This window comes from Malaclemys terrapin, chromosome 12 (genome assembly GCF_027887155.1).
Source record: "Malaclemys terrapin pileata isolate rMalTer1 chromosome 12, rMalTer1.hap1, whole genome shotgun sequence".
Lineage (NCBI taxonomy): Eukaryota > Metazoa > Chordata > Testudines > Emydidae > Malaclemys > Malaclemys terrapin.
Window position 1 is genome coordinate 31,080,378 of NC_071516.1, and position 101,232 is coordinate 31,181,609.

General features: G+C 44.3%; 1 protein-coding gene across 4 annotated transcripts; it reads right to left on the reverse strand.

The window, feature by feature from the left end:
- Positions 1-17,653: 17,653 nt before the first annotated feature.
- RBL1 (RB transcriptional corepressor like 1) lies at positions 17,654-100,960 on the reverse strand. 4 transcript variants are annotated; one of them, XM_054045451.1, is made up of 23 exons: positions 100,738-100,960; positions 96,849-97,160; positions 92,792-92,925; positions 90,138-90,338; positions 82,762-82,820; positions 82,543-82,671; positions 82,290-82,450; positions 80,575-80,624; positions 79,777-79,963; positions 72,794-72,960; positions 69,389-69,501; positions 67,473-67,576; positions 63,998-64,135; positions 50,454-50,618; positions 50,099-50,234; positions 48,483-48,749; positions 38,624-38,841; positions 34,907-35,083; positions 32,391-32,462; positions 32,130-32,220; positions 21,352-21,518; positions 20,567-20,731; positions 17,654-20,272 (listed from the first exon to the last, which is right to left on the reverse strand). In XM_054045451.1, exons 1-23 carry the CDS (start codon positions 100,879-100,881, stop codon positions 20,102-20,104), a joined length of 3,528 nt encoding a protein of 1,175 aa, XP_053901426.1. In that variant the 5' UTR covers positions 100,882-100,960; the 3' UTR covers positions 17,654-20,101. The 4 variants fall into 4 exon arrangements, with proteins under 4 accessions (XP_053901426.1, XP_053901425.1, XP_053901427.1 ...); XM_054045450.1 differs by having other exon boundaries at positions 82,762-82,823; XM_054045452.1 differs by lacking the exon at positions 96,849-97,160 and having other exon boundaries at positions 82,762-82,823.
- Between the last annotated feature and the right edge of the window lie 272 nt (positions 100,961-101,232).

The following is a 101,232-nucleotide window of genomic DNA, read 5'->3' on the forward strand; positions in this document are numbered from 1 at the left end:
AATCTTAGGTGTAGACCAGAATTAAAACAGTCCCTTCCCCAAGGAGCTTGCAATCTAAATAAAAAAAGACAAAGTGTGAATATTCAGTTCTCTGCAGCAAAAATAAATATAGGCATACAATAACATAGTCATTGCTAAAGTTTCTCACAGGGCCAGTTTAACATGATCTGTGCTATCGCTGGTTTTTCAATCCCTGAAGGTCCCTACAGCACAAACGTTCCTGAGGCCTGCCCCTTTCCATGAGGTTCTAAAAAGCTTTGATGTGAGGCAATAAATACCCAGGACTATCCCTTTGAATGGTGAGCGTCAAATGTCTCCTTCCAGTAGCTAATCTGTGATCTCTCTATCCTTCCAAAGTTGATGTCTCAGCAATAAAGAGGGATATGTATTGTGCATCTAGATGGGTCCTTTCACTAAACAAACTAATATTTGAAGAAAGAATTAAGACTTGTCTACCAATGCTGCTCTAGTTACATTGATATAACTCCCAGTGTGGACATTTTTATTCCCAAATAAGAGTATCCACACAGGAATTATACTCGTATAACTAGAGCAGTATAGTTATTCCAGCAAATTTCCCCATGTAGCCCAGTCCTTAGAAATCTTCCCTAAAGTCTCTACATAATTCTTTTTGTAATATATTTTCATACCACAAAGCACTGGAAATGTGACCATTAACTGTTATCCTGATAATCATCTTAGATTTCAGACTTGATTCTACTAGTTAGAACAATGGCTTGGAAGTAAAGACTGCTGCATTCTTTGCCACTAACTTGATGCACGTGTAATCTTTGGGTTGGCTAGAGTTCACTTCATTGCCCTTCTCTAGTGCCTAAAAAGACCCCAACAACCATAGAAAAATAGCTGGAGACTCAGAGTTCAGTCTCTCAAGATTTTCAGCAAGGATTGCACAGGCTCAACCTCCCCACATTCAAGTCCTAAAAGGAACTAAAGAAATGAATTTAATTAAATAACTTCATAAAATCTTATGATAAAGAAATAAACACTCTATTGTTTACAACATGACATGGCTATTTTGTAATCCACAGACATTATCTTCAGTTATACATAAATAAAGAAAAATTAAAATCTGAACACTTCAGTCCCCACAGAACACAGCAAGAAGTAACTCAGAGTTCCCAAATGCTTAGGCTGAGTTCACCTGAATCTCAGTTAGTCTTTGATCACCAAATCTAAACGGTCTGCTGAGTCTAAAACAGCATCCTCCCTCCACGTGCTTGTATCTTCAGTTGGAATCCATGCAGACTCTTCCTCTTCCTCTGCTGAAAACACTGCTGGCCAGTCAGTTAACTGATCAACCACTCAGTTAAGTATACAGATTTAAAAAAACCTATGACAAGAAAATACAAAATGGAGAATAGCAAAATATAAATGACTCTTTACCCATTATCACATTTAAAGAAACATTGGTGAATCATAGTAGTTGAGACAATAACTAAGACAGTTTAACTAAAATCAAATAATATTCAAAGCTAGGATTACTATATTTTAATTTAAAAAAAGGACACTCCGGCCCCGCCCCAACTCCGCCCTTTCCCCAAAGTCCCCACCCCAACTCTGCCCCCGCCCCTGAACGCTCCGTGCCCCTGCTCCTCCCCCTTCCCTGCTTCCAGCGAATCAAATGTTCGCAGGAAGCCTGAAACAGGGAGGCAGCAGGTAAGCTGGGCCTGGGGCGGGGGCGGGGCGCGGCGTGGCCCAGTCCGGTCCCCCAAGCAGAGCGGCTCCCTCCGGCGGCCAGCTGGCCCAGGCCAAGAGGCTCTGGCCCTGGCGTCTCCCGCCCCGTCCGGCTCGGCTCGGGCCCTGGGGTGCCGGCTCTGGTTCCAGCTGAGCGGCTCTGGCCCGCCCTGGCCCCGCTGGCCCCAGCAGCCCTGGCCCCCGGCCGAGCACCGCCGGCCCCAGCGGCCCCGGCCGAGCACCGCCGGCCCCAGCACCACTGGCCCACGGCCGAGCACCGCCGGCCCCAGCACCACTGGCCCACGGCCGAGCACCGCCGGCCCCAGTGGCTCCAGCCCCCAACCGAGCACCCCCGGCCGAGCACCGCCGGCCCCAGCGGCCCCAGCCCCCAGCCGAGCACCGCTGGCCCCAGTGGCCCCGGGCCTTGGCCAAGCACCGCCGGTCCCAGCGGACCCGGCCCCCGGCCGAGCACCGCCGGCCTCAGGCTCCGGCCCGGACCCAATCCCCACGACCCCTCCCTCCCTATTTTCCCGGACATGTCCAGCTTTTTGGGATTTCCTCCCGGATGGGGATTTGAGGCCCAAAAAGCCGGACATGTCCGGGAAAATCCGGACGTATGGTAACCCTATTCAAAGCATACAATTAAAATAGAATAAATTATTTTCCCCTCCCAATTTCCCCTGGCTATACTTAGCATTGCCCAGGCTTCCCTGGTAGAGGGGTAACAATATCACTAACCTGCTGCAAAATGCTTCAGTGCTAGAGACAACAGTCTGCTTTCTGCTCCTGGGCTCAGCTTCTCCCAACTCACACAGGACACGTGGCCCTTTGTAAAGCAGCTGTCTTGTCTGCTCGCCCTCATGGAGTCTGACCACAGCAACAGGGAACCTATTGGAGCATACCCAAAATTACCACACCCAATTCCAGAAACTTCTGGATGTGGAGTGCTAAATCTGCCTAGCAACAATGACCCAGACACAACGCACTCCTCCCTCCCGCCAATGGGTCTCTTAAAGAGATATCTCCCTTGTAGGCATATGGGTTACACATGACCTTGGGTCAAGCCACTTATCTTCTCTGTCCCTCCATCTATTAAACTGGGGCTAATATCTCCCTCCAGAGAGATTAGGTAATGAATATTTATACAGCACTTGTCAGGAATTAGGATTTGCAGCTGGGACCAGCTAACTCCATGTCCCTAGTGCAGGGGTTCTCAAACTAGGGGATGGGACCCCTCAGGGGGTCGCAAGGTTATTACATCGGGGGTTGCGAGCTGTCAACCTCCACCCCAAACCCCGCTTTGCCTCCAGCATTTATAATGGTGTTAAATATATTAAAAAGTGTTTTTAATTTATAAGGGGGGTCACACTCAGAGACTTGCTATGTGAAATGGGTCACCAGTACAAAAGTTTGAGCGCCACTGCCCTAGTGAGAAACAGACTCACAGCTGAATCACAGTTGGCTTGCAGCAGAATCACCTGATTGGTCAGACTGCACGATTGGTGGGTATATTTAGCCACCTGCTTTTTAAGCCTAGCAGCAGCTCAAAGCATTTGCATACAGCTGTGTTAGCTGCTTGAGAGCCATGGATGAACCACACAGTGTATGTGTTGTTATAGCCTGGTCTTCATGGGCCAGGCTGGATGTCCCTTCCTCAGGTGCACTGGGGAGTAGGGGAGGGTTCAAGAAGATTCCCATCTTGTGCATTCCATGCAAGGAGCAACCACTCAGAATTGTAGAATCATAGAAAGGTAGGGCTGGAAGGGACCTTGAGAGGTCATATAATCCTGCCCCCTGCACTGTGGCAGGACAAAGTCAACTAGACTATCCCTGACAGGTATTTGTCTAAGCTGTTTTTAAAAATTTCCAATGGCGGGGATTCCACAACCTCCCTTGGTTCCTATTCCAGTGCTTAACTACCCTTACAGTTATGAAGTTTTTCCTGAGGTCTAATGTAAATCTCCCTTGCTGCAATTTAAGCCCATTACTTCTGGTCCTGTGACCAGTGGACAAATCTCCCTTGCTGCAGATTAAGCCTAGTAATTGTTGTCCTACCTGTCACAGCTCAGGGCAACTGCACCTGTCTCTCCCCTCTGTGGTCCAGAAAGGGCACCCATTCTAGGCTCCTCAGCTTTTGCTTCTCTTGGGAAGAGACCCATGTCTCTCTTCATCCTAACTGGGGTATTTCCAGGCTGAACAGTTCCCTGACTACACTGTGATATCCCCAGCAAAAGACAGGCTACCTAAGCAGGCTTGCTTGGCCTTCTCTTCCGAGATGGTTAATAGTTACCATGCAGCAATTTTATTCTTAAGGTAAAACCAATGCAGAGAAAACTTCTTGAAAACTATAAAAGAACCTACACAGAAGGGTAATAAGCTTACCAGAGATCACCCCAGATCCAACATGGCTTCTGGCAGGTGAGCAGTCCTTCACACCCCACAGAGGTTCAAGTTCATAATGCTCTTTGCTCAGCTCAAGTACCCCTACGAATCTGTGAGTGAGTTTAAGTTCTTTGAAGAGATCATTCATAGGTAATCAGTCAGACAATAGGTCCCTTTCCAAAGGCAAAGCTTCAAACAGCTGAAGAGTTATATTAGCATATTCCCTCCTCCTAGAGATATCCTGGGAAACCCACTTAATTTTAAAAGTTCAAATTGTTTCAAAAAGTCCTTTGAAGTTCGTAGCATTTCCCAAGGTTTAAATTAGTCACATCTCCTAGAGGCATAGGCGCCGGACTTCCCAATTTCCCGGGGGGGTGCTCGACCCCCTGCTCCGTCCTAGGCCCCACCCCCTCCCAACCTTTCCCCAATGCCCCACCCCTGCCCCACCTCGTCTCACCCTGCTCCAGCCCCTCCCCCTAGGGTGCCCCATATTCAACTGGTGCCTCTCCGTAGTGGGGGGGCATGAGCAAAAGGGCAGGTCACGTGTGTGTCCCCCAGCACCCAGCCCCGGGGCCACCGCACCTTCCCTGCCCCATGTTACCTGCAGGGGGAGGGTGCTTTGTCCTCCCACTGCACCTGCCCTCCCAGCACGTTCTGCTGCTCTCCCTGTTCCCCAGGAGCCCAGGCGGGGAGCGGGAGGGAGCTGCTTTTAACACCGGCCCCTCCAGGTTGCTGCTCTGCAGCCCTGCTCGGCAGCTACCTGAGAGAGCCTGGCTGGGGAGGAGGTGGCTTCCGCTTCCCACCTGGCTCGGCTGCTGGGGACCACAGCACCTGAGCCCAGGCAGGCAGCAGGAGTCACCTCCCCAGCCAGGGTCTCTCAGGCAATCGCCGCGCAGGGCTGCAGAGCAGCGTCTCAGTGGCTGGAAGGGCTGGGTCCTGTCCTGCCCTTTCCACTCCCCGCATCTGGGCCGTGCGTTGCCCAGGCTTCCCCATGTTCCTCCAGCAGCAGACCACCAAGCAACTGATGGTGGCCGGTGGGAGGCATACGGGGGATGGGGTGAACTGATCGGCAGGGTCCGGTGGTGGTGGGGCCTGCCGGTGGGTGCTCAGCACGGACCATTTTTTTTCTGTGGGTGCTCCAGCCCCAGAGCACCCACAGAGTCAGCGCCTATGCCTAGAGGTGTTGCAGACAGTCCCACAATAACACATAAACAATTGCCTTTTTGACCCCAAAGCTATTAAACTTAATTCAGTAAGGTTTATCCAGGTGATTGGTCTATTTGTCTCACTACTTTCAATGGACACGGAGAACAATTGATCAGTGTCCTCTTTGTAACAGCCCTTAACATATTAGAAGACCGTTGTCAGGTCCCCCCCTCAGTCTTCTTCTTTTCTTATGCTAAACGGGACCGTTTTCTTAAACCTTTCCTCACAGGTCAGGTTTTCTAAACTTTTTGTCATTTTTGTTGCTCTCCTCTGGAACTTCTCCAGTTTGTTCACATCTTTCTTAAAGTGTGGCACCCAGAAGTGTACACAGTACTCCAGCCAAGGCCTCATCAGTGCTGAGTACAGTGGTAAAATTACCTCCCATGTCTTATATACAATACTCCTGTTAATACACCCCAAAATGACATTATCCTTTTTTGTAACTGCATCACATTGCTGACTCATTCAGTTTTTGATCAACTATAACACCCAGGTACTTTTCAGCACTACTGCTGCCTAGCCAGTTAGTTCCCATTTTGTAGTTGCACATTTTATTTTTGATTCCTAAGTGTAGTACTTTGCACTTATCTTTATTGAATTTCATCTTGTTGATGAAACTCTCCAATTGGTCAATGTTGTTTTGAATTCTAATCCTATCCTCCAAAGTGCTTGCAGCCCCTCCCATCTGGTGTCATCTGCAAATTTTATCAGCCTACTCTCCACTTCATTATCCAAGTCATTAATAAAAATATTGACTAGTACGGGACCCAAGACAAACCCCTGCAGGATCCCATTAGAAACATTCTAGCAATTTGACAGCAAACCATTGATTACTACTATCTGAGTAAGGTCTTTCATTCAGCTGTGCACCAATCTTATCGCAATTTTATCTGGACCACATTTCCCTAGTTTGCTTATGAGACTGTCATGTGGTACCATGTCAACATTCTTACTAAAATCAAGATATATCACATCTACTGCTTCCCCAAATCCACTAGGCCAGTAACCCTGTCAAAGAAGGATACGGTTTGGCATAATTTGTTCTTGACAACTCCATGTTGGCTATTTTTTACAACCCTATTATCCTCTAGGTCCTTACAAATTGATTGTTTAATAATTTGTTCCAGTATCTTCCAGGTACCTTTTTAAAGGTAGGTACCATTTCTTTAACACCGCACCTGCCATCTATGAGTTCTCAAAGATAATTGCTAATGCTTCTGAAATTGCTTCAACCAGTTCATTAAGTAACCTAGGTGAATTTTGTCAGGCCTTGCCAACTTGTAAACACCTAATTTATCTAAATAGTCTTCACCAGGTTGTTCTCTTCATGGGTGGCCCCTTTGGAAGAGGGTTCCTTTCTCAACTTGTGCAAGGTAGGACCTTAATTGCTTGACTGCCCACACTATGGCATAACATGCTTTTTCTATGGCAGAATAATAATGTTCAGTTGGTGTCAATTTTTTGCTTAGGAAAGCAACTGGGTGATTCTTGTTATTCTCCCCCATTTGCATCAGCACCGTGCCTTAGACCAATGTCTGATGAGCTGTACACAGTTCAAATATTTTGTCAAAATCTGGACTGGTGAGAACAGGCTTTTCAGACAAGATTTTATTTACGTTATCGAAGCCCTCTTGACATGCCCTTATCCATATGACTTTGCTAGGCTTAGTCACTTTACATAGATCTGTGATTGCAGATACAATGTGTGACGTTGTCTGATTAAAATACAATTATGCAAACCTTTGTTACCACTACTATATAATTGCAGCAAATCTTATACAAAATATAACTCATGGCCAGCAAGGGTTAAGCAGCTTGCAGGCTGAATGACCCAGAGCCCACCTTTAAAGTCATATTAGAAAGATATGCGAATGGTAATTAGGGCTATTCATGGTAGATAGGCTAGAACTTTGAAATGCAAACTTATATTGTTAGAAGTTAGAAGTGATACTAATTGTGTGTATCTTTGATGCTAGCCATGTAAACAGACAGTTCCTGTCTGTCACTATAGCTATGGATTCAGAGATAAAAAAGGAATATTAATTAAGGAATTAATTTATGTAACTAATTACTGCTGGTGTTTAGGAAACAAAAGGTTAGATCAAAAGCCTACTGTTTACCCCGGGACTGTATGGTCAAGCAAAACTGAATAAAAGACCATTGGATCCTGATTCTGTCATCTCAGATCTGCTTGAAGTTTCATGCAGGGGAAGCCTAAGCCACAAGGACTGAGATCCCAGTTCTGACTGGACTAACCTGAAATATAAACATTGGACTATAACCTATGGACTATTTCTGAAAGAACTCTTTGCAGCTACAAAGCTCATCATCTCTGCTATGTATCTGAATCTCAAGAATTGAATTCATGTCTGTATGTATCCTGATCTTTTAACCATACTCTCTCTTTTTTCTTTTTTAATAAATTTTAGTTTAGTTAATAAGAATTGGCTGTAAGCATGTATTTGGGTGAGATCTGGAGTATTCAATAACCTGGGAGGTAATGTGTCCGATCCTTTGGGATTGGTAGAACCTTTTCTTTTACATGATGAAATAAGATTTTCAGAAATCTGACTTGGGTACCTGGATGGAGGCCCGAGGCTGGGTTACTTCAAGGAAACTGTGTTGTTGGCTTCTGAGCAACCAGTGAGGTAATAAAGAAGCCATTTTATGTTGGCTTGGTAAATCTAAGTATTGAAAATATCCACCAGCTTTGGGGATTACCTGCCCCATTCTTTGCAGTTCACCCTGAGTGACCTCAGCTGGCCCCCACTAGGACCCCAGTCACGCAATGTCATCACCCATCACATTCCTTCTGTATGGTTTACCAGACCTATTAAAGATCAGGCCTGTTTGATTTGGGTACAGGCCAATTTATAATGGCTTCAAGTTTTAAGGGATGAGGAGTTATTTGACTTCCCCTTCCCAGTGTTCCAAATAAGGAACTCTGGCTGCTCCAATTTTATACCCAGAGGCTTTTATGGTTAGGCCTGACTCTTTGAGCTTTGACTGCACAATTTCCAAGTTTTTTGTGCTCAGACCAAGTGTTGCTAAACGTTGCGATGCTGTCCACATATGTCCATACAAAGCTCTGTAAACTATTTACCATTTGGTTGACCAGCCTCTGAAAAGTGTCTCCTGCATTCATTAACCCAAATATAATCTTGTGAACTCACAGCATCCCATATCAGTGATGAAAGCACTTATCAAAAGGAATTTGCCAATAACTTCTAGTTAAATCTAAAGAGCTGAGATATTTAGCTTTCCTTAAAAATGACCAGCATGTCATCAGTTCTACACATGGGATACATATCTGGCACTGAGCCAGCACTGAGTTTTCTATAATCAACACAAAACCTTACAGAGTTGTCTTTCTTGGGGACCAAGACCACAGGTGATGCCCAAGAGCTGTCAGACCCTTTAATTACTCCTAATTCTAACATGCTTTGTATTATTAATTTGTTCCTGCACCTTGCCAGCAGTCCTGTAGGGTCTGCTGGGAGGTGGCTGTGGTCCTTCTGTAATGATTTTAGGAGTCAGCAAGTGTGTTTTCCCTGGCTTGTTAGAAGACACTTTTTTGTGTTCTTGCCGCACAGACAACATCTCTGCCCTTTGAACTGGGATTAACTCACTGCAGATACAAATGCTTTCCAGAGCTGAGTCAGTTTGGCAATTAAATCAATGAGGTGGTGTTCCTCAGTTTCCCCTTCTCCACAGCAGATCATGTTTACCATGGCTTCCCAGGTGTGATAGACCTTAAGTCTGTTTACATCTACTAGCTGTGAGACAGCATTACCATGAGGTTTTTTAACACAATATGTATCTTCATTTTAACACAATATCTATCACCTTGTGATGGGGTGTACCAGGCCCTTTGAGGCCTCCTGATCCTACTACATCCCACTCCAGGAAATGAGCAGTGAAGGTGGGTCCTCCAGGCCTTCCTAGCAAGGCAGCCAATCAGAGTGCAGCAGGCTCAGTTAAAAGGAGCTGCGGGGGTTGAGCTAGTCAGTTCCTGGCTGGGACCAGAAGCGTAAGGAAGGTGTTCCTTGCTGGAGCTCAAAGGAGAATCAGAAGATGGGTTCTGGTGGCACTGGCATTCAGTGAGGAAGAAGAGGAGTTGTGAACTTCAGCCCTGTGATATGGGTGAAGAGGAAGGGGACATGTGGGAAAAGGCCCCGGGAATGCAGCAGCAGTAGCTATTAAAGGAAGCAGCACGCGGCTGCTATTTGTAGGATCCCTGGGTTGGGACCCAGAGTAGTGGGCAGGCCTGGGTCCCCCATACTGTCCACTAGCAAAGTGGCCAAAACCCCAAGAAGGAGACAAGTTTTGTTTAAAGAACAGGAGTACTTGTGGCACCTTAGAGACTAACAAATTTATTAGAGCATAAGGTTTTGTGGACTACAGCCCACTTCTTCGGATGCATATAGAGTGGAACATATATTGAGGAGATATATATATATATATATACACACACACACACACACACAACTCCAACAGGTGGGAGTTGTCTTACCAACTCTGAGAGGCCAATTAAGTAAGAGAAAAAAACTTTTGAAGTGATAATCAAGATAGCCCAGTACAGACAGTTTGATAAAAAGTGTGAGAATACTTACAAGGGGAGATAGAGTCAATGTTTGTAATGGCTCAGCCATTCCCAGTCCTTGTTCAATCCTGAGTTGATTGTATCTAGTTTGCATATCAATTCCAGCTCAGCAGTCTCTCGTTGGAGTCTGTTTTTGAAGTTTTTCTGTTGTAAGATAGCCACCCACAGGTCTGTCATTGAATGGCCAGACAGGTTAAAGTGTTCTCCCACTGGTTTTTGAGTATTATGATTCCTGATGTCAGATTTGTGTCCATTAATTCTTTTGCATAGAGACTGTCCGGTTTGGCCAATGTACATGGCAGTGGGGCATTGCTGGCACGTGATGGCAAGTTTTGTTTAGAAGCCCAAGCACAGGGCTGGAATTTAAAGCACTCAGAGAAGGGCTGAAGACCCTGCAGAGCACCAGCCATTTGTTGGACTTTGTAATCCCACAGGGGGACTGAACTTGAAGGAGGGACCTGGCTGGAGAGCTGGGGCAATAATAACCAAGAAAGGTAAAGAGTCTCCAGGAAGAAAGCCCTGGTTGTACTGCTCTATACCAGGGCAGGCAGGGACTTAAAGCTAACTCAAAAGTGGCTGAGAACTGAGCCCAGACATGGGGCTAAAGACATTAACAGTGGCACAGGGAAAGGCCTTCTTGGACCTTTTACCCCAGAAGGGGTTCATCCATCCACCTATTGACTGAGTGACTTAGGTGATGGGCTGAGCCACTTAAGACCCACCTGATGAGAGCAATAGCCCACAGTGGGAGCTGCAAGCAGAGAAAGGAAAGAGTGCAGGACTGCACCCAGACAACAGGAGGTACTCACAAGAGGTGTAGTGCCCCATCACACCTTAAAAGGTCCTTCTCAAGAATTTTCCATTTTGTACTTTTTCACAGGGCACAATATCAACACCAAGTCCCCTGTTTCAGAAGAGCATGAAAGATATTTTGCTTATGGCTAAGTCTATTAACATGGTAACCTGTAGCAAAAGGGAATATCATGCTGGGATCCCACAGGGAGCGGGAGGGGAGGGGAGGGGAGGGGAGGAAAGGCTGGATAGCTCAGTGGTTTGAGCATCCGCCTGCTAATCCCAGGGATGTGAGTTCAATCCTTGAGGGGGCCATTTAGGAATCTGGGGCAAAAATCTGTCAGGGACAGTACTTTGTCCTGCTAGTGAAGGCCAGGGACTGGACTTGATGACCCCAGGAAGTTGCTCTACTCTCCTTGCCTGTGATACAAGAGGTGTTTCAGAGGGTAGCAATGGACATTGTGGGCCCTATGCCATGCCCTACCTGAAAGGGAAGAAATATTTTGGTGATGGTGGATTTTGCCACTAGAGATCCTGAAGCCATAGCTCTGACTAACATTGAGTCAGAATCTGTGGCAAGAGACCTTCTCACTAGCTTCAGCAGAGTGGGTTTCCCTAGAGCAGGGGTGGGCAAACTACAGCCTGGGGGCCACATGTGGCCCTTCAGACATTTTAATCTGGCCCTTGAGCTCCAGCTGGGGAGCAGGGCGCAGGGCTTTCCCCACTCCAGCGCTCCAGCTGGGGAGCAGGGTCAGGGGCTTGCCCCGCTCCGCACAGCTCCTAGAAGCAGTGGCGTGTCCCTCCTCTGGCTCCTACACATGGGGCAGCCAGGGGGCTCTGAACGCTGCCTCCACCCCAAGCACTGTCTCCGCAGCTCACATTAGCCGGGAACCGCGGCCAATGGGAACTGCAGGGGGTGCCTGCAAACACGGCAGCGTGCAGAGCTGCCTGGCTGCTCCTCCGTGTAGGAACTGGTGGGAGGACATGCCACTGCTTCTGGGACATGCTGCTGCTTGAGGTAAGCGCCACCCAGAGCCTGCACCCCTGCCCCACTCTTGTGTCCCAACTCCCTGCCCCAGTCCTGATCCCTCTCCTACCCTCCAAACCCCCCAGTCCCAGCCCCACTCAGAGTCTGTACACCCAGCTGGAGCCCTCACACCCCTGCCCCAGTCTGGAGCCTCCTCCTGCACCCTGAACTCCTCAGTTCTGGCCCCACCCCAGATCCTGCACCCCCAGCTGGAGCCCTTATCCCCTCCCACACCCCAACCCCCAATTTCATGAGCATTCATGGCCACCCATACAATTTCCATACCCAGATGTGGCCCTCAGGTCAAAAAGTTTGCCCACCCCTGCCCTAGAGAGATTTTTATGACATTGGGTCAAATTTCATGTCTCAATTTCCATAGCTCACTGAATAGCTATGTGGGGGTGCAACTAAAAGCTACCTCATATCCCCCAGAAATAAATAGTTTGGTGGAAAGATTCAATGTGACCCTAAAAATCTAGGCCGGGAATGTCTGCAAATAAACGGTTCAAGATTGGGCTAATTATTAATATATTTGCTGTTTACTTATAGGGCGGTTTCAAGAATCAACTGGGTTCCCCCCCATTTGTCCTCCTATACAGCCAGAAAGTCAGGGACCCCTAGATCTCAGAGACTCTTGGGAAGGGGAAATTGAAGCAGAAGAAGAGTCAGAAACTAAATATGTTCAAAGGTTCAGAAACTAGTTAAAACGTTGTTCAATAACCAACGAGTTAAAAGACATGTTGTTTATTGTACAATCTAACCTCCAAGACAGTCAGTCCAGACAAAAGGCATAGTATGATAAACATGCTTATAAACACCCTTTTGAAATAAGAGACTTGGTGTTGGTATTATGCCCTGTGGAAAAGTGCAAAATGCAAAATTCTTGGACTACATTGAATGTCTGACGTGTATCCTGTATGCAGTGGGGTTGTAGCTATCTTGGTCTCAGGATATTAGAGAGACAAGGTGGCTGTGTGGCTTGAAAGCTTGTCTCTCTTACCACCAGCAATAAATAAAAGAGATTACCTCCCCCACCTTATCTTTTTGGTATGTACCCTGGGCTTTTAATTTTATTTCAATACTTTAACCACCATAAGAAAATTGCAACATGGATAAAAAATGGATACTTGTATAAAACCACAAAAAAAACTGTTCTGGGTGACTTCCTTTCCCCTCTCAGTTAATTTATTTTTGTCCAACTCTTATCTCTGAAGTCCTGACACTTTACTACATATTCACAAGACACTTTGAGAATTCTCATTGATTAGAATAACTATAATTGTTATAATCCAGCAGTTCTCAAAATGTGGATCATGACCCCAAAGTGGGTCATGAGTTCATTTTAATGGGGTCGCCAGGACCGGCCTTAGACTCGCTGAGACCCAAGGCAGAAAGCTGAAGCCCGAGCCCCGCTGCCCCAGGCTGAAGCCAAAGCCCAAGAAACGTAATTTCATAGGGCCCCAGGCAACTGCCATGCTTGCTACCCCCAACACAGGGGCACTGGGGTCATGTCGTAATTCTTGTTGTCAGAAGGGAGGCACAGTGCAATGAAGTCTGAGAACTGTTGTATAATCTACTGTTTTGTATGTGTCATTCTAAAGTGTAGAACAAACCGTTAGTAAACTTTCTGTAACTGTTCTTTGAAATGTGCTGCATGTGTCCATTTCACTGTAGATGCATGTGTGCGCCGAGCACAGTCGCTGGAAATTTTCCCTTCAGTGTACTCATTGGGTTGACTCTGGTGCTGCATGCTGACAGCATCAGTATAAGGGCCCAGTTCACCCCGCACCTATCAGTTCCTTCTTTCTTTCTGAAGAGGGTCCCATAATCCTCTTATTGAGGGGTAGGGCCACTTTTGACGAGCCCACAGTGGACAGGAGCTAGGTAAGGCTATGGGAGGATTCTTTTACTACCTCTGCTTGCAAGCCTAAGTTCGTGGTCACCCTCTTCAACAGTTCTTGGTAGGCCTTGAAGTCATCTTGAGGGGGTGATATGCCCACTCTTGACCACCTCATCTGGGAAGGCGCCCGCACTGGCTGGGAGCCTCTCTTTCCTTCTGCACCAGTGGGAACCGGATCCTGAAGGTCAGCACCAGGCTTGATACCAGAGTGCTGGTCGGGCACTGCCCGATGGGACAGAGGAGACCTTCTCTAAAAGGCCCCAAAGTAAAAGCGTCTTATGTGGGACTCTGGCATCGAGGGGAATCCCCACAGATTCCAAAAGGGTCACTGCATTGTCATAGGCATAGACCTATGACCACTGGGCCCGGCCATCAGTGGCACTCCTGTACCCAGGTCCATGGCAGGGTAGGGTTGACAGGAAGGTTAACAAGAGTGACTCCTCAGACAGGAGTATGACCCAATGATGTGTCTTCCCCTGGGGACTACGGAGGTGTGGTTCCTGTTGGTGCCGGTGCAGGAAAGCTTGTGTTGTGGCCAGCAAGGACGGTTTTCCTCTGGATGTTACCATGGGTCCTGGAGCCAGATAAGAGCTGGTAGCTATGTGCTTCCTCTTGCCCACTGGCAGCACCGCCGCTGACTCTATATTGCTGGTAACAGCGGTACTGAGAGCGCCAGCACATCTCTGGCCACAGCAAATGCCTCCAGCATGGACAGCCTCAGGTGCGGACGGCTCATCCAGGACCAGATTCAACAGTACCTGCAGATGGGCCACAGTCAACTGTTCTGCCTGCGATGTCGAGGCAGAGGAGTGGCCTGACTTAGATCGCACTTTGCTCTGTTCTCCATTCCTGGCTTCTTCAGAATAGGGGAATGCCCCCTCTGAGCCAGCTGCTTCTTCTGCTTCTTTCCCTGCACAAGGGATGATGAATGGTGCTGGGACTCCTGTATGGCAGGATGAGTGCTCCGCACCAACACTGAGGTACTCAGGGCCAAGTTCAAATGGCTTGGCTTGGAGGAAGAGCGAAGCACTGCATTCGTCAAAAGGACCTTTAACCTGGCCTCTCGATCCTTCTTTGTATGAGGGAGGAGAGATAGGCATTTTATGGCAAATCTGACCACGATCCCCGATGTGAGCCTCACCTTTAAGAAACTAGAGTGTGTGTTGCTCAAAGGCATACCTTGTTGCAGGAGGCACGAGGCTTGAAGCCCAGTGACCCAGGCATACGTCCGCACCAGGAGTGGATGAAACTCTGCTGATGGAGAAGCGCCAACTAAACTATCAACTATTTACACTCTAACTATACAAAATATTAAGAAAACGAAAATAAACAAAGACCATGGAGAACAGTTTGCTGTAGCAAGGACAGCAGTTCCAGCAACCGTCATGGGCAGTAAGAAGTAGCTGAGGGTCACAGGGTTGACCAGACCCTTATACCAACACTATGTGTGTGCAGCACCAGAGTTGACCCAACTGGTACCACAGAGGTAAAAGCTTCCAGCAACTGTGCTTGTGGCATGCACACTCCTACAATGGAAGTGTGCTATCACTTGAAGAATTACAAGCTCTTTAGGGCAAGGACCGTATCTTATGTATTTTCACAGTGCCTAGTGCATCTGCCTCTCTGGTAAAGCAAACACGTAGAACATTTATGATGTTCTTCAGAAATTAAAATGCATATTTAATGGAGGAACAATGTTTTTTCCATGTAAACCACGTGTTTCACATACTTATGTTAAACAAAATGGAAAGTGGCTAAAACTTAGTCTCCCGAAGTCTCTCTTATTGAAGCTGTTCCTCTGGCAGGGAGAGGTGACTTGAACCTGGCTATCTCAGAACGCACGAGTGCTATACCCCAGGGGCTGAAAGTTACAAGGTGGGCAGCACTACTTCTTCCCCCCAGCCCCTTCATCTGGGGGGAGGTAGACATCTGCCTTGATTATTCTTACAATAAATGTAAAGCCACCTGACTCCAGGAGAAGGGTTCTCACTAATGGGTTGCTAGCAGATATGCATCTCTCTGCAGTCTGGACCTATGTCAGAGAGAAGTGGCGCTTAGGACACTCCCCTTTGGTCAGCCTCTCCCAGGGGCAAGGTCCTTCCATTTTAGGTTTTTACCAAAACATTCCCAGGTTTTACAATAGCTATTACTTAGTTTTTACCAATTTTCACTCACACTTTGGACCATTAAACTACATGAAAATACTGATTGTTAAGCAAATCCAATAAATCACATTAGATAGGTGTTTGTTAATAATAAGTTAGTCTGACTGTAAATGCAAGGCTAGCTGTTTAAAGTAAGGCAATGTAGTGGAACACACACACACCAGTATTTGAGTCCTAGAAAAAAGTAGAACTCCCCAGACCCACCCCCCACTCCAGGAGAGAAGACAGTTAAGTAACTTGGACAGACCGTCTGGAAGGAGATGGCAGCTTGGTAACCTGGGCTGCCAAGCCACCATTTCATCTTCCAGAATGGAGAGCCAGATCAGAAGTACTCTCCCCCCGCACCCCGATATCCTCCCATCCCACAGTATTTACCCTGAAAACTGTGAAGTTAACTTTTTGCACCAATTTATAGCACCCTTTTAAAAAATGTTGTAATGAACACTGATAAATTCCCAAGAAATTTTAAACAAAATAAACTAAAACAAAGGGCCTTGACCATTGGCTACCTTGGTTTCTCCGCACCTAGCCTGCTGGCTTTTGTGAATCAATCTAAGATGCCTATCTCTCCCCATTCATGGTATAAGGAGCCTAGGCGTCTAACTCAGGCTTTGTGGAATTGCAATGTTGTTCCTGTGATTTTCTAAGTACCTAAAAGTTAGGAATTGTGATGCCTACCATGGCAATGCCTAAGTCCCTTTGTGAATTTGGGCCTAAATACTCAAGGTATGACAGCCAAAGTATTGTCATGGATCAGAAACTGGCTACAAGACAGAAAACAAGTAGGAAGAAAGAGTCAATTTTCATCATAGCAGAAGGTTAACAGCAGCTGCTTCAAAGGTCTGTACTAGGCTATTCAATATATTTACTAACAATATGGAAGAGGATGGCCACATTTGCAGACAACAAAATTATTTGGGCTAGTCAAGACTGGAGAGGGCTGCGAAGAGCTTCACCAAGATCTAACTAAACCAAGTGAATGGGCAGCACAATGGGAGATTAAATTCAATTCTGATGCCAAGTAATGCACATTGTAGGGAATAAATGGAACCTCTTATACACCTTATAGGATGTTCTAAATTAACTATCAGCTCAGTAAGAGACATGGTCTGCTTAATGAAAACCTCTCTAAGCCACAGCAATCAACAGCAAACAAAATGTGAGGATGTATAAGGAATTAGGGACTACTGGCATGGCATACCTCACCTGGAATGTGTTCAATTCAGTATTAAATGCCATATCCGTATAGAAACTGAATCCTGATAGTTTTGTCATATCTCTCATATTGTTGAGAATGACTCTTGAGAAAGCTTGTGTGTAGTACATGTGACAATTCCACTGAGCAATATTTTAAGGATCAAGATAAATTCTTTTCACTCTAGTAACTTGATAGTTGTTGGAAAGGAAATTAAGCAAAATCATATGCTTGGCTTTTGTGTGTTGGGGGGAAAAAATCTGTCAGTAAAAGGAAATTGATCTGTGGTTGACAGATGTCAATCACAGCACCCAAGGTTTTAGTTGCTGAAGTAGAAAGCCAATTTAAGCATAACACTACTTACAGAAAGCATGATTCAAAAGGTAAATTTCCTAGTATATGTAGGCCACTGAAAACTATAGGAATTTTTAAAAAATTCTAACGTTTCACCTTTTTACTATTGTCTTAAACGTAGTTCCTCTCTGCCACTCAGGCAGGAGCATTATACTTGCTCTTTGAAATGGTACATTTATTGACTGAAGTACAAGCAATCTGGAAAAATATGGAAGGAAAATCTGGGGAGATAACTGCATACAGAGGAATATGAACATTTACCTATTTGTCACAGAGATATAATTAGACTCTGGAAAGCAGGCATAAATTACTACAAACAATGTCAGTCATCACACAGTTTTAAAGAACTTTTTATTGTAAAATATACATATTTACAAATGAAGGCACTTTTAATCCATAACAAAACTTTAAAACCTAACAGCTTGGCAAACTGTTCAAGTCCAAAATTTACTCTGCTCTATCAACATTAGCATCTATTCTGGGTCAAATTTATTATGAAAAGGAATTAAAAATCCAACTGTAATACTTTGTTTTAATAAAATACACTAAACCTAATCATAACTAACAAATTTCAGCACCATTATTTTAATTCAAGATTAGAGAAACTGAAACAGTCTGCAGGGCATACCTCAGAGCATACCTCTTAAGAAATAAAGTAGGTTTACACATGATGAGAAATTAAAACCAAGTTACTAAATTGTTCCATCATCCAATACTGCTGAGTGATCTTTACTATCCGACAGACCATCCTAGCCTAGTTTTCTTGAGGAATATAACCCCTCATGCAGTGATTCAAGCACAATTGGCTCCATTTATGTGAAGTCTAATTCAAGATCTTTCCACAACAAGGTAGATTTTCCAGGGCTGTGCTCAGGACCATGATTACCCATGCACAAATGCATTTTGTCAGTAACTAAAAACTGGAAGTTGGTATTTTTTTTCCCCCAACCATTCACATCACATACTTAAAAGGAGTTAACTGTAATCTGCGCTAAGATTATAACTTTTGTTACGCCACTTCATAACATTGCAGTCTTCATTCTCAAAACTTTCAAAAGGCAAAACACGTTTTTCAGAGCAGTCAAAACAATGGCAGCCTTCAAAAAGTTAATTTGTTATCAAAACCTTAGGGGACTTGTGAACTTTCCCTTCATTGCTGATTACCAAGGTGAATATGTAAACCGAAGCGCTCTCCTTTATAATCAATTTCATCCACCAGATTTCCAGTTCCTTCCACTGAAAATTCTGATGTATCAAATCCTGGAGCACTCAATAATCAAGCTAATAAAAGCTAAGTAAAATAGTCAGAGCTCTAGAAAAGAGCTGTCCATTAAAAAGACAGTTCAAGTTTGTAAGTATAAGATGCTTATAGCAACTTTGAACAGAAAAGTATAACACAGAATTACCTTATGGCTCTAAGCTTTAAAAAAATCACAACTGTTAAAATTAGACTACTGCTTATAAACAGTATTATATAAACATTAAGTTTTCCTCATCTTGATAAAACAATCCTATCAAAATTCTTTCTAACATTTAAGATGTAGGAATTTTGCTGGAATTTTACACATTGCCATTGGAACAAAGCTAAAGCTACATGTCTGTAATAGCTACCCAAAAAAAAAAAAAAAAGTACAAACATGCCTCATCTGTTTGGGCTTACATTCTGTGTAGATACTACACAACATAGGAGAGTACACTTGTCAGAAAAAAAAAAAATCCTAAAGAAAAGAAATTTTAAGTTCATTAAATGAATCATCACACATTAGCTACAGCAGTAACTGATGGCCAAAGCCCAGAACTGTTTAACCATTATTGATACACGCTAGGCTTTTTCAGTTAAGATACAGTATCTATGAATATTTAGTGCTGCAGAGGCGATGTGCAGAAGGAAGGAGTGCTTCAGAGCTGTCTCCAGTGGCAGCATTCACTGCTCTGGAGGAAGCTGAATTCAGAAGAGGCTCCCAGAAACATCTCCCTAACACTCTAGAATAAGTGCGCTTTCAATTTAGGCCTTTGCAGTTGTACTTGCTGATTTCTCTCCCAAACTATAAGAAACATACTTAATCCATGTCACAACATTCACTTTAGTTCACATCCTGAAAGTAGGTGGAGAATAGCATTTTACCAGTTATACTCAGCTATAAAAGCCAAAAATTAACCCTGTTCAAATCACATTATCAAGTCTTTGATAAAAGGTGACTTTTTTCACGTAATATAGAATGCAGAACCAAGAGCAGATGGGTTTATCTAACCCTTAATGTAGTAAAACAAACAAGTTGTCTCCTGATCTGTTCACATTAAAGTAATGCATAAGATTCTATACTCTTCATATAAAAACAAAAAGGCGCTTGAGGTGTTTCCCTGCAAACAGATCCCCAAATGCTGAGTATAGTGATTGCCCCTGCTGCTTTCCTACATCCAGTCAATTCAATTTCAGAAACAGAACCACTGAAACTAGGAGCTGGCCCTCATGCTCAAAGCAGAACCGCTAAACTAGAAGATTAGAGGTGAATATCTGACATGGCTCAAAGAACCATTTCAACATGCTAATCAGCAGATAGATTCATAGCACGTCTGACAGCAATAAAGTTAATGTGATCATAGCCTCTAATTCCCCACAGTTCAGTCCTTAACACTTCCTTTTTGCATTCCAACTGAAGTCAGGTGACAGTACAATTTTACACATTAATTAGTAAACTGCCTGCACACACCACAGCTGGATATCTGGAAAAATTGTTTCCCAAGTGTGATGAATTCTGGAGGCTTCAGTCCCTTGTAGATGTTAGTGATTTGCTCTTTCACTGACAACATCCTGAAGACGTTTTAGTAAGACATCATCATTTTCCTGGCACAGTCGTTTTGCTGGAGACTCACTGTCACTGTCAATTGTAATTGCTCGCTTCTTACTCCTGTGTTCACCTTGTTTTATCATATTGTTGATGTCCTTCAAACTCTGTCAATAAGAGGAGATTTAAAATTAAAAACAAATATTCAAGCCACTATAATTACTCAATATGACTCTGTTTTCAACATGGTCCGAAAAAAGTATTCCTACTCTGGACGGATGTAGCACCTTCCATCTGAGAAGCACTGAGTGTTTTATCCTTTACTTCAGGAACTGCAAGACCAGTTTGAAGAAAGTCTTCACAGACTCTCTTATCAAAAACCCCAAAGCCAGTCAGAAATTTGGAAGAGGGAGAAATCTTTAAGCTTTGCAATCACTAAAGGTTTTATGTGAATGTCTTACCTTAGAAGGGCTCCCATTAAACTTGTATAGTAGAGCAGTCTGAGGCGTCAGGCAGGCACCATTCTTGTGTGGTGAAACATAAACCGAGTGTTGCTGGGATATCCGCCGAGGAGACACTGGCTGCTGTTTAATGTAGGGGAACGGGGAAAGTGGAGGCGCTTCCATCTTAAAGAAAAAATGGCACACACAGTTTGTCTGTAGGAATTTACCAGAAGGACATTAAAGAATTAACTTCATAAATAAATGAAATGCACATCCATTTTTATCAATGTGTCCTTTTGGGCCTTCTGTTCCAGGTTACAATTACATTCTAATATTCCAATTCAGTATTCAGCCTGGCAATCACAAAAGAAACTTTATTATTTTTCAACTGTTTCACATAGATGAACCGAGGGGCACTTAAATGCCACTCAGTTTCCCATATTAATATGGCACTCACTCATCAGTTTCTGCTCCATTTCAATGGATAGCCTGTTAGCAGGACAGACATGCAATCTTGCTGCTGTAGTATGTTATAGCCCAGAACTATGATTATTTTATTTATGCAACCATGTAGAAACAAACACAATCAGATGATGAGGTGGATCCATTTCATGTTGAGTGTCAGAGGATGGATTTAGAGGTGAGACATATACAAGCCTACACAGTTTATGATCTACAGGGCAATGATAGCAACAGTCTGAGTTTTTAAAAGATGACATTTTATGTTTAAAGGGCAATAAAACTACCACTAAGCATCCATCCACACTATTAGACATATTCAAAATTAGAATTATTTTACTTACTACATGATCCTGGTTTGTGACATCATACTTGAGTGCAAATGATTTTACTCTTCCTACATAGACTGCATTGTAAAATTTTATCAGATCTCCTCTCTCCTCCTTTCCTGATTCACTTGAGTTCTCTGGTGTTGATCTTACAAGTGAAAGAGACACTTTCCCAGGAGAGTCTATCACAGTAGGGGGGAAAAAAAAAAGTCAGATTTAAAACCCTTAATGTCAGCAATCTAAATTAGATTTTTAAGATACAAGCTAATACACAACCAGTCACACTCTATATAAAGATTCACTTATAAAGAGTTAAAATGATTAAGAGAAGGTTACTCACCTGGTGCAGTAACGGAGGTTCTTAGAGATGGTTATCCTTGTGGATGCTCCACTTTAGGTAATTGGAGATTTGTGGTAGCAGTGTCTGGTTGGGTCACGCGCGTGCCGCTCCAGGCGGTTACATAGCGCTGCAAGATCAACCATCACTTGGTTCCTTCTCTACTGCAGAGAATCTATGTGAAACTCCAAAGTAGAGGGAAGGAGTAAGGGTAGTGGAGCACACAGGGACAACCATTTCAAAGAACCTCAGTTACTGCATTGAGTAATCTCTTCTTCACGGAATGTCCCTGGGCATGCTCCACTTTAGGTGACTGTTGAGCAGTGCCCCTCAGTGGAAGAGAGGGGCTTGCGAGTTGTGTTATTGAAGGTGGATAACACAAGTCCAAAGCGAGCGTCCGATGCTGACTGTTGCTCTATAGCAGGGGTCGGCAACCTTTCAGAAGTGGTGTGCCGAGTCTTCATTTATTCACTCTAATTTAAAGTTTCGCACGCCAGTAATACATTTTAACATTTTTAGAAGGTCTCTTTCTATAAGTCTATAATATATAACTAAACTATTGTTGTATGTAAAGTAAATAAGGTTTTTAAAATGTTTAAGAAGCTTCAATTAAATTAAAATGCAGAGACCCCCAGACCAGTGGCCAGGATCAGGGCAGCATGAGTGCCACTGAAAATCAGCTTGTGTGCTGCCTTCGGCACGCGTGCCATAGGTTGCCTACCCCTGCTCTATAGCGTAGTATTTTGTGCATATGTGGGTGTGACAGGTTCCTCCCCTCCAGGGTGCCACCTGGGACTGGGGTACCACTGAGCCTGCCTGACCCACCAGCCTGAGCTTCCTTTCACCCTGTAATGCTGTGACAAGCTGCAGACACACTCCTGGTCTCACACGTTCACCAGCACAGAAGTAGGGACACACACAGCTGCAGAAACACACAGACACTGAAATTAGCTCTGCCTGTGAAGGCTCAGTTAAGGAATTGCCCAGTACTCAAGTGCACATCCCCTCTCTAGGGGATAAACCTAAAATTATACTGTCTTGCGCTGCACAGACAACTGTACAGTGTAAGCTCATGAAATTCGCCCCCTCCCTCAACGTGGAGAGGGATATACCCAACTTTCTGCCCCAAGTAAGGATTTTTACACACACTGGTTTTAAATAAAACAAAAGTAAGTTTATTGACTACACAAGATAAATTAAGTGATTATAAGGGCTAGCGAACAGATCAAAGCAGATTACCTGGCAAATAAAACCAACACTCAATCTAAGCTTATAAGCAGCAAATTCTCACCCTAAATATTGTTCTAGACAGATTGTAGAGATTCTTGAAGGCAAGCTGCCCTTGCTTGCTGCTTAAAATGCCAGATATTCCTTTTACAGGCCAGACATCCTCTAGCCAGGGCTCAGCTCTTCCCCCCAGCTTAGTCTCTTTGCTTCTGGGGTGTTTCCAGCAGCCTTCTTTCTTAGGTGGGCGTTAATGAAGAACGACCCACGATGATGTCACTCTCGTATCTTAAATAGTTTTTGCATATGGTGGGGATCCTTTGTTTCCCAGCGATCCCCACCTCCAGTCAGTGGGAAAATACTAGTATTATCATGAATCCAACACCAGGTGACTTGGTCCCATGACCCTACAGCCATAACTCAGAGGCTGTTTGTAACGTCCCCAGGAAGGCTTCTCTGTGGGTGATTAGCATCTTCTAAGACCTATTGTTCTCCCTAAAAAGAAGAACAGGAGTACTTGTGGCACCTTAGAGACTAACAAATTTATTAGAGCATAAGCTTTCGTGGACTACAGCCCACTTCTAGTGGCCCTTCCCAGCGAGACACCTAGAAAGACTGCATTCTGCCTGGTGGGCATTTCCCAGGTGTAAACATATTTGTAATAGATGCATAGACAATATTCTTTACTTCAGATACAAAAATGATACATGCATACAAATAGGATAATCATATTTAGTAAATCATAACCTTTCCAATGATATCTCACATGATCCATCTTGCATAAAACACATCTTAGTTATGCCATAATCATATCATAACCATATCTCTATGAAGAAAATGGAGTATAATGCCACAATGGTTTGATGCCCAAGTTACTCCTCTGCAAATGTTGATAATGGGGACATTGTTGAGAAAAGCTACGGATGCTGAAAATGCTCTGGTATAGTGTATGTGGATGCCCATTGGGGCTTGTAAAGGAAGTTTTTGATAACAAAGGTGGATGCATCCTGATATCCACTTGGATAGTCTATGCTTTGAGATGGTTTTTCCCATTGATTGTATTATAGAGACAAATTTTGGCTGCAAATAATTTTGGAACTTTCAAGGGTAGGTCCTCGACTGTTGACTGGACCTCTCTGGAGAACCCAGAGAGATGAAGCCATAATGCACTGCGCATGACCACAGATGACTCAAGAGAGGCCTGCAGGGCTGTGCTGACAATGAGATAGCCTTCAGTGATATTAGCTTTAAATTGTTTTTTTTTTTTATCTTCAGGTAAACCATCAATAAATTCTGACATTTTCGAAAAGATGGTGTGTGTGTATTTAGACAGTAGAGCCTCATAATTAGCTATGCAGAACTAAAGTGTTGCAGATGAATAAGCCTTGTGGCCAAAGAGGTCTAACCTTTTCCAATCTCTGTCACACGGGGTTGTTGTAGAGTGGTGTTGCTTTCCCCTCTCGTTTACAGCCTTCACCACTAGTAAGTTTGATGTGGGGTGTCTAAATAAGAACTCAGCTCCTTTAGGAAGCACATAGTATTTCGTGTCTGATCTTTTGCATGATGGGGTTCTGTTGCTGATCTTTCTCAGTTGGTTTTGGCAGGTTCCATAATGGCATCGTTGATTGGTAATGCTATCTTCGCTGAGGGATATGACTGAAGTATGTCTAGTACTTTATGCTGTGATTCAGGTACCTGTTCTAGAGAAATGTCCAAGGACTCTGCCACCCTTTTGAAGAGTTCCTGAAATGCCTTGAAGTCATCCCCTGTGGTGGGGGTTTATAGTTTAATCCGGTGACAAAGATGAGAGGTTCGCAGGTGGCAAGGTTTCCCGGTCAGATATGTCCTCGGTTTCCTCAGTCACATCTTGTGTTTGATGGAGATTGTGGAGTTCTCAATCTTGGTGGGCTAGAGGGCCTGCAATGTTCAGCCCTGTACATTGCCCATGGATCCCAGTAGGGCCAGTTTGGTGGGATTGGCATAGAGGATGGCGCCCATACCAGACAAAAAGAACAGGAGTACTTGTGGCACCTTAGAGACTAACAAATTTATTAGAGCATAAGCTTTCGTGGACTACAGCCCACTTCTTTGGGCTGTAGTCCACGAAAGCTTATGCTCTAATAAATTTGTTAGTCTCTAAGGTGCCACAAGTACTCCTGTTCTTTTTGTCGATACAGACTAACACGACTACTACTCTGAAACATACCAGACACATGCTTCTGCAGATGAGTGGTACTCTGGTAGATGGGATGGTCCGGGTTTGGGTGAGGAGTGCTGAGGTGTATATCTCACTCCTTCATCCTCGTCTTCATTGTCACTAGAAGGAGGAGGAGCTGACTTAGTTGGAGTAGTCAAGTGGCTTGGTACTGATCAAGATGGAGTGCCATCAGTACTAAGGAGCAGATATTCCGGTGTTGAGGAGACCAATAGGTCTTCATGTCTCAGGAATTGATGCGGAACCGTGAGCATTGTGAGCGTTGCTGGTGGTACGGGAGTGTGTGCTGCGCTGTGTAGGTACCACAAGTGGCGCCACTGTGCCACTCGCCTTTTCAGCTCCATGGGTACCGAGATGGAGGGTTTCACTTTGCTCTGTGAGCCTCTGTTCGAGCTTGCGTGCATAGGGTATTTCGCTCTCTGGGAACTCTCGGTACCAGAAGGTGCTGACGTCTTGCAATCTGACGTGCTTGGTATCGAGATTGACTTTGCAGTCGGGGATCACTTTTTCTTGGCCAATTTCTGGTGCAGTGAAGTGTGGGACTACTTTTTGGTAGCCTTTTTGGATAAAGGCTCTTTCGTAGGTGCTGCAGAGGCAGGACCTCTGTCAGAGGCTGCGAATGGTGAACGTTGGTCCTGAGATGTCCTGGACTCATGGTCCGAGGCCAGTCTGAGGGATTTCTCCATCATAAGGAGTTTAAGTTGGAGATTCCTAGCTTTTCTTGCTCTGGCCATGAGGTTACGGCAATGTGGACCAATGTTTCCTCCATTTTTTTCCATCCATTTGCGGAAGAAATTTTGTTATATGCACCAAATTATCGAGGTAATGTGCGGATGTGTGCCACCAGTAGAAACAAAAAACCTAAATGTAATATATATTTTTAAAAAGTTACCATAGGGATAATTACTTCAGCCAGGACAAGTTAGGCATTTTAGAACTCACTACTCAAAGAATTAAATTTAAGTGTAACAGAGAAATAAAAATTATGAAATGCATAGACAAGTCAAAAAACTCAAATAACACTTTGAAAGAATAAAATTACAGAAAATATATGTGCATTGCAGGAAGTATCAAGTAACAACAACAAATACGTGTTGGGAGGTGAATGGGAAAGACAAGAGACATGCATTGCCCCTTTAAGTACATTCACAGCCTGGCAGGACTCCCCAGTGGACGGCAACTGCCCTGGGGCATCATTCAGGTAATCAATATTGCTAACTCTAATGCTATATGGTGCTTTTTCTTAAAGCCCCAGTGTGTATACAAGGGAACAGGAAGATGATATTGAAGAAGAAGTGTCCCCTTGAATTCTGAGAGAAGTGGAGCAGCTTCCTCCCATTCTGAGTTATAGTCAGGGGACTAAAACTTACAGTATCTGTACGCCCAAAGTGTGGAGTCCTGGCTTACAGCTCTGATATGGAGCTGCACGCGCCAGGGTGGATAATCAGGAAGACTCGATATAATCATGGATTTCAACATAAAAGTGCGTTGGTTGGTTGTTATAACCTTAATACATATTCTTCACAACTCAGAGATAGATGTAGGTTTCATTTTTAGAAGGTACACACTATACATTTTTAAAGTGATTTATTTTGAAAACTTTTCAGATTAGTTTTACAGCTATATCAGCAAATGAATGATTATTTGATTATATTTCATTTACCAAAGGTAATTGAAGCAGATATTTATGAAGTCATTGGGAGGTGATCTATCTCCAATTCAACAGGTTAATCATTAATATTTGGAGGATTTTCTTGCCATGCTGTATTAGGAGAACATCACCAGACAGACATTTAAATTGTTCTATTTAACTAAAACAACAATGTTATGTATTCTGGATTTTTTTCCTTCAACAGCAAACATATAATATTTTAACAAAACAAGTATATTAATTTTTGAATTTAGTTAAACATTCAATTTTTTTAAAATCAGGTTTGTTTTTGTTAAAATTGTTTTGAACTAAAATAGTGAAATGAAATATTAAAAAAACAACTTTAAAAAAAAATAGCAGCCACCATTTTTGCTGTTAATAAGCATGTTATCTCTGGAGACACAAATCCACAGTTTGAGAACTGCAAAACTAAGCATCTCTGATGGTATCTTCTAGATTGAGCACTGAGTCCCATTGGGTAGATAGAAAGATTAACCCAAATAATCTATATAGAAGCCCCTGGAACCCTTTAAGATTGGATCCCTAATCCATGAACTATTGGAACTCATTTACGAAACTTTTCTTAAACATTACATGACTATATTGTCTCATACTATAGAATTAGAATTTACAATCCCTATTCCATGATGAGATATCTTTGAGCTATAATGTAGCTATCTTCACATAAAATGCTTTTTGAGGAAAGAACCTATCAAAAAATCCAATTTTTATTTTATTTTTTTTAAAATATCATTGATTTTTATCTACCCTGCTGCACGCTGATAGAGAAGTCAGGCCATTGCTCCCAGACTGCATTCCTCACTGAAAGGGGCCTTTTTTTCTTTTTCTTATTCTACAGAAGACCTATATATTCACAATGGAAAAAGATAGAAACTCAGGGATTGTTTTAATTAAAGTGCAGAATGTTGTTGATGGCAAAATGCAGCCCAAATGGTGGAGCCTCACTAAACCCCTGAGCGCTACTGTTTCTTTTTAGTCCTATGATTTGCTGCTGTATGTTGCCCTTTTAAGTAGATTGGCACTCAAAGCAGACATAACAGCAGCAGCCACCAGCAAGCTCCCACTGTCCCACTCCTGAGCCCTATCATGTCCCCCCCCCTCCCCCTGCCCCGCCGAGATAAGGTACAGGGGTGGGGGGAGGGGAACATCCTGACATCAGCGCCCCTCTTCCCACTGCTCTGCGTAGCAAGCAGCAGGCTCCTGGGAATAGCTCCAAGGCAGATGGCAGGAGCAGCACAGCAGTGGGAAACCTGAAGTGTGCAGCACTTGTTAGCTTGCTGGGCAGCTGCCTGGTCGTGCAGCTTTGAGGGAACTTAGATGTGGACACTTTTGAGGAATGTGTGTCTTGCTGAGACAGCGGACACACTGTGCATGTCCATCGGAGACAGGGATTAACAGTCTGCAAGTCAGGCAGCGTTTGAAGCCCGGTGGTAACAAGAAGGGAGCAGTAACTCTATGGGAGCCAAAACTTATTTGCCTATGGAGGGGAATAAGGGTAGAAAACCAAATATATATATATATATATATATATAATATATATATATAAATAAAATAAAGTAAGTATAAAGGGCAAACTATCTAACTACTGAATATACAGTGAAGTCGCATCATAGGCGCATTTAACTTACGCGATTTTAACTATACGCGCTCAGCAAAACAAAACAAAAGAGAGAAAAATAATTTAAATACTGTACCTGTAGTGTGGGCGATTCTGCCCGCCATTCCACTCAATGAGCGTTTGACTATATGCAATTTTCGCCTTACGCGCTGACTTCAGAACCTAACCCCCGCGTAAGATGCGACTCCCCTGTACTACCAACTATAAACTATCTTACCTAAAGGCTAATCTTATTTAAAGGTAAGTGAGGGTGCTGCTGATTGCTCCGATTCAAGCCAAAGGCATTAGAGAAGGAATTGAGGGACAGTGCAAGACAGCGACAGAGCATGCATGACCCAACCAGGCACTGCTACCACAAATCTCTGATTACAAGCGCAGGGTGCATAGACACCTAAAGTGGGGCACCCACAGTGACACTCCTTGAAGAAGAACAGATGTTACAAGGTTGTTATAGATATGAGTAGTGTAAATTACAAATGGTTATAAGCACATTAGCAGAAGGTGTTGAACAATCTATTGACCTGTTGTACTCTGTAACAGGCTACAACAATTTTTTTTTTAAACCACCATTCACTATTTATCAAATCCTTATCAACTATTTATAAATGGAACCTTAAAATAGAAGGTGTGACCACACTGCCTTTCCCACAAACATGTTATTTCTTCTTTTAATAAAGAGTTACAATTCTTCTGAACGACAGGGGAAAGACTGCTTAGACACTCATTTATATTGCTGAGGCTTCAGTCCAGAGACAGCAATAATAAAGCTACCATTGACCAAGACCACTCTTTTTACGGTGGTCAGAATCGCAAGGTTGTGATAAAGATCTGCTTTAACTACTGTAGCACACACCATGTTTTATGAAAACCCATGACAGACTATACAATTTGTGAAGCCTGATTTAACTGCCAACCTTTAGTTAAAAGGCACATTTATACTGGATTAATTGGCAGAGTAAGGCTCAATACGTGACTCATGCCTCCACTGTAAAAAAAAAAAAAAAAAAAAAAAAAAAAAATTCTGGAATATTGTACATTATGTATACAATGTGACAGTCAGTGGAAACTGTGGTAGTTACACAGCAAGCCTGGTTACTGCAACTGTTCTACCACTTTCTAACTCCAAAATTAACTTGGATTACAGCTGAATACAGTCTTCTAATGGAAATAATTTTAATCTCTAAATTGTTCGCTAACAAAAATTCTTTTCATGGAAGTAATTGGATGCAAGCCAAGCCCCTTAATAAAGCACAAACCTAGGGTCGGATACTAAAACACCTTATGTCGGAACAACTCTCCTAGCTTAGCACCTCTTGGTTGGCTGATGTCAGAAAAAGGGCATTTGAACTTACTGTTAACAATTCAAGTTTGCTGGTCTGATATTGGAGGAAGATTGGGTGGATAAAAATCAGTATTTAAAAAAACAAACATTAAAAAAGACAAATCAATTGTATAAAAATTTTAAATACATTTTTCTTTTTAAAAATAAATCTATTTGAAATCAAATTTGAAACTATGATAACCTATATTAAAGCCCAAACGTCCTATAATCTATTCAAATAATAATATTCAAGCAGTAAGTTTGCTGCCAAGGATTTAAAGAAAGCCAAACGCCCTTATCTGATGAAAGTCACTGGCTAAGCTCCTGGAACCAGAGCATGCTGAAGTGTTAAACCAGCTTTGCACATCAGTAGCCTCCTTCTGTAGGTGCAGAGAAATTATTTTCTTAATTTCTGTTTATTCAAACTAATCCAGTTCAATGATTAGTTCATTCAGAGTTCAGAAACTGATTGGGAGTTGAAAAAAAGAAGGAAAGCTTGTTTTCCTCTTCCAATCTATAAATACAAATGAGGTGTAAGAGAATGAGATCTACTAATTCTAAGGCTTGGTCTACACTACCCCCCCCAATTCGAACTAAGGCACGCAACTTCAGCTACGTGAATAACGTAGCTGAAGTCGAAGTACCTTAGTTCGAACTTACCTTGGTCCACACGCGGCAGGCAGGCTCCCCCGTCGACTCCGCGGTACTCCTCTCGCCGAGCTGGAGTACCGCAGTCGACGGCGAGCACTTCCGGGTTCGACTTATCGCGTCCAGACTAGACGCGATAAGTCGAACCCAGAACTTCGATTTCCAGCCGTCGAACTACCTGGTAAGTGTAGCCAAGGCCTAAGATCTTGAAGGACATAGTAACTAGAAGCAATCAGATCAATGCTAACTATAGATAATACTTCCTCTGTTTAATAAACCAGTTAGCTTTAAACACAAAACATGTTTTGATAAATATTTTTCTTCTTGTGTGTCCAACACTTTAAGGTAGGTTACATTTATTAAGAAAACATTTTTAAAATGGTGTTTTTGTGCACTTTAATTGAATTCCAGTTTCCATCCAAATGCAAATTGACACACACATGACAGCGAAAAAATCTAATCTAATAAAGAAATGCATCATTCACCATTTTCTAACAATAAAAAAGTAAAACTTAAGAATCTGAATAAATGTATATTAAGCTAAATAACTGCTTAAATAAGTGTGTATAAATATAGCATATCCTCCTGGTGAGTAAAAAGTACCATCAAATATAGAGTAAAGGCTATATTTAGTTGCAAATCAACATGTTTTAATGGAAATCAACCTTTCTTTAGGAAAGCAATTATAAAGTACAAATACAAAACAATACTCAAATCTATTATTTAAATCAAGATTTCCTGCTTACTGATTTAAATCATTTTGATTTAAATTAATCCACCATAGGGGCAAGAGAACCAAGGTCACTGACTCAGCATCTCTAACTTGCTGGGCTAATGTCAAGACACTGATCTCTTTGAAATTACTGGTCAACAGCTGTAGTATGCTGCTCTCATGTAAAGACACAGACTTCTATGAGGTCACTCTAGCTTGCTGAGCTGATGTCGAGAGTGACAATCCTCAGAGGTCAGTGGTTCAACATCTCTCACTGATAAGATAACAGAGACCCCAAGATGATTATATGGGGTATAGACCAACTAAGCATAACTTTTCTGGATAAATTAGACTGCTGTTGATCACTTTATGATTTGTAATGGTTAATGCCTTATGTTGATCAACTGTGTAGCAGCAGAAACAAATTTACATACCACCGTTCTGAAAAATCTATCTTGGATCTTGGGGAAAGAAAAATGCTTTAGGAAAAAAAAGCAGACATTTACCCACACTTTTCACAAAAATCAAAACAACAGACATACTAAAGCCAAGACTCCTATCTACATAAGGGCAATAAGTGTTTCAATGCAAGAGCTCCTCATTGAATCAAACCAATCTACCTTCCGACATTTTAAAAAGATGTTTCGAATCAGTCTTGATTGAATATTCTTGAGAATATGCCATCACTCACTCTCTTTCCATTTATTAAGTGTTGTCTCAAGAGAGCTACAATTATACAGAATCATCATCAGCTGCTCATTTAAAAAAAATTACCGTTCAACCAACCTAATTTAAAAATAGGGATTCTTAAAGATGTGAAGTTCTATCCTATTTGTTCTGATTGTGAAATGCATTTCCCATGTCCTAGCCTACACTGCATCTATCAGTGTCTGCCTCCTTATTTCAATACTGTTGCTTTTTAATCAGTTTATGATAAAATTAAATGTTTCCTCTTTGCTATTCTAATGGCTTTTATACTACACATTCGTTCTTTTAAATCCATTTGAATATTATTTTAAAACAGCAGGCTAACTTTATGAACTTACCACCACCTGTCATCTCCACATCTTGGGTTAAATTTGTATTTTCTGATGTGACCTCTTTGGGACTATTTTTCAACAAAACACTCCTGTAAACCTGCAATACGTGGGGAAAAATGCAGTTGTCAAGAAACTCAAACTTAAATTAAATCTCAGTTCTCAAGTTAAATGCATGTAACATTCATTCTCCAATATTAGTATGAGCCTACTTAAGAGAGAGCTTGTATCAAACATTTATCTATAGGTAAGGTAATGTTATTTACTCACATTGCTGTTTGCTTGTGGCTGGTTTCTGTAGCTTTTCATTATGTCCTGAAAAGTTCTTTCCTCTTTGGTCACCTGGAAAAGAAAAAACCCAAGAGGAACTACTTGAGACAAAACATAACAACTATGATTGTTATTTATCAGAGGGGTAGCCGTGTTAGTCTGGATCTGTAAAAAGCGACAAAGAATCCTGTGGCACCTTATAGACTAACAGACGTATTGGAGCATAAGCTTTCATGGGTGAATATGAAGTGGGTTTTCACCCACAAAAGCTTATGCTCCAAAACATCTGTTAGTCTGTAAGGTGCCACAGGACTCTTTGTCGCTTTTTATGATTGTTATATTACAGCACATAAGTACTTATGCTTGTTTAAAAGGGAAATTTTCCAGAGTTTTCTTTATCTCATTTAGTCTGAAAAAAGTAACGAAGCTAAGAAAAGTAAATGATTCATAGATTCTAGGACTGGAAGGGACCTCGAGAGGTCATTGAGTCCAGTCCCCTGCCTGCATGGCAGGACCAAATACCGTCTAGACCATCCCTGATAGATATTTATATCAGAGTAGGAATAACTCACGTATTTTTTCTGGCCTACAAAAAGGTGATCTTCACTTTAATGATCAGCTCGCTCCACCTTTCCTTTCCATGACAGAGAAAGGGAAAACTGTGCCACATCCAAGAACTCTTAGTATGTTGAAAGACTTTGGGGTTATGTAGGGCTTCACAGTAGTGGAAATAGAAGGCAGCACACCCTGAGCCCTCACTTTCCAGCCAACACACAGTATGACTTCTAAATAGGGGAGGATGGGAAAGCAAATCCTACAAGAAATTAGCCTTACTTCAGCAGGGGAGAAAAAGATGAACATGTTTGATTCCAACATGCTTTATTCTTATATAGCTCAATTTGTGTAGTTTTGCTGTGATGTTGCGTATTTCAAGAATATGCTTTGTACATTTGATTTCAAATCCATACTGTACATTTTTCATGAGCATTACATATGGCTTGAACTTATACATTAAAAGATGTAGTTCTGATATCTGAATATGACAACATGAGGAGAATAGTTTTTAGTTAACAATTCCTGCTGCTCATCTGCACTTGTAAAATTACTGCTCACTTAAGCTGAAGCTTAAAAATTACTTCTTCCCCTTTCCCTCAGAAGCTACCCCTGAATTGGAAAAGAGAACAATTATTAAGTCTTAGTGGGTAGGTAAAAATTTTAGTGATATTTGAAAAATTGTATTTCTTATCCTTTGTTACTGGTATCTTCCTTATTTTCTGGAACGAGATGCAAGGTTACAGGTTACATGTTCAGCTTTGTTTCAAGGTAAACGTCATGTATCACCAATTTTAATAGCAAATGATCCACACTTTTGCAGTGGAACTACAAGAAAAATGTATCAAGGTCCACTTGTTACAGTTGGGCTGTCAGGTCTCATTGCACTGGAGGCAACACTTCAGAGAAAGGCAGGAATCATCCAGCTGGCACACTTACTCAGTAAGACAAGGGAACACAGAGATCATTCAATGGTGGTATTTTTCTGCAAACCTTGTAGCAGTGTCCAAACTAATCTAAGATTTAAGGATTGCTTACAATTAATAAAAGTAAAAGCAAGTAATTGTATTCCATGGCAGCTACATTCCACAGGTAATACCTCTTCTCATTTTGTCTTTCCTATTAAGGCTCACTGGGCAAGTCAATTTAATAGTCTCATCCCATTCAGCACAATGGAGTCCTGGTCCATGACTATGGCTCCCAGGTACAACAGTAATACAAATAATTACATTGGCACCTTGCCTAGTTTGAGTTCTGTTTTGTTTTATTTTTTTCACCTGACTTTGCATCAGTCAGAAGATTACAAAACTCCCATTTGTGTGATAAGTTGGGCTGTTTATAGCACCTCAAAACATAACGTGAAAAGCTTGCACATCTCTTTTTATTTCTTAGCAAAACATTGTATTGCTAAGATAGATTTTTAGCTAGGTTCCTCAACCTTAATATCCTGTGTATGCAACTGCTAGAAGAATTATTTTTCTGAAAAAAGTGAAGTGTGGATATATAAAGTAAATTATTCCATGGAGGTGCAAGCCCCAGCAGCCTGTTAGATAGTGCTCTGCATAACTACATAGATGCACTAGACTATTTCTAGTCATAGTCTCTCACTTCATAGACCAGCAGGGGTGCAGGCAGAGCACCAGAGATAAGCAACGTGAGGCAATCCCTTCTGGAGACAGAATATAACTATGTTCTTTCCAGCTGACAATGGAACAGTGTGAATGGGCTCAAAAAAAGGAGTGCCATCCAGTCCTGAGTCAAAAGGGTTATTGATACAGGACCTTGAGGGAGGCTACGTAAAGGAAAGGAAAAGAAGACTTCAGGGCTTCATCAGCATCCTGGAAGCACCTCTCCTCCCCAGTAAGATATCAAGAGTAAAGCAACTGTGTAGTAGATTTTCAGTTTATTTTATTAGTTGCTGGAAATAGCTTAAGATATAATACTTCCTAAAACCTATACGTTACCTTTGCCATAATGTAAAAGGCACAAAGGAGGAGCTGATCCAAATGTCTGTCTTTCATTAGATCAGTGCAATGAACTAATGTGAACTCAAAACATGTCCATATCTTCCTGCGCAACTCAATGGAAACATCCAGTTTTAAGCACAAATCACGCAAGCGCACACTTGCCAAATGATACACCTGGGAGGGAAAAGAGCACAACAGAGAGTGAAGTCAACTGAATCTTGAAATCTAGTTTTATCACAATTGTGAGTCTTAAAACAACAAAGAATGCCAGCAAATAAAGGGAAGAATTCCAGAAAGCAATTTTTTTTTAACCTGTACATGTTTCTGCATGTCAGAAACAACAATTTGAAATGGATGGACTGTATGTACTCCAACTCCATGATTGTAAAGCTAGATAAGTGCTGCTACCTGTCTGTTTAGCACCTTTTGGATCCCAATTCCAGCTCTTTGTTTTCTAGTTCCAGACAAATCCTCCACAGCATCAAACACAAACATTCAAAATGTTAAAGCAAGGAAAACAACAAAATCAGAATCCTACTTAACAAAATACCATTTGCTTAACCAGAAACAATTTGCCTTCATGACATAGAAGAGATGTCTAGCTCCCACTCCACTAGTTTTCTTGTCTCTTAGCAACCAGAAACTAGACTAGAAAACTTCCATTCCTGTATTTGAATCTCAAATATCTACAGGTAAAACCCTACTTTCTGCATGTTCAAATTCATAAGTCCAGAATTGACAGGATCTATACAGCAATCCCTTCATATAGAGCACCAAATTCGAGAGTGGCTAAAAATGAGAATCCATCAACTAAAAGCTACTCTAATAAAAAGTGCTAAATGTACCAAAGTTGCCATCCTACCAATCTCTGCAAGGGGTTCTGCATGGGAGAATGTACTCAAAAACTGAGTTGTTGTCTCTGCCTTACAGGCTTCAGAAATACAAAGTTTGATCCAGCTGGCCAGTATAATTTGACAAGCATTGTACCTGAACTACTCCACCTACCTGACCACATACCTTGGACCCCTCCAGATGAACAGGAAGTTTGAAGAGGTCATGTACTTTACTTACACCCAAGGAGAGTCTTGGATTAACCTACACAGTATTTATCAGGTTTCTTTTTAAAAACACCTAATTCAGATGAAAACCTGAGATGACCTTGACAAGTGCAGCATGATTAACATTCTTTCATTAACTTTAGAAGTTCTTTCCCCCACTATAAGAACTAAGAACACAAAGATATTTATGTCTGGAAGTAAAAGGAGTAGACTAAAAGTTCCACAAGACAGGCAGAAGAGAAGAATACCCTTTTGTGCACAAGAGTTTGAGTTTGTATAACCTATGACCAAAAGGTCAAAACTCCCTTAAAGATGGTTTCAGAGTAGCAGCTGTGTTAGTCTGTATCCGCAAAAAGAAGAACAGGAGTACTTGTGGCACCTTAGAGACTAACAAATTTATTAGAGCATAAGCTTTTGTGGACTACAGCCCACTTCTTCGGATGCATATAGAATGGAACATATATTGACGAGTTTTTTCATGAGGTTGATGGATTTCCATTCCATACGGCTAAATGCAGTGCCTTGCATAATGACAGGTTTCAGAGTAGCAGCTGTGTTAGTCTGTATCCGCAAAAAGAAGAACAGGAGTACATCCGAAGAAGTGGGCTGTAGTCCACGAAAGCTTATGCTCTAATAAATTTGTTAGTCTCTAAGGTGCCACAAGTACTCCTGTTCTTCTTTTTGCGGATACAGACTAACACGGCTGCTACTCTGAAACCTGTCATTATGCAAGGCACTGCATTTAGCCGTATGGAATGGAAATCCATCAACCTCATGAAAAAACTCGTCAATATATGTTCCATTCTATATGCATCCGAAGAAGTGGGCTGTAGTCCACGAAAGCTTATGCTCTAATAAATCTGTTAGTCTCTAAGGTGCCACAAGTACTCCTGTTCTTCCCTTAAAGATGGGGTTTCATCAGAAGCTTGGATTTTAGCTTTCCTAGCAACAGGGAAGAGTAGTTTTGCTTATTATATAATTTTCCAAGCACACAGTGAAAGCAGATAAAGATGCATAAAGCCACTGTATGATTGAAAATGAAGCTTGTATGTTGGTGGGACATTACTTTGGACCAACTTAATTCTCAGCCCTCTTCAGACATGAGGCGGGGATAGCAGCTGTTTGATTGAAAGCAGAGAACCAAACTCCATTCTGGCTGTGAGATCCTAAGAGAAATCAGAATCTCTAAGAATATGTTTTATTTTCTCTCTCTGTAACAAAGCACTCCAATTAATGAATCTCTCACTGCTAGTGTTGCTGGCTGAAACTATGGCCACCAGGAATACAATTAAATAAAGAAGCTAGAAAACTCCAACAGGGAAGCATACAAATAGTGCAGGTACTATGATTTAAGTTTTTGGAAGGCAGATTAAGACTGATCTAATCAGGTATACTCAGTGGGGTTGCTCATGTTTATGTATAAAGAAATCTCCCCTCACCTTGTCTCTCTCTAAAATGGAAATGCAAGAGAAAGGCAGCAAAACTCCTATAAGTTATGCATGCTTATTCATCCCTCAAATTCTTTCCTTCCTCTGGTAAGCAAGCATGTTATTCCTCTTTCTGAATACTGTCCCAGAGGGCTTAAGTATCCAACATAGCTTTGTGAAGCCCCACATAAGCAACCAATTCTGGACGGGTTGGTGGGTGCAGGAAACAGATGTTACTTCCAATAGAAGAGATGACAGAACGGGATTTTCAGAGACAGGAGAAGCTGAAACAAGAGTGTGTGTCCGAACACTGATCAGTTACAGGAGGACAGTCTTCCCTTCAGCATGTCCAATCCATGCATCTCAGAGAGGGATGATGAAAGTTTTCCAAGTCCTAGTTCAAAACCCATTAGAAGAGAAAAAGCTCAGAGAGATTTAGAAGAGAAAACACCCTCAAGGCTTATCTACATTACATGCGGGATCCACGGGCAGCGATCGATCCAGTGGGGGTCGATTTATCATGTCTAGTCTAGATGTGATAAAGCGAGCGCCAAGCACTCTCCCGTCGACTGGTACTCCAGCCATCAACTTACTGCAGTGAAGACACCACAGTAAGTAGATCTAAGTACATCGACTTGAACTACGTTATTCACGTAGCTGAAGTTGCGTAACTTAGATTGACACCCCTCCCAGTGTAGACCAGGCCTTATTTGAGGCCTTACTCCAGCCTACAGGGTCTATTTGAGGCCTTACTCCAGCCTACAGGGTCTATGTGCATTATCTCCTCTCTCTGAGAATTTCTGGCAAAGCACTAGAGTTGGAGCTAGTACAGCTATCTGCACCCTCAGCAGAGCTGGGAGGCAACAAGAGCAGGAATAAGGAACCAAAAAGCACCAACAATTTGTGGCTAGCTATTGGAGATGCTGCCTGTCAACCAAGGAGATCAGAGAACAACCCATCTGGCCCTAATTAGTGGATCTGAAAAGCAATTTTTTAGTAATAGGATTTAAAAGCATTTTCCGGCACAGGTGCCTTTATTAGTGCCAAAGGAAAAGTAACTGAACAACACAGGAGTATAATAGAACAGTTTGAGAGACAGACAAGTTTAAATATAACCAAGCATTAACAAAACAGAGCACTTGGTCAATAAAAGATTACCTCACCCACCTTGTCTCTCTAAAATAGAGAAAGACATTTAATACAAAGCAACTCTTAGCCAAGGTATTTACCTTTCTGTAAAACAGTGCCAGGGAGCCAGTTTTCTTTGGTTTGCTTCCTGTTGACTGATGTGATTCCTGTGCTTGATTCATACGGGAATGGTTTGGAGATGCATCAATTAAAGCTTGAGCAGTGAGAGGTACTTGTCCATGACTCTCCATTTTAGACTGCTGAGATAAATTCACTGAGATGGGAATCAAGGTGATCCCTCCAGTGTCATTTGCAATACCTGAAGACATACAGAAACACATTATTTTGCAGCCAAGCTGCATAGTTTAATTGCAAATATAATCATAATTCACAGAAACAGTTAATGTTAAAATTGTTCTGCAGTGTTTGATGTCGAAGGAACCCTTGTTTCCCGGGCAGTGCATTCATAAAGGAACTTTATCGTACTCTTGAAAATACTTAATGGGAGGGACACTGTAGATGTAAAAGATCACACTTCCGTCTAAAAGTATTGTTGGTACAAAATTTACTAGAAACATTAAATATTCCTATAACTGAAAGCTAGCAACATCTTTCTTATTTTTTTTCCAGTTTACTTTGTGCATAGTCAGTTTGACTGTTTCCCCCATTATCAGTTTCTCTCTCAAGCGTCAAAGGAGAGAGAAAGAACATAAATGTTTTTAAATCAATTTCAGAAAAAACCCCAAGACCTACTGTTTAATTAGAAAGTGTAATCGATCAGAAACAAATATTCTGAAATTGACACATTTACAATAACCTAGAGCGGACTGTCCCTTTACCAAAAGTTACTTACTGTAACTGTGGTTCTTCGAAATGTGATGCAGACATGTATTCTAGTTAGATGTGTGCATTCCCAGCGCACTGGAGCCTGCGATTTTTGCTAGCAGTACCTGTAGAGGGGCAGTGCTTGTCTCTTATGGCCCCTCCCCTGGCTATATGAGGTGGTGTCGCCTCCACCCCATTCAATTCCTTCATAACGAAATCCCATGAGAGGAGACTCCGATGCAGAGGGGACAGAGGGTGGGTCATGGAATACATGTTCGCATCATACCTTGAAGAACCACAGTTACAGTAACTGTTTCTTCTTCGAGTAGATGCAGATGTGTATTCCAGTTAGGTGACTCATAAGCACTCATAAGCGATCTGTAGGCAGGGCTCAGAGTTTACTGGAATAGGGATCACAGGACCGTCCTTCTGAGGCCTGCATCTGCTCAGGAAGATGCAGTAATAGCATAATGGTCCATAATCCTACATATAGACGACCAACTGGCCGCTCTCCAAAAGTCCAGTAAGGAAATGTCACTGAGGAATGCTATCAATGTCGCTTGCACCCTTCTGGAGTGAGCCTGTATCCGCTGAGGAGGCATAGCCAAAGTTATCTCACATAGTCTTGATATAGGATGTTATCCATCTAGAGATGGTCTGTGCAGAGACTGCTTGCCCCTTCATGCAGTCTGCATATGACACTAACAGGCAAGATGAAGCACAAAATGGCTTAGTCCTGTCCAGATAAAAGGCCTGACATCCACGGTATGGAGTCGCTGTTTCTCCAGGGAAGTGTGTGACTTAGGAAAAAACACGGGTAACTGCTTGGAAGTGGTAGGTCAGCAGGAACACCCTTTACCTCATGGAATCTAACGGGTCTAATGAACTCAATTTTTATTTAATTTTTTGAATGGGAACCATGATTATCTTTGTGGTGTTTAAAGTGAGTCTCAGACTGTCAAGCAAATGTAATGTGGCGTCGACGAGGTACGGGAGGATGTGGATTCCCTTCCTCCTGATATATACCTGACATCACCATGCATTTGGTGAAGAATCAGGAGGCAGAAGAGAGGCTAAATGGGACAATAGTATAATGAAAGTAGCATTCTCCTACCACACCAGGCAGAAATTTCCTCTGGCTCAGTAGAATCGCCACATGAATGTAAGTTCCAGAGCAGCAAATCAGCCATTCTGAGACCATGCGAGGAGGTTAGCCAAGAGTGATCATGCGAAATCTCATGTATCTGATTAATTTGTTGAGGCTGTGAAAGTTGAGAATGGGTCTCATCCATCCTTGGATTTCGGTATCAGGAAGTACTGGGAGTAAAAGCTGTGGCCCTGGTGCTCTAATGGAACTTCCTCCACCACTCCCAATGTCAACAGAAAGCTGACCTGCTTGATGAGCAGTGTCTTGTGAGAGGGGTCCCTGAAGATGGATTTGGGGGTGAGGTGTGTAGCCCCATCTGACAGGGTCTAGGACCCAGCTGTTGGAGACAACTGAGTCCCAAGCATTGCAAAAGCGGGCCAGCCTGTCCCTAAAGAGACAGAGATGGTGGAGTATTGACTGAATCAGTGCTCTGGACTAAGGAGTCAAAATGGGTGTTTAGTCAGCACTGAGAGAGGGCGTGTGGACTGTCCAAAGCCAGAGATTGACTGATTCCTCTTGTGGGACCTATCCCTCTTTCTATGGTAATCCTGCTGTTTCGGGGGAAAGGCTGTGTGAAGAAATGCTGTGGGCGATATTGTTACTGCTGTTGTGCTCCACAGTGGCATCTTTGCACGGCTGGCGTGCACACTCCCAAGGACCTCAAGGTAGCCCCAGAATCCTTAAAGGAGTGCAAAGGGTCATCAATCTTGTCCAAGAACCAGAGCTGGTGCTAAGAATAAGCAGTTTAAGCTATTGCTTAGGGCCCCAACCAGTTCAAGGGGCCCCCCTATTAATTATTGGTATGTGTTGTGTGCCATCAAGCAGCATTCTGCAACAAATGCCTGAAACTTCTCATGCAAGGCCTTGGGCAACTGGTTCTTGAATTTAGACATGGCTGACCAATTGAGGAAATCATACTTGGACAGCAAAGCTTGATTTGCTGTCACCGGCACGAGGTGCATATCATTGATCAGGAGGGCCACTCTTCCAGGGATGGCAGGCTGTAAAATGTCCACCAGTTTGTATATGGTCTCTTGGAGAAACTCTGCTTGGGCGCCCCAGGATGCAGCTACGTGGTATAAAAGGTCCTGATACATCTTAAAGACCTCCAGTATAGAAGAGGAAGATGAACCAGGCAGCATGGCATAGTCTGGCGCTGAGGACATGGGTCTTGGCTAAGACACAACTGGCTCTTGCTCCCGGGAAGACATACCCGAGAGGGAGGACTGCAGCGGCTCCACAGGGAGGAAAACCACTGATGCCTGGGCTTGCGGCTGATCTGCAGTCACCACCGTCAACCTGTCAGGTGATTCAGCTTTCAACGGGATGAGGAGCATCCCACTGAGTCCAAAGAAGCCACTGATAAGGGTAGGCACATTGGTGACCAGTAGGAAGCGCACCAGGGACCACCATCCCTATCATGGGACACATGCCAGCCCTGGAAACCATACTGGTCCACAGGTAGGCCTCAGAACTCGTCAGGTGATGTGGAGCAGGAAGATGACTATCCAGAATCGGATTCAGAAGAGCCCTGATATCTCAGGAATATGGGCAGAGCAGTACCCCAGGGAGCCAACAGGTGGTCTGAGTCATCTGTCACCCAGAACAAGGCAGGCATCAGTGCCCCTGATGAAGGCGATATCATTGATGCCAAACACAGGCAGTGTTGGTCCCGGTGCAAACAGTGGTACCGGAGTGCCCAAGTGCATCAACACTAAGGGTGATAAAAGTCTCCATTGGAACATCTGCAGTGTTGAAAGCAGATGGGCCATAGAGGGTCCTCATACCAAGGTCCCTTGTACTAACCCCAATACCAGCTCCATCCCCACCAAAGGAAGAGGTGCATCTGAATATAATGCCGATGGATACAAGAGCTCAGCGTCTCACTCCATCGGAGGGGTTATAGGTGGTGCATCTCTGGGAAAGTCCTGGATCAATGATAAGGGTTGGGACTGAAAGGTAGAGGAGATCTGTGGCTGCCTGATATGTCAATGACATGGACAAAGTATCAGCATTTCCCTCGTTGATATCGGACTCAATGGACACTTGGAGACCAGAACCAGAGTCGACAGTACATGGTTTCTGCACTTCCTACTCAGTACTGGGGAAGGGTTAGAGGTACCCATGCCATTGCGCACGGTGGAATCGGTGTTGGGACTGTCCGTGCTTATCCTGGGGGAGGCAGAGGAGTTGCCCTGTGACCTGGAATGGTCCCGATCGGTTTTAGAAGACCCCTTCCTTGGCACTGACAGAACGGCTACTACGCATCTTCAGAGAGGCGCCTGCCCTGGAATGAGAAGCAGCAGCACTCTCCAAGCCTGAGGCTGATCTTCGGCCCGAGGAGGGCCTTGGTACCAGATCAGGTTGCGTGGCCTGTTCAAGCAGAAGCTGCTTGAGACAAAGGTCCTGTGCTAACCGAGTCTGCTTCTTGAACGATCTACAGATCAAATAAGGTTCTTTAAGGTGGGCCTTGCCAACACAAAGCAAGCAATGTGTGTGGGCGTCACTGTTGGGAATGCCACTCCACAAGAAGGGCAATGTTTAAATCTCGGTTGACACTATCTACTGCCTACTAACCCTAATGATAAGACAACAATCACACAGCTCTGACTTCAGCCACAGAGGGTGAGAAGGAACTAATGGGGGGTCAGGGTAGCGCTGCCTCATATAGCCAGGGAAGGGGCCACAGCTATGTGTCACCCCTCTATAGATACTGCTAGGCAACAGTCTCCAGCTCTGGCGTGCTGGGCATACACGCACCCAACTGCAATACACATCTGTATCTACTCGAACAACAACCCTGGCACTTATATGTGCTTTTCAGTCATCAATTGAAGAGAACTGTATAAAGCAGGGTAATCATCACCCCCCCAACCCCCAATTTTACAGATAAAGAAATTAAGACAGGGTTACTCATCCAATATCACAGTGAGTCAGTGCCAGAGTCAAGAATTAAACTCGTTTCCTGATTTCCAGTCTTGTGCCTTATCCACTGGCCATGCTGCCTTTCATACCACCCCCCTAAACTCTGCATTTATCCAAGAATCACATTTTTTTTTCCTTTTTGATCACAGTTGCAAGACCAATGCTTAGAGAAATTTTCCCACTTTCTGCCAGAGTGTTTCTAGCCCTGGAAGAAGGGCCAAGTCTACCCCTAAATATTAGGTGGACATAGCTACATGGCTCCCCGGCATGAAAAATTCACACCCGAAACATGCAGTTAAGCCAGCCTAAACCCTGATATAGACACCACTAGATAAACGGAAGAATTCTTCCATCAACCTAGCTAACATCTCTCAAGGGGGTGGATTAAATACAGCAACAGAGAAATCCCTTCTGTGGCCTTAGCAAATGTCTATGCTATGGCACTACAGCAGCTTCACTGCAGAGCTGTAGCTCTGTCACTGTAGTGTAGACAAGATCTAAGTTTTAGGCCCCTAAAATCACATCCTTATCAACACATCTGGTCTCTCCATTTAATTCCTAAGTGGTTTTAGAAGCAGGTATCCCACAAACTACTAAAGTTAAAAAGGATGGCTTTATGCCAAAAGCTTGAATTCCTATAAGGCATTTGTTTCTAGCCCTATGGAACTCTAAAAGTGAACTGCAAAAGCAATTCAGACTAGGTGGTCACACTTGCGAATCCCAAAATAAAGTGCATTTGGGCATCTGATTGTGCACAGGTCACCCCATTTACTCACTAAAATTCCTATTCAAGGCTAACGGTTTGCCAGGCCTGATTGCAATTGCCAAGACTTACCGTCAATATCTTCAGCCTGTATGGTAATGATGCATCTTGTCTACAGGATTATAGTCCAGCTCAGGTCAACTCAACTCTGGTTTTATCATTTTATGAATGGGACTGAAAGCAGGGTTTGTTTAAAATACATCTTTGTCAGTCCTATCATTTCCTTCTCGGAGAGCTTTTCCAAGTTTCTGTCAGGTGGAGAAGTTTCTATGGTTCGCCCTTTATGGGCCCTTTGTATTTCCAAAACACAGATTTCCAGCTCAGCCATTGGACCACCTTGATAGTCTAGTGCAACTTGGCTGCATTACTGTCCATGACCATCTGACAGACAATGGCACCTAGATGCCTATTCTCCACGCATTGTCCTCGCATGTTACCACGGTATACAAAGCTAGAGAAACATGAAGCAGCAAGGGAGAAGCCTGGAGGACTAACAGAAGATTCACCCCCAAATCCAATTGCTTGTGTCAAGAATTAGGGCATTTTCATGCTGTGACTATGACTGAGGTGATGAAAGTTGTCTTAACGTCTGCAAAATCCAAACCAGAGGAAGCATTCTGAATTGTGGGTAGTATGATTAACCCAGATTGTCTCAGCAATGTAAAATCAAGTGTTTCTCACATGAATAATAGTCAACGTACAAATCAGATAATATAAACTGGAATTCAGGCAGAGCTGATCACTTCAACAGGAACAGTACAGGAGTGGGAGATAAAAAATGCCAACTGTACTGGGTGGCTCTCAGATGGTTTCTCTTGCTGAGGTTTTGGTTGTAACCCCAAGCACATCACATCATGTATGGAAATGGCCCTATGTCCTTCATGGCTGATGAAAGCAATGGAAAAGACAACAGGCCCATTATTGTCAAAGATTCCTAATGCCTCCTTAGTAGGGTTACCATTTGTCCGGATTCCCCCGGACATGTCCGGCTTTTTTCAGTTAAAAATAGCATCCGGGGGGAATTTGTCAATGTCCGGACTTCCCCCGCCCCCCATGCAGAGCATGCGGGGCTTACAGGGCAGCCGGCCGGATGGTGCCACTCGCACGGGCTCCGGCAGCCAGAGCCCTTCCTTCATTTCCCCCCTCCTCTCTCCTGCAACTTGAGACCACTCCCCTCCTCTCCCTCCCTCCCCACGCCCTGCATTCACAGATCGCCGGCCGTCGCCTCGGCTTCCGGCAGTCTGGAGCTCCGACCCTGCTCCCCTCCCCTGCTGCCGAGCACGCTGCTCTGCAGCACAGTAAGGGGGCCGGGGGTCAGAGAAGCGGCAGGGAGGTTCTGGGGGGGGTTCGTCAAGAGACAGGGAGCAGGGTTGGATGGGTCAGGAGTTCAGGGGGGGGCTGTCTGGGGGTTGGGGGTGTAAGGTTTTGGGCAGTCAGAGTACAGGTGGGGGGGGTCTCAGGAGGGGGCAGTTAGGGGACAAGGCACAGGGAGGCTTAGGTAGGGGGTGGGGTTCTGGAGGGCAGTTAGGAGCAGGGGTCCCAGGAGGGGGCAGTCAGGGGACAAGGAGCGAGGGGGTGTTTGGGAGTTCTGGGGGGGGGCTGTCAGGGGGCAGGAGTGGGGAGAGGGATCGGAGCAGTCAGGGGACAGGGAGCAGAGGGGTTTAGATGGGTCGGGAGTTTTGGGGGGCGCTGTCAGGGGGTGGGGAGTGGTTGGATGGGGCGTGGGAGTCCCAGGGGTCTGTCTGGGGGTGGGGATGTGGATAAGGGTTGGGGCAGTCAGGGGACAGGTAGGGGGTAGAGTCCTAGGGGGGCAGTTAGGATGTGGGGAAGGTCTCAGGAGAGGGCAGTCAGGGGACAAGGAGCAGGGAGGCTTAGGTAGGGGGTGGAGTCCTGGGGGGCAGTTAGGGGCAGGGGTCCCAGGAGGGGGCAGTCAGGGGACAAGGCGTGGGGGGGAGGGTTGGGGGTTCTGAGGGGGCAGGAAGTGGGAGGGAGTGGAAGGGGCAGGGGCGGGGCTAGGGCAGGACAGGGTCGGGGCTTGGGCGGGGCTCCTCCCGTCCTCTTTTTTGATTGTTGAAATATGGTAACCCTACTCCTTAGGGACAGCAACATACCAATGACATTTAAATAAACAGTGCTTAGGACCTTGCCCAAGAAACCATATTTGATTGTTAACACACAGTTTCTGTCTTGCCTTGAATCTCCCCTTTTAAGAGAAGGTAATTGAAAAGATAGTGATGAGCCATCTCCAGTACTGATTATACAGATTTTGATGCCTAACGTCTGGCTTCAGGCTTGTTTATGGAAACATCACTATTGATATGGATGAGCTTCTTCTAATGATGTAAAAGGTAAAGTTCACAAGCTGATTTTAATAGATTTACCAGCAGCTCTGGATAACATTGTGACTGTAAGGTCTGACTGACTTGCCTGCAAGATATTGCAGGAGTGGACTGAGGAATCTTTCAGTGGGTTTATTTCTTCTCAGAAGCATCCAGAAAGGGTAGTGCTGGGCAAACGCTTCTTCCCTTGGCCCCGCAAATGCAGGGTTCCATAGCATACCATTTGTAATCCCTTCTGTCGGACATTCCTATTAAGCCACTTGGAAAGATCAAGAGTTTGGACTACTGGGTCATCAGTATAACAATACTCAGCTCTTTGCCACCATCTATAGTCTCTTTACTCTGCCAGCATACAATACAGAGAGCTGGATGAAGATTCAAGCTGGGAAAACCTGCAGTTTTGTTTCCTGGTAAGGGGAAGGAGATGGGGATTAAGCCAACGGTGTGTCTGCATCAGCTAACAAGTGTGTAATATCTGACCTCAGGGTCTCACTGGATTTATCACTGCTCTTTGACTCAAACTGCATTGGTGACCCATAGTGCGGGTGAGTTTATCATTGATCACGGACCATTCTTCTTCGATCTGGATCTCACACAGTCATCCTCACCTTTGTTACCACCAATCGGGACAAATGTGTCCTAGGACTAATTCCTCCAGCTACTGCAGAACCCTTCTGCCTTCCTCCCAATTGCTGCAGGATGCCCCAAACACTGGACCTGAGATCAAGTCTCTACACTGGCTTCCAGTTTTCTTTTGGCTGTAATTTAAGATGTTGGTAATCATATTCAAAGCCTAAATGGTGTGGAGCCAAGGTGTTGAGAGAATACCTCTCACCCTATACACCTGTATAGCAATTAATATCTATTAAGATCAGCTGGGAGACTGCTAAAATTGAACATTCAGGGCATGATACTATGCAGTGCAGTTGTAGGGTGCTGCAAGTATAAGCACAGGTAATAAAGTAGTACAGAAAGTGCAGTGGAACGTACTCCTGTATTAGTGAGATAGACATTATGACTGCCAAGTCACTTCTGTCTAGGAGTCTTCAGAAAAGAAGACAAAGCTAAGTGTCTCAGTTGTATTCCACGGATTGCTGTGCACTGCACGATAACTTTCAAGAACATGGTTTCCCATGTTTGGCAGCCTGGCTCTCAGTCAAAGAATTTGCTTCTCTTGGCATCACAACCATATAATGGTTTCTGAATGAATTTAATTTAGAGAGCATTTGATTATTATCTTAGTTTCTGTGAATGGCATATCTAATTTTATTTTGCTCCTCTAAAGGTCGCCATGGCAATAGACCTTACAGAATATTAATCTTTAATATGCTTCTTTTTATATTAGAAATATCAGAAATTAGAGAGAGCTCCATTAAATCATCTAGTCCATTCCTCATGGGCCAGAGCAGGATTTGGGGAGTTGCCATACAGCCAACTTCAATCTGTCAGAGTCAAGTACTGTGAATCTTTCATGTATCAATTTGTTTCTAAAATCTATATCCCCTTATCCTTAAGTAAAATCACGATATACTGAGTAAACAGATAGGAAAACAGATAAGGATACAGCTATACCTGAGGACCTAAGCATATTAAATCCCAATACTTGTGTCATACATCTTCATAAGGCTTCATCTGTGATGAAGCAAAATTTGCAAAGCAACAACTTCACAAACCCTGCCCCAGCCTGCAGTGGATACATTACCAGGATAATCTGTAAGCAACAAGTCTTTGTCTAGACTCTAGTCCATGCAATAATAAGCACTAGGGATGGCAAAGCATATTTTCTCTTAATTTTTTTTTTCAAAACAATTTTCTTTAGATGTTACTTGTTCAAAATGCAAAGCCCTCCAAACTGAATCTACATTGTGTTTGATAGTACAACCAAACCCCAGAAAAAGGACATAGTAAAACATTCAGCATCATTATAAAATGCAATGAAGTAAAATGAATGGATATCTTACCATGCAGTGGGATTGTAAGTTTCTGTCCCATTGTCCCTGTTACGGTAGCTGTTGCCATGGTCAAAATTGTCTGTCCCGGTGAGAGAGAGATATTTTCAGCAGCAACGCTTGAAGCTGGGGCAATTTTCAACTTCGTTCCTTCAGAGAGAACCTTTTCTACCTGCATGTCTTTTGGGCTGTCATCGCCAAAGAGCCTTCTCTTAGCACTTCCAGCTGTAGGAGAACTGTAGCGCTCATGAACAGAGATCGGAGACAACGGCTGCATGTCTAATATGAAAGAAAGGAAAAAACATCACTACAATATGCAGCAGTTTAATAGAAACACAATGTCCAAAATGAGAGAACTACTAGTCCCCAAGCTACAAAACAGAAGTCAGAATCACAAGAAACCTTCCACTGACAGAACAGTAGCACCATAATACCCAGATCAAAGTCCTCTAGCCCTTCAATTGCTTCCCCTTATTCTCCACTATTCCCAAACCATTTCATTTGATTGACAATATGTTTGGATTCTTAGCCGCTGGAAAGCAATGGAGACCTCTTCCTCCTCCAGTCGCATCTTTCCTGAGCTCTAGCTGCTTGGACATCTTGTTTCTCTGTCTCTTCCTCTTTAATCCCCTCGCCACTACTCAGCTTGAATCCTCCCTCTCTTTGCTCATTCCCTTATCTCTATTTCTTCTCACAAACTCTGCTCACTTTAACTGCTTCCATTCATGCTATTGGGCAGCGGCAAAACTGATCAGTACAATATCAGTTTCACTCTTCTGATCCATGGAACCCTTTGGAAGCACAAGATAATCTCCTGCTGCTCAAGACACTACATGGTGTGTGTTCCTCTCCATCCCACAAAGCAGAAGAGTTTCTGGGTAAACAGCAAAGTGAAACTGGCTAAAAACTTGGAAGTTTCACTCTGCTACTAGCTTTCACCCACTCCCAGCGGACAATTCCTTGTCAGCAGAGGCAGGTGCATTTTTTCAAGCTCTGCTCTTCTCCCCTTCAGTATGCTTTTTTACTTTCTGTAAATTTCTTTGAATGGTAACGACAAGTCATACAGCCCAGTGCACAGAACTGTTTGCCTTTTTGTGAAAAAACAGCAATCCCAAGTTGTTGGTTGTGGGTTTTTTTGTTTTTTGTTTTGGTTAAAAATAAGTGTCCATTTAAGAACTAATGAGATATAGAGGATAGTATTTTTTTAAAAAGAAATTGACCTATCAAATCTGAGAATGGAGGCATAAAGATAGAAAATACAGGACAGAACCAAACTTCATAGTGAACCACTGAATAGATTAGAACAGCAGGAGAAGCAGAGCTACCAGCTGTCAAGGATTACAGCTACACCATCTGAATCAGTATAGACAACCCTAGAAAAGGCACAAAGGTAAATATTACTCTGATTCAAGGTAGGCAATGTGGACATAAACACACTGGATGGAAGCACAAGCAATTGAGTGTTATGGAGACAAAGCCATAGAGTTAGGGAGAAGATTTCCAGACAAAAAGTTTGAAAAGACAAATGACTAAGATTCTAAGCAAATGCACCCAGGATTTCTCTATGTATTACTATGAATGGTTTGAAATACTATATACTACAAACACATCAGAAGCTCTCAACTTACCCCGTCGTAAACTTCCACCAAGATCTGTGCGAACCTCTTTCACCCGGGGATGCACAATAGGCGATACTGGCATCATAGGGAGGTGCCCTAGTCCACTTCCTCCATTACCGGCTTCAAAATTACTTGGGTATATTACCTGGGATATAAGAGATGCCAGTTTAAGAATAAATAATCTTTGCCTCTTCATACCATCTACCATTATTAAAAAGGGTGTCAGAGAACACCGTGTCTTAGTTTTTATAATTATTTCACTACTAGATAAATTGTTGCATTTGATTAATATCCTATGCAAAATATCAGTCCTGGAAAACGAATACACTTGCATTTTCTGATATTTATTTTCCCTTCAACATACTTCTTCACAGGTTGGGACCTTGTTTTCTGAGGCTTGTAGAGCTTTCCATAGGGCAGAGTCGCTGGTCCAGGCTAGACTCTCCAAAATCTGTTCTTCAATGTTGTTGAGGTGCTTCACCATGTCTCTGGAGAGTCCTTCCTCAGACCGAATCAATACTTCAATCACCTAAAGGGAAGCAAGGCAATTTAATCAGCCATGCTAAAAGCAAAACCACCTCACCTATCCTTAACTCTCCTCTGACCGAATGCTAGCGGTAGCACCCTGGTCACTTGCTGCAGCAAGTTCAATTGCTGCAGCTCAGAAAAGGTTGCTGGCACAACTGGGAACAATTAGCTATTTTCTGTTGGTGGATTATGAGTACCTGGGTGGTAATTACTAGACTATTGATACAACTGGCAGTAACTGGGAGAATATAATTGGGAGGAACAGGAAGCAGGAGGGGGAGCTCAGAAGGTGAGCTGTACAAAGGAGAGAAGCAGTGTGGAAAGCTCCTACTGCAATATGCCTGCGTCATGTTCTGTTTAAAAAAGAACTATGGAATAAAAGATACATGTAATAAAACGAAAATGGCCTGGGTGTGTTTATGACAGTGAGACTATGGGAACAGGCTAAAAAGTATGGTACACTCATCAACTGACTATTCATTTCAGGTCCAATTCAACCCTCCCTCCTTGTTTTTAAAAGTTCCAACTTCTATTACATACCTTGCATGTTTCTGCTCCTCTTCCTGATACCTCTGCTCATCCCACACACTCCCCTCACCCCAAAACACACCATCTTGCCATAGCTGGTGCAAAAGCATTCTATGCTGGAATCCTGTGGCCTGGAATAGCTTCCCTACATCAATTCTCCATCTGATTCCAAGTCTCAGAGGGCCTGTGTTATACAGGAGTTCAGACTAGAGGATCATAATGGTCCCTTCTGGCCTTAGAATCTATGAAGACATTTTCTGCTTTCTCATAGATCTGTTTCTTTCTCCCTCTCCTCCTTCATCTTCAGTAGGCGAAAATATAGTTTAGTACTTCACAGAATTTTAAGATCCAGTATAAAAGGCTTCATAAGAAATGGTGATTACACTGCTCTACAGCAAAAATGCTTCTGAAATAAATGTAGTCAAACTTTACTAATTCTGGGTCACTGAGAACAAAAATGATGCTTAAAATTGTTGATTGGCTCTAGTTTTCAAGATATGCTATTGGGTCAGTATATACGACCCTTGACTTGGGAATGGCGGAGGATAAGTGAGTTATAAAGGGAAGGGATCTCAATTTAAACCAGAAATGACTAAAATACATCTTTGACTGGATCTATGAATAAATCTATGACTGGGTTTGGACAGTACTTGCTTTTTAGGCAAAACAATGAATGATGCAATCTGAAGCTGGTATTGCTTCATACATGATATGAATTGCATTATGTTATTCCTAGAAGTCATGGATGATGCAATCATAACGAAGCTTACATCACTCTGCTGAACAAATTGCCCTATATCAGCTCTAGAAATCATACAGTGTCGTGCTCTCTTATTTGTCAGTGTTTGATTTTGCAAAGGGACACATTTCTGTTTAGCCAAAGTGAGCAGAGATGCTTCATACTTGTGTGAACAGTGCAGATAACTTCTGCTATGTTTGTGGTGAAGTGACTTTTGCATCACAAAAGCGCAGTATAACCACTATGGTTAAGAAAGCCTATCACCTTTATTTTGGCTGCAAAATTGGAGATCAGGACAAGAGGTGGGCCCCACACATATGCTGCAACACTTGTGCAACAAATCTTCGACAGTGGTAGAACAGGAAAAGAAAGTCTATGCCTTTTGCAGTGCCAATGATTTGGAGAGAGCCAACAGATCATACCAGCAATTGTTACTTCTGCATGGTGCCTCCAGTTGGGAAAGGTGTGTCAAAGAAGAAAAAGTGGACTGTGCATTATCCAAACATTCCATCAGCTATACGCCCAGTACCCCACGGAGAAGGACTGCCGGTTCCTGATGCACCAGAATCATTCTCACTTGAGTCAGACGAGGAAGAGGAAGAGGATGTAACTTCTGGTCCTGAACCATCAATGTCACAGGACCCACATTTTCTCCCATCCTCCTCCTCTGAACCACACCTCATAACACAAGGTGAACTGAATGACCTTGTCAGGGATTTGGAACTACCCAAGAGTAAGGCAGAGCTGTTGGGCTCCAGACTACAGCAGTGGAATCTCCTGGCAGGTGATGTTAGGGTTTCCATGTTCCGTGACCGTCAAAAGGATCTTGTCCCATTCTTCTTCATGGAAGGTGATCTTGTAGCCTGCAACAACATCGATGGTGTGATGGCAGCCCTCAACATCGTTCACGATCCAGATGAGTGGAGACTGTTCATTGATTCATCGAAGACGAGTCTTAAAGCTGTTTTACTGCATAATGGCAATGTTTTGCCATCAATTCCAGTTGGTCATGCAGTCCACATGAAGGAAACCTATGACAACATGAAACAACTTTTGAGGTGCATAAACTATGACCAACATCAGTGGTAGCTTTGTGGCGATTTGAAGGTTGTTGCTCTCTTGCTTGGTCTGCAGACTGGATACACAAAGTACTGCTGTTTTCTCTGCGAGTGGGATAGTCATGCAAGAGATTCCCACTACATCAAGAAAAATTGGCCACTCCGACAGTCATTGGAGCCTGGGAGGAAAAGTGTTCAGCATCCACCACTTGTTGAATCAAGGAAGATTTTGTTACCACCCTTACACATCAGGCTGGGTCTGATGAAGAACTTTGTCAAGGCCATTGACAAAACACAAGCAGCTTTCACGTACCTCTGTGGAAAATTTCCAAGGTTAAGTGAAGCTAAGATAAAGGAAGGTGTCTTTGTTGGTCCTCAGATTCGTGAACTTCTTCGAGATGATGCATTTGACCATGCACTGCGTGGCAAGGAAAAGACGGCATGGAAAGCCTTCCAGTTAGTGGCAATAAATTTTCTCGGAAACAACAAGGCAGACAACTACAGGTTGTTGGTGGAAAACCTCCTCAAGGCGTACAAAAGTCTTGGTTGCAACATGTCACTAAAGATACATTTTTTGCACTCTCATCTAGATTTTTTTTCCACTGAACTGCGGAGGAGTGAGCGACGAGCACGGCGAGCCATTTCACCAGGACATTGCAACAATGGAGAAACGCTATCAGGCCAAATGGAGCCCATTAATGCTTGCAGACTATTGCTGGATAGTGACAAGAGATGCTCCATTTAATGAATACAAGAGACAAGCCAAGAAGCGCTGAGTAGACACTGAATAGGACTAAACTATGTACATAATAGTTTTTTGCCTTTTGTTTCATAATAAATTTTATTTATATAACCCTTTTGCTGATTTTTAAAGTGTTACATAAACAGGACAGGTGAAATATTATCAGGTAAAGCAACCATAAACACATGAAAAGACCTAGGTTTACAATTTATGATTAAAACTCTATCTACACAATATACATAGACATAAAATGTAAAAACTTAAATATCTTAGAAACAGTAGCCAATCAGTTGTTTTAATTGTCATATTTGAATTCAGCACATAAAAATACAAAATAAATAGCACATTTTTATCTCTGAAGCAGACGACTTCTCAAAAATTGTAGACCAGTGTTATATATATGTACACCATCATTTCCAGTTTACAATTAGATTTAAATTTAGTTTTTAATTGATGCTCTTCCACTTTATAACTAGGTGATGTTCACAAATACCATTACCAATCAATTTAAAGCTTCATTTGAAAAAAGGTTAAAGCCCTTAAGGTTGTGAAGCTAGCTTTACAAAGAACAACCTGACACGACAGATATTAGTCACGTCACTTAATGCACTGAGACAATACAGTGGTGAGTGTGGTTTAAGAGCCTATATCAAATAGAAAATGTGATTCAAGTGTAAACCAATGCTGTGGAAGAGAAAGTTACTCACCTTGTGCAGTAATGTAGGTTCTTCGAGATGTGTGTCCCTGTGGGTGCTCGACTTTAGGTGTTCGTGCGCCCCTGTGCTCGTAATCAGAGATTTTTGGTAGCAGAGCCCAGTTGGGTTGCACATGTGCGGCCCCCATCTAGCACTGCTTGAAGCGGTTAACTGGTGCTGGCTTTATTCCTTCTCTCCTGCAACGACTAAGTAATAAACCCAAAGCAGAGGGTAAGAGGGAGGGTAGTGGAGCATTCACAGGGGGACACATCTCGAAGAACCTCCGTTACTGCACAAGGTGAGTAACTTTCTCTCCTTCAAGTGCTGTCCCTGTGGGTGCTCCACTTTAAGTGACTTCAGAGCAGTGCCCTCCGGTGGAAGGAGGGTCTTTGGAGTTGAAGCTGTGAGAGCAGACAGTACAGTGAGTCCAAAAGAGGCATCGGACATTGCCAGTTATCTTAATGCGTAGTGCTGCGTAAAGGTATGGACTGAGGCCCAGGTTGCAGCCCAACAGTGATGGGCACGTTGTTAAGGAAAGCAACAGAGGTCAATAGGGCTCTGGTGGAATGCGTGCGAATCCTCAAAGGAGGCTGTCGGTCACACTGATGGTATATAAGAACGGACATACTGGGTCAGACCAAAGGTCCATCTAGCCCAGTATCCTGTCTTCCAATAGTGGCTAATGCCAGGTGCTCCAGAGGGAAGGAACAGCAAATCATCAAGTGATCCATCAAGTGATAGCATAGAATTATGCAATCAGAGATCCACTTGGAGAGCCTCTGTTTGGATATGGCACTCCCTTTGGAGCGTTCATTGATGGAGATGAACAGTCTGGCTGATTTATGAAATGATCCTGTTCTGGCTATATAAAAGGCCAGTGCCCTCCCTACGTCGAGAGTATGAAGTGTGGACTGCCCTCCATCCTCGTGGGGTTTGGGGTAAAATGTCGGTAGGTAAATGGATTGATTAAGGTGGAAGGCTGAGATGACTTTAGGTAAAAACTTGGGGTGCCGTCTCAGGGATACTTTATCTTTAAAAAAAAGTGTATGGGGGGGTGGTCCGCCATGAGACCACCCACCTCTCCTACACGTCTGGTAGATGTAACGGTCACTAGAAATGCTACCCTCATGGAAAGGTGTAGTAGTGAGCATGTAGCTATGGGTTCAAATGGGGAACCAGTGACGGCCCGAAGGACTAGGCGGAGGTCCCATGGTGTAGTAGGATAAGACGGTTACTTACCTTCTGTAACTGTTGTTCTTCGAGATGTGTTGTTCACGTCCATTACACATTAGGTGTGCGCGCGCCGCGTGCACGGACGTCGGAAACTTTTTCCCTTAGCGGCTCCCGTCGGGCCGGCGGGGCCCCCACCTTCCCGCCAGAGCGGCGCCCCGCTCCAGGGTATATATATCCCTGCCGACCCGACCCCTCCGGTTCCTTCTTGCCGGAGACTCCGACAGAGGGGAAGGAGGGTGGGAAGTGTAATGGACGTGAACAACACATCTCGAAGAACAACAGTTACAGAAGGTAAGTAACCGTCTTTTCTTCTTCGAGTGATTGTTCACGTCCATTACACATTAGGTGATTCCCAAGCTTACCATTGGAGGTGGGTAGGAGTCAAGGTACAACTGACTGTAACACAGCCCGGCCGACCATCGCGTCCTCTCTGGTCTGATGATGGATCGCGTAGTGGGCTGTGAACGTATGTATGGACGACCAGGTGGCTGCCTTACAGATCTCCTGGATCGGGACCTGCGCCAAGTAGGCCCTTGAGGACGCTTGGGCTCTAGTCGAATGGGCCCGGATCTCCGGGGCCGGAACATTGGCGAGTTCATAACAAGTGCGTATACAATGCACAATCCATGCCGACAAGCGCTGTGTCGAGATAGGCAAGCCTTTCATACGTTCCGCAATCGCAATGAACAGCTGGGGTGTTCTGCGGAACGACCTGGTCCGCTCCAGGTAAAATGCCAACGCCCTTCGGACATCCAGGGTATGTAGGCTGCGGTGGTGAGGGTCCGTATGGGGTTTTGGAAAAAACACCGGTAGGCAAATGTCTTGCCCCATGTGAAACTGTGATACCACCTTTGGGAGGAATTTGGGGTGCGGCCTAAGTTGCACCTTATCTTTATGGAACACTGTATAGGGTGGTTCCGACAAGAGGGCCCTCAATTCCGATACCCTTCTGGCCGACGTGATGGCCACGAGAAACGCCACCTTCCACGAGAGGTGCGTGAGGGAGCAAGTGGCCAGGGGCTCAAAGGGAGGACTCATGAGTTTATTTAGGACTAGGTTCAGAGACCACGTCGGAACCGGCGGGCGTGAGTAGGGAAATACCCTTTCCAGCCCTTTGAGGAATCGGGCCACTGTGGGGTTGGAGAATACTGACACTCCCAACTCTCCCGGATGGAAAGCCGAAATAGCGGCTAAGTGAACTCTAATTGAGGCGGGCGCAAGCCCTTGATTCTTAAGGTGCAGTAAATAGTCCAAGATGGACGGGACCGAGGCCTGTAAAGGTTGTATGCGTTGAGGCTCACACCAGTGGGAGAACCTTTTCCACTTCGCCAGGTATGTTGCCCTTGTAGAGGGCTTCCTACTATTAAGGAGGATTTGCTGAACCTGGTGAGAGCACCTGTGTTCTGCATCGTTCAGCCAGAGAGATACCATGCTGTGAGATGAAGCGAGGACAGGTTCAGGTGGAGTAGGCGACCTTTGTCTTGCGTGACTAGGTCGCGATGGAGGGGAAGGGTGATTGGATCGGCTATGGACAGTTCCAGCAGGGACGTGAACCAATGCTGGCGAGGCCAGGCCGGGGCAATAAGTATGATCGTTGCCCTGTCCCTGCGGGTCTTGAGAAGAACCTTGTGTATAAGTGGAAATGGAGGGAAGGCATATTTTAGGCTCCCTCCCCATGGGATCATGAAAGCATCTGCTAATGATCCCGGGCTGAGGTTCTGGAACGAGCAGAACTGAGGGCATTGGCTGTTGTCCCTGGTGGCGAATAGATCCACCCGGGGAAAACCCCACCTCCGGAAGATCGAATGCAGGACGTCTCCTCTCAGCGTCCATTCGTGCATTTGGTAGGATCGGCTGAGGCGGTCTGCTAAGCCGTTTTGAATTCCCGGAAGATACGTCGCGATGAGGTGTATCGCATGGGCTATACAGAAGTTCCATAATTGGAGTGCCTCGTGACAGAGGGGAGAAGACCGGGACCCGCCCTGCTTGTTTATGTAGAACATGGCGGTAGTGTTGTCCGTCAGGATTGCCACGCTGTGACCTTTTAGGGAGGCGTGGAAGGTCTGGCAGGCGAGGCGAACCGCTCTTAGCTCCTTCAGATTGATGTGAAGCAGCTTGTCCTCTTTGGACCACAGCCCTTGGGTCCGCAGTTCCCCCAGGTGCGCCCCCCAACCCATGTCTGATGCATCTGTCACTAATGTCAGAGTGGGTTGTGCGGCAGCAAAGGGGATCCCCTCGCATACCTGCTGGCGATCGAGCCACCAGCGTAGCGAGCTGAGTACCTGGTTCGGGATCGTGACTACTTGATCCAATGGGTCTCTGTTGGGGCGATGCGTGTGGGCGAACCACAACTGTAACGGCCGGAGCCTCAGCCGGGCATGTCCGACCAAGTGTGTGCAAGCTGCCATATGCCCCAGAAGCTGCATGCAACACCTTGCCGTTGTCGTGGGAAATTTTTGGACCGAGCTTACGGCCCCGTGAATTGACATGAACCGTGCCTCTGGTAAACTCGCTCGCGCGGTTACCAAGTCCAGGGTAGCACCTATGAAGTCCAGCCTCTGTGTGGGGACTAACGTGGATTTCGGCACGTTGACCCGGAGGCCGAGCTTGTCGAACGTCTGCAAGGCCATCGTTACGTGAGATCGGACTTCGGCCTCCGACCTGCCCGCGAGTAGCCAATCGTCCAGGTACGGGAACACACGCATCCTTCTCTTTCGAAGGAAGGCTGCTACCACGGACATGCACTTTGTAAACACCCGTGGTGCTGTCGCCAGGCCGAAGGGCAGGACCGTAAATTGGAAATGGCGCTGGCTGACGATGAAGCGCAGAAACCGCCTGTGGGCCGGATTGATTGCGATGTGAAAATAGGCATCTTTCATATCGAGGGCAGCATACCAATCCCCCGGATCCAGGGATGGAATAATAGTTCCAAGGGAGACCATACGAAAGCGCGTTTTGATCAGGAACCTGTTTAGATCGCGCAGGTCCAAGATAGGACGAAGGCCCCCTTTTGCCTTGGGAATCAGGAAGTATCTGGAATAGAATCCTTTTCCCCTTAGGTCCGGAGGGACCTCTTCTACTGCTCCTGCAGCGAGAAGGGTCTGTACCTCCTGAACGAGGAGTTGCTCGTGAGAAGGGTCCCTGAAGAGGGACGGGGAAGGGGGATGGCAGGGAGGGGGCGAGGAAAACTGGAGGGTATAACCCGCCTTCACTGTGCGCAGGACCCAGCGGTCCGATGTTATGCGCGACCAGGCCCGGTAGAAACGGGACAGACGGTCCTTGAAACCCAAAGGAGGATCCGGTATAGGGAGTGGTACGCTGTCCTCGGGCGTAGCTTCAAAAGCCTGGTTTATTTCCCGGCTGTGGCTTGCCCTGGCCATGATTCTGGCCCTGGTTAGGCGTATTGTTTCGTCTCCGCCTATTATCCCTGCCTCGACGGCGGTAAGGCTCGTGACGGGGCCGAGGGTGGTAATGCCTTTGCGGCGGCTGGGGTTTGAAGGGCTTACGCTGCGTCACCGGCGTGTGCATACCCAATGACTTAAGGGTCGCTCGTGAGTCCTTAAGGCTATGCAGCCTGGCGTCCGTCTGGTCGGAAAACAAGCCCGAACCTTCAAACGGGAGGTCTTGCAGCGTGGTCTGTACCTCCGGCAGGAGACCTGAAGCCTGCAACCACGCCGAACGCCTCATCACGACTCCCGACGCAATTGTTCTAGCTGCAGCGTCGGCTGAGTCTAGAGCGGCCTGTAAAGAGGTCTTGGCCACTGCCATTCCCTCCTCTACCAGGGCCGTGAACTCCTGATGGGCTTCAGGTGGGAGGGAGTCCTTAAACTTGGCGACTGATGCCCAGGAGTTAAAATTGTGCCTGTTTAGAATCGCCTGCTGATTGGCGATCCTCAGCTGAAGGCCTCCCGATGAATAGACTTTCCTCCCGAATAAGTCCAATCTCTTAGCTTCCTTGCCCTTGGGGGCAGGAGCTTGCTGGCCATGCTGCTCTTTCTCGTTTACCGCCGAGACCACCAGCGAACAGGGGGACGGATGTAGAAAGAGGAAGTCAAACCCTCTAGATGGGGCGAAGTATTTTCTCTCCACGCCTTTTGCAGTTGGCGCACTGGAGGCCGGTGTTTGCCACACCGTCTTATAATTAGACTGTACTGTCCGTATAATCGGGAGAGCGACTCTGGAGGGGCCCTCTGGGCTCAGGATATCGACCATGGGGTCGTCCTGCTCCACGGTCTCTTCCGCCTGTAAACCCAGATTGAGGGCTACCCGGCGAAGCAGGTCTTGATGTGCCCGATGGTCAATCGGGGGAGGGCCGGACACCAATGTGCCCGCAACTGCCTCATCTGGCGAGGAGGAAGAGGTCGGGGCCTTCTGCCCATCCTCAGTATCCTGCAACCCGGCCTCAGCCAATTGCTCCTCTGCGGCATGACCCGCCGCGTGGGATTGGGACGGTACCGTACTCGGTGCCGAGTCCCCTCTTTCCCGCTCCGGTGGTCTAGAGACCGTTGCCTCCCTATACGATGGCGGACGGTGCCGCGGGGAGCGGGACCGGTACCGGGATGGCCCGGATCTCAAGGCCCTCGATGGGGGCCCTTGTTGGTGGTAGGCCCAGGGTGTCCAGAATGGCCATTGGCTCGGCTGGCCCCATTGAGACTGTCCGTAGTCCCTGCTAGCCTGTGACCTACGGGCAACCCCGCCGTATCGGTCTGAGTCAGTCCCCGAGACCACGGACGGTGACCTGGAAGGCCACGGTGGAGCCGTAGAATGGTGCCGGTCCGATCTTGGAGAGTAGCGCCTTCGCGACCAGGACCTGGAATGGCGCCTCGTCGACCTGGACCTGGAACGGTACCGGTGATCCCGGGATCGGGAACGGCTACGGCTGGTCGGCCTTGGGTAACGAGCCGCCGATGCTTCGCGGTGCCGACTCGTGCTTGGTTGCTGAGTCGGTGCCGATCGTTTGTTGAAGCCCGACTGCTGCGGTGCTTCTTGCGCCGGGGGCAACCGGGAGTCCACCGATGCGGAGCTCGACCGGGACCGGTCCCTGGAACGGTGCCGAGACGGCGACCGTGACGGGCGCACCATCGCCGGCTTGCCTCTGCGCGGCAGCATAGGCGGGGCGCCTTCAGCGCGTACTGGGGCCTCAACGGACAAGGCGATGAGGTCCTTAGCTGCCTCAAACGTGTCCGGAGTGGAGGGCTGTTCCACAAGTTCCTCTAGCCCTTCATTGTCGCTCGACGCGCTCATCCTGGGGCTCGACGGGCCCTTCGGCGCCGGAGCCACTACCGGGGTCCTTGATGAGGCCGTGTCGGCCTTAGGGGCACTCGAGGTCTTTACCGGTGCCGCCTTCTTATGCGGTGAGCGACCGCGGGCCTTAGGCTGGCCCTTCACTTTCGCCGGCGAAGACGATCGGCGTCGTGCCCTACCCCGCTGGGTCGGTGCCGCGGTCTTCGAGTGGCCCGCCGGCGCCGGTTCCCGCACCGAAGCCGGTGCGCTCCGCACGGAGGCAGACGGTGCCGTCGAAGTGGAGGGCTGTAACGCCGTCTCCATGAGCAGCTGCTTAAGGCGGAAGTCCCTCTCTTTTTTAGTTCTGGGCTTAAAAGCCTTACAGATTTTGCAGCGCTCTTTCTGGTGAGCTTCCCCCAGGCAACGCAGACACGAAGCGTGGGGGTCGCTCAATGGCATAGGCCTGCGGCACGTGGCACAGGCCTTGAAACCCTGGGCGTGTGGCATACCCCACCGCCCGGGGCTGGTGCCGGGGCTGAACAAACAATCCCAGCAGGCGCTTTAAGGACTCTAATGAGCCGTTAACTACTGAGTAACACGATCTTATAACTAACTGATAACTACTAGATAACTCTAATGACTATTGCTAAGGGACACTCTCAGACGAGAGACAGAGTTGTTCCAACGCCGCCACGGACGGTAAGAAGGAACTGGAGGGGTCGGGTCGGCAGGGATATATATACCCTGGAGCGGGGCGCCGCTCTGGCGGGAAGGTGGGGGCCCCGCCGGCCCGACGGGAGCCGCTAAGGGAAAAAGTTTCCGACGTCCGTGCACGCGGCGCGCGCACACCTAATGTGTAATGGACGTGAACAATCACTCGAAGAAGAACACGTAGTTCTGGGTAAACGTTGGTGAGGCCTTTGAGGAAACATTTGGTGAGCAGGTGAGCAAACACAGAACGTTGATCCACTTTGTGGTGAAAAGCTGTGATAGCAGAGAGGTGTACTCTTCTTAAACTCATGGAGAGGCCAGACCTTTTAAGTTCTAAGAGATAATCTAATATTGAGGGTAAAGAGCTAAGTTCCCTGTAAGCTACGCGGCCATGCAGCAGCCTATTTAGTGCCATGCAGGTGCTCAGGGAATCCACCCGGGGACCTGCCAAGGGAGGGGCGGCTTGAACCCAGCCCGAACCTGCTGCAGCTGGGGGCACCCCTTCCCCAGCTTTGGGAATTCCCGTCAGGGGAGGCTTTTGCCCCCAGAGAGGCTGCTGCATGATAGCACTGGGTATTGTAAAGGTATGCACCAAGGACCATGTTGCCGCTCTGCATAAGTCCTGGATTGGAACCTGCACTAAGAAGGCTGCCAAAGAATCTTGGGACCTTGTGGAGTGAGCTGTTAAGTTCGACTGAGGGGGAACGCCTGCGAGGTCGTAGCATGTTCATATACAGGATGTGATCCAAGATGAGATCCTCTGGGAGGAGACCAGAAGCCCTTTTATTCTGTCAGCTATAGCAAAGAAGAGCTGGGACGACTTATGAAACGGTTTGGTTCTTTCAATATAAAATGCCGGAGCATGTCTGACGTCCAGGGAGTGCAGTCGTTGCTCTTCCCTATTCACGTGAGGCTTAGGGTAGAAGACCGGTAGAAAGATAGCCTGGTTGTAGTAGAATTGGGACACAACCTTTGTGAGGAATTTTGGGTGCAGCCGCAGCTGTACCTTATCTTTAAGAAAACTGTATATGGTGACTCTGCTGTGAGGGCTCGGCTCTTCGAAACCCTCCTTGCCGAAGTAATTGCGTTTATAATGGCGCTATGAGCGCGCAACAGCAGGGGGCGCCGGCACCGAGGCTACGGATACCACTAGGGGAAAAATCTTCGACAGCTGTGCTCAGGGCACTCGCACACCTAAATCGGAATGGACATGTGCAATCACTTGAAGAAGAACTGCGAGCAACAGCAGAGGCACACACATTGGAGCTATTGCCTGAGGAAAGGGTCTCAAATGAAGGCTAGGGGAATGTTTCCACTACTCTACTCTTGCAGCTACCCAAAAGCTGAGGAAGTGAAAGAGTAGCAGACACACTCCAGCCTCCAAACGTCAACAGCCAGGAGGCTATGGAAGGTCGGAAACAGAGGCTTTGGGATGGGAAAAGGAGAGCGGGCAGGGAGATATACTTAATATACCATACTGACGAGAAAGGCTGGGGTCCTCAGTGAGGGTCCAGGAACAGCACTGTGGCTGGAGTCTCAACACCCTCTTGGTTTCTCAAAGGCTGGATTCTATCTTGGGTATTGCTCCTGAACAGCAGGGCCCCCACATCCTAACTGGCTGGTTAGACCTCTGACTATTAGGGCCTGGACATTTTCACTAGATGCCTAGGTATGGGTATGTCTGTGAGAAAGGCCAAAAGACAGAGACTGAGATAAGGTAAGTTAGTAAAGAAGAAAGGTACAGAATTTGTGGGGGAGAAGGGGAAGAATAAAGGTGACAAAAAGGAGGAAGTGGGGAACAGGAAGAGAAGACAGTGCTCTGTTGCAGGAAAGAAAGTTAAGTAAAGACAGGAAGGGAAAAAAAGATTTAACAAAACAGGGATGTAACAAGAAGGACTGATCAAACAGTACTCAACAAATATATTATTTTGAAGTATTTTAACAGTATTAGTTGAAGAATTTCCCTCAGATTTTTGTGGTATGTGACCAGTTCTATAACTGGTGAAATATTTAGTACATTTGAATACTGGTAGAAATACTGGTCAAATATAATCTAACAATATTTTATTCCACTATTCGACCAACCACAGTAGTAAGTCAGATTTGCAAATCATTCGTTAAATCGAAAATTGACTGACAGCATGTTACAATTAAATGAAGTATACAAACCATGCACAATAAAGCACAAGTGCTTTATTCCTTTACATTACAGGGGAAATGGTGTCACAAGTATTACATATGTTGGATAACAGATGTCAATTCTTGGTAGTATATTCAAGGGCAGCCTTAGAGTAAAATAGCACATATGCTACAGGTCTGCACTAGCCCCTCTACTATACCTAATTTAGGAATAGAGGGCTTCTAGGACTGTGAATCTAATACAAAATAGAGGCACTTTAAAAGTTTATAATAATTCAGATCCAAGTATTTGAACATGACGTTTATGCTTACCTTATAAAAATAGAATGGTTGGAGATCAAGAACCTCAATAATCCAAGGGAAAGTTCGCAGTGAGCTATATGCAAATAGCACAATCTCCAGACAACATGCTATCAGGGAACGATGGAAAATATCTTGCTCCAAGAGAGCCTAGATAGGACATAGAAATGGTTTTCAGCCACATCATTAAGGAGTTACTCATAAATATATTTTCTTAAATGATACTAGAGAGACTGAACTACTGAGAAAGAGCAGCATTCTCCTTGCCACACACACACAAACTCTATCCCCACTAGATGAAGTATGATGATTTGATCTGCTAAGGCCTGCATTAAAAAAACATAGAATAAGAATTTAAGTTTTGTTTTAAACCATACCCTGAATTTACTATCCATTAATTAAAACTTAATTGAATTAAGATTTGGGATATGGAAAAAGTTACAGAAGAGGGAGCACTGAAAAAGAAGTCAAGAGACAAAGGACATAGATTCCAAGGCCAGAAGGCCTTGTGATCATCTAGTCTGATCTCTTGTATAACAAAAGCCAGAGAACTTTGCCAAAATAATTCCTAGAGCAGATCTTTTAGAAAAACATTCCATCTTGATTTAAAAATTGTCAGGGATGGAGAATCCACCACGATGCTTGGTAAATTGTTCCAATGGTTGATTACCCTCACTTTGAAAAATGTACCCCGTATTCCCAGTCTGTATTTGTCTAGCTTCAACTTCCAGACATTGGATCATGCTATACTTGTGTCTGTTAGACTGAGGATCCCATTATCAAATACCTGTTCCCCAATGTAGGTACTTCTAGACTAATCAAGACACCCTTTAACCTTCTTTGTTAAAATAAATAGATTGAGCTCCTTGAGTCTATCACTATAAAGGCACAAAAATGATTAAAGGTCTAGAAAACATTACCTATGAGGGAAGATTAAACAAATTGGGTTTGTTTAGTCTGGAAAAGAGAAGACAGAGGGGACATGATAACAGTTTTCAAGTACATAAAAGGTTGTTAACGAGGAGGGAGAAAAACTGTTTTTCTTAATCTCTGAGGATAGGACAAGAAAAAATGGGCTTAAATTGCAACAAGGAGATGTAGGTTGAACATTAGGAAAAACTTCCTAACTGTCAGGGTGGTTAAGCACTGGAATAAATTGCCTAGGGAGGTTGTGGAATCTCCATCATTGGAGATTTTTAAGAGCAGGTTAGACAAAAACCTGTCAGGGATGGTCTAGATAATACTTAGTCTTGCCATAAGTGCAGGGGACTGGACTAGATGACCTCACGAGGTCCCTTCCAGGCCTATGATTCTATGTTTGGTAATCCATTAATCATTCTTGTGGCTCTTCTGTGAACCCTGTCCAATTTATCATGTCATTTAACCTGTCTGTTCCACTCTTTACAGACAGATTTGCTGACTTATAAGTAGTACAGGTGCTGACACACTGGAGAAAGAATAGCAGATAAATCAATTATATTACAACTAGCACCTTGCTAAATTATGACAGTTTAAGCTACAAAAAGGAAACTTCCAATGGTATACTTAAGTATCGTACTACGTTCAACTACTTTACATATTTGTTCCCTGAAAGATCAATTACTGTTTCTTTTGCCCTTTCCATTATTTCCCGCTTTTCGGAAAGTTTCAAATGGTAAAGGCTAGTTTTATAGTTGTTTATCTAGTAATAATGCAAGTCGAAGGGGAAGCAGACCTACAGTGCCAATGACAGTAAAGCTGCTTTGATACTGTGGGTAAAAGGATAAAAGCCTGCTCCCCAGGGGTTAAAGCAGAATGCAAGGTGTGCTAGCTGCAGTTACTGAAAAGCAATACAGGCATTTTCTTGAAGAAGAAAGAGGAGAACAAAAATGCCTTGCCCAGCATCTATGTTCTAAAAGACAATATAGGCAAAGACAATTAGCAGTTGTAGGCACCTTCATATATAGTTATTATTGTCAAAGGCTAGTCTATTCAGGTATTCTGATGAAGTAGGGTTTTATTCATTTTGTTATGTTGCATCTTGTTATGTGAGTCTTACAGTCCTATACTAATTGTGTGTGTACCTTAGTTCTGTGTGTACCTTAGTTTCCCTGTGTACTGCACCAATACTTAGGTGGTGGAAATTGGGTGTGTGATTTTGCTGAGGCCCTGGGGGCAGGTGAGACTGTCCTACTATTTGCACCTGTGTAATCTGAGACCCAGGAGGAGGGTGCGACCAGGTGCCTTTGGCCGAGGAAAAGAGACAAAGGCCAGAGGAGTGGCTGGAGAGTTTCAGTTTAGAGCTGACTGGGGAAACGGAGGGAGTCCCAGAACTGGGGTCTGGGCTCCCTACCCCCAAGATGGACCTAACTGAGGGGTCCTGTTCTCTGTACCTACAATCTCTGTTTTAGACCGCGTTCCTGTCATTTAATAAACCTTCTGTTTTACTGGCTGGCTGAGAGTCACGTCTGATTGCAGAGTTGGGGTGCAGGGCCCTCTGGCTTCCCCAGGAGCCCCGCCTGTGCGAACTCGCTGTGGGAAGCGTACGGTGTGAAAAGGGGATGCTGAATGCTACGAGGTCAGACCCAGGAAGGTTGAAGCTGTGTAAGCTTCTTGCCCTAGAGACAGTATGCTCAAGAGAGAGGAGGCATGCTCCCCCAGAGTCCTGACTGGCTTTGTATGGAGTAGTTCCAGAGCATCGCCCAGTGACTCCGTGACAGGTATATATCACATATCAGACACATATGAGTTAGGAAAAAAGGAGATATCAGTATTAAATGCAGATGAAAGGAATCATTTGAGATGCAGGAGAGAAGCATAACATATTGAAGAAAAACAATCTTGGAGAGAAATATTTGCAAGTCACTTTTCTTTATCAGTTCAAATTACTTGACGATCCAGTTTTTGATTTAAAATCAGGTAAGATTTCACCTTTGTTGTAATTAGGGATGTAAAATATTAAACAGTTAACTGGTAAGCATTAGTCTTACCCATTTACTCACCCTAACTGTTAGCCCCAGTCCTAAGCCAAGTTGGCCGGCCGGCCGGCCAGAGCAACCTTCCCTTTAATCAGAGCCCCTCTCCCTTTAATCGGTTAACCGATATAATTTTAATCATTTAAATGGTTAACTTTTAAAACGATATTTACATCCCTAGTTGTAATACAGCAGAGTGTGTAGGATTTAGTACACAGCCATAAGAAAATATAAGGAAGGAACTATGTTAGTTGAAAGACTAGTAGTACTGAACAAATATTGAGCTCTCAAGAAACTACAACTGGGTCAAATTCTTGAAATAATCTCATTTAAGGAATTAAATTAATATTAAACTGGAAAATTGAGCCCATCAATCCGCAATTAGCTAGTCAATAGACAAGGAACCAATTCTACCCTCAGATTGATTTAAATGGGAGCTGTGTAGATTGACCCAAATACATAATTTTTCTGAAAGTATTCACAAGGGTGAACTTAAAGAAGAAGAGGCTCTTCTGTTCCAGTTCTCTACTTACTGTCATGTCCTTCCCATGCAATCTTCGTGTTTCTTGTACCACTATCGTCTCCAAAATTTTATAATACAAAATCTCTGCCAGTTTTAGTCTGTTAACAGCAAAATCTGCAATTGAAACCAAACATTGCTGAAAGCTCGTATTCCAAGTCAGCAGTTGGGAGGGGAGAGGAGGAGGAGGGGATGAATAAACAGTCTTGATTAAGTTAACCAGTATTTTCCTTTCCATAACAGAAACACACGTGTGCTGTAAGCTTAGAGGAAATACTACTCTGAATGTCTTTAGTAATGCTATGTGAAACAAACCTTACATGCAATTAACATATTTCATACTCTTTAGATGTTCAAACTTTAGGAATGTTTATGTGTAAGGTCTCCACTCCAGTTTTGTAAAAGTCTTCTGAATTTCAAATATGTAATGAATTGCATTAACACCCATACAGGAAAGTTCATTTAATTAAGAAACTTTTTTTCCCCACTTCTTAGGCAGATTTATAGTCTCTTATTGAGAGTTTCAATACAATTTCTTTCAAGTCCCATTTTGAACTACAGTAACTCCTCGCTTGACATTGTAGTTATGTTCCTGAAAAATGCTACATTAAACAAAACGATGTTAAGCGAATCCAATTTCCCCATAAGAATTAATGTAAATGGGGGGAGTTAGGTTCCAGGGAATTTTTTTTCACCAGACAAAAGACTATGTATAATTATATATACATACACACACACATATACACACAGAGTATAAGTTTTAAACAATTTAATACTGTACATAGCAATGATGATTGCGAAGCTTGATTGAGGTGGTGGAGTCAGAGGGTGGGATATTTCCCAGGGAATGCCTTGCTGCTAAATGATGAACTAGCACTCGACTGAGCCCTCAAGGATTAACACATTGTTGTTAATGTAGCCTCTCACTCTACAAGGCAGTATGAATGGAGGGAGAAGAGACAATAGAAGCGTGGCAGTGGCTGCAAACATTCCCTGTGGAAACTGAACATGATGATGAACCCACACTATCCCGGTGGAGCTCACCACTCCCTCCACTTTACAAAGTGCTGGGGGGGTGGCGTGTTTGAGAGACATGGCAGTGGGTGGAGGGACACCTGAACTGCCCAGCAATTGATAGCCTGCTGGGCGGCTGCCGCACAGGGAACTTAGGGGAGCTGATAAGGGGGCTGCCGGCCCACCCTTGTTCCAAGCCCCCACCAGCTAGCTTCAACGGCTGCTCTTCCTGCAAGCAGTGGACAAAGCAGGCGGCTGCCAAATAACATTATAAGGGAGCATTGCGCAACTTTAAACGAGCATGTTCTCTAATAGATCAGCGACATAATGACGAAACACCGTTAACCGGGACAACATTAAGTGAGGAGTTACTGTATAACCTTGCATGGTTTCATTCAACTCTGTACAATGTCCTGTTTGGTAGTTATTGACCTGTTGCAATGAAAAGATGCAACAAGTTTTGAACCAATGAGTAGCGGTTCAATATTTTTAAAGTTATTATTGCCTTTACTAAGGCATCCCTTATTTATTAAAGTAAACTTTTTAATGCAATATTCTTACTATCTTATAAATGTCTCAATAGGAGTTGTACTGAAGGCACCTTCACCTCCATGGAGTTGGGATTGATGTATGGATGAAATGTCCCAGAAACCACACTATAAGGACATTTATCTCTTCAAAATTTTGATCAGCCTGGCCCAATCAATGAGGAGCTGGAGTAATATTAGTACATTTCTATGCAGTGAGTTGCCCCTCCATTGAAAAGTCAGTTTTCATCTACACCAATCGTTCATTTTACTAAGTACATGAAGAATCAGCCGAAGCATTTTTTCTTCCCATAAACGTGTCGCCTTTGATACACAAGCGATGCACTTCAATATGCTGAAACATTCTATGCATTTCACATATTCCTACCTATGTGAGATCCTGGCTGGTCATCTGTTGACCGAGTATAACTCCGACAGAAAGCCTCACCTATTTCTTTAACTTGATTCATGATGCTTTCCATAGGGTTGCGTACACAAGACCTATAGCAGGACCCAGAGAGAAACCTCATTTGTATATTACAGAAACATAAAAAAGCCCCCCGATAGGATTCATTTCACCAAGCTTTCCTCTTGGCAACCAATGTCCCATCCTGTGATGTATTTTACACTCTGGACAGCACTCATTCAAAAAGGTTTACAAGCTAACGAGAAAAAGAGATAGTCTGTGGGTTTTAATACTATTACTTGCAAGTCCGATTCTGAACTGTAACCTTGCCTTATTTAATTCTGTTATGTACAACATTCTGTTTAATGGTTACTGACCTATTGTACACAAAGAAAAGATGCAACATGTGTTCCAGAACAAAGAGTAGCAGTACAATATTTTTTAAAGGCCATATAGGATTTGATAGTTTGAGAAGACGGAGGGCTTGTCTACACAGTGGAGTAATGCACACTATAGAGGTGTGATTTCTAAAGGGCACTAATTATTGTCGATTAACTGCTCTGAGTAGACCCTGCTGGTGCACACTAAAGACTTCCCAGTGCACTTTAATGTAGTAAAGTACTAGAGCTTACTATGTTAAAGTGTTCTGAGAACTTTAGTGTGCATCAGCAGGCACAGACCAATTAATCCGCAACACATCAGGGTACTTTAGGAATCTCACCCCCATAGTGTGCATTACTCCCTATGTAGACAAGCCCTGACTAACTCCATTATTATTTTTGTACATGAGTAGTGCTTGATAAAGAATGTGCTTATATAAACTGAATTCTGTTCTTCAGAGCAGTGCACTAGCTCCCCTCTTTAGAAATAATAATGGACTTTTGTTTCTTTTTAACCTTACATTATTTCTACTTTTATATTATCTTAACAGTATTAAATTACTATGTAATAACTCTGAGCATCCAGACACGGAGATTGTGGGAGGATTTTATAAATTATTTTAAATTATGCAAATTGCTACCACACAATTAAGACCAAAACTGATTTTTTTTTTTTATGGGGGACGGAGGGGAGGGGAGGGAGAAAGGAGGAAGAGACAGAAGAAACTTATTGATTCAAATTAAAAAAAAAAAGGAGGAAATGGATAGAAAGTAATACTAGTCAGAGTATATCGCCTCAGTACTTTGATATCCATATAATATTTGCACCAGGGATAACTTGGGCTACCAATAATTTACCTTTCAGGAGCCCAATCGATTACGATACAATTAGAATGTTCCCCTAGCCTAGACAGTCTATTTAGGAATAGAAGAATATAACGGATTTAATTATGTGACAATGAAATTAGGAATTCTATTTTGTGATACGTTTTGAAACACTGGCACTATGGTTGCACAAGTCTGGACTTGCCCAAAGGCAGCCTTGTTCTGCATTCTAGAGAGCTAACCCAGGCACAAAAAAAATGTTTGCTCACTGAAGGACCATCACTGGTGGAGACAGAGTTTCACAGTTTGAGCATATTGCACAGAACACAAGAACGGCCATACTGCGTCAGATCAAAGGTTCATCTAGCCCAGTATCCTGTCTTCTGACAGTGGCCAATGCCAGGTGCTTCAGAGGGAATGAACAGAACAGGTAATCATCAAGCAATCCATCCCCTCTCGCCCATTCACAGCTTTTGGAGACAGTGACAGAGGCCTTATTTAAGAGTGGATGCAGCTGTGTGCAGGGAGGCTGATAATTACCACATAAGGGCTCGCAGGAGAGACTGTGCCCAGCCAGAAATCAAACTTCAGATTTCACTCCTTCTGCGAGTCTGAACAGGGCAAAGGGCTCAGAGCTTGTCATTTTTAAAGATCTGAATTTCTCAAATGTTTTAAGAGTAAAATCACTATGGCTAAGCTTCCTCTGTTAAGGCTGAGTTCCTTCCTTTCCTTTAACCCCTTCAGAGACAAACTAGAAGCCCAGGGAGTCCACAGCCTCGGTGGAACTCTGGGGGTGCAGATGTAAGCAACTGGGGGGTTCAGGAGGTTCTCAGGTTCTAAGACAGCTAGCCGGTGGTGTCCCATGTCCCAAGGAATGGTGTCAAACAAGATGTCTGAGCCTGGGAATGTGACTTTGAGACCCAGAGCAGTGACTCAAAGAGTGGGGGAGAGGAAAGGGGGAATGTCACAGTGGATAATCAGCCAATGAACTCCCAGTGCGACACTATGACCAAAAGGGCTGCTGAAATTATTGGATGTATAAATGGGAATATCAAGTAGAAGTAGAGAGGTTATATAATCTCTTTAGTTGGTACTGGTGCAACTACTACTGGAATACTGTGTCCATTTCTGGTGTCCTCAACATGAAGAATGTTGAATATAGGAGAGTTCAGTGAGAACAGCAATGAGACAGGATTAGAAAACATGCCTTACAGTGACAGACTCAAAGAGCTCAATCTGTTTAGATGATCAAAGAAGATCTGAGGTGACCGGAACACTATATATAAAGTACCTACATGGGGAACAGAAATTGCATATAGAAAGCTCTTCTTCCTAGCAGACAAAGGTATAACAAGATCCAATGGCTGCAAACTTAAGCTATTCAAACACAAAATAAGGGGCAGATCTTGAAACAATTTACAAGGGTTGTGGTGGATTCTCCATCACTGGAAATTTTTAAGTCAAGAACGGATGTTTTTCAAAAGGATACGCCTTAGTCAAACAGGAATTAACTCAGAGAAGTCCCATGAGCTGTGTTATAAAGGGGGTCAGACTAGATGATCATAATGGTCCCTTCTAACTTTATAATCCATAAATATACAAAATTAGACTAAAGTGCATTGGAGGAGCTGAATGCTGAAGACTAATGGCAGGCTATAGGCTGTGTTCTACTGACTTTCACAACCTGCACTTAAAAGAAGACTGTAACTGCCTCTTTAGTCGGCAGACAAGACTGTCATACACTACTCTCTTCCTTGGTAGGTGACTTCTATCAGACTAGGATTTAATTTGTCCAAATTTGCTTTTGTTAAGAAATAGATTTTTTTTGGTCAAACTTGTTATACCAACAGTGTCAATAAAAAACAAATGCACAAATTATAATTAGCTGATGAGTAAAAAAAAATTTGGCCTATTAATCTAACAGTAAGTAATGAGGTTTTTTTAAAAGCCGTACTTTTCCAGAAGCACAGATTCATTAAGAAATAAAAGGTTTAGTTCCTCACAATAAGGCCTTTCAAATGGAAACACTAAGAAGACAGGTCGGTCTTTTTCCCCAGCAACCCTCATAAAACCCTTTAAAAAGACTTGAGTATGGAGTAAAAATGTAGTAGCCCAACAAAACCAAGTCTGAAGAGAGGGATCACCTTTTGTAATGAAAGTAGGGGTAAAGTGACATGCTTACTCAAAGATAGCTATAAGCTGTTCACTTGGTGCATTTTTCAACCCAGCCACAATGCTTTGTAACCGGCTCACACTTTGTGTTGCTGAAGCAACAGGAGTGATTACCGCTTCCTTCTCTCTCAGGTATCTCCTTCCTGTCAGTGGTGTAGAAGGTGCAAATGATCTTTTCTGCCAAGTAAGATAGAAAATAAGTTTATCATCAAAAATTATGTTTCTACAGATGTTTTGAGACATGAAGTGCAAAGTCATTCACAAAACTCACAGGTACACCACAAACCACAGGGAAAATGAGTATGCCCTCACTACAGTCACTACCACAAAATAGGCTGAGATTTAAAGTAAAGTGTTTTTAAGGGCAAGTTCTCTAACAAATTACAAACCTAATGAAATCCCCAAACTAAAAGTCAGAAGTTTAAGCAAAGAGAGAAATCAATAAAATACAAGACTTAAACGTCTTAAAAACATAAACAAGAGATTTAAGATAACTTAAACTCTGACAAATGGTAAAGGCAAGACCACTGCAATGAGTAACCATAATTACCTGATGCCACAGAACTACTGTATAATCAACCTCCCCTTTTAAGCTAATATATTTATCATACATGCTGCAATTACAATTCAGTTCCAAAGCTCTTCTCTGCATGAACCACATTTGGGTTTAAATTATGCCTATATTTTACAAAATTTACTAATATTTCAAGTGAAGCAATGACATCCAAAGAAAGCTGAAGCAGTATTTGTAAACACTGAAAGACTATATATAAACAACCAATCTTTTTCACACTGCCCACTTTCAGACACTGCCTCTACTCCCCTTCACGGAAAAACACTTCCCCTATTCTATCCTTGCCTCACTCCATTATCTACAGACCCCAGTTCATTCCTTAGCACAAAAGTTTCCCATTCAGAAGACTGAGCTTCCTTTAGAAGTGAATTAACGTAATTTTAAGAAACAAGCTATTTGATATTAGCAATATTTTGGGCAGATTCCCAGCTGCGATCAAGGAGCATTTGACACAGATGAGGGGATTCCTCATCCACTTCCAAAGGTGCCCAATTCACTACCAGTCACAGGACTGCTCAGTGCAAGTCTCCCAGTCCAAGTTAAACCAGCCTGAAGGCTGCTCTAGCCTGCACCACATGCCTGCAACCTCCTTATAGTAGCTGTGAATCATCACAGCATGAAGGAGCCCCACCTGTGTCATCTTCCACACCAGCCACTGAAATGGCACTAAAGTTGCTATACCACCTGAGGATCCCCTTACATGCGAAGAGATCCTCTGAGGGATGGATCCATCTATTTGAAAGCTACTTAATACCAATGGAGTGGTGCAAAGTGGCTGGAGCACAGCCCTGGACTGTATTGATTATATTTTCCATTTCCAAAATTCAAGATATGAATAATGTAACAAAATATTACTTTTTGTAATATTACGATGGCTACTTTTCAGAAAGGTTGGAAGGATCAGGGTTAGCCAGAGCGTTCAAAGTCACAATTTATAAGTAAGCAGAAAGCATAAGAAAGGATCTGCAGTGTTATGAAAATTTAATAGTTCAAAATGGGCAAAAGGAGTTGAAATCTCTGCACACTCACTCAGTCACTAAATGTCAAATATAAAACCCAATAGCTTCAGACTGTTTTGAAGAATGATTTTACAAAACTGATCTGTACCAGTGCTTGCTTCTAGGAACAATTCTTTTTCGCCTGTTTCCAACTTATTTTTGAAACTGTCTAAGCAGCATGAAACTAGTATCACTCATCAACTATAATTGACACACCATCCTTCAGAGAGACAAGATGGGTGAGGTAATATCTTTTATTCTACCAACTTCTGTTGGTGATAGAAAGCAGCTTTTGAACAACACACAGTTCCTTCTTCAGGTCTGAGCATCACAGCTAAATGCAAGGTGGAACAGATTATTTATCATAAGTAGTTAGCATATATTAAGGCAGAGGTTCTCAAACTGGTGGGCGTAACACCCCCCGTGGGGTGTGTGTGCGTGTGTGTGCAGAATGTATTCTAGAGGGAGTGGGTGTGAGACGCTTTAGTGGGATAAAAAACAAAAACAAAACAAAACCCTTACTGCACACATTTTACCCACAGCAATGAATAACTAACAAAGCTGATTCCTCCAGACATATCAAGTCCTCAGATTGCGCTGTGCAGTTTGATGGATTTCTGCTAAGCTTGCATAGCACTATATAAAAGTTGTTGCCGTCTGTACATTAATCCGTTTGCTACAACGTGGTATGCTCATTTAATTGTAAGCATCAACCACAATCGCAGTTTTGCTTTTGCTCTTATTACAATGGATCATTGGCTCATTTGTGCAACAGGAAAAAAACACCCCAACTCAAGTGAAAAACAAAGAAGCCAAAACTTTTCTGAACTACTTTACTGTACATTAAAAACTAACAATGATCTCATCTTCAGGTACAAGGAGATCTCCAGATAGCTGTCTCAAGCATCCAACCCAACATGGAATTGTTCTGCTCCAAAAAACAGGCGCACCCAACACACTAGTAACAACAGTGTGATGCCAATAAGCAGTATATCACTAAAAATTTACATTACTATATACTTAAATGGCTGTTTGAATAAATGCCTTACTGTTTTTAATATTTAGTAAGAGTTGCATGTTGATTTTTTTTTTTAAATCGGTATATGTACAGTGTGGCGGCAGGGAGGAGGAACATGAACTATTACAGACTCAAAGAAGGGGAGAGTGGTCAAATAAGTTTGAGAACCACTGTATTAAGGGACCATTCAAAGCAGAGTGGCCCCTCTGCAGTCATAGGACAAAAAGAGGGGGTCACTGGTTACAGATTGTTATAATAAGTAGGGCCCTACCAAATTCACAGTCCATTTTCGTCAATTTCACAGTCAAAGGACTTTAAAAATTATAATTTTCATTTTTTCAGCTATTTAAATCTGAAATGTCACGTGTTGTAATTGTAGGGATCCTAACCCAAAAAGGAATTTTGGGAGGGAGGGGGGTATCACAATGTTATTGTAGGTGGTACTGTTTCTGCTTCTCTTCTGCGCAACTGCTGGTGGTGGCACTGCCTGAGAGCTGGGCAGATGGAGAGCGGTGGCTGCTGGCCGAGAGCCCAGCTCTGAAGGCAGAGCCACTGCCAACAGCAGCGCAGAAGTAAGGATAGCCTGATATGGTATTGCCACCCTTACTTCTGTGCTGCTGCCTGCAGAGCTGGGCCCTCAGTCAGCAGCTGCCACTCTCTGGCCGTTCAGCTCTGAAGGCAGCAGCGCAGAAGTAAGGGTGGCCTGATATGGTATTGCCACCCTTACTTCTGCACTGCTGCTGGTGGGGCACCATCGTCAGAGCTGGGCACCCGGCCAACAGCCACTGCTCTCTGGCCACCCAGCCCTGAAGGTAGCACAGAAGTAAGGGTGGCAATACCGCCACCCTCCCTCTAACTCCCTTTTAGATCAGAGCCCCCAATTTGAGAAATGCCCCTCTTCCCCATGAAATCTGTATAGTACAGAGTAAAAGCAAACACAAGACCAGGTTTTACAGGGGGAGGTCAGATTTCATGGTCCATGATGCGTTTTTCATGGCTGTGAATTTGGTAGGGCCCTAGTAATAAGCCATAAATCCAATGTCTCTGTTCAGTCCATGATTTTTAGTGTGCAGCAGTTATGAATTTAAGCTCCCAGGCTTGTCTTTTGAAAGTATCATGCAGGTTTCCTTGAGGATGAGGACTGATAGGTCAGAGTGATCAGTTTGGGAAAGTGTTCACCCACAGGAGATAGGGTGTTTTTGTCTTTTATCATTTTCCTGTATGAGATCATTTGAGAGCATAGTGATTGTCTGGCTTCACCCACATAGTTGTTATTGGGGCATTTTGTGCACTGGATGAGCTATACCACATGTTGTGATAAGCACGTATAAGATCCATGGATCTTGAAAGGTGTGTGTGGGGGTGTTGATCATTGTAGCAGTGGAGATATGTCTGCAGGTTATGCATCTGTTGTTTTGTCAAGGTCTGGTGCTGCTTTGAGTTGGTGTGTCCTGATCTGTGGCAAGCCTGCTTATGATGAGCTTAGCAAGGTTGGGGGTTGTTTGAATGCCAGAATTGGGGGTTCAGGCAAGATTTCTTTGCAGGATGGGGTCCCCATCAAGTATGGGTTGTAACTGTTTGATGACACCCCATCCATATAGGTTCCAGTGGGATGGTAGGCAACAACTAGGGGTGTGCAGTTGGAGGGGTTTTTATTTCTGCATTGAAGCAGGTTCTCCGAGTATTTAGGTGGCCCGTTCCACGATGTGATCTACTTCTCTGGTCGAGTGTCCTTGTTTGGTGAAGACAGTTAAGTGTGTTAAGGTGTATACTCCAGACTTTCTCCTTGGAATCTGGCTGTAGATAACAGATTCTTTGGTGTGTTCTGGGTGGTTACTAAATCTGTAAATGTAGGTGTGGTGGGTTTCCTGTATATGTTTCTCTATACAGTTTCACTGCTGAAGCTGATTGTGGTTCCCAGGAAGTTTATGCTAATGTGGAAGTGTCCCAGAAAGAGTTTAATGTATGGTGGTGGTGGTTGAAGTTATGGGGAAAATCTATGGACAGACAGCTTAAACTCCCTCAGAGGATGGAAATATCATTGATGTATCTCAGGTATACCATTGGTTTCATGGTGCATTTTTCCAGAAATAATTCTCCATGAAGAGGTTGGCATATTGGGGAGCCATCCTAATACCCATGGCTGCTCCCATGGTTTGGGCAAAATGTTTGTTGAATGTAAATGTTATGGGTATGGATGAAAAGGATGAGAGGGTTGTCTATTGTCTTGTAAATATCTGAAGCAGGCAGCTACGCTGTCATTGTGATAGATGTTGCTGTATAGAGAAGTGACATCAGTGTTGGCAAGAATGGTGTTCTGAGGGAGATTGTTAATATTGCAGTGTTTGTGGAGTAAGTCATTGGTATCCTGGAGAAAGCTGGCCCTTTGCGTGGGGGTGGTTTGAGGATGATTTCTGAGAGTACCAATATTCCTTCAGTTAGAGTGCCTTGGCCAGATATGATGGATCTGCCTGGGATCCCTTGTTTGTCTATCTTGGGAAGCATGTAGAAGGTCCCTGGGGTGGGTTCATGCGGATGAGTTTGTAGATTTTCTCTTGGAGTTGTTGGGGGGGTGGGGGGGTTTGATGATATCCTTAAGTTCCTGGATAAACTGTGGCCTGGGGTCATCTATGAGTTCCTTATAGTAAGTGATGTTGGAGAGTTGATGGTTGGCCTCATTAACGAAGTCATCATGTTTGAGTACAACGGCACCCTCTTTGTCTGCTGGTTTGATCACTATCTTGTGGTTAGATTTCAGTGATTGTATGGCTGTCCTCTCGGCAGTGGAGAGATTATGGTGGATATGATGTTTGTTAAGGATTTTATAGTCAATTTTTTTCCTGAAGCAATCAATGTAATGATCAAGAGTGTGGGTTCAACTGCTCTGTGATGTCTAGTCAGAGGATTATTTTCTCTTATGATTGTCCGTGGGAATGTGGTAACTGTGAGTGGTGTCGTCACTGTTGTGGAAGAATTATGTGATGCAGGGATGGCAGAACAACTCTTCTAGTTCTCCATGTTAGGATGGTATCAGGTACTGTGGTGGGGCAGAAGTTCAGTCCCTTAGAGAGTACAGATAATTCAGCTTCAGTGACGGGTAGTCTTTACAAACTGATGATGTTTGGGTGTCGTTTAGTGTACGTGTGATGGGCACTGGTGCCATGGTTTCTCCCAGAGATGGTGTTCTGTGGGTTGAATGGTCCCTTAGAATATGTACTTACTACTTATGCTAAACAAACAAACAAACAATCTGTTCCACCTTGCATTTAGCTGTAACTCTCGGAATACCTTTCCCAGACCTGAAGAAGAGCTCTGTGTGGCTTGAAAGCTTCTCTCTCACTAACAGAAATTGGTCCAATAAAAGATATTACCTCACCCACCTTGTCTCTCTAATATCCTGGCTACAACTACCCAGTATACCCCAGCTTTCTGACAGCTAATTCTTATTTTGCCCTTTTAAAGTGACCACTGAAAATATTTTTCCCATTCCCATCTCAAACACCAGTTTAAGATACACCTCTACCCCGATATAATGCGGTCCTATAGAACGCGAATTCAGATAGAACGTGGTAAAGCAGCGCTCCGGGGGACTGGGCTGCTTTACCTCGTTATATCCGAATTCTGCGCCCACCCGTTACTTGCTGCAGCGCTCCCCAGGGCCCGCCCGCCCCAGCTCACCTCTGTTCTGCCTTCTCCCATGAGCGCGCCGCAGCTCCGCTTCTCCTCCCTCCCAGACTTGCCGCCAAGCTTGGGAGGGAAGAGAAGTGGAGCAGCGGCGCGCAAGCCTGGGAGAGAGGAGAAGCGGAGCTGCGGCACGCTCGTGGGAGGAGGCGGAGCGGAGGTGAGCTGGGGCAGGGGGGGCCGCAGCAAGACGGGGCGCAGAGGAACCGCTCCCCACCCCAGCTCACCTCCGCTCTGCCTCCTCCTCCTCCCACGAGCACGCTGCTCAGCTCCGCTTCTCCTCCCTCTCAGGCTTGCCGCGCCAAACAGCTGATTAGCATGGCAAGCCTGGGAGGGAGGGGGGAGAAGCGGAGCTGCGGCGCGCTCGTGGGAGGAGGCGGAACGGAGGTGAGCTGGGGCGGGGGGGGGGGCACCGGGGAGGGCCACAGCAAGTAACAGGGGGGCACAGAGGAACCGCTCCCTGTTCCAGCTCATCTCCGCCTCCTCCCCTGAGGGCGCCGCGGCGGCCGCTCCCTTCCCCCACCCCCCTTCCAGGCTTGCAGGCCAAACAGCTGATTGGCGCGCCAAGCCTGGAAGGGAGGGAGGGAGAAGCAGAGCAGATAGATATTATGAACAATATTCTTGGGTTACACGTAAAATGTATTTTTCCCATTTCTGACAAACAGTGGGCATTGAAACCTGCATATGTAAATAATAATAGTGAAATAGACAGGTTACATTACCTTTTCAAAATGCTGCTGAAGATGACACTCCACATGAGCTCTTGTTGTTGTTTTCCCCACTGGCATGTCAACAGCAAACTTTCGGGGCGTTCCAATTTCTTCTTCTGCATCTGCTCCTAAGAAAACCCTCTCATCAAAGTCACCCACTGATAAAACATACTCTTCATACTCCTTATTCAATGCTTTGCTGAAAAAGAAGCCATACTGCATTTATTAAGAGTTAAGCTGTTAAAGAAGCCAGACAAACTAGCCAATGGAATTAGTCTATACAGTTGAAAGCAATGAATAGTCAAAACATTTATTAATTTTAGTAATAGCATTCAGTGATTGGAAACTAACCAATATCAGTAATAGTGCACATGCTAATGAATGACTTGACTCCCCTTTTTCTAACACCATAGCCTAATGGTTCTCAACCTATTTACCACTGTGGGTCGCATATGCAGTTCTGTGTGTGTTATGTGGGCCGCATCCACACAATATACTACCTGTATGGCCCTGAGGATGTCACATGGGCTGCAGCTGTGTGGTGATTGGACCGTAAGTGGACCATGGGCCACAGGTTGAGAGCCACTGCCCTATCCTGATTCCCTTGGGCTCACTGCAGGGCCTGGTCTCCTTGGCCTCTCTTGCCGCTGGTGACCCTCCAAGACTTGGTTTCCAGTAAGTATTGGAGCAAGTGAGTTAAGCTCTGCTCTCACTGGAAAATGAAACAGCTGTGGAGCAGAGTTGAGATGTTTCTTGCATGTATAAATGGCTTAACTTTATCATTGATTAAGATCGTCATCCAGCACTTACTTGTTATCTGCAAAGCTGCAAAAATCCAAGAGGCAGTCTCCTTTTAAAATCTGGAAACAAGAGAGTTGAAAAATAAGATTACATGTAATGCAATTTTTAAGAAGTAGTAAATCCAAAACCTGTTCAATTCCAGAAGAGTGGAAGCATGATAGTTTAATTGTAATGCAGATGATTAGGATCAAAATCATTCTCTGGATTTTTGCTGCACAAGACCAGTGAGGATGAATTTGTTGTATAGACGACATCTCAGCAGTAGAAGGCTCCCCACTCTCACAATGTTTTGCTAGATCCTAGCCATAGAACTATGCTACCAACCATCCCCATAGGTAGCGTATAAAATTGTTTTATAACATAGTTCTCACATAATTCTCAGTCAGAAAGTTCCTGTCCAGAATGATCACAATGCTAGAATCCTGCTGGTATATTTAAACACTGTTGTCACTAGCACTGTTCTGCTCCCAGTATAGACAGGGCCTTAGCCAGTCCACATAATGGAGTTTCAGAATCAAGAGGAGAAGGCAGATCTCTGCTAGTGTATAACTGGGGAAACAAAACAACAAAACCCCCACAACCCTGACTAATCTCTCTCCTTCATAGAAGAATAATGTTTAAACAAAAATACCCACTTCTGCCAAAATGCCCAACTACCAAAACCTGTGCCAATCACCGTGTCCATTTGCCTCTACATTATATCCCCACTTGCACTCCTTTGTTTATGTAGAAGGATAATTTTTTTATATGGATACTACCATTTTAAGAACGTAAGAATGGCCTCACTGGATCAGACCAAAGGTTCATCTAGCCTAGTATCCTGTTTTAGTAGCCAATGCCAGGTGCTTCAGAGGGAATGAGTAGAATAGGTAATCATCAAGTGATCCACTCCCTGTTGCCCATTCCCAGCTTCTGGCAAATAGAGGCTCGGGACAGAATCCCTGCCCATCCTGGCTAATAGCCATTGATGGACCTATCCTCCATGAATTTATCTAGTTCTTTTTTGAACCCTGCTGTAGTCTTGGCCTTCACAACATCCTCTGGCAAAGAGTTCTACAGGTTGACTGTGCATCATGTGAAGAAATAGTTCCTTTCATTTGTTTTAAACCTGCTGCCTATTAATTTCATTTGGTGACCCCTAGTTCTTGTGTTAGGAAGAGTAAATAACACTTCCTTATTTACTTTCTCCACACCAGTCATGACTTTATAGACCTCTGTCAGATCCCTCTTAGTTGTATCTTTTCCAGGCTGAAAAGTCCAGTCTTATTAATATCTCCTCATATGGAAGCTGTTCCATACCTCTAAATATTTTTGTTGCCCTTTTCTGAATCTTTTCCAATTCCAATATATCTTTTTTTGAGCTGAACCGACCACATCTGCACGCAGTATTCAAGATGTGGGCGTACCATGAATTTATATAGAGGCAATCTGATATTTTTTGTCTTATCTCTCTTTCTTAATGCTTCCCAACATTCTGTTAGCTTTTTTGACTGCTGCTGCACATTGAGTGGACGTTTTCAGAGAACTATCCACAATGACTCCAAGATCTTTCTTGAGTGGCAACAGCTAATTTAGCCCCACCATTTTATATGTATAATTGGGATTATGTTTTCCAATGTGCATTACTTTGCATTTATCACCACTGAATTTCATCTGCCATTTTGTTGCCCAGTCACCCAGTTTTATGCTACCATTTTATAAACTCTTAAGTTATTAGTATGTACCTTCCTATCAAAGAGCTTTGAAATGTATGGTTTAAAGTAGTGTTCCTTTATTCCTTTGGCTTCTACCATAAGTCCATCATGTAGTTCACAAAGTGTGGCAATGATGCACGGAGGCTCTTCAGAGGCCTTGACTTCAGCAGTGTGAAAGTCTGCTGGTAAACCTGGAAGAAACAAAAAAGGTCAGCTATGATCAATTATATTTCAAAAAGAACTAACAAGAAAAAATGTCTTTCAAATGCAAACACCAACGTACCTTTGAATGATGGATTTAACAACTCTCTCCTATCTGGGTACAAAAGGGCATTTGCAAAAATCAGGTCCAGGCAGCACAGAAGCAAATGATAGGAATTTACTAAATCATCTCCAATCATACGGAAATTACCTTTAAAAGACAGCATATCACATCAAATAAAACCACAAAGTTAACCACTCAAAATGTGTACAATGCAGGTAGCTAATGAAAACAGCTTACCCTTGGTGTAAACAAAGAGTGTCCAGCAGAAGTTGAACAGTTCTTTAACACTGCACTTCCTTCTACCAGGAAAAAAAAACAGGAGAAAAGGTAAGACTTCTATCCCATAATACGGGACTTTACTTGTTTGTTTTATGACTAGAGTTCCATTCTTTCCTCACGTAAAAAATATGGTCAGAACCTAAATTCCCTCTAAGCTGTGAGGCCACACAGTAGCCTATTAAGCACCGCGCAGGCGCTCAGGCAGGGAGAGAGGCCTCTCCCCGCCCGCCCCAGCCCAGCCCAGGACCTGCTGCAGCCGGGGAGAGGCGCCCCTCCCCCAACCCAGCCTGGACCTGCCGCGGCCGGGGGAGAAGCACCCCACCCCTGGCCCCAACACTGTCGCGGATGTCGATTAATCGCAGTTAACTCACATGATTAACTCAAAAAATTAATTGTGATTAAAAAAATTAATCGCACTGTTAAATAATAGAATACCAATTGCAATTATTTTGGGATGTTTTTCTACATTTTCAAATACATTGATTTTTATTACAACACAGAAGACAAAGTGTACAGTGCTCACTGTATATTACTTTTGATTACAAATAGTTGCACTGTAAAAATGATAAACAAAAGAAATAGCATCTTTCAGTTCACCTCATACAAATACTGTAATGCAAATGATTGTGAAAGTGTAACTTACAAATATCGATTTTGTTACATAACTGCACTCAAAAACAGAACAATGTAAAACCTTAGAGCCTACAAGTCCACTCAGTTCTACTTCTTGTTCAGCCAATCACTAAGACAAACAAGTTTGTTTACATTTATGGGAGATACTGCTGCCTGCTTCTTATTTATAATGTCACAAAAGCGAGAACAGGCATTCGCATGGCACTTTTATAGCCGGCGTCGCAAAGTATTTACATGTCAAATATGCTAAACATTTGTATGTCCTTCATGCTTTGGCCACCATTCCAGTGGACATGCTTCCATGCTGATGATGCTGTGACGAAGTGGGACAGTTCTTAATATTTCCTCGGAATACTGTGTGGGTGCCTCAGTTTCCCCTATGCATTTCTGAAGTCTCTAGGTGGTAGGGAAAGGACAGTGTGCATAAATCACTGACATTCTGTCTCCCTGGCAACAAATGGCCAGGGCCCCTTCCCCCCCTGCAAGGAAATAGCTAAAGGTGAACAGAGAGATCAGATGATCTCCTGGCCCACGAAAGAGACAAAGCCAAGAGAAGGAAGGGCTGGAGGGGGTTGGAGAGTTGGAGCTACCTGGGGACTACGAGTGAGGGCAGACGTGGGTGTCTGGCTCTCTGAACCCCAAAATGGACCCGGCCAAGGGGTCCCGTTCGCTGCCGTACCTACAAGCTCTATTTTAGACTGTGTTCCTGTCATCTAATAAACCTCTGTTTTACTGGCTGGCTGAGAGTCACATCTGACTGTGAAGTGGGGGGTGCAGAACCCTTTGGCTTCCCCAGGACACCGCCTGGGCGGACTCGCTGTGGGAAGCGCACGGAGGAGCATATGCTGAATGCTCCCAGGAGGTGAAGCCGTGTGAGCTTCTTGCCCTGAAGACAGTCTGCTCCAAGAGAGAGGAGGCTCCCCAAAGTCCTGACTGGCTTTAAGGGGAGCAGTTCCAGAGCATTGCCCAGGGACTCTGTGACAGATGCTCGTTAAATTTAATTAATGATTTTTTTTTGGGGGGTGACTGAACTCCTTGGGGGAGAATTATATGTCTCCTGTTCTGTTTTACCTGCTTTCTGCCATATATTTCAGGTTATAGCAGTCTCAGACAATGACCCAGCACATGTCACAGTAGAGTTCACAAAATGCAAAAAGGTACTGATGTGAGATTTCTAAAAACAGCTACAGCACTCGACCCAAGGTTTAAGAATCTGAAGTATCGTCCAAAATCTGAGAGGGATGAGGTGTGGAGCATGCTTTCAGAAATCTTAATAGAGCAACATTCTAATGTGGAAACTACAGAACCCGAACCAGCAAAAAAGAAAATCATCCTTCTGCTGGTGGCATCTGACTCAGATGATGAAAATGAACATAACAATCCAAAGCAGAGCGGACTGATGTATCGAGCAGAACCCATCATCAGCATGGCCGCATGTCCTCTATAATGGTGGTTGAAGCATGAATATTTAGCACATCTGGCATGTAAATAACTTGTGACACTGGCTACAGCAGTGCCACGTGAATGCCTGTTCTCACTTCCAGGTGACATTGTAAACAAGAAGTAGGCAGCATTATCTCCTGAAAATTGTAACCAAAGTTGTTCGAGCACTGAGTGGATTTGTAGGCCCTAAAGTTTTACATATTTTTATTTTTGAATGCAGTTTTTTTTTTTTTTTACATAATTCTACTTGTATTAGATGAATTGAAAAATACTATTTATTTTGTTTTTTTACAAGGCAAATATTTGTACTAAAAATATAGTGAGCATTGTACACTTTGTATTCTGTGTTGGGGTGGGGGCAGTATGCAGAGCGGAGCCCCCCAGCTGCCCCTACGCATAGGAGCCGGAGACGGGGGACATGCCTCTGCTTCTGAGAGCCACATGGAGCGGCCCCGACCTTGCTCCCCGTTCTGGAGCGCCGCAGCGGGGCAAGCCCCAGATCTAGCTCCCCAGCGGGAGCTCAAGGGCCAGATTAAAACAGCTGGGAGGCCGGATGTGGCCTGCAGTTTGCCCACCCCTGCTCTAGGGGAACACAAGTAGCTGTTTAAAGGTGACCTGAACTTGCAAAGAAAAAATAGATTTATAACTTTTATTTTTAATAACTTTATGCTTTTCTGCATTAGAAGTTCAGGTTTTGTCTATCCTGGAACTTTATAGACAAACTAATAGCATTCTCAGATGGAATGAGGCTGAAAGTGAGAAATGACAGAGGGGAAAGGATTTTTATCCAGGTTGATTAGAACTCGTTTTTTGTTTACACCAATTTCACAACTACAACTAACACACATTTGAGAGAAAAAGTCAGTTGAATTCAATTACTCCTGGGGGAATTTTGCACCACTGCACACAATTAACAAGCTGGGCATATTTTTAATTTTTTGCATAGAAAAAAAAAAGCGCTTCTTCTGGAAAAGTTGCTTCAGTTCTGCTTTTTGCCCACCAGAGGGCTCTATGGCACTAGAACAGAGCAGCAGATCCCGGTCAGCTAGGGTGAAGAAGGCAGGCTCTTTCCCTTCAGCGCCTGTCGGGCCAGGTCAGGAGACAGGGGATATGGGGAGACCGCATAGGACTGCTGTGGGGGTCAGACAGTGGCTCATAAGGGCTAGTGAGGGAGGACTGGGGAAGGGAAATGGGAATGGAGGCGCAGGGCCACAGGGGGGTGTCTGAATGGAGGCAAAGACACATGGGGACAGGGGGAGGGGGTGCAGGGCCGGATGGGGGAGTGGGTGTCTGAATGGGCGTGGAGGGACACATGTGGACAGGGGCAGATGTGCCTGACAGAATGGAAGAGGCTAGGGGTCAGCCAGGGTCAGCATGAGGGAACTCCCTAACAATCCCTCCCAATGGCCCCAAAAAACCTGTTCCATACTTTTCTCACAACCCTCTAAGTTCACACCCAGGCTCCTTCCTTCTCCCTCAGCTCCTCAGTTACCCCTAACTCCCCGTCTTTTCACTACTTCTGAGGAGTGCAGGAAATACGGTTCTGTATTGTAGTTTAAATGAATTACTCAGAATTCTGTATTAATATGCCTAGTAAGGAATCTATTTGTCAAAAAACATTTCCTGAATCTTTTTTGTCGTCTGTATTGTTACAGACATACTTGCTGACAGGGATTTTGAAATAAATGACCAAAAACAATTTAAATTGGTGTGATTAGAGTATGTTATTTTGACAAATAACGTGCAGAATTTTAAAATATTGTGCACAGAATTTTAATTTTGTTACAGGATTTTAAATATTTTGGCGCACAGTTCCCCCAGGAGTATTCATGTCCCCCTTCAATTAAGATATCAGAAACTCATATCTGTTGGAAAGGACTCCCAGATCTCTCTCCAGCAAAAAAACAAAAACAAACCAACCAACCCCCCCCCCCAACCGGACTTGCTCTCTCATATTTCTAATGTAAAACAATCAGAAAACTTTTTTTAAAATGAGTACTTTTGTACATCAGGAAGAAGCACATAAACCCAATTAAAAAAAGAACTATGTAGGATACTTGACAATGCATAACATTACGCACCAATTCAGAAAAGTAAAACAATACTGTAGCCATCTGAATCTAAAGGAATCATTTCAGAAAGACTAATTACAAGAGATAGTATTTGACCAGGACACTGAGGCCAATACCCCTGCTCTTGAAAAAAGTGCTATGGGATTTTTGTTGAACACAAGTAATCAGAATTTTAGCTTTAGGTTTCATCTGAAGAATGGTATCTTCTGCATCACAGCACTTAATGCTCACCCAAACAAGGGACTAGAGTTGGCCAAAGTCCTGGTATCTTGCAACCAATTGCATGCAGGATGACCAGGGACTTATGCAGAGCCCCACTGACATCAATGGAACTTCACAGGGGCATACATGCGACTAAGTGCATCTCATTGCAGAACTGAACCCAAAAGTGACATCTATCAAGTCAACACTTTTTCAAAGTATAAATCCTGGCCTTACCATTGCTTAAACAGAAGTTTTCAGAAGGGCTGTCAAGGGATTAAAAAAATTAATCACGATTTATCGCACCATTAAACAGAATACCATTTATTTAAATATTTTTGGACATTTACTACATTTTCAAATAGATTTACTTTAATTACAACACAGAATAGAAAGTGTACAGTGCCCACTTTATATTTATTTTTGATTACAAACATTTGCATTGTAAAATAAATAGTATTTTCAATTCACCAAATACAAGTACTGTAGTGCAATCTCTTGACATTTTTAAGTTCAACTTTCATGATAATTACGTACAAAATATAACTGCATTCAAAAATAAAACAAAGTCCACTCAGTCCTACTTCAGCCACTCGCTCAGACAAGCAAGTTTGGTTACATTTGTAGGTGATAAGGCTGCCAGCTCGTTTACAATGTCACCTGAAAGTGAGAATAGGCATTCACATAGCACTGCTGTAACTGTAAAAATGCGGCCTCTGGCAAGACACAACTGAAAGTATCAATTCAGGACAAACTGCTTAGAGCAGGGCACTTACAGCCAAAGGCTGGGTTTCCTCACACCAAACCATCCAAACAGAGAAGACTTCGGTTTTACCCCATTGACTAACCAGAAGTCATACAAGCAATTCCCTTAGATACTCCAGTTCCCTTGTACCACCACTAGCACCGCTTCTTATGGAGATGAATGGTTATGAAAACCAATACCCCAGTAAAAGAAAAAAGGTTCTCCCATCCCAAAGGGCCAACCCCCAGACCCAGGTCAGTATACAAGTCAGATCTTACCCACAAATCACGCTGTTGCCAATCCTTTAGATTTTTTATTCTAAAGGTTTATTCATAAAAAGAAAGAAATATAGATGAGAGTTAGAATTGGTTAAATGGAATCAAATACATACAACAATTGCAAAGTTTAGTTCAGGCTTGATGGGATTACTGCTGATGTAAACCAATCAAGTCTCTGGAGTACAAACATCCCAGCTTGGATGGGTCATGTAGTCCTTTGTTTAGAGCTTCAGTTTCAAGCAAAGTTCCTCCAGAGGTAAAAAGCGGGACTGAAGACAAAATGGAGAGGTTTCCAGGGCCCTTTATATCCTCTCTTGTGTGGAAGGTAACCCCTTTTTTCTCCTGTGCAAAATCACAGCAACAAGATGGAGTTTGTAGCCACCTGGGCACGTCACATGTCCATGAATGATTCAGCCTTTTGCAGGCCGACGCCATTGTTTACATGTTAGTTTGAACATTCCCAGGAAAGCTCAGATGTGGATTGGCGTCTCCCAAAGTCCATTGTCATTTAAGTGTTTCTTGACTGGGCACTTACTGAGAATAGTCCTTTCTCAAGAAACTGACCAAATGCTTCACTGAGGTTACTTGTATCTCAGTGTGTTTGATTCTAAGTACATAGCCAATATTCATAACTTCAAATACAAAAATGATACACACAGACAGCATAATCATAACCAGCAAACTACAAGCTTTTCATAGAAACCCCACTTGACCTCCTCTGTACAATATTTGCTGCAAATACATAACACTGGTTGCAACAATGATCCATAGGGTCACAGTTCATGTCAACAACATCACAACAATGTCGCAAGATATTTATGTGCCAGATGCGCTAACCACCATTCCAGAGGATATGCATGCATGCTGATGACGGGTTCTGCTTGATAACTATCCAAAGCAGAGCGGACTGATGCACGTTCATTTTCATCATCAGTGTCCAATGCCACCAACAGAAGGTTGATTTTCTTTTTTGGTGGTTCGGGTTCTGTAGTTTCCACCTCAGAGTGTTGCTCTTTTAAGTCTTCTGAAAGCATGCTCCACACCTCGTCCCTCTCAGATTTTGGACGGCACTTCAGATTCTTAAACCTTCGGTTGAGTGCTGAGGCTATCTTTAGAAATCTCACACTGGTACCTTCTTTGCATTTTTTCAGATCTGCAGTGACAGTGTTCGTAAATCAAACAACATGTGCTGGGTCATCATCCGAGACTGCTATAACATGAAATATATGGCAAAAAGTGGGTAAGACAGAGCAGAGGACATACAATTCTCCCCCAAGGAGTTCAGTCATAAAAAAATAGTATGTTAATTAAATTTAACGATCAGCAGCAGCATGGAAGCATGTCTTCCGGAATGGTGGCTGAAGAATAAAGGGGCATACGAAGGTTTAGCATATCTGGCATGTAAATACCTTGCAATGCCAGCTACAAAAGTGCAATGCGAACGCCTGTTCTCACTTTCAGGTGATATCGTAAATGAGAAGCAGGCAACACTGTCTCCCATAAAAGTAAACAAACTTGTTTGTCTTAGCAAATGGCTGAACAAGAAGTAGGATTGAGTGGACTTGTAGGCTCTAAAGTTTTACATAGTTTTGCTTTTGAGTGCAGTTATGTAACAAAAAACAAATCTACATTTGTTAGTTACACTTTCAAGATAGACTACAGTACTTGTATAAGGTGAACTGAAAAATATTTTAAAATCATTTTTACAGTGCAAATATTTGTCAAAAATATAAAGTAAGCACTGTACACTTTGTATTCTGTGTTGTAATAGAGATTAAAATATTTGAAAATGTAGAAAATCAATATTTAATAAATTTCAATTAGTATTCTATTGTTTAACAGTGCAGTTAACTACTATTATTTTTTTTTAATAGCAGTCAATTTTTGAGTTAACCACACGAGTTAACGCAATTAATCGACAGCTTTACTTTTCAGTAAAATCATTTAAATCTCTCAATATACCTCTGTTTTCTGCTCCTTTGTGGTTTAGGTGTTTCTTCGTAAGGGTTTTGAAATACATCCAAAAATATTGGTTCAAACTTTCTGAAAATGACAGTCGATACTTCAAAGTTTCTCTCTAGCCTCTCCATTCGCTCCCGAAATTCCTGCGGCAGGTCTGACATGTCCATCCACTTCTTCATTTTACTAAAAAACTGAATTAAACTTAAAAAGAGCAACATTTGATTATAATTTAATCTCCAGCCATGAAACAGATCAAATAGTTTAGACTAAGATTCCCCCGCCCCCACATTCTTGATCTTTTCTTAAAAAGATGGACTTTTGATGAAAACCAAATCGGATTAATTTATTGCTTAGTAACTGCTTTAATTCCAGGAAAGGATAAACACACTTTGCTAGACTCTAGTGCTGAGTATGTTTCACACAGTTAACTCTTACTTGTGGATTTCCTTTGGTTTCCACACCCTTACATGGATTAATTCAGATCAGAGAAGTTGGCTCTCTTTGGTGGGGTCAGAAAAACAAGAGTTGAGGGGCAGGGAAAATGTAATTTTCACAACTGGGTGCTTAACCAGGACACCTGTTTTGAAGAATTAGGTGTTGAATTAATACTGAAGTGCATAAATACTTATGTAATTATACATCTCTAAGCACCCAAGCATTCATCTGAGTTTCATTGTGAAATGGTCAGCACTTTCAATTTTGAATCCAACAATATGACTTCAAAACTCAGTAAAAAAGTGCCATGTATTTAGTTTAATGAAGAAAGATGACTTGATTCATGGTCTGTAAATATCTATACGGGGAAAATAATAAATACTAGTTGGCTATTCAATCTATACAAAGGTATAACATGATCCAATGGCCAGAGACTGTAGTTGGCAAAATTAAAGCTGTAAATAAGATTACTGGAAATTTTTAAATCGTGAGGGTGGTTAACCATTAGAACAGATTATCAAAGGAAGTGGTTAATTTTCTATCACTCGGAGTCTTTAGATCAAGATTGGATCTTTTTCTAAAACATAAGATCTAGTTCAAACAGAAGTCACTGGATTTGATGTAGAAATCACTGGATTCTCTGGCCTAGGGATGTAAACAGGGTGGATAAAAATCAATGATTTAAAATAATATAACAAAATCATTTTTTAAAATTTAAATCAGATTTTTTTGATAAAAATGCTTTGAGGAAAAAACCTATCTAAAGATAGTTTTAATTAAGATAAGATATTTTTGAGCTATAATGTATCATGGAATAGGGATTATAAATTCTAATTCTATAGTATGAGACAATATATTCATGTAATGTTTAAGAAAATTTTGTAAATGAGTTCCAATAGTTCATGGATTAGGGACCCAATCTTAAAGGGTTCCAGGGGCTTCTGTATAGATTATTTGGGTTAATCTTTCTATCTATCCAATGGGAATCAGTGCTCAGTCTAGAAAATACCAACAGAGATGCTTAGTTTTGCAGTTCTCAAACTGGATTTGTGTCTCCAGAGGTAACGTGCTTGTTAACAGCAAAAATGTTTATAAATAAATAAATATAGAGAGGTGAGAAATAACAGACTTCAACTCTATTGTCCCTCTGTAAATTTGTGTACACAGAGTCAATCCCTTATCTCTCTCTAAAAGTGCAAAGTTTCAAAAAGTTAAATGAATAGAAGATTGTTGGGGGCGGAATAGATCTGGACAAGGAGCAGAAGTCTGGAGATAAATGTGAGAAGTGAAGGACATATGCTTGTTTTGTTATAATATTATATGTTTGCTGTTGAAGAAAAAAAATTCAGAATACTTAATGATGTTGTTTTAGTTAAATAAAATAATTTAAATGTCTGTCTGGTGATACAGCATGGGAAGAAAATCCTCCAAATATTAACCTGTTGAATTGGAAAGAGTTCAGCTCTCAATGACTTCATAAATATCTGCTTCAGTTACCTTTGGTAAATGAAACAACCAAACAATCATTCATTTTCTGGTATAGCTGTAAAACGAATCTGAAAAGTTTTCAAAATAAATCACTGTTTAAAAATGTATAGGGTGTACCTTCTAAAAATGAAACCTACATCTGTCTGAGTTGCGAAGAATATGTATTAAGGTTATAACAAACAAAAATGCACTTTTATGTAGATAGTATTTAAATCAAATCCACCCTGGATGTAAATATTGTTTAAAAAAAGTTAACCGTTTAACCATTTAAATGAAATATTTTTAAAGGGCCGGCCCGGGCCCAGCCAGCGCAGGGCCAGACTGGGGTTAACGGTTAAGGCAGGTTGAGTGGGGCCAGCTGGCACGGGGCCGGACTGGGGATTAATGGTTAACGCTTACCTGTTTAACTGGTAAGCAATAGTGTTACCGGTTAATAGGTTAACATCCCTACTCTGGCCTACGTTATGCAGGAAATAACACTAGAGGATCTTAACAGTCCCTTCTGGCCTTAATATCTGTGAAAACTGGATAATGTGCTGGATTTTATATTTGTGCAATATCAATGATGCCCTACTTCCACCACTATGAGGAAGGTGCCATTCTGCTTTCAGTTAAAATGTAAGCAAAACAGCAGTTAAAAGGGACCAGATCTAGAATAAGGAAAAGAAGCTGTGACTACACACAGATGTTTAGATCTCTAGAAAAAAAGCGAAAAACAAAACACAAAGTACCTTAGTTTGGCTGACCGTAGTATCCTAGTCAGTGAAACGCAGTTTCCTTCCATAAGACCGCTTCCAACAGTGGGAAGTATGCTTTTACGACAAGCAACATATAGAGCACAAGCCAACCAATGCACCACTTCTCCCTGTCAAACCAGAAGTAAACAAATCAATGGACAAACTTTTCCAGGGCAACAATGCTCAATTTGCGGTCTCAGCTTTTCATCTACTTCAAGTATCTCTAAAATCCTTTGGGACAGTAACAAGAACCAACATTTACTCAGGGTTGGATGATTATTTTTTTAAAAATCTATCTGGAACAAGGGAACCAAAACTACTTCATAGGAGTGGAGGACTATCCTTAATTTGCATGGAACAGAGCAGACTGCAGCTGATTGTTCCTTTAAAAACAGACACTACGAGGCCTGCAATATGATTTGGCCACTTAGTTCACAATAAACCATTGCAGCTTGCAGAGCCCTGAGGTCTCTGCTGTCTGCACCTCTGTATTAAAGATAACTATATGGTAGTACTCCACGAGGCCACAATCTGGCCACTGATCAGCTAGAAACCCATTATCTTTTTTGCAACATCAGTGAAGCCAGCCCTGTCTATTTTATGCCCCTACTATCACCTTCACACGGAAGTTCTTCCATGCTTCCTTACGGTTGGAATGCCCTCTCCAAACTATTGTTAAAGCCCATGGGAGCCAGTTGCATAGTTTTTGGTGGTTCCCAGAACGGGTCCAAGCAGAGCCAGGGCAACCGCCCTGGCCCTGCGCTTCAGGGGGACACGGGGTCCAGGGTGGCCTGTGGGGGGGGGCTGTCGCCGGCAGCAGTGAGCAACCCAGCCCCAGCCCGCCCTGCTGGCTCCCGGTATCACTCAGGGGAGGGGGCGGAAGCCGGAAAGAGGGCTGGGGGGGGGGGGGGGGGGGAAGAGGTGGAATGGGGGCAGGGAAGGGGCAGAGCAGGGGCGGGGTGGGGGCATATTCAAAAGAGCTGTGTCATTATCACGTATAGACAGGAACAAATGTACTTAAACACAGTATGTCATACGTAATTAGTACTAATAAAGTTGATACTTAGTTAAATAAATTTCTTACGATAGCGATATTGTGCAATATAGAGAAACTGTTAAACGCTTAATATTTCCAGTCCATTTTTATATTTATATATATATATATTTTAAATATCGGCTTACAAGGCAGGTATGGGGGGCGGGACTTGGACCCAGGGCCGTCCCTAGGGAGGTGTGGGGCCCAGGATAACCCCTCCCTCCACCCCAGGCCATGCCCACACTCCACTCCTTCCCCCAACCCCTTTCCAGCTTCCGCCTCCTCCCCCAAGCAATGCTGGGAGCCAGTGGGGTGTGGCTGAGCAGGCTGGGGCCAGGTCATTCACTGCTGCCAGCAACAGGCCCCCCGCTAACCCTTCAGGCCACCCTGGACCCCACGTCCCCATGAAGCACGGGGCCCAGAGCAGTTGCTCTATGGACGGGATGGCTCTGAAAATATAAGCCCAAACTTTGGTGGAGCTGGGCCCACATTCCTGAATATTGGTAAAGCATGGGCACCACAGACCCATATAATTCACCGCCTATGTTAAAGCCACTTGGTCCTCCTTTAGATCTCCCAAGACCCTCTTCTACTGAGACGCCTGTGGTCAATTGCCAGCTTCTACACTGATTTACCAGAAGAGCTTCAGTACATACAACCCTTCAGAAACTGCCTTTCATAAGTTATTTCTGAATTGCATAAGCAAATCTTTTCAAAATAGAAGAATCACGATCCTAAAAATCTAAGCATTGCCTCTATCTTATTGCCAAGACACAGATTAATCAGGTCAAAATATAATTTATTTCTTTTAAAAGTCCTATTTAAACTGTATCTTGACAAGCTCCTCAAACTCAGTAGCTCCAAGCTTCCCATAGCTTAAAATCAGGACAAGTATTAAACAATCCCTCTAGTCTGTCCTGCAAGTAGTAGGTGGTGTCAGTAAGCCAGCAGACCTGTCCAAAGCAGACATTATCTCACTGTGGTGGTATCTGGATTCTAAAGGTTTTTGCTGTCTGGCAAAGGAGAAATCCCAGAAGCATATGATGATTTCTTCCTCTACTTCACCTCTAGCATTCCATACCTAAGGGTCTTCCCTCCTCCCTTTCCAGGGGGTAGGTGTTTTGCTTGTATAGTAAACCTCATCTACATGGGAAAGTTACACTGGTTTAACCGAAGGTGTGAATTTAAATTAGTATAGCTTGGACCCCAGAAAAAGTATGTCAGAAACTCTCTTAGCTAGCAGTGTTTGCGCAAACTAAAGGCCGGGTCTACAATACAAAGTAAGGTCAATGCAAGGCAGCTTACACTAACCTACTTTTGCATGTATCTACATTTAAATTAGTCTCCTACCCATGTAAATGCACCATTACACCAACATAGGAACACCACCTCCCTAAGCAGCACAAAGCCATGGTTGATGTACTTTGGTTGACGCAGTGTGAGTGTAGACACTGTATTAGGGTATGTCTACACTGGAAACTTCAAAGCACTGCCATGGGAAGTCTGTGTGGTCACATGCTCTCCCAGCGCTCCTGGTAATCGACCTCCATGCGGGGTGGTGGGAGGGGATTAGCTGCGAGTGCGGCTCCCAACATTCAGAGCCTATCTACACTAGCGCTTTAAAGTGCTCAGACTTGCTGCGCTCAGGGGGGTGATTTTTCACCGCCCTGAGCCAGCAAGTTAGAGCGCTATAAAATGTAAGTGTAGACAAGTTATGTTGACCCTAACTATCCCCCAGCAACCATCCCACAATGCCCCACACTGATCGCTCTGGTCATCATAGTGAACTCCCCTGCCCAGGGGTCAGAAAGACTGGAAGCCACCCTCTCGCCTTTAAAGCCCTCCGAACATTTGAGATTCCTTTTTTCTGATTTCCCGGCTTGGTGAGCAGACTAGCGGCTCTCCATTGTTGATTGCAACTGCCTAGTTAACTATGCCATCCACACACTCCAGATGTGCTCCTGCTTGGAGTAGACTGGAGCTATTGGCTCTCCTGGGCTTGTGGGAGAAGAGACTGTTAAGGCACAGCTCTGATCCAGCTGTAGAAACATTGCCCTCTACGAGCAGATTATTCAGGGGATGTAGGAGAAGCGGTATGACAGGGACCAGCAGCAGTGCCATGTGAAAGCCAAGAAGCTGCAGCAGCATACCAGGCCAGGGAGGCCAACAACCAATTTGTTGCCAAGCCACAAACCTGCCGCTTTTACAAAGAGCTGCATGCCATTCCCAGCGGAGATTGCACCACCACCCTCAACAGCACCATGAATACCTCAAAGGTATTCTAAGTCACAAGCCCCTGCCATGAACTGCAGGGAGAAGGAGATGTTGGACAAAGAGGAGGATGGGGGACAAGTGACCAAGGGATCCAGCTGTGCAGTGAGCCAGGACCTATTTTTTACCCCACCGCAGTCCAGCACAAGCAAGCCCAATGCAGGGGAAGGAACCTCGGTTACCAGTGTACATAAATTTTCAGTTACAGAGTTGTTCCCACCCCCAAAAGCAGCAGGACACAATCTTTTCACTTTTCATTAATTTACCCCTGCTAGAAGACGTAGTGGTACAATCAAGAGAGGTAGAGCTGCTATCTGATTTTCATTCCTGTCTAGAGCTAGGGACCATGCATAGCAGTTTGTTTATGTACACAGGGATGTCCCTTGAATCCTCCTGAGAGATCTCAATGAAACTTTCATGGAAGTACTCTGCAATCCTCTGACGGTTTCTAGGGAGGGCTGCCTTGTTTCTTCCTCCAAGGTTGGACACTTTCCCATGCCACTCAGTGATAACTTCAGCAGGTACCATTGCAGTACACAGGCTAGCAGCACATGGGCCTGGGTGGCTTTGGGATGCCTGCAGCAGCTGCGTGAGAGCCTTTGTTACCCTCAGAGTGAGATATCAGCTAAAATCACCATCTACTGTAGAAAGGGTGCCAGTATTCATTGTCCTATATACTATTAGAATCATGCAACCAAACAATTCCCTCCTCATTTCCCTTATCCCCCAGTAGTCCATACTCACCATGGCTGGTGCAGTGATTGATGCCAGGCACAAGAAATCCCAAGCAGAAGTGAGACTGTAGTGCTTAAAACTTTTGGGGAGCAAGTTCAACATTGTTTCACTTTCTGTAATGAATGCACCAGCAATAGTACCTCGGTGTGTTTTATCTTCAGCTGTTGCCATTGTGGCCTTCAGTCTCCCGCTCCACACCTGCGGAGCCACATAAGGTGGAGGAAGAAGAGGACTCGGGATAACATGTTCCAGGACATCCTGCAAGCCAGTGCTGCATCGGACCATAAGCACAGGGCCTGGAGGATGAACACTGCAGACAGTCTGGAAAAGGAAAGAGTGGAGAGGAGAAAGGCCCAGGAGTCCCAGCAGGAAGAGGGAGGAAGATGCACCAGGGTACAGTGGAGCTTCTCAGGCAGCAAACAGATGCAGCAAACTCTGGTGGACTTTCAGATTCAACAATCCCAGGCTAGCCTCCTTTTGCAGCCCATTGAGAACTCCATATTGAGACATCTCATAATCATCACCCCCCCCCCCCCCGCAACATTCCACATGGCTTCCGGAGTTGTTACAGTACCCTTAATGTCCATCGGAGTAGATTGATAAGGACAATCACAGCTTCAAATACTAACTCTGACTTTCACAGATCTGTATCTGTGTAGCTGAAATGGTCATGAAAATTCTTTCACTCTTCATAACTAAATTTATTAAGTTTTTAATGTATTTGTTGTGAAGTTACAATTTTTTTGCACTGATTTTGTTCCAATAGTATTTTATTTTGTAACACAATTCATCTTTATTAGTTCACAAGATATGCTACCAACTACTCAGCAGTTCTGAAAGCAACAATTTACCTGTTACTTCACGTCACACAACTCCCACATGACCATTCACAAAACAAATAGGTGAATTAATGTTATATTCCTACATGTACAGCAATCACCACACAATTCCTACCAGGCCACAAAAGAGCACACTACAACACCACACATTACTCTGGCTCACTATTAAAATGGTCATTTAAAGCCTTCCTGAGACACATAGCTCTGCCTTGAGCCCTTGTATCTGGATGTTCAAATTCAGAAGACAGCCATGCCACCTCTGCCATCCACCTCGGCAGAAGCTTTTCCCCCTCCGCCATACATACATTATGCAGGCCAGAGCAGACAGTTATAATCATTGGGATATTTTTCCTCACTGAGGTCCTATCTTGTGAGTTATCAACGCCAGCGACCCTTCACAACAAAAAGCACATTCAACTGTCATTCCACACTGGCTGAGCCAGTAGTTAAATTGTTCCTTGGTGCAGTTGGGGTGGCCAGTGTATGGCTATGTGAAAAAGGTGTAGGCTGGGTCCCCCAGAATCACTACTGGCATTTCAACATCCCAACAGTAATCCGCCAGTTGGGAAAGAAATTCCCTGCTTGTAGCTCTATGAACAGCCCTCGGTTCTTAAAGATGCGAGCGTCACGCACGTTCCCTGAACAGCCCACACTGATGTCAGTGAAGTGTCCCTGGCGATCCGCCAATGCTTACATAACCACAGAAAAGTAGCCCTTTCTGTTGATGTACTCAGTAGCATGGTGGCCTGGTGCCAAAATAGGGATGTGCGTGTCATCCATTGCTCCACTGCAGTTTGGGAATCCCATTGCTGCAAATCCACCCCCTACGTCCTGCACACTGCGAGAGCGGGAGACAATTAATGGCCCCGCACATTTCCATGACAACGGCCCCCTTGGTAGATTTCCCAACTCTGAATTGATTCCCGACTGACAAGTAGCAATCGGGTTGAAACTTTCCATAGTGTGATTGCCACTCACTTCTCCACTATCAGTAAAGCTCTCATTTTGGTGTCCCAGTACTGGAGGGCAGGTGCAAGCTCGGCACACGAATCCAGGAATGTGGACTTGCACAAAGTAGGGATGGAAATATTGATTAAAAAAGTTAACCAGTTAAACGATTAAAATTATTTCGGTTAACCAAGGTAGCTGGGGGGGGAGGGGGGTCCTGGGCCAATCTGGCTGGGGCCCAGCACAGGCAGGGCTGGGGTCGGGACAGCCAGGTTCGGGTCCCTCCCACCGGCCCAACGCAGGGCTGCTGGGGTTAATAGTTAACTTTGGTCAACTGGTAAGCCTAATGCTTACTGGTTAACCTTTTATATCCCTAGCTGAAAGATCTGCAGCCACTGCTTATCATTCCAAACCTGCATTAGAATGAGATCCCACCAGTCAGCGCTTGTTTCTCGAGGCCAGAAGAGCACTCCAACATCTGCAGCTATTCTATGAACGCCACCGACAACCTTGAATTGATTCTCATGATGTAGCACAGCAATGTGTCAAAAAATCATCATGTTCCCCACTGATTTGGTTTTTCAAGCACTTCTGCAAATATTCCAGGATCACGCACCCTGTGCTTTCAATGTTTGTGGAAATAATGCAAAGCTATGCAGTCTCCATGCTTCTGTCAGAGAAGACAGACAGCGAGGAGGGTCACGTGGGTTTGTGGAGTTTTGAAATAAAGGCACAAAAATTATGGGATACAGATAACTTTATGAGATGTAGACAGTTGCAAACTGGGACGTGGACCCCATGCTCCCAGTCACTCCTGCGAGACTCATTTTGGCCCTATCATGCACTGCCAAAACTTCCTAAGACAGTGCACTAGGGAGGGGCAAGTTGCATTGCCAATGTAACTTGAGTCAACATAAATTTGTAGTGTAGGCATGGCCAAAGTACCTCCGGCTCCATCCAACTATCAATAACAGATTCTCTGCCCCAAACCAGGTTAGATCAAACTTGGGGGCTGCTCTAACTTGTGCAAGGGAACTAGGGATCATATGGCTCTAGCTCTGGAGTGGGCAAACTACGGCCTGCGGGACCGTCCTACCTGGCCCCCAAGCTTCTGGCCCGGGAGGCTAGCCCCCGGCCCTCCCCTGCTGTCCCCCCTCCCCTGCAGCCTCGGCTCGCACACTGCACTGCAGGTACAATGCTCTGGGTAGCGGGGGTGTGAGCGCCTTGTTGTTTTTGTTCCAGAACAAGGCACTCTTGTTCCAGAATAAACGTGTCACATGTGGACTCCAGCCCTGAATAGTTTGGCCTGGTCTTAATGCTTATATTGGCATAACTATATCCACCAAGAGTGTGAATAAATGACACCCCCCCCCCCCCACACACACGCACACCTACCAACCAAGCAACATAGCTATGCTGACTAAACCTCCAGGGTGGATACAGTTGTGTAGCCAGACGAAGGCTTTCGAGGGCATAGCTAATATTGTTTGGGGAGGTGGTGTTCTGGCACCAGAAGTCCCCCTGTCTGTCTCTGTACACTACACCTGCACCGGGGGCCGTACATGGCACTCTGCGAGGGAGACACAGCCTTCATGTGTAGACAGGCCCTTACGGAACCTGAAACGCGTTTGGCCAACTCCCATTGGCAGAGCATTCATCTCCGGCCCGGCGGAGTACCAGCCCGGGCAGTCCGATCCGCGCAGCCGGACAGGAGCCCTGGGAACACAGGCACACAGCTGAGCGGGTGTCTGCGCCAGGCCTCCTGCGGGCGCTCCACGTCTGGGTACAGCCTCCGGCAGGTCCCCGCCCGGCGCAGCGCTGACCGGTCTCCCACGGAGCCGAGTCTGCCAGCACGAGCGCTCGCTCACGCCTCCGCCCCAGAGCCAGCGGGCACCCCGGGCCCTGCAGGGCCGCGGGCGGCCCAGGAGCTACCTCAGCAGCCCGGCCCCAGGGGCGCCCCGCCGGCACGCAGCCCGCTTGCTCGGACACCGGGGCGGAGCGGCGTTTGCCGGCACCTTGGGGTGGATCCCGGGGCAAAGCCAGCTGGGCCCGGCGCCTGCCCCCTGCCCCGTCGGGCTCCGGGCGGAGCCGGCCACGGCCCTGCCGCTCACCTCCAGGCTGTACGTGCCACGCAGCGCCGTGAAGTCCCGCAGAGCCTCCGCGGCACTGGCCGCGTCCAAGTTGAGGTCCTGGCAGAGGCGGTCGATGGCGGCGCGGGCAGAGCCCTCCCCGGCCGGGGGCTCCTCCCGGGACATGGCGGCTCCGCAGCCCCCCGCGGCTCCGTGGGCCGAACCCACAAGCCCCTGCGCCCTGCGCGCCAAAACCGTTTCACCCGGCCGGGCCCCGTATCCCTCCGCCCCGATCCCTCCGTATCGCCTCCCCTTCCCCCCGCTCTGCGGCTGCTGCCGCTTCCCCGGACCCCGCGAGCGGCGCTGACAGCGGGCCGGCCGCGGAGGAATATGGGGCAGCGGCGGGTGCAGCACTGCTCCGCGTGACACGGCCGGGGAGCGGTTTGGGCCAGGTGTAGTGCGAACTGCTCCTGGGACAGGGAGAGCAGATTGTAACGGGTAGCAGGGACTGGTCGGTAAGTGGGGGTGGGTCTTATT

What these genes read in the sequence shown, in the direction of transcription:
- RBL1 (XM_054045450.1), bottom strand. Translation starts at nt 100,881, where the DNA reads ATGTCCCGGGAGGAGCCCCCGGCCGGGGAGGGCTCTGCCCGCGCCGCC. An exon ending in CCAGCCAGGATCTCACATAG is followed by an intron (nt 67,577 to 69,388) that starts GTAGGAATATGT and finishes TTTCAATTGCAG; the next exon opens with ATTTTGCTGTTAACAGACTA. An exon ending in AGCCACAAGCAAACAGCAAT is followed by an intron (nt 32,221 to 32,390) that starts GTGAGTAAATAA and finishes CACGTATTGCAG; the next exon opens with GTTTACAGGAGTGTTTTGTT.